This window comes from Hyperolius riggenbachi, chromosome 2, assembly GCF_040937935.1.
Source record: "Hyperolius riggenbachi isolate aHypRig1 chromosome 2, aHypRig1.pri, whole genome shotgun sequence".
Classification (NCBI taxonomy): Eukaryota; Metazoa; Chordata; class Amphibia; order Anura; family Hyperoliidae; genus Hyperolius; species Hyperolius riggenbachi.
This window is the reverse complement of record NC_090647.1, coordinates 17,746,746-17,890,924: the sequence shown is the minus strand read 5'-3', so window position 1 is coordinate 17,890,924 and position 144,179 is coordinate 17,746,746. Positions and strand designations below refer to the sequence as shown.

General features: G+C 47.7%; 1 protein-coding gene across 1 annotated transcript; it reads right to left on the bottom strand.

Moving 5' to 3' along the window:
* Positions 1-24,861: 24,861 nt before the first annotated feature.
* Positions 24,862-134,159, bottom strand: LOC137544641 (uncharacterized). Its single transcript, XM_068265737.1, has 11 exons — positions 133,547-134,159; positions 131,272-131,770; positions 119,185-119,257; positions 118,670-118,769; positions 94,853-94,917; positions 92,124-92,823; positions 77,273-77,305; positions 71,893-72,123; positions 56,364-56,537; positions 27,518-27,673; positions 24,862-26,091 (listed from the first exon to the last, which is right to left on the bottom strand). The coding sequence occupies exons 1-11, from the start codon at positions 134,157-134,159 to the stop codon at positions 25,985-25,987; spliced, it is 2,751 nt and encodes a 916-aa protein (XP_068121838.1). The 3' UTR covers positions 24,862-25,984.
* Between the last annotated feature and the right edge of the window lie 10,020 nt (positions 134,160-144,179).

Below are 144,179 nucleotides of genomic sequence, written 5' to 3'. Positions count from 1 at the left end.
TGCTGCTGCTGCTGCTGGGTTAGCGTTGCCGGTCCCTGTTTATGGAACCTCTTATCTTTATTACATTTATGACTGCATGGCGGTACAAAGCATGCTATCCGCACGCTTTTTGTCCTCATGCAAGGCCTGGGTTGTTGTGTCTCACAAAGCGTGGCCTTCTCCTCCTGTGCCTCCTCCTGTTCCATCACGTGTGCTGCTGCTGCTGCTGCTGGGCTAGCGTTGCCGGTCCCTGTTTATGGAACCTCTTATCTTTATTACATTTATGACTGCATGGCGGTACAAAGCATGCTATCCGCACGCTTCTTGTCCTCATGCAAGGCCTGGGTTGTTGTGTCTCACAAAGCGTGGCCTTCTCCTCCTGCGCCTCCTCCTGTTCCATCACGTCTGCTGCTGCTGGGTTAGCGTTGTCGCGTGGTCCCTGTTTATTGAACCACTTATCTTTATTACATTTATGACTGCATGGCGGTACAAAGCATGCTATCCGCACGCTTCTTGTCCTCATGCAAGGCCTGGGTTGTTGTGTCTCACAAAGCGTGGCCTTCTCCTCCTGCGCCTCCTCCTGTTCCATCACGTCTGCTGCTGCTGGGTTAGCGTTGCCGCGTGGTCCCTGTTTATTGAACCACTTATCTTTATTACATTTATGACTGCATGGCGGTACAAAGCATGCTATCCGCACGCTTCTTGTCCTCATGCAAGGCCTGGGTTGTTGTGTCTCACAAAGCGTGGCCTTCTCCTCCTGCGCCTCCTCCTGTTCCATCACGTCTGCTGCTGCTGGGTTAGCGTTGCCGCGTGGTCCCTGTTTATTGAACCACTTATCTTTATTACATTTATGACTGCATGGCGGTACAAAGCATGCTATCCGCACGCTTTTTGTCCTCATTCAAGGCCTGGGTTGTTGTGTCTCACAAAGCGTGGCCTTCTCCTCCTGCGCCTCCTCCTGTTCCATCACGTGTGCTGCTGCTGCTGCTGCTAGGTTAGCGTTGCCGGTCCCTGTTTATGGAACCTCTTATCTTTATTACATTTATGACTGCATGGCGGTACAAAGCATGCTATCCGCACGCTTCTTGTCCTCATGCAAGGCCTGGGTTGTTGTGTCTCACAAAGCGTGGCCTTCTCCTCCTGCGCCACCTCCTGTTCCATCACGTCTGCTGCTGCTGGGTTAGCGTTGCCGCGTGGTCCCTGTTTATTGAACCACTTATCTTTATTACATTTATGACTGCATGGCGGTACAAAGCATGCTATCCGCACGCTTCTTGTCCTCATGCAGGGCCTGGGTTGTTGTGTCTCACAAAGCGTGGCCTTCTCCTCCTGCGCCTCCTCCTGTTCCATCACGTCTGCTGCTGCTGGGTTAGCGTTGCCGCGTGGTCCCTGTTTATTGAACCACTTATCTTTATTACATTTATGACTGCATGGCGGTACAAAGCATGCTATCCGCACGCTTCTTGTCCTCATGCAAGGCCTGGGTTGTTGTGTCTCAAAGCGTGGCCTTCTCCTCCTGCGCCACCCTCCTCCTGTTCCATCGCGTGTGCTGCTGCTGGGTTAGCGTTACCGGTCCCTTTTCCTGGAACCTCTTATATGTATTACATTTATGACTGCATGCCGACAAAAAGCATGTTACCTGTGCAAAGAAAACAGACATTTCCCGCATTTAAAAGACAGTTTTCCCTTTGAAACTTTAAAATCGATTTTCTCAAAAACTATAAGCTCTTTTTGCTAAAAAATTTTTCCTATTGTACCCACTCCCAAGGTGCACAAACCCTGTAAATTTGGGGTATGTAGCATGTAAGGAGGCTTTACAAAGCACAAAAGTTCGGGTCCCCATTGACTTCCATTATGTTCGGAGTTCGGGTCGAACACCCGAACATCGCGGCCATGTTCGGCCCGAACCCGAACATCTAGATGTTCGCCCAACACTACCCCTAAATATTGCCTGTAACCTAAATTAATGTCCAGCACTGCGTAATATGTTGGCGCTTTATAAATACAAAAAATAAATCAATCAATAAATAAATAAATCTGCTCAGCGGATCTGTCAAAACCAGCCTTATCCACCTGCCAACAGACTTTACACACAGGAAAACTGTCGCTAGAACGGCCGCCCTGCGGGCAGGTCTGACGACCCGTCGTTTGAATAAATCAGGCGCGTGTACGTGACTTTAACCACTTGGTTGATTTAGAAAATGTATCTCCTGAATTATCTCAACGTATTATCTCACGATTAATCTTCTCATCCTTATTTGTCTTGCTACGTGATTTCTCTCTCGTTGTGTGATCATCTCATGAATTAGCTCTCCTTCTCTGCATAGGTGGACATTTATTTTTGCTGCTCTGTCTTTTTGGCACAGGTTGAGACGAATGATAGCTCACCCTGCTGCCGCTAACATTCCGGGCAGCATTAATTATAGAGATGAATTGACTCTTTATCCGCGCAAAAGTAATGTCAAATGGACTACATTCAATGCAAAGTCCCATGAAGCATGCCAAGTTAAAAGTCCCCAGAAAGACTCCATATACTGTACATTCAAATCACAAACTTCGTTCAAAACTGCATTCCTCCACCAACACCCTTCGAAGTGCAGGCTTACCGGCTGTTTATAAGACCCAGATTATAAGCTCTGAAGTGCATTGGTATTAGCCACCACGATCACTGGTTCCCAATTCACTCTTCTATGTCCATGTGTCCATGTGCAAAGCGTCCTCTCCTCAGTATATTATTATTATTATTATTTAGTATTTATATAGCGCCGACATATTACACAGCGCTGTACAGTGTAGATATATATATATTGTCTTGTCACTAACTGTCCCTCAAAGGAGCTCACAATCTAATCCCTACCATTGCCATATGTCTATATTATGTAGTGTAAGTACTGTAGTCTAGGGCCAATTTTAGGGGGAGCCAATTAACTTATCCGTATGTTTTTGGAATGTGGGAGGAAACCAGAGTGCCCGGAGGAAACCCACGCAGACACGGAGAGAACATACAAACTCTTTGCAGATAGTGCCCTGGCTGGGATTCGAACCAGGGACCCAGCGCTGCAAGGCGAGAGAGCTAACCACTACCCCACCGTGCTGCCCAGTATATAGACACTCCCAACATATGCACAAGAAATAAATAAAAGATCTAAGTGTACTCCGTCTAAAAGGTTCAGAATTTATTTACTAAACGTGCATATACAAATACTCACTCTTGGGCCCTTTTGACAGGGACCCACAGCAGTACAGCGCGTAAATCAAATAGGTGGGGTGCCGCTCTACTATTTACCATTCATCCGCCCTCCCATTTAATCTGCAGAAATTGTGAACCTTTTAGACGGAGTACACTTAGATCTTTTATTCATTTCTTGTGCATATGTTGGGAGTGTCTATATACTGAGGAGGAGAGGACGCTTTGCACATGGACATAGAAGAGTGAACTGGGAACCAGTGATCGTGGTGGCTAATACCAATGCACTTCAGACCTTATAATCTGGGTCTTATAAACAGCCGGTAAGCCTGCACTTTGAAGGGTGTTGGTGGAGGAATGCAGTTTTGAAGTAACTCTAGCGCCGAAGTTTGTGATTTGATTGTAATTATAGGGATGGCCCGAACATCAAATTTTAGGTTCACAAACAGCGAACGCAAACTTCTGCAAATGATCGCAAGCATGCAAACTCGGCGAACCGCCATAGATTTCAATGGGCAAGCAAATTTTAAAACCTACAAAGACTGTTTCTGGCCACAAAACACCTGGACTGTGACATGCCAGAGGGGGATCCATGGCAAAAGTCTCACCGAAAATTACGGAGGGCAGAAATCCTGTACATTCCTACAAATAATGCACTGGAGTGGTTCTCTGTGCTGCAACTTAATGTGGCCACAACAGCAGTAGTGTGGGTGTCAGTGGGCTGTGGAGTGTCACACACAGAGAGATACAATAGTACGATCAGAATACAGTGAAATAATAATGCACTGGAGTGGTTCTCTGTGCTGCAACTAAATGTGGCAACAAATAGCACAATCTGCACATAGTATTCGATATCTGTTGACCCTCACACTGCATGGAGTTGGTCACATTGGTCAGTGATAGGCCACTTATAATTAAAGTGTGTACCAGGCTTAACCCTTGCCAAATCTACAAAAGGCAAAGTTACTTGTTGTTTGTGTTTTGGCATTGGGCAAGAAAGTTAATAACATTTTTCAAGTCTGGAACCCCAAAAGCAAAAAACTAAACCCTGCAGTATAGTATGAGAGTTTACCTATACAATATATTCATAGTATGTAAAATCAACTGACCCTCATACTACATGGAATGATGGAAGTGGTAAGATTGGACAATCATTGGCCAATAAATATTGAAGGTGTGTACCAGACTTAACACACCATATTTCAGCCGTAATGTGCAGCTATGCAGCTGTGTTCTCATCTATTATCGCATTTTCATGTGTGTATTCCAATGCATGACATGTGTACTCCATGGGGAGATGAACTAGTCCACTGAGCTAGTGGGTCAATGCAGACAGATTCATGTACGGAATGCCAGTAATTGGTCAATGTAACCCCCTGGTACACACTTTAATTATGATTGGCCTGATCACTGACCAATGTTACCAGCTCCATGTAGTATGAAGATTAACAGATTTTAAATACTATGAGCAGGTTGTGTAGATATGTTGCTATATACTCTGTACAGTGCTACAGAAGATGCCGCTGCTATGTAATTAATGATAATAAAAATTAGTCATTGATTGGACAATCAAAGTTGGAATGTATTTATTTATGTACCTTAAAGCCGGGTAGACACCTTGAACTTTAATTGGCCAATCACTGACAACTTTGCACTTATCACTTTGCACATGGCACTTTGCATGTGGTACTTTGCACATGGCACTTTGCAAATGGCACTTTGCATGTGACACTTTGCACGTGGCACTTTGCACATGGCACTTTGCATGTTGCACTTTGCACGTGGCACTTTGCATGTGGCACTTTGCACGTGGCACTTTGCACGTGGCACTTTGCACGTGGCACTTTGCATCTGTTTGCATGTGGCACTTTGCACTTGGCACTTTGCACGTGGCACTTTGTACTTTGCACGTGTTTGCACGTGGCAATTCGCACTTTGCATGTGTTTGCACCTGGCACTTTGCACTTTGCACGTGGCACTTTGCACGTGTTTGCCCATGGAACTTCGCACTTTGCACTTTGCATGTGTTTGCACTTTGCACGTGGCACTTTGCACGTTGCACTTTGCACTTTGGACACAATGTGGGCTGCACGACTGCTGTCTAAAACCTAGGCCTGATGTTAATTGACAGAATTTTTTTTTTGTTTTTTTGGGGGGATTTTAAGTCCCCACATCATCAATTATTGTTTCCTTTTAAAAAATAATGATGCTACATGCCTCATTTACCCAAAACCATTTTTAAAGCAATTTAAAGGGCCACTTCCAGGTTTTCTACCCGGATATCCGAACTTGCCCGGATACTCCGGATAGTAGGGTCGGATATCCGATTCTATTCGGATACCCAACAGTTCGGATCCAGATATCCGGTCTGGATCTGGATATCTGGGTATCCGGATCCAGGTCAACCCAGATTTTGAAAAGGGATATCCGAGCACCCCTGGTATTGCGGTCTTATTGGTCTACGCACCCAATACATCACATGCCCATGTTCTCTGCTGCCATGTCCAGGTCACGATTTGAGAACATCCTGCGCTTCCTGCACTTCAGTGCCAATACAACCTGTCATCTAAGAGGCCACCCTGCTTATGACCGGTTCCACAACATTTGCCCCCTCATAGACCACCTGTCATCAAAATTTGCAGATGCTTGCACCCCTGAACAGTCATTTTGAGGCATTTGGTTTCCAGACTACTCCTCACGGTTTTGGGCCCCTAAAATGCCAGGGCAGTATAGGAACCCCACAAGTGCACCCATTTTAGAAAGAAGACACCCCAAGGTATTCCGTTAGGTGTATGATGAGTTCATAAATTTTATTTTTTTTATCACAAGTTAGTGGAAAATGACACTTTGTGAAAAAAAAATCAGTTTCCACTAACTTGTGACAAAAAATAAAATCTTCTATGAACTCACCATACGCCTAGTGGAGTACCTTGGGGTATCTTCTTCCTAAAATGGGGTCACCTGTGGAATTCCTATACTGCCCTGGCATTTTAGGGACCCTAAACCGTGAGGAGTAGTCTAGAAAGCAAATGCCTCAAAATGACCTGTGAAATCCTAAAGGTACTCATTGGACGTTGGGCCCCTTAGCGCACCTAGGCTGCAAAAAAGTGTCACACATGTGGTATCGCCGTACTCAGGAGAAGTAGTATAATGTGTTTTAGGGTGTATTTTTACACACTTTTTTGCAGCCTAGGTGCGCTAAGGGGCCCAAAGTCCTATGAGCACCTTTAGGCTTTACAGGGGTGCTTACAATTTAGCACCCCCCAAAATGCCAGGAAGGTAAACACACCCCACAAATGACCCCATTTTGGAAAGTAGACACCCCAAAGTATTCAGAGAGGGGCATGGTAAATCCATGGCAGATTTCATTTTTTTTTGGTCACAAAGTGTCATTTTCCGCTAACTTGTGACAAAAATTGAAATCTTCTATGAACTCACCATGCCTCTTAGTGAATACTTTGGGATGTCTTCTTTCCAAAATGGGGTCATTTGGGGGGTATTTATACTATCCTGGAATTCTAGCACCTCATGAAACATGACAGGTGCTCAGAAAAGTCAGAGATGCTTAAAAATGGGAAAATTCACTTTTTGCACCATAGTTTGTAAACGCTATAACTTTTACCCAAACCAATAAATATACATTTATTGGATTTTTTTTTTATCAAAGACATGTAGCACAATAAATTTGGACAAATATTTATATAGAAATGTTGCTTTATTTGAAAAATGTCAGCACAGAAAGTAAAAAAAAATCTTTTTTTTTTGACAAAATTCATCTTTTTTGATGAATATAATAAAAACTAAAAATCACAGCAGCAATCGAATAGCACCAAAAGAAAGCTGTATTAGTGACAAGAAAAGGAGGTAAAATTCATTTAGATGGTAGCTTGTATGACTGAGCAATAAACTGCAGTGGTCTGATGGAAAAAAGGCATCTGGTTCTTAATGGGTTTTAGGACTGCAGTGGTTAAAGCGGGACTGTCAACATAAAAATCAAATTTCAACAGCAACTGGTCTGAGTGTATTAAGTGATAAAGACGCTAATCCTGCTTTCAAAACTTTTTCTGCTGTTATGATTTGGAGTTATCGCATACTTAAAGAGACACTGAAGCGAAAAAAAAATATGATATAGTGAATTTGTTGTGTACTATAAATAATTACTAGAAGATTAGCAGCAAAGAAAATATTCTCATACTTTTATTTTCAGGTATATAGTGTTTTTTCTAACATTGCATCATTCTATAATATGTGCAGATTACACAACACTCAGCGTTCAAAATGAGTCTTTCAGAGCAGTCTGTGAAGTAATGACATCTTCTCTAGCAGAGAAAAAGTAAATAGTCCAGGAACAGTTGAGATAATAAAAGTCAGATAACAGCCCTCTCCACCACTAACTTAGTCAGAGAGCTTAATGGCTTGTTTGCATAGAGATAACAACTGGAGTTTCTCAACTCTTCCTGTACTGGAAACAATTACACTGATGAATCTGATCTTAATGTTTTATTTCTTAGCTGTGCTACACATACAAATCATAATATCATCATTTTTTTTCGCTTCAGTGACTCTTTAAGGAGCACTGGCCCTTTAGTAGTCAGTGCCAAACAGTTGAATGCTGGGGGTTCTTTTTATTTAATATATATTTCTCCTCTTCCCTTTATTTCCCTGCCTAGCTGCTATTCTAAAACATGATCCTCTGCTTACTTGTGTTTACAAGCATGGCTGAGGTGACAGAAAAGAAGTAAAGGGCAGAAATGACATCAGGATTTAGCCTAAACTGTGGGCAAAAGGCATGGTTCCCACCAGGAACCGAACTCTCTTCATTTACTATATAAAATTCACTGAAATCAAAACGTGGACAGTACAATACATGTGTTATGTAAGTAGATCAAGTATTTATCTACTGATATATGTGGTTTTCCCTGGCATAGTATGGCTGATCCTACTGCTTTAACCAGTATACTGTCCAGTCACCCTACCTACCAAACAATCTACCTACACAATCTGCATATGGATTCAATATCTGTTGACCCTCACACTGCATGGAGTTGGTAACATTGGTCAGTGATAGGCCACTTATAATTAAAGTGTGTTCCCGGCTTAACCCTTGCCAAATCTACAAAAGGCAAAGTTACTTTTTGTTTGTGTTTTGGCATTGGACAAGAAAGATAATAACATTTTTCAAGTCTGGAGCACTAAAAGCAATAAAAAAAATTCCTGCAGTATAGTATGAGAGTTTACTCATACTACATATAAGTGGTAAAATTAGACAATCATTGGCCAATAAAAATTGAAGGTGTGGTCCAGACTTAACACACCAAATTGCAGTCATAATGTGCAGCTATGCAGCTATGTTCTCATCTACTATTGCATTTTGTGTACTCTTTCATGAGTGTATTCCAATGCATGGCATGTGTAGAAGCTTTCCAGAGGCGCCAATAGAATAAAAGTCACTTAAACGAGCTTAAAACCAATGGGGCAGTGGTGGGCCTATCCCATCCATGCAGACAAAGCAAACAAAGGAAGACAGAGGCGCTCAGTGTGGTTTTGATGCTGTTAAGCTGTATGCTCCTTTTTGATTGGCCTGATGAAGCGGGATTGAACCCCTGAAACGGGTTGCCTATTTTTACTGTGGAGTATAAATAAATTGTTGTTTGACTGTTGATGCCACAGTCCTTCCTTTGTTTGCTTTGTCTGCATGGATGGGATAGGCCCACCACTGCCCCATCGGTTTTAAGCTCGTTTTAGTGACTTTTATTCTATTGGCGCCTCTGGAAAGCTTCTACATATTGCTAAGTCCACCCTTGGTGGAGGGTTGTACCCATCTTCTTCCCATCTACAGTGAGCGACTTTTAATCCTGAGTGGGGTCAGGTTAATCTCCCCACCTGCCTTCACAGTGGTTGCCTAATGGTAACCCTGGTTTGTGAGTATTAAATTGTTATATTACTCATTATTAATTATCATCTATACAATATCACACTATTGGGCTCTTGGTGTCCCCCCTCCCTTTAATGCATGGCATGTGTACACCATGGGGAGATGAACTAGTCCACTGAGCTAGTGGGTCAATGCAGACTGATTAATGTCACCTACATGGGAAAAAATCCCTTTACTGTGCAAACAAGCACAAAATGCCTTGATCCAATGGAAATCCCAGTTGGGTACTCTTGCTCAGATATAGCAGTAGTGATACTAGTTATTGCTGGGCAGTCACAGATTACTGTTATCACTTACCAGGCTGCTGATAGAGGCTGTTTCCTGTCTCGCTGTTATCTGTATCTTCTCTATATGTAGGAAGCATTGCTGACACTTATATATTCTTTGAAACTTTCACTTTCTAAAACAGGTGACAAAACTGTCAGGAACCGGCCCCACGGCAAGCCTGCAGATATGGTTCCCGACTGCGGTTTTGACCAGATCAAGCGGGGAGCAGCCTTATTCAAGCTAAAAACAAGGCTGTGACCCCTCAAACACTTCTCACTGCCACCACTAGCTGGCGCTAGACACTTCCACTCTGCTGTCGAGTGATCTTCACACAATCCGCTCTTTCGTATTCGGGTCAGCTTTGCGCTTTAGGCCGAATACAGGAACGTCATGCACACACACACAGTACAATCGTACAGTAGCACGGCACAATCAGGCACTGACTTGTAATGCAAGTTACACTGCAGTCTCTTCTAGGCTATGAGCGTTAATTTAGTACAGCAGAAGACAAACTTATTAAATAACAATTTATTATTCCAGAAAAAGTGGAACAATGCAGAAAGTAATATCTACAAAAAGATTTACAAAAAAAACAAGGTAAAAAGTTACAACATAAAAGTTACAAAGATACACACGACAATTTGCACAAAGATAAAATGGGATAAACGTTAATTGAACTTTTACCAGCGCAAATGTCCAACCGTGGAGAGACACGAATTTTCCGATTCGATCGGGATCATCTCTAGCGATGTGCTACTCTCAGGAGAAGACAACTTTTAGGCATCTGGCCCTGCTTTTTATACTGGGAAATATGCCTGGAGGCTGCAACTAGTTTTAATTAACTTTTCAGACATAATTTAATTCCCAGTTTGTTTTACTTTTGATCTTTCTGAGATTTCCCCTCTCCAGGTGACGGGTGACAGCTTGCCAGGCTTCCTGGCTTCCCAACATTCCAACAGGCTGTCATATGTAAATTCCAGAGTTTCCTGATAGCCTGTGAAGTCCCCAGACTCTGGTAGTCTTGATTTGTATATTGAGACAATGGGCTGTCTACATGTACACAGAGTTCAAAAGCCATGCAGTCCAGCCTATTCTTCTTCAAGTGGCTGCTACCCCAGGAACTTAATGCAAAACATAGTTTCACAGACAATCACATCTGAGACAGCAGATCAAAGGTGACTGGCTAGTGGCCTAATGAGCCATTTCCTTGCCCCAACCTAGCAACTCAAGGTAACAGCTTCCTTTTAGCAGACATACACATGTGACACAGGCAGAAAAATGAAACATATGGCCTCCATGTGATACAATATGGCTGCTATGTTCTGCATGTTACCGTACATATCATCATCATCACATATATCCTCACAAAAACCATCTTTCATGAGTCACTAAAGACCCCTTCTAGTAAAACTTGATGTGTTCCAGTTAGTTTATGACAAACTTAAAAACACATTGACGTACCTCCACTATGGCATGATAGCAGTTTTATTAAAAGTACAAACGCATAGAAGTAAAACCTGCCTTCGAAGAGTGGAGTAAGGCGCGGCTTCAGATAGATACTGGAGCAAATGCCGTGGCCAATGGCCAGCGGCGTAGTCACAAACTAGAAGAAAAACCTAAGAGGCGCACATGCTGCTTGGCGATCATATGGTCACTACGCATTTCGAGGGACGTCCCTTTCCTCAGGTTCCGCGCTGTGGTAGGAACTCCAGTGCTTCATCTCAAGCGTGCACTTAATTTCATTCTTCATAGGGTCGATTTTACCTGCATGTGTTTGTACTTTTAATAAATTTGATATCACAACATGGTGGCAATGTGTTTTCCTGTCTCTTAGTTTTTAACCATTGTAACAAAGTGTCTTTCTGCTCTTGGTCCCACAACAGCTTAACAGACAGTTATTGTGGTAGCTAGGAATAGGATTTCATGTGCAGGGTGCTAAATGTGAATTTAAAAACTGAGGAATATAGTAAGAGTCGATCACCTTTGCAATATCAATAACCTACTTAATGGGTTCCTGAACTGACATGTGACCTGATGAGATAAACACAAGTACATATAGTACTCAGCATGCTTTCCTATTTTCAGTTTTTATTCAGTTTTTTACTTGTATGTGTAACGATTGTGGGATATCTCCGTGTTCAGGGCACAAAGATGTGCGCTGACACTGCGGAGGTCCTCCACAAGCGTGTCAAGATACTAGAACCCAGCTTTTGGTGCAAGCACCAGTAGAGGGAAATTCCTGTCGGCAGAGGGCGCTGGGGAGCGCAGAGGAACCAATCCCCTGCACCTCCACAAATGCCAGACAGGAATTGCACGACGCGCAGAACGCAATCGCAAGAGAAGCGATTGCGAATGAGAACGAGCAAAGGGACAGGTTGTATGTGTGTGCGCCAATCTAGTCGCCACCCCGCGACCGCGCACACACAACAGCAGGTGCGAAACAGAAACGCAACCGCCAAGAACGGCGATTGCCAGAAGTGACACAAGGCAGATCAGAACAGAATACGAGGATAGCAAAGGCACAGCAAATCATACAATGAGAAGATACGGAAAATAATAAACGCTAGCTAACCGCAAACACCGCACTCATTCGCAACAGTGCACGCGGTTATGCGCGGTCTCCACGTGATAAGCACAATAGAGACAAGCACGCCTAACTAACCATCAACAGACAAACACGAAACAAAGAACGTGAACGCTTGCTTAACGGTTACCTCATCGAGCCTACAGCAAGCGCCCGTATCAGACAAGACAGACAAACGAGAAACAGGAACTAGGCAGAAAGGATCCACCGCTCTTTCGCCAGAGCAAGTGTGATCCAAGCAGGAACACAGATCAGAAAGATCCACAGCCGCTAACACTAGCGGCTAGTGCGATCTAAACAAGACAGAGCGATTCGCTATCAACCGCCGCTGGTGACAGCGCAATCGCGACAGACAAGACAGGACAGAATAGGCAGTACAAATTATACACAAACTGACTGCACTAACTAGGAATGCAAGGAGCACTCCCCAAGAATTAACTATACTAAGATAGCAGTGGCTGACACTCCAGGTGAGTCCAGCAGGAACAAACCTCTATGAGCAGCGAAGCATTGTGGGACACACATAGTACTTATAGTACACGCCTCCAATGAATGTGGCCAGGCAATTTGCATGACAACGTATGCAAATTCCTCAGCAAGCACAAGCTGCAAAACTGACAGAAGGTCTTCTTTCCAGAGTCCTGCAGCATGCAGACCTGAAAAATGATCAAAAGGCTGCCTGCCTGCGCAGGCAGCCGAGCGGATCGTTACAGTACCCCCCCCCCCCTCTAGGGACGAATTCCAGACGTCTTTCAAAACTGGCGTTACCAAAAAACTCTAACTGTAGACTCATGAAGGTCGGGGCAGCCCGACAAGGTCCAATTCCAGAGTCAGTCCACCCGAAACCGACCTCATCGGAAACAGAAGCCACCGAAACATGCCCATCAGTACTACCAGTCTTAGAGTAACACCCATCAGGACTGTGGATACCAGAGAAAAAGCCATCGACACCCTCCAGACAATACCCACCACCTTCCAAGGAGCGTCCGAAAATACCAAACCTGCCACAATACCTGTTCGAAGTGTCCCTTACAACACAAAAGTCACCGTTGATCTTATCCAGGGGACCAAGCAAAATCTCTCCCGGAATCTCCCAGAACCTTTTGAAGCTCCACAGAGATCCCAAGAGGGCAGAACAATCACCAGGCTCACATGGAGAATTACCAAGAACCTCCATGGAACCAATGACAATTCCGGATTCAGAATTACGAGGACACCCATCAAGATCAAGACTTTCAGGGACCACTTCTGGGCATGCAAGCAGGCAGGCTAAATCAGAGCATGTCTCCACCGAGGAAGCATCTGAGTACGCTGGTAACCGAGGCACACTTGGGCTTTCTGGGTCACAGAGCACACTGGGGTACACCAGCACAGGAGACACCTCAGTACATGTCGGGGAACTGCCAACCTCAGAGTCCGGCACGACAAGACCAAAACCAGTACCGGACAGAGAATCATCATGAGTGGAGGTCACAGGCACTGGACTTTCACAAGAAGACTCGGATACAAATTCAGAAATTTCTGTGACAATAATATCATCATTGACTACATATGAGTGAAGCTCCATCAGAGCTGAAAAGGTAGCCAGCAAGGCAGCAATGCCTACGGAAGAGGGTAACACCTCAGAAGGACTTGGGGGGCAGGAGACATCTCCTACAAGTTCTGCACCCTTTGGGAGGAACTCAGAGACCTCCAGAACATCAAACAAGACCTCAGGAACATCATTTTTCAAGTTTTCTCGGAAGGATTCTGAACTATCCATGTTACAGGGCAAAACTGGAACTTTATTTTGTGGACAGGGCAGATGTCCCAGGAATAGTTCCACCATAACCTGAGTCTGGATTTCATCATCATGAGGGGAATGTACAGGTATATTTACTGGAACACACACTGACTCCCTAACTTCATTCTCACTATACCCAGAATTCTGTGTGGCAGTCAAACTAGCTTGTAACTCCAAAACTGCAGAAAAACAGGTGAGTATAGTGGCAATAACTAGACGAGCCTCTAGGGACACTGCAGGAGACTCTAAACAAGGCCATCTTAACTCATCCAGAGCACAGGGTGCAGAATCAGCACTTTCCTCAGAACAAGAAAGGGACTCACAAATGTCAGTGTGATTGGACATCATATTGTTATTCATGGTACAGGGCAGGCTTAGAGAAACTTTCTCTGGACCCAGCAAAGATGTTTCAGAGTCAGATTCGCAAAACCGAAGCGCTGTCTCACTCTTAGATTCGGCTAACAATGTCAAATCCGAGGAGCCAGAACGCAAAACCTGTGAATCCAAGATCGCTTTAGGTTGTGAAACTGACGCTTCCATAGCGCAAATCTCCGCGATCTGCGGAGCAGACTGCAAGGCATCTAGGGTCGAAACACTGGATCAATTGTCCCCAGGCAACGGGCCCTTACAGGTGTGAACAGGGTGAGACAGAGACTCATCTGCAGAAGAAATAGCGACATCAACAGAATAAACTTTATTAGGCATATTAATTTCACTTTTGATGCTGCATAGTTTAGGAATTTTTCCCATAGCAGGATCATAGATGGAAGATCTTAAAGATCTGTTCTTAGATGACAAGGGATCCCACATCTCTTTGAGAAAACTGGCACATTCATGTTGATCACAATCTGCAGGAACATCTGAGAAACAGGCATTACTTCGCATAGATTCAAACTTCACGCAATCAGGAGAGAATCTTTCAAGATTCGCACAAGAATCAACCACAGTAGTGCACCCATTCATGTCAGGTCGCACAATATCTAGACTCACATGCTTTACCCCAGAAAGGCAGGAACAATCATCCGATAACGATGTCTCTTTATTGAAGTCAATTGATTGGTGTGTGTGCAATTCATCCAAAATCGTCTGCCACACATAAGTCACCGGATTCACAAAACATTCGTCACACTCATCAGAGTCAATCAAAGCGTACACCGAATCAAGACAAGCATAAAGAATCTCTGCGCTTTTTGCGATGTAGAAATCGCAAAACGCCTTCCAATCAATCTCGAACTCCTCAATTAATGCTCCAATATCCCATGGAGCAAATGGGGGTTCAAACAACCCGGTTTCCAAGAAACCCTCATAAGGGTTGGGGTCAGGAACATGCAAAGACTTTCTTACTCCTTTAATATAGAAAATAATTCTGCCTATCAAAGGATCCACAAATGCCCTTTCTTGGGGTAATGAAACCTGAGACTGAGAAATTTCAGACTTTACAGAAACAATTTTTTTATTTGTAATTGCTATAGGCAACGGATTTTTCAGCTGAGAAGTCTTCCTTTTTTTCCTGCTTTTAGTCCTTGCTGCTTTAGGTGGCTGCTGTTTAGACCCAGGGGAATAATTACTGCATTCATTTTCAAACTGAATGGTTTTGCATGAAGTAGGTAGAGCAGCTGACTCATTAGCAACTACACACTCATACAGGGCAGGTGGCAAGCAAGGCAACTCAAACCAGTAGGAGAATGTAAATGTAAGAAACTGATACAGATTATCATTCCAAGAATTGTCTTGCAATATTTCATGAGCCCATACAAACAGATCGTCTTTCAAAAGCACATAAGCTAATTGGAGAGCAGACGTGGATGGATCAGTAATTTGAAAAGTAGGATTCAGACAAAATTTTACGCATTCAGAGAGAAAATCCTCTTTCGTCTCTGAATTTAATATTTTGAAACTCTTAAAGACACAGGAACCATACTCAGCAAAATCGTACAAATCAGAAATTCTCTCTACACTGGGGTTTTGGGTTGGGCTGCTCATAATGTAACGATTGTGGGATATCTCCGTGTTCAGTGCACAAAGATGTGCGCTGACACTGCGGAGGTCCTCCACAAGCGTGTCAAGATACTAGAACCCAGCTTTTGGTGCAAGCACCAGTAGAGGGAAATTCCTGTCGGCAGAGGACGCTGGGGAGCGCAGAGGAACCAATCCCCTGCACCTCCACAAATGCCAGACAGGAATTGCACGAAGCGCAGAACGCAATCGCAAGAGAAGCGATTGCGAATGAGAACGAGCAAAGGGACAGGTTGTATGTGTGTGCGCCAATCTAGTCGCCACCCCGCGACCGCGCACACACAACAGCAGGTGCGAAACAGAAACGCAACCGCCAAGAACGGCAATTGCCAGAAGTGACACAAGGCAGATCAGAACAGAATACGAGGATAGCAAAGGCACAGCAAATCATACAATGAGAAGATACGGAAAATAATAAACGCTAGCTAACCGCGAACACCGCACTCATTCGCAACAGTGCACGCGGTTATGCGCGGTCTCCACGTGATAAGCACAATAGAGACAAGCACGCCTAACTAACCATCAACAGACAAACACGAAACAAAGAACGTGAACGCTTGCTTAACGGTTACCTCACCGAGCCTACAGCAAGCGCCCGTATCAGACAAGACAGACAAACGAGAAACAGGAACTAGGCAGAAAGGATCCACCGCTCTTCCGCCAGAGCAAGTGTGATCCAAGCAGGAACACAGATCAGAAAGATCCACAGCCGCTAACACTAGCGGCTAGTGCGATCTAAACAAGACAGATCAGATGAGGTAGCTGGTAGCAACCGCTGCTCCAGCTTACACTTCAGGAACTAGATCAGAAGGATCCACAGCCGCTACCGCTAGAAGCTAGTGCGATCCAAACAAGACAGAGCGATTCTCTATCAACCGCCGCTGGTGACAGCGCAATCGCGACAGACAAGACAGGACAGAATAGGCAGTACAAATTATACACAAACTGACTGCACTAACTAGGAATGCAAGGAGCACTCCCCAAGAATTAACTATACTAAGATAGCAGTGGCTGACACTCCAGGTGAGTCCAGCAGGAACAAACCTCTATGAGCAGCGAAGCATTGTGGGACACACATAGTACTTATAGTACACGCCTCCAATCAATGTGGCCAGGCAATTTGCATGACAACGTATGCAAATTCCTCAGCAAGCACAAGCTGCAAAACTGACAGAAGATCTTCTTTCCAGAGTCCTGCAGCATGCAGACCTGAATAATGATCAAAAGGCTGCCTGCCTGCGCAGGCAGCCGAGCGGATCGTTACAGTATGCCTTCGAAAAGTCAATAGAGCAGTGTTATCTGTATGCTTTCTTGTAGTGTAAACAGAAGTTAGTTTTATCTGGGTGAGCAAACACTGCTGATAGCAAAAGAGAGAGCAAACATTTATATGTCCATTATTTCTTTTTGTTGGTAGCTGAATGAACTAGATTGTACCTCACACTGAAATGGCTGCTGTGCAGATTTCAGAGGTCAAATTAAACCCTTTAAAATGAAAATAGGACTATAAAGAATTCTTATTTACTGTTGCTACTACCCACACAAATTATTATTTCATAAGTTCATTTTCACACCAGGGGCCATATGCAGTTCTCTTTTTCACCTGAGTTTTCTCCTAGGAGATCATTTTCATCAAAATGAAAATGAAAAGAATCATCTTTTCATCTAAAAAACTACCAAAAAGTAGGCAAAAAAGTACTATCGAATTTATTTTATTAAAAACCCGCCCTCCCTCCCCCCGCTAGCCAATGACAGCGATCGCTCCTGTGTTTCTCAGGGGGACAGACGCGTGGCGCGTCTGTCCCCAGTACAAACAAATTTTCACTAGAAATTGGACTGTTAATGGCCGTCTTTATGCTAGGTAAACACATTGCAAATTTAGTGGCCACCTTCAGACTGTCCGTTTTTAACTCATTTTCCGAGTAGTAGTGCTGTTTTGTGACTTTTACGTAAAATGGCTTATCTCGTCTGCATTTCTTTCACCCAGAAGTGGGAATCAGAGGAAGGACAAGAGCTGAAAGTAACCGGATCACCATAGCAATTGTAAAATATTAAGGAAATAGCTTATCAAAGAAATCTTAGTGAATCACAGTAAATCACTGTTGCACTTAAAGCCATTTTAATGTCTGCAGTGTCTGAAATGTTTTTGAATTCACTTTTTATTATCAATTACATTTGAAAATTCCAGACTTTTATACATGCTCTTATGCTAGGTACACAAGATACAAATTTCTGGCAGATTTACCTGCCAGATTGACTATTTCCAATAGGTCCGATCTGATTTCCAATCGATTTTCCGATCTATTTTTTGATCGATTTCCATAGAAGTGAATGGAAAATCAATTGGAATTCAGATCGGACATGTTGGAAACAACCGATCTGGCAGGTAAATCTGCCAGAAAATTGTATCGTGTGTACCTAACATTCAGGGCTGGGCCGAGGCATAGGCTGGAGAGGCTCCAGCCTCAGGGCGCAGTGTAGGAGGGGGCGCACAATTAATTCAGCTGTCATTCCTAATTGTGTTTGAAGCAGAAAGAAATAAGAAAAGGGGATATATAGCAGTGACTGCAAGCCAGATAACTAGATATTAAGGTGTTGGGGAGGTTGTGGGCCCTGTGGCACCTCTTAGTCTAATAGCAATCAGTGTGTGACGGCTGGGGTGGCAGGGATGGAGGGGCGCACTTTGGTGTCTCAGCCTTGGGTGCTGGAGGACCTTGTCCCGCCTCTGCTAACATTACACATGTTCCTATGTAGGCTTGGCGATCAACTTGTGGTCATTTACAAATTGGCCATTAGGGTCAAACCAAACAAAGCTGAGTGTTGCCAGTGATCGGATATGTGTATTTGGTGGGTGGGCTTACCCATAATGCACTGGCTGTCCTGGTCTACCAATCAGGGATAGTGATGAGTGGGGAGAAGCTTTTCTTTTTCATTTCCATGGTTGCAGCACACTGATGGGGAATTGAGTTTCAGAAACCAAATTTCATCTGTAGTTAAATCTTCCTACTTTCATCTGAAGAACATTGCAAAGATTAAACATCTGATTCCCCCAGAGGATCTTCCAACCCTAGTTCATGCCTTCATCACACCACGGCTGGACTACTGCAATGCCCTTTATGCTGGCCTCCCCAAAAAGGACCTGCGTCGCCTGCAATTAGTGCAGAATGCTGCTGCCAGATTGCTAACAAACCAGCCTCGCCACTGTCACATTACACTGATCCTTCGCTCACTACACTGGCCTCGCCACTGTCACATTACACCGATCCTTCGCTCACTGCACTGGCTACCAGTAGAATGGAGAATACTCTTCAAGATTGGACTGCTGACATTCAAATCCCTGCACAATCTGGGCCCTGGATACATGAAGGACTTGCTGAAGCTGCACCACACCTCTTACAGCCTCAGATCAGCAAGTTCTATAAACTTGGTCACTCCCAGAGTGCACCTCAGAAAATCTGGAGACAGAGCCTTCTGTCATGCTGCCCCTACTCTTTGGAACTCCCTGCCACACCCAGTAAAGACAGCACCATCCCTGGAGCTATTCAAATCCAGACTGAAAAGCCACCTGTTTAGCCTGGCATTTTCGGACTTATAAAATTCTTCCTCTGTACCACGATGGTCGGAGCCATGCTTATGCGCTTTGAGTCATACGGGAGAAAAGCGCTTTACAAATGTTATTTGTTGTTGTTGTTGATCACCTGTCTTTTAGCTGCATGTATGCAAAATGACAATGACATAAGCATAATCAGTCCTATTGTGTCATCTTTAATGGTTTGTGTCATTTATCTTATTATTTGTTCTAGCTCTTTGACAGCCATATATATATTTATTTTTATTATATTTCTTTAAATCAGGTAAATTTGACATGTTAAAAGTAAAAACTTTTTTTTCTCTTTTTACATCTGTTTATCTTTTCTTTTTTCTTTGTAAGCCCTGCTTTTACTGTTAAAACTGTGGCATAAGATAAGATAAGATGTGTTTTGAAGAACATTGTTATGGTGCCCATACACAGTACAATTTTTTCATTTTTTATTTTTACATTTTTTTGGGATGAGAATTTCGATCAATTATTCCATTTGGTCACATCGCTTTTAAGATCCTTTTTAAGGTACCTTACTCGAACGTTTGATTTTTCCAAAAATCTGAGAAATACATTTTTGAATCTAAAGAAAAAGTTGGTTTATCTAATAGTATTTTTTTACTAGTGACCTTAGCCCATTTAAAAACGGGCTGGGTCTGACACTGCGCATGCACCCGCCGCGCGCACACATGTCTACCGAGCGCAGCAGTTGAGCGCGTGGCGGACATGTACACGCGCGGCGGGTGGGAGCATGCCCACCAGGCTGTCCACCCGCCCCTTGGCCCATCATGCCTTGCAAGCGGCGCGTCCCTCCCCCCTCAGTGTCTCTGCGTCACTGCACACAGGGACATGGGATGCAGAGACACTTAGGGATTATTATAGAGGATACAGTATACAATTTTACAAACGTTCCCCAGATTTTTCCAACATGTCAGATCAGATTTTTATCAGAAAAACTGAATAATCGTTTTTTTTTCTTGTTCGAAAATAAAACATTATTTTCGATTTTCATGCTGTTCAATTGTTTTGGACAAATGGGAAAAATTTATATTTTAATTGGACCATGCACAGGTACCATTATAGATGGCCTAGCAAGCCCATGGTGAACCAGAACTCCTAGGAGTGTGTCAGGGATGATTTGCATATTCAGTAGTGTTGCATTGTGGGAGACATCATATGCTCAGTCCAACCCGATAAATCGCAAATACCTTCTGTTTCAAGAAGGTACATTTCTGTTTTGCAAAGAGCATTGGCATCCAACAAATCCTGAGGGCTCCTGGGTAGCTCATGTAATGTGGCCTATTTATTTTAGCAGTAAAATAAGACAAATTTTCCTGGTAAAACTAAGCAGACAAAACATCTGGAGCTGCTGCTTCACAAACAGCGGGAATATTCATGTGTAAGCTCTCACATTTAAAGTGCAACTGAACTGAGCGGAATATGGAAGCTGCCATATTTATTTCCTTTTAAACAATACCAGTTACCTGGCAACCCTGCTGGTCTATTAGGGTGCAGTAGTGTCTGAATCACACCAGAAATAAGCATGCAGTTAGTCTTGTCAGAAACATCTGATCTGCTGAAGGCGGATCGCTCAAGTCCAGCCTGATCAGCTGAACAACGGACTGTACATACGCCTGATTTGACGTCCGGACGACTGAACGACGGGACGTCCAAACAACCCGTTGTTTAAAAAAATCCGACGTGTGTATGGGATTTAAGGCTAAAAGTATTAGAGACAGAGGATCAGCAGGGCAGCCAGGCAACTGGTATTGCCTAAAAGGAAATGAATATGGCAGCCTCCATATCCCTCTCTCTTCAGCTGTCCTTTAAAACAAAAAATGAGGGTTAATTTTTTTTCTTAAAATATTTTTTAAGTAGGCAGATTAAATGAAACACTTTTATAAACATTACAATTTACACTTTGTTAAAAGCCCATTTTTGGTGGTTTCTGTCTTTGCTGTGTCACAGAAAAAATCCCCACCACACATGACTTCCTGTAAATTGTGTTAGGTGTGATTGGCCTTACAGTTCCTAGAAGTGATGCCACTTTGATCGATTTAACCAATGATAGCGCATCCTGAGGAAATGCAGCGGACGAGGGTGGCATGTGATAACCAGATCACTAGAGTCGAGGAAGTGACCACAGAATTGTGGCCAGGTGAGCTGATCATTGACACTTACTAAAACATCAAGTTCTGAGTGGTGTTTAGTGATATTTAATGAAGAGCCGATTCAGAGCCGTAAGAGCCGTCTCTTTAATGGGAGCCGATTCAGAAGAGCCGATTCTCTGAAAAGAGCCGGAATTCCATCACTACTCTGGAGCAGAAACTTCCCTTCTCCTGGGCTGTGTTGCTGTCTTGTGCGGGGGCGGGGCTCCAACACGAGCACATCACATTCTTCTCTCTGTGACTGCATCTGTCCCCTGGCTGTCTCGCTCCAGTGTCTGTGTGCAGCCAGTGACACAGGTGGGGAGTCAGACTGTCGGGGGCATAAGCTGGCAGGCTGCTGGCTCCTGGTTTGACTGGTGTGGGGCGGAGTTAAAGGCTGGGCCACACGAGGTAAACACTTTACCTGTGTGGCTACTGAGAAGAAGGGGCATGGCTTTAAAGAAGGAGCCAGGCAGAGAAGAGCAGTATTGATTGCTCTATTGGCTGGGGAGAAGTGGAGGTGGAGGCACTGCTGAGCACATGGTAGCGTGCCGAGCACCGGGGACTAAGTCGGGAGGTAATATAATATAAAAAAAACAAAAAACATGGTCACGGTAGCAGCGGCGGGGGAATGCGCCTCACCACCTCATGGCGCCTCACCACCTCATGGTGCCCCAGGCAACCGCCTATACTTGCCTGGTGGGTGAGACGCCCCTGGGTGTCAGGGCAGGTGCTGTGGGGGAATCAGGAAAGTTGGGCATCTGGGAGGGTTAATGGACTATTTGGGAGCTCCATAGGCACTAATGCAATATATCGGCTACCAAAGAAGAAATTTGGGCACCGGGCCCGTCCAACCAAAAATTTTCATTTTGAGAATTAGTGTTTCAAACAATATTGTTTTGAAAATAATAATATCGTGAATTATCATTTTGAACTTTATTATCTTTATCACTATTTGTTTTAACGTTATTTGCAGCAGAGAAAGGGGGTTTTAGGGTTAGTCACCACCAGGGGGGTTTAAAGGGTTATGCACCACCAGGGTGGTCTTAGGGTTATGCACCACCAGGGGGGTCTTAGGGTTAGGCACCACCAGGGGGGTGATTAGTGTTATGCACTACCAGGGGGTCTTAGGGTTAGGCACCACCAGGAGGGTCTTAGGGTTAGGCACCACCAGGAGGGTGGTTAGGGTTAGGCACCACCAGGGGGGTCTTAGGGTTAGGCACCACCAGGAGGGTGGTTAGGGTTAGGCACCACCAGGGGGGTCTTAGAGTTAGGCACCACCAGGAGGGTGGTTAGGGTTAGGCACCACCAGGGGGGTCTTAGGGTTAGGCACCACCAGGGGGGGTCTTAGAGTTATGCACCACCAGGGGGGTGATTAGGGTTATGCACCACTAGGGGGTCTTAGGGTTAGGCACCACCAGGGGGGTCTTAGGGTTAGGCACCACCAGGAGGGTGGTTAGGGTTAGGCACCACCAGGGGGGTCTTAGAGTTATGCACCACCAGGGAAGGGTTTTAGGATCAGGCGCCAGCGGGAAGGGAGGGGGGTCTCAGGTTTAGGCACCACCCACCAGGGGGGTCTTAGGGTTAGGCATCGGTAGAGGAGGGGTTCTGTGGGAGAGATTGTAGTAAAATATCAGTAATATTTACCAATGCTTACTATGCTTATTACGACTGTACATGTATTTTCCTTTTCATTGTTATAGATAATATTTTTATTACCATTATTTTAACATAATTATTATTGAATCTCAGATAAAGATAAAGAAACTATAAAAATATTGTTATAGACAATATTTTAAAATTTCGGCTATACCCTGCGCCCTTTTCTTCCTGGTGCCCTTATTTGATGTATGCGCTGTGGGTGCCCTGGCTGCCGTGGGTGCTATATGTTTCGGCAGAGACCAAGGGGGAGGGCGTGGCTGCCCACGTCGGTCCCAGTGTCGCGCCTTTTTATACTAAATTATACCGAGTCCCGGCAGAGTCTCTTTGTCAAGTACCACTGGGGCTCCCCATTGGTCCCTTAACAGATTACTATAGGGGGGATTCATAGATCTATTAAAGAACCAATAAGGAGCCCTGGCAGCCCTTTCAATGATACTTTGCTGTGGCTCGCTATACTTAGTATAGCAAGTGCCGGTGGTGACTAGAGATAACGTGAACATAGAATTTTCCGTTTGCGAATGGTGACCGCGATCTTCCAAAAAATGTTTGTGAACAGGCGAATCTGGTGAACCGCCATAGACTTCAATGGGCAAACGAATTTTAAAACTTACAAGGACTGTTTCTGGCGACAAAAGTAATGAAAAAGTTATTTCAAGTGGTCTAACACCTAGACTGTGGCATGCTGGAGGGAGATCCATGCCAAAAGTCCCACCAAAAATTACAGAGTTGGCACAAAGTCGGGTTTTAATCCCTAAAGGGCAGGAATCACATTATGTACAACTCTGGTTGTCAGTGGGCTGTGGAGTGTCTCACACAGAGCGATACAATAGTACTATCAGAGTACAGTGACATAATAATGCACTGGAGGGGTTCTGTGCCTGCATCTTAAAGGACAACAGAAGTGAGAGGGATACGGAGGCTGCCATATTTATTTCCTCATAAACAATACCAGTTACCTGGCTGTCCTGCTGGTCTATTTGGCAGCAGTGTTGTCTAAATAACACCAGAAACCAGCATGCAGCACACACACAAAAAACACAGGAGAGCGATGTGGTAGCCCTCAAAAGGGCTGTTTGGGGTGCTTTCACAGCAAGTGAGGAACAAGAACACAGGCCTAGCTAATGCTTTCCCTACCTATCTGCAGCAAGTCTGACCCTGCTCTCACTAACAGTCAGCAACCAGCAGAGAATTAATCCAATATGGCCACTGCAACTGCTTTTTGATGGGGGGGGGGGGGGGGAGTCCAGGAAGGGGTGCTAGCTTATTGGCTGCCATGTGCCTGCTGACTGTGAGGTAAGGGGTCAAAGTTTAGCTCAATGATGATGTATAGGGGTGAATCGAACATGTCAAATGTTCAATCTTCGCCGTGAATGCGACCAGCCAAATACTGCTCGCCGGCAAACTGTTCCGGCCATCTCTAGTGGTGATGCTTGCGGCTTCTGTTCATTGCTTGTCGAGAATCTTCAATAAACATAACGAAAGGATACATATTGGCACAAGATATTTTTGAGGATTCTGGGATGTGATTAACCAAGAAAGAAACAGATTAGATAGATAGATAGATAGATAGATAGATAGATAGATAGATAGATAGATAGATAGATAGATAGATAGATAGATCATGTTACTAAAGAGTATAAAAATTATTTTGCTGAGACATTTACCTCATTTTGGATAATATTTTTATTTATTTATTAATAAATTACAATTTTTTAAAATCTATTTATAAATTACACTTCAACCTAAGTATTCAGCTGAGGTTCTTGCAGATCACATCACCTGCATACGTTTCCTAAAGCCAGACTGAAGAGGAATTTAAAATAAACTATTTCACTTACCTGGGGCTTCTGCAAGCCCTCAGCAGCTGTCCTAACCCGCGCCGCCAGCAGCAGTCCTGTCCGGCGCTGCCAGCAGCCGTCCTGTCCCGCGCCGCCAGCAGCCGTCCTGTCCCGCGCCGCCAGCAGCAGTCCTGTCCGGCGCCGCCAGCAGCAGTCCTGTCCAGCACCGCCAGCAGCCGTCCTGTACCGCGCCGCCAGCTGCCGTCCTGTCTGGCACTGCCAGCAGCCGTCCTGTCCCGCGACGCCAGCAGCCGTACTGTCCCGCGCCGCCAGCAGCAGTCCTGTCCGGCGCCGCCAGCAGCCGTCCTGTCCCACGCCGCCAGCAGCCGTCCTGTCCCGCGCCGCCAGCTGCCGTCCTGTCTGGCACTGCCAGCAGCCGTCCTGTCCCACGCCACCAGCAGCCGTTCTGTCCCACACTGGTTCTTCACGATCCTCCGTTCTCTCACCGTCAGCTACTTTCGGTTTCCCCACTGGGCCCCTGCGCCTGCGCAGCTCTGGCCACGCATATCCTTCTTCGTGTCGTGCAATGGAACTATTGCAGACGGGAATGCATAAAAAGGATACACTTGTGGCCCCTTGACTTACAAGTCGAGGAATAAAACGGAGCAGCGGTGGAAGAATGGAGGATCGTGGAGGACCGGCGCAGGACAGGATGGCTGCCGGAGGCTTGCAGAAGCCCCAAGTAAGTTAAACAGATAGTTTTAAAAACCTCTTCAGTTCTGCTTTAAATATTGTCACAAAAAACCTCTATTCACAGTAAGAAAAAGTTCATATTGCCATTTCATCTTTGACCAGCAGCAGTCTCTATAGAGCTGATGACGAGTTCTCTTAGAGCAGTAGCAGCAGGTGAGGCCTGATCTTGGCTTGTATTAGTTTACGAAAGTTCTTCTACACCTGAGGTATCTCTAGTAAGAACAGTGGGTGAAATATACCGAAGTCCTTCTATACTTGAGGTATAGAAGGAGAGCCGTGGACGAAACTTTCTTCTGAGCAGTCACTGTCCCACAGCTTACAAGATTTGATATCTGTGTGCCCAAATGCAGAGTCCGACTACAGCGATGATGGTCACCACGAGGCTGAGATTGTAAACCGTGGCCTCCAGGTCCGCTCTGGCAGCTGTTGAGAAATGGAAAAGATATCAGTCAGATTATCAGATTAGCAAAATCCGGGCATAAGTTGATGAAGATCTGTTGAAAGTGTACCTGACATAAAGTGAAAGGATTACTACTTACCTGGGCTTCCTTCAGCCCCTGTAGTCTACCTCCTCCCTCGCCGTCGTCCCGGTCCCCCTCCGTTGTGCCTCTGCTAGCCCCAGTAATGTCCTTGATTGTCACTGAGCCATTCGGGGACTTTACGTGGTCCCAGCTGTGCAGGGGCTTATCTGGGTAACACAGAGCCTATGGCAAACACTGAAATTGCGCCCCCCCCTCCCCAGTAAGAGCCCCCTTCCCCTCTAAGAACAGCATCCTTTCTCGCGTACATGTTATGGTTGGCTGTGTTTTTGGGCACGGAATATTGCAGTTGCTTTTTCAGAAGTATCTCTTCTTATTCCCTCTCTGTCCTCTTTTCTAACACTAAGCCAAGTGTGCCCTACATACATAAATGAAGTAGCCATGTTCCCCAGATAACAGAATGAATCTGAGGTCTGAGTGACGGGGAGGCGTGGAGGCACAGCACAGGGGCAGGAATGGTGCCCATGGTGCTGTGGCGCCCATGGCAAGAGCCATGCCTGCACCGCTCTAGATACGCCTCTGCAGCTGTGCAGCCCCGATCTCACTTCTGTTGCTGAGAGCTCTCTGTGCATGCGCAACAGGAATGTGATTGGAGATGCGTGCAACCAGGGCCACGTATGCGTACTGGCCCGCAACAAGGATGAATCTGTGTCTCGACAGCAGGGCAACTGATGGGACCAGACCAATATGGAGGGAGCTAACAGACTACAGGGGGCTGAAGGAAGCAGGTAAGTATAAATCCTTTTATTTTTCATGGTCTCGGGTTAACATATGTCTCAGCATGTGCTTCAATTCAGTTTTTATGCATTTTAAAAATCTTAAGGGCATATTTTTTTAAGCTGGAGGGGGAGCACACATGGGGGACCCAGGTGAGGGAGGGTGGGTCCGACTTCCCTCCCCGCCGCTGTGCCCAATACCCCCTTCCTGCCCGCTACCCCCTTATGCGGTGCCTGCTGAGCTTAAGCTGGAGGGGGAGCGCACATGGGGGACCCAGGTGAGGGAGGGTGGGTCCGACTTCCCTCCCCGCCGCTGTGCCCAATACCCCCTTCCTGCCCGCTACCCCCTTATGCGGTGCCTGCTGAGCTTAAGCTGGAGGGGGAGCGCACATGGGGGACCCAGGTGAAGGGTGGGGGGGGGGGGGTCCTGCTGAGCAGAGGGTTTTTTTTTCCAGTTGCAGAATTTCTGTAACTGTCCCTCTTTCCGATCTCAAAAAGTTGGGAGGTATGCAGTCTGTACAGTGCCGTGTCAGATGTTGGCATATTATGAATAAACTACAACAATGAAGCACGACGCGAGGCCACTCCCACTACCTTCCAGGAGGCGGAGCCGTGCTTGCTGTACTGTCACCAGCTCCAAATTCTGCAACATTGTTTCTCGGAAATCGGTTATTCTCGTTTTGTCACCCTGAACGGCCTTCTCCAAGTCTCGCAGCTGTTTCTGAGCTTCTGAGAGAGATTCGCTGAGAGCTGGAAAGAGAAAGAAGATTGACAAAGATAAGATGTTACCAACTACTGCAGATCCCCTCCTCTGAATCAGGAAGTACAGCTGCTACAAATACTGCAGATCCCCTCCCCCCACCCCTGAATCAGGAAGTACAGCTGCTACAAATACTGCAGATCCTCTCCCCCCTCCTCTGAATCAGGAAGTACAGCTGCTACAAATACTGCAGATCCTCTCCCCCCTCCTCTGAATCAGGAAGTACAGCTGCTACAAATACTGCAGATCCTCTTCCCCTACCTCTGAATCAGGAAGTACAGCTGCTACAAATACTGCAGATCCTCTCCCCCCTCCTCTGAATCAGGAAGTACAGCTGCTACAAATACTGCAGATCCTCTCCCCCCTCCTCTGAATCAGGAAGTACAGCTGCTACAAATACTGCAGATCCTCTCCCCCCTCCTCTGAATCAGGAAGTACAGCTGCTACAAATACTGCAGATCCCCTCCTCTGAATCAGGAAGTACAGCTGCTACAAATACTGCAGATCCCCCCCCCTCCTCTGAATCAGGAAGTACAGCTGCTACAAATACTGCAGATCCCCTCCCCCCCTCCTCTGAATCAGGAAGTACAGCTGCTACAAATACTGCAGATCCTCTCCCCCCTCCTCTGAATCAGGAAGTACAGCTGCTACAAATACTGCAGATCCTCTCCCCCCTCCTCTGAATCAGGAAGTACAGCTGCTACAAATACTGCAGATCCCCTCCCCCCACCTCTGAATCAAGAAGTACAGCTGCTACAAATACTGCAGATCCCCTCCCCCCTCCTCTGAATCAGGAAGTACAGCTGCTACAAATACTGCAGATCTCCTCCCCCCACCTCTGAATCAAGAAGTACAGCTGCTACAAATACAGCAGATCCCCTCCCCCCACCTCTGAATCAGGAAGTACAGCTGCTCTAAATACTGCAGATCCTCTCCCCCCACCTCTGAATCAGGAAGTACAGCTGCTACAAATACTGCAGATCCTCTCCCCCCTCCTCTGAATCAGGAAGTACAGCTGCTACAAATACTGCAGATCCCCTCCCCCCTCCTCTGAATCAGGAAGTACAGCTGCTCTAAATACTGCAGATCCCCTCCCCCCACCTCTGAATCAGGAAGTACAGCTGCTACAAATACTGCAGATCCCCTCCCCCCACCTCTGAATCAGGAAGTACAGCTGCTACAAATACTGCAGATCCTCTCCCCCCTCCTCTGAATCAGGAAGTACAGCCAGGGTCGGACTGGGACACTAAGGGCCCACCAAGGAAGTTTCAGCCCGGGCCCCCCCCCCCCCCCCCCCCGATCCCCTCCTCCTCGCCCCCCCCCCCCCCCCCCCCCATTTTGGGCTCACATACACATGTACTCTAGAAATTTTGCATGAGTTTATGGTAGGGAAAAGATTGTGAGCACTTCTGAGGACAGTCTCCAATAGGGATATGTCCACATGCGGCGCGCACAGCGCGCCGCAGCGAAAGTAAATGGGTGTCACCACGCACTGGAACATCGGCGTGGTCACGATGAGTCATGGGCAGACTTAAAAAAAAAAAAAACACAACATAAGTAGCGGTGTTATTCACAGAGATTAGGTCCGACCAGATACATTTTAGATAAAATATTCAAGTAGTTACATGCCTCATGATAATTCATCAAGTAGTCAAATCGCAGAAGATTTTCCGACAAAATGCAATCAGGTTGGCGGCAGATACCCCCACAACATGCAATCAGGTAGGCGGCAGATACCCCCACAAAATGCAATCAGGTTGGCGGCAGATACCCCCACAAAATGCAATCAAATTGGCGGCAGATACCCCCCCAAAATGCAATCAGGTTGGTGGCAGATACCCCCCCCCCCCCCAAAAGTGGGCAGCAGTGACCAGAAAATCGTAATGTGGGCAGCAGACACCTGAAAATCGCAATGTGGGCAGCAGTGACCAGAAAATCGTAATGTGGGCAGCAGAGACCTGAAAATCACAATGTGTGCAGCAGACACCTGAAAATCACAATGTGGGCAGCAGACACCAGAAAATCGCAATGTGGGCAGCAGTTACCAGAAAATCGCAATGTGGGCAGCAGACACCAGAAAATCGCAATGTGGGCAGCAGGCACCAGAAAATCGCAATGTGGGCAGCAGGCACCAGAAAATCGCAATGTGGGCAGCAGTCACCAGAAAATCGTAATGTGGGCAGCAGACACCTGAAAATCGCAATGTGGGCAGCAGACACCTGAAAATCGCAATGTGGGCAGCAGACACCTGAAAATCGTAATGTGGGCAGCAGTGACCAGAAAATCGTAATGTGGGCAGCAGACACCTGAAAATCGCAATGTGGGCAGCAGTGATCAGAAAATCGTAATGTGGGCAGCAGTGACCAGAAAATCGTAATGTGGGCAGCAGACACCTGAAAATCGCAATGTGGGCAGCAGACACCTGAAAATCGTAATGTGGGCAGCAGTCACCAGAAAATCGCAATGTGGGCAGCAGTGATCAGAAAATCGCAATGTGGGCAGCAGTGATCAGAAAATCGTAATGTGGGCAGCAGTCACCAGAAAATCGTAATGTGGGCAGCAGACACCTGAAAATCGCAATGAGGGCAGCAGACACCTGAAAATCGTAATGTGGGCAGCAGTGACCAGAAAATCGTAATGTGGGCAGCAGACACCTGAAAATCGTAATGTGGGCAGCAGACACCTGAAAATCGTAATGTGGGCAGCAGACACCTGAAAATCGTAATGTGGGCAGCAGGCACCAGAAACCCCCCTCCCTCACCTAGGGGCCCCCCCTCCAGAATTGTAGCCAGCGGCAGCAGCGGGGATGAATCACTTACCAGCATGACGACTGGAGATCCATAGCTCTGCGTGCCGCTGGCTGGTCTGGCCTCTCTCTGTTTGCTGAACTGACTGTCCAATCACGCTCTCGCAGTACTTCCTGCGAGAGCGTGATTGGACAGTCAGTTCAGGAGCCAGAGAGAGACCAGACCAGCCAGCGGCACGCAGAGCTATGGATCTCCGTGTCATGCCGTTAAGTGATTCATCCCCGCTGCTGCCGCTGGCTGCAATTCTGGAGAGGGGGGGAGCGCGGAAGGGGGGCCCCTAGGTGAGGGAGGGGGGGGGAGGCTTCCGCCCCTCCCCGCCGATCTGTGCACAATGTCCCCCCTTCCTGCGCTTAGCCCCCCTCCTTTTTAGCACTGGGGCCCCCAGGAGGCGGGACGGCCGGGGCCCACCGATGGGACCATCGGTGGTTCGGTGGGCCTGTCCGAGGCTGAGTACAGCTGCTACAAATACTGCAGATCCTCTCCCCCCTCCTCTGAATCAGGAAGTACAGCTGCTCTAAATACTGCAGATCCCCTCCCCCCTCCACTGAATCAGGAAGTACAGCTGCTACAAATACTGCAGATCCCCTCCCTCCACCTCTGAATCAGGAAGTACAGCTGCTACAAATACTGCAGATCCTCTCCCCCCTCCTCTGAATCAGGAAGTACAGCTGCTACAAATACTGCAGATCCTCTCCCCCCTCCTCTGAATCAGGAAGTACAGCTGCTCTAAATACTGCAGATCCCCTCCCCCCACCTCTGAATCAGGAAGTACAGCTGCTACAAATACTGCAGATCCCCTCCCCCCACCTCTGAATCAGGAAGTACAGCTGCTACAAATACTGCAGATCCTCTCCCCCCTCCTCTGAATCAGGAAGTACAGCGGCTACAAATACTGCAGATCCCCTCCCCCCACCTCCGAATCAGGAAGTACAGCTGCTACAAATACTGCAGATCATCTCCCCCCTCCTCTGAATCAGGAAGTACAGCTGCTACAAATACTGCAGATCCCCTCCCCCCACCTCTGAATCAGGAAGTACAGCTGCTACAAATACTGCAGATCCTCTCCCCCCTCCTCTGAATCAGGAAGTACAGCTGCTACAAATACTGCAGATCCTCTCCCCCCTCCTCTGAATCAGGAAGTACAGCTGCTACAAATACTGCAGATCCTCTCCCCCTACCTCTGAATCAGGAAGTACAGCTGCTACAAATACTGCAGATCCTCTCCCCCCTCCTCTGAATCAGGAAGTACAGCTGCTACAAATACTGCAGATCCCCTCCCCCCACCTCCGAATCAGGAAGTACAGCTGCTACAAATACTGCAGATCCTCTCCCCCTACCTCTGAATCAGGAAGTACAGCTGCTACAAATACTGCAGATCCCCTCCCCCCCTCCTCTGAATCAGGAAGTACAGCTGCTACAAATACTGCAGATCCCCTCCCCCACCTCTGAATCAGGAAGTACAGCTGCTACAAATACTGCAGATCCCCTCCCCCCCTCCTCTGAATCAGGAAGTACAGCTGCTACAAATACTGCAGATCCCCTCCCCCCACCTCTGAATCAGGAAGTACAGCTGCTACAAATACTGCAGATCCTCTCCCCCCACCTCTGAATCAGGAAGTACAGCTGCTACAAATACTGCAGATCCTCTCCCCCCTCCTCTGAATCAGGAAGTACAGCTGCTACAAATACTGCAGATCCTCTCCCCCCTCCTCTGAATCAGGAAGTACAGCTGCTACAAATACTGCAGATCCCCTCCCCCCACCTCTGAATCAAGAAGTACAGCTGCTACAAATACTGCAGATCCCCTCCCCCCTCCTCTGAATCAGGAAGTACAGCTGCTACAAATACTGCAGATCTCCTCCCCCCACCTCTGAATCAAGAAGTACAGCTGCTACAAATACTGCAGATCCCCTCCCCCCACCTCTGAATCAGGAAGTACAGCTGCTCTAAATACTGCAGATCCCCTCCCCCCACCTCTGAATCAAGAAGTACAGCTGCTACAAATACTGCAGATCCCCTCCCCCCACCTCTGAATCAGGAAGTACAGCTGCTACAAATACTGCAGATCCTCTCCCCCCTCCTCTGAATCAGGAAGTACAGCTGCTACAAATACTGCAGATCCCCTCCCCCCCTCCTCTGAATCAGGAAGTACAGCTGCTCTAAATACTGCAGATCCCCTCCCCCCACCTCTGAATCAGGAAGTACAGCTGCTACAAATACTGCAGATCCCCTCCCCCCACCTCTGAATCAGGAAGTACAGCTGCTACAAATACTGCAGATCCTCTCCCCCCTCCTCTGAATCAGGAAGTACAGCTGCTACAAATACTGCAGATCCTCTCCCCCCTCCTCTGAATCAGGAAGTACAGCTGCTCTAAATACTGCAGATCCCCTCCCCCCTCCACTGAATCAGGAAGTACAGCTGCTACAAATACTGCAGATCCCCTCCCCCCACCTCTGAATCAGGAAGTACAGCTGCTACAAATACTGCAGATCCTCTCCCCCCTCCTCTGAATCAGGAAGTACAGCTGCTACAAATACTGCAGATCCTCTCCCCCCTCCTCTGAATCAGGAAGTACAGCTGCTCTAAATACTGCAGATCCCCTCCCCCCACCTCTGAATCAGGAAGTACAGCTGCTACAAATACTGCAGATCCCCTCCCCCCACCTCTGAATCAGGAAGTACAGCTGCTACAAATACTGCAGATCCCCTCCCCCCACCTCAGAATCAGGAAGTACAGCTGCTACAAATACTGCAGATCCCCTCCCCCCTCCTCTGAATCAGGAAGTACAGCTGCTACAAATACTGCAGATCCCCTCCCCCTACCTCCGAATCAGGAAGTACAGCTGCTACAAATACTGCAGATCCCTTCCCCCCCACCTCTGAATCAGGAAGTACAGCTGCTACAAATACTGCAGATCCTCTCCCCCCTCCTCTGAATCAGGAAGTACAGCTGCTACAAATACTGCAGATCCTCTCCCCTCTCCTCTGAATCAGGAAGTACAGCTGCTACAAATACTGCAGATCCTCTCCCCCCTCCTCTGAATCAGGAAGTACAGCTGCTACAAATACTGCAGATCCCCTCCCCCCACCTCTGAATCAGGAAGTACAGCTGCTACAAATACTGCAGATCCTCTCCCCCTACCTCCGAATCAGGAAGTACAGCTGCTACAAATACTGCAGATCCCCTCCCCCCACCTCTGAATCAGGAAGTACAGCTGCTACAAATACTGCAGATCCCCTCCCCCCACCTCTGAATCAGGAAGTACAGCTGCTACAAATACTGCAGATCCCCTCCCCCCCTCCTCTGAATCAGGAAGTACAGCGGCTACAAATACTGCAGATCCCCTCCCCCTACCTCCGAATCAGGAAGTACAGCTGCTACAAATACTGCAGATCCCCTCCCCCCACCTCCGAATCAGGAAGTACAGCTGCTACAAATACTGCAGATCCCCTCCCCCCCTCCTCTGAATCAGGAAGTACAGCGGCTACAAATACTGCAGATCCCCTCCCCCCACCTCTGAATCAGGAAGTACAGCTGCTCTAAATACTGCAGATCATCTCCCCCTACCTCTGAATCAGGAAGTACAGCTGCTACAAATACTGCAGATCCTCTCCCCCTACCTCTGAATCAGGAAGTACAGCTGCTACAAATACTGCAGATCCTCTCCCCCCTCCTCTGAATCAGGAAGTACAGCTGCTACAAATACTGCAGATCCTCTCCCCCCTCCTCTGAATCAGGAAGTACAGCTGCTACAAATACTGCAGATCCCCTCCCCCCCACCTCTGAATCAGGAAGTACAGCTGCTACAAATACTGCAGATCCTCTCCCCCCTCCTCTGAATCAGGAAGTACAGCTGCTACAAATACTGCAGATCCTCTCCCCCCTCCTCTGAATCAGGAAGTACAGCTGCTACAAATACTGCAGATCCCCTCCCCCCACCTCTGAATCAAGAAGTACAGCTGCTACAAATACTGCAGATCCCCTCCCCCCTCCTCTGAATCAGGAAGTACAGCTGCTACAAATACTGCAGATCTCCTCCCCCCACCTCTGAATCAAGAAGTACAGCTGCTACAAATACTGCAGATCCCCTCCCCCCACCTCTGAATCAGGAAGTACAGCTGCTCTAAATACTGCAGATCCTCTCCCCCCACCTCTGAATCAGGAAGTACAGCTGCTACAAATACTGCAGATCCTCTCCCCCCTCCTCTGAATCAGGAAGTACAGCTGCTACAAATACTGCAGATCCCCTCCCCCCCTCCTCTGAATCAGGAAGTACAGCTGCTCTAAATACTGCAGATCCCCTCCCCCCACCTCTGAATCAGGAAGTACAGCTGCTACAAATACTGCAGATCCCCTCCCCCCACCTCTGAATCAGGAAGTACAGCTGCTACAAATACTGCAGATCCTCTCCCCCCTCCTCTGAATCAGGAAGTACAGCTGCTACAACTACTGCAGATCCTCTCCCCCCTCCTCTGAATCAGGAAGTACAGCTGCTCTAAATACTGCAGATCCCCTCCCCCCTCCACTGAATCAGGAAGTACAGCTGCTACAAATACTGCAGATCCCCTCCCCCCACCTCTGAATCAGGAAGTACAGCTGCTACAAATACTGCAGATCCCCTCCCCCCACCTCTGAATCAGGAAGTACAGCTGCTACAAATACTGCAGATCCCCTCCCCCCCTCCTCTGAATCAGGAAGTACAGCGGCTACAAATACTGCAGATCCCCTCCCCCTACCTCCGAATCAGGAAGTACAGCTGCTACAAATACTGCAGATCCCCTCCCCCCACCTCCGAATCAGGAAGTACAGCTGCTACAAATACTGCAGATCCCCTCCCCCCCTCCTCTGAATCAGGAAGTACAGCGGCTACGAATACTGCAGATCCCCTCCCCCCACCTCTGAATCAGGAAGTACAGCTGCTCTAAATACTGCAGATCATCTCCCCCTACCTCTGAATCAGGAAGTACAGCTGCTACAAATACTGCAGATCCTCTCCCCCTACCTCTGAATCAGGAAGTACAGCTGCTACAAATACTGCAGATCCTCTCCCCCCTCCTCTGAATCAGGAAGTACAGCTGCTACAAATACTGCAGATCCTCTCCCCCCTCCTCTGAATCAGGAAGTACAGCTGCTACAAATACTGCAGATCCCCTCCCCCCCACCTCTGAATCAGGAAGTACAGCTGCTACAAATACTGCAGATCCTCTCCCCCCTCCTCTGAATCAGGAAGTACAGCTGCTACAAATACTGCAGATCCTCTCCCCCCTCCTCTGAATCAGGAAGTACAGCTGCTACAAATACTGCAGATCCCCTCCCCCCACCTCTGAATCAAGAAGTACAGCTGCTACAAATACTGCAGATCCCCTCCCCCCTCCTCTGAATCAGGAAGTACAGCTGCTACAAATACTGCAGATCTCCTCCCCCCACCTCTGAATCAAGAAGTACAGCTGCTACAAATACTGCAGATCCCCTCCCCCCACCTCTGAATCAGGAAGTACAGCTGCTCTAAATACTGCAGATCCTCTCCCCCCACCTCTGAATCAGGAAGTACAGCTGCTACAAATACTGCAGATCCTCTCCCCCCTCCTCTGAATCAGGAAGTACAGCTGCTACAAATACTGCAGATCCCCTCCCCCCCTCCTCTGAATCAGGAAGTACAGCTGCTCTAAATACTGCAGATCCCCTCCCCCCACCTCTGAATCAGGAAGTACAGCTGCTACAAATACTGCAGATCCCCTCCCCCCACCTCTGAATCAGGAAGTACAGCTGCTACAAATACTGCAGATCCTCTCCCCCCTCCTCTGAATCAGGAAGTACAGCTGCTACAAATACTGCAGATCCTCTCCCCCCTCCTCTGAATCAGGAAGTACAGCTGCTCTAAATACTGCAGATCCCCTCCCCCCTCCACTGAATCAGGAAGTACAGCTGCTACAAATACTGCAGATCCCCTCCCCCCACCTCTGAATCAGGAAGTACAGCTGCTACAAATACTGCAGATCCTCTCCCCCCTCCTCTGAATCAGGAAGTACAGCTGCTACAAATACTGCAGATCCTCTCCCCCCTCCTCTGAATCAGGAAGTACAGCTGCTCTAAATACTGCAGATCCCCTCCCCCCACCTCTGAATCAGGAAGTACAGCTGCTACAAATACTGCAGATCCCCTCCCCACACCTCTGAATCAGGAAGTACAGCTGCTACAAATACTGCAGATCCTCTCCCCCCTCCTCTGAATCAGGAAGTACAGCGGCTACAAATACTGCAGATCCCCTCCCCCACCTCCGAATCAGGAAGTACAGCTGCTACAAATACTGCAGATCATCTCCCCCCTCCTCTGAATCAGGAAGTACAGCTGCTACAAATACTGCAGATCCCCTCCCCCCACCTCTGAATCAGGAAGTACAGCTGCTACAAATACTGCAGATCCTCTCCCCCCTCCTCTGAATCAGGAAGTACAGCTGCTACAAATACTGCAGATCCTCTCCCCCCTCCTCTGAATCAGGAAGTACAGCTGCTACAAATACTGCAGATCCTCTCCCCCTACCTCTGAATCAGGAAGTACAGCTGCTACAAATACTGCAGATCCTCTCCCCCCTCCTCTGAATCAGGAAGTACAGCTGCTACAAATACTGCAGATCCTCTCCCCCCTCCTCTGAATCAGGAAGTACAGCTGCTACAAATACTGCAGATCCTCTCCCCCCTCCTCTGAATCAGGAAGTACAGCTGCTACAAATACTGCAGATCCCCTCCTCTGAATCAGGAAGTACAGCTGCTACAAATACTGCAGATCCCCTCCCCCCCTCCTCTGAATCAGGAAGTACAGCTGCTACAAATACTGCAGATCCCCTCCCCCCCTCCTCTGAATCAGGAAGTACAGCTGCTACAAATACTGCAGATCCTCTCCCCCCTCCTCTGAATCAGGAAGTACAGCTGCTACAAATACTGCAGATCCTCTCCCCCCTCCTCTGAATCAGGAAGTACAGCTGCTACAAATACTGCAGATCCCCTCCCCCCACCTCTGAATCAAGAAGTACAGCTGCTACAAATACTGCAGATCCCCCCCCCCCCTCCTCTAAATCAGGAAGTACAGCTGCTACAAATACTGCAGATCTCCTCTCCCCACCTCTGAATCAAGAAGTACAGCTGCTACAAATACTGCAGATCCCCTCCCCCCACCTCTGAATCAGGAAGTACAGCTGCTCTAAATACTGCAGATCCTCTCCCCCCACCTCTGAATCAGGAAGTACAGCTGCTACAAATACTGCAGATCCTCTCCCCCCTCCTCTGAATCAGGAAGTACAGCTGCTACAAATACTGCAGATCCCCTCCCCCCCTCCTCTGAATCAGGAAGTACAGCTGCTCTAAATACTGCAGATCCCCTCCCCCCACCTCTGAATCAGGAAGTACAGCTGCTACAAATACTGCAGATCCCCTCCCCCCACCTCTGAATCAGGAAGTACAGCTGCTACAAATACTGCAGATCCTCTCCCCCCTCCTCTGAATCAGGAAGTACAGCTGCTACAAATACTGCAGATCCTCTCCCCCCTCCTCTGAATCAGGAAGTACAGCTGCTCTAAATACTGCAGATCCCCTCCCCCCTCCACTGAATCAGGAAGTACAGCTGCTACAAATACTGCAGATCCCCTCCCCCCACCTCTGAATCAGGAAGTACAGCTGCTACAAATACTGCAGATCCTCTCCCCCCTCCTCTGAATCAGGAAGTACAGCTGCTACAAATACTGCAGATCCTCTCCCCCCTCCTCTGAATCAGGAAGTACAGCTGCTCTAAATACTGCAGATCCCCTCCCCCCACCTCTGAATCAGGAAGTACAGCTGCTACAAATACTGCAGATCCCCTCCCCCCACCTCTGAATCAGGAAGTACAGCTGCTACAAATACTGCAGATCCTCTCCCCCCTCCTCTGAATCAGGAAGTACAGCGGCTACAAATACTGCAGATCCCCTCCCCCCACCTCCGAATCAGGAAGTACAGCTGCTACAAATACTGCAGATCATCTCCCCCCTCCTCTGAATCAGGAAGTACAGCTGCTACAAATACTGCAGATCCCCTCCCCCCACCTCTGAATCAGGAAGTACAGCTGCTACAAATACTGCAGATCCTCTCCCCCCTCCTCTGAATCAGGAAGTACAGCTGCTACAAATACTGCAGATCCTCTCCCCCCTCCTCTGAATCAGGAAGTACAGCTGCTACAAATACTGCAGATCCTCTCCCCCTACCTCTGAATCAGGAAGTACAGCTGCTACAAATACTGCAGATCCTCTCCCCCCTCCTCTGAATCAGGAAGTACAGCTGCTACAAATACAGCAGATCCCCTCCCCCCACCTCCGAATCAGGAAGTACAGCTGCTACAAATACTGCAGATCCTCTCCCCCTACCTCTGAATCAGGAAGTACAGCTGCTACAAATACTGCAGATCCCCTTCCCCCTCCTCTGAATCAGGAAGTACAGCTGCTACAAATACTGCAGATCCCCTCCCCCCACCTCTGAATCAGGAAGTACAGCTGCTACAAATACTGCAGATCCCCTCCCCCCCTCCTCTGAATCAGGAAGTACAGCTGCTACAAATACTGCAGATCCCCTCCCCCCACCTCTGAATCAGGAAGTACAGCTGCTACAAATACTGCAGATCCCCTCCCCCTACCTCCGAATCAGGAAGTACAGCTGCTACAAATACTGCAGATCCCCTCCCCCCACCTCTGAATCAGGAAGTACAGCTGCTACAAATACTGCAGATCCCCTCCCCCCTCCTCTGAATCAGGAAGTACAGCTGCTACAAATACTGCAGATCCCCTCCCCCCACCTCTGAATCAGGAAGTACAGCTGCTACAAATACTGCAGATCCCCTCCCCCCACCTCCGAATCAGGAAGTACAGCTGCTACAAATACTGCAGATCCTCTCCCCCTACCTCTGAATCAGGAAGTACAGCTGCTACAAATACTGCAGATCCCCTCCCCCCCTCCTCTGAATCAGGAAGTACAGCTGCTACAAATACTGCAGATCCCCTCCCCCCACCTCTGAATCAGGAAGTACAGCTGCTACAAATACTGCAGATCCCCTCCCCCCCTCCTCTGAATCAGGAAGTACAGCTGCTACAAATACTGCAGATCCCCTCCCCCCACCTCTGAATCAGGAAGTACAGCTGCTACAAATACTGCAGATCCCCTCCCCCTACCTCCGAATCAGGAAGTACAGCTGCTACAAATACTGCAGATCCCCTCCCCCCACCTCTGAATCAGGAAGTACAGCTGCTACAAATACTGCAGATCCCCTCCCCCCTCCTCTGAATCAGGAAGTACAGCTGCTACAAATACTGCAGATCCCCTCCCCCCACCTCTGAATCAGGAAGTACAGCTGCTACAAATACTGCAGATCCCCTCCCCCCACCTCTGAATCAGGAAGTACAGCTGCTACAAATACTGCAGATCCTCTCCCCCCTCCTCTGAATCAGGAAGTACAGCGGCTACAAATACTGCAGATCCCCTTCCCCCACCTCCGAATCAGGAAGTACAGCTGCTACAAATACTGCAGATCATCTCCCCCCTCCTCTGAATCAGGAAGTACAGCTGCTACAAATACTGCAGATCCCCTCCCCCCACCTCTGAATCAGGAAGTACAGCTGCTACAAATACTGCAGATCCTCTCCCCCCTCCTCTGAATCAGGAAGTACAGCTGCTACAAATACTGCAGATCCTCTCCCCCCTCCTCTGAATCAGGAAGTACAGCTGCTACAAATACTGCAGATCCTCTCCCCCTACCTCTGAATCAGGAAGTACAGCTGCTACAAATACTGCAGATCCTCTCCCCCCTCCTCTGAATCAGGAAGTACAGCTGCTACAAATACTGCAGATCCTCTCCCCCCTCCTCTGAATCAGGAAGTACAGCTGCTACAAATACTGCAGATCCTCTCCCCCCTCCTCTGAATCAGGAAGTACAGCTGCTACAAATACTGCAGATCCCCTCCTCTGAATCAGGAAGTACAGCTGCTACAAATACTGCAGATCCCCTCCCCCCCTCCTCTGAATCAGGAAGTACAGCTGCTACAAATACTGCAGATCCCCTCCCCCCCTCCTCTGAATCAGGAAGTACAGCTGCTACAAATACTGCAGATCCTCTCCCCCCTCCTCTGAATCAGGAAGTACAGCTGCTACAAATACTGCAGATCCTCTCCCCCCTCCTCTGAATCAGGAAGTACAGCTGCTACAAATACTGCAGATCCCCTCCCCCCACCTCTGAATCAAGAAGTACAGCTGCTACAAATACTGCAGATCCCCCCCCCCCTCCTCTAAATCAGGAAGTACAGCTGCTACAAATACTGCAGATCTCCTCCCCCCACCTCTGAATCAAGAAGTACAGCTGCTACAAATACTGCAGATCCCCTCCCCCCACCTCTGAATCAGGAAGTACAACTGCTCTAAATACTGCAGATCCTCTCCCCCCACCTCTGAATCAGGAAGTACAGCTGCTACAAATACTGCAGATCCTCTCCCCCCTCCTCTGAATCAGGAAGTACAGCTGCTACAAATACTGCAGATCCCCTCCCCCCCTCCTCTGAATCAGGAAGTACAGCTGCTCTAAATACTGCAGATCCCCTCCCCCCACCTCTGAATCAGGAAGTACAGCTGCTACAAATACTGCAGATCCCCTCCCCCCACCTCTGAATCAGGAAGTACAGCTGCTACAAATACTGCAGATCCTCTCCCCCCTCCTCTGAATCAGGAAGTACAGCTGCTACAAATACTGCAGATCCTCTCCCCCCTCCTCTGAATCAGGAAGTACAGCTGCTCTAAATACTGCAGATCCCCTCCCCCCTCCACTGAATCAGGAAGTACAGCTGCTACAAATACTGCAGATCCCCTCCCCCCACCTCTGAATCAGGAAGTACAGCTGCTACAAATACTGCAGATCCTCTCCCCCCTCCTCTGAATCAGGAAGTACAGCTGCTACAAATACTGCAGATCCTCTCCCCCCTCCTCTGAATCAGGAAGTACAGCTGCTCTAAATACTGCAGATCCCCTCCCCCCACCTCTGAATCAGGAAGTACAGCTGCTACAAATAATGCAGATCCCCTCCCCCCACCTCTGAATCAGGAAGTACAGCTGCTACAAATACTGCAGATCCTCTCCCCCCTCCTCTGAATCAGGAAGTACAGCGGCTACAAATACTGCAGATCCCCTCCCCCCACCTCCGAATCAGGAAGTACAGCTGCTACAAATACTGCAGATCCCCTCCCCCCTCCACTGAATCAGGAAGTACAGCTGCTACAAATACTGCAGATCCCCTCCCCCCACCTCTGAATCAGGAAGTACAGCTGCTACAAATACTGCAGATCCTCTCCCCCCTCCTCTGAATCAGGAAGTACAGCTGCTACAAATACTGCAGATCCTCTCCCCCCTCCTCTGAATCAGGAAGTACAGCTGCTCTAAATACTGCAGATCCCCTCCCCCCACCTCTGAATCAGGAAGTACAGCTGCTACAAATACTGCAGATCCCCTCCCCCCACCTCTGAATCAGGAAGTACAGCTGCTACAAATACTGCAGATCCTCTCCCCCCTCCTCTGAATCAGGAAGTACAGCGGCTACAAATACTGCAGATCCCCTCCCCCACCTCCGAATCAGGAAGTACAGCTGCTACAAATACTGCAGATTATCTCCCCCCTCCTCTGAATCAGGAAGTACAGCTGCTACAAATACTGCAGATCCCCTCCCCCCACCTCTAAATCAGGAAGTACAGCTGCTACAAATACTGCAGATCCTCTCCCCCCTCCTCTGAATCAGGAAGTACAGCTGCTACAAATACTGCAGATCCTCTCCCCCCTCCTCTGAATCAGGAAGTACAGCTGCTACAAATACTGCAGATCCTCTCCCCCTACCTCTGAATCAGGAAGTACAGCTGCTACAAATACTGCAGATCCTCTCCCCCCTCCTCTGAATCAGGAAGTACAGCTGCTACAAATACTGCAGATCCTCTCCCCCCTCCTCTGAATCAGGAAGTACAGCTGCTACAAATACTGCAGATCCTCTCCCCCCTCCTCTGAATCAGGAAGTACAGCTGCTACAAATACTGCAGATCCCCTCCTCTGAATCAGGAAGTACAGCTGCTACAAATACTGCAGATCCCCTCCCCCCCTCCTCTGAATCAGGAAGTACAGCTGCTACAAATACTGCAGATCCCCTCCCCCCCTCCTCTGAATCAGGAAGTACAGCTGCTACAAATACTGCAGATCCTCTCCCCCCTCCTCTGAATCAGGAAGTACAGCTGCTACATATACTGCAGATCCTCTCCCCCCTCCTCTGAATCAGGAAGTACAGCTGCTACAAATACTGCAGATCCCCTCCCCCCACCTCTGAATCAAGAAGTACAGCTGCTACAAATACTGCAGATCCCCCCCCCCCTCCTCTAAATCAGGAAGTACAGCTGCTACAAATACTGCAGATCTCCTCCCCCCACCTCTGAATCAAGAAGTACAGCTGCTACAAATACTGCAGATCCCCTCCCCCCACCTCTGAATCAGGAAGTACAGCTGCTCTAAATACTGCAGATCCTCTCCCCCCACCTCTGAATCAGGAAGTACAGCTGCTACAAATACTGCAGATCCTCTCCCCCCTCCTCTGAATCAGGAAGTACAGCTGCTACAAATACTGCAGATCCCCTCCCCCCCTCCTCTGAATCAGGAAGTACAGCTGCTCTAAATACTGCAGATCCCCTCCCCCCACCTCTGAATCAGGAAGTACAGCTGCTACAAATACTGCAGATCCCCTCCCCCCACCTCTGAATCAGGAAGTACAGCTGCTACAAATACTGCAGATCCTCTCCCCCCTCCTCTGAATCAGGAAGTACAGCTGCTACAAATACTGCAGATCCTCTCCCCCCTCCTCTGAATCAGGAAGTACAGCTGCTCTAAATACTGCAGATCCCCTCCCCCCTCCACTGAATCAGGAAGTACAGCTGCTACAAATACTGCAGATCCCCTCCCCCCACCTCTGAATCAGGAAGTACAGCTGCTACAAATACTGCAGATCCTCTCCCCCCTCCTCTGAATCAGGAAGTACAGCTGCTACAAATACTGCAGATCCTCTCCCCTGTCCTCTGAATCAGGAAGTACAGCTGCTCTAAATACTGCAGATCCCCTCCCCCCACCTCTGAATCAGGAAGTACAGCTGCTACAAATACTGCAGATCCCCTCCCCCCACCTCTGAATCAGGAAGTACAGCTGCTACAAATACTGCAGATCCTCTCCCCCCTCCTCTGAATCAGGAAGTACAGCGGCTACAAATACTGCAGATCCCCTCCCCCCACCTCCGAATCAGGAAGTACAGCTGCTACAAATACTGCAGATCATCTCCCCCCTCCTCTGAATCAGGAAGTACAGCTGCTACAAATACTGCAGATCCCCTCCCCCAACCTCTGAATCAGGAAGTACAGCTGCTACAAATACTGCAGATCCTCTCCCCCCTCCTCTGAATCAGGAAGTACAGCTGCTACAAATACTGCAGATCCTCTCCCCCCTCCTCTGAATCAGGAAGTACAGCTGCTACAAATACTGCAGATCCTCTCCCCCTACCTCTGAATCAGGAAGTACAGCTGCTACAAATACTGCAGATCCTCTCCCCCCTCCTCTGAATCAGGAAGTACAGCTGCTACAAATACTGCAGATCCCCTCCCCCCACCTCCGAATCAGGAAGTACAGCTGCTACAAATACTGCAGATCCTCTCCCCCTACCTCTGAATCAGGAAGTACAGCTGCTACAAATACTGCAGATCCCCTCCCCCCCTCCTCTGAATCAGGAAGTACAGCTGCTACAAATACTGCAGATCCCCTCCCCCCACCTCTGAATCAGGAAGTACAGCTGCTACAAATACTGCAGATCCCCTCCCCCCCTTCTCTGAATCAGGAAGTACAGCTGCTACAAATACTGCAGATCCCCTCCCCCCTCCTCTGAATCAGGAAGTACAGCTGCTACAAATACTGCAGATCCCCTCCCCCCCTCCTCTGAATCAGGAAGTACAGCTGCTACAAATACTGCAGATCCCCTCCCCCCACCTCTGAATCAGGAAGTACAGCTGCTACAAATACTGCAGATCCCCTCCCCCTACCTCCGAATCAGGAAGTACAGCTGCTACAAATACTGCAGATCCCCTCCCCCCACCTCTGAATCAGGAAGTACAGCTGCTACAAATACTGCAGATCCCCTCCCCCCTCCTCTGAATCAGGAAGTACAGCTGCTACAAATACTGCAGATCCCCTCCCCCCACCTCTGAATCAGGAAGTACAGCTGCTACAAATACTGCAGATCCCCTCCCCCCACCTCCGAATCAGGAAGTACAGCTGCTACAAATACTGCAGATCCTCTCCCCCTACCTCTGAATCAGGAAGTACAGCTGCTACAAATACTGCAGATCCCCTCCCCCCCTCCTCTGAATCAGGAAGTACAGCTGCTACAAATACTGCAGATCCCCTCCCCCCACCTCTGAATCAGGAAGTACAGCTGCTACAAATACTGCAGATCCCCTCCCCCCCTCCTCTGAATCAGGAAGTACAGCTGCTACAAATACTGCAGATCCCCTCCCCCCACCTCTGAATCAGGAAGTACAGCTGCTACAAATACTGCAGATCCCCTCCCCCCCTCCTCTGAATCAGGAAGTACAGCTGCTACAAATACTGCAGATCCCCTCCCCCCACCTCTGAATCAGGAAGTACAGCTGCTACAAATACTGCAGATCCCCTCCCCCTACCTCCGAATCAGGAAGTACAGCTGCTACAAATACTGCAGATCCCCTCCCCCCACCTCTGAATCAGGAAGTACAGCTGCTACAAATACTGCAGATCCCCTCCCCCCTCCTCTGAATCAGGAAGTACAGCTGCTACAAATACTGCAGATCCCCTCCCCCCACCTCTGAATCAGGAAGTACAGCTGCTACAAATACTGCAGATCCCCTCCCCCCACCTCTGAATCAGGAAGTACAGCTGCTACAAATCCTGATTCAGAGGAGGGGGGAGAGGATCTGCAGTATTTGTAGCAGCTGTACTTCCTGATTCAGAGGTGGGGGGAGGGGATCTGCAGTATTTGTAGCAGCTGTACTTCCTGATTCAGAGGTGGGGGGAGGGGATCTGCAGTATTTGTAGCAGCTGTACTTCCTGATTCAGAGGAGGGGGGAGGGGATCTGCAGTATTTGTAGCAGCTGTACTTCCTGATTCAGAGGTGGGGGGAGGGGATCTGCAGTATTTGTAGCAGCTGTACTTCCTGATTCGGAGGTAGGGGGAGGGGATCTGCAGTATTTGTAGCAGCTGTACTTCCTGATTCAGAGGAGGGGGGAGATGATCTGCAGTATTTGTAGCAGCTGTACTTCCTGATTCGGAGGTGGGGGAGGGGATCTGCAGTATTTGTAGCCGCTGTACTTCCTGATTCAGAGGAGGGGGGAGAGGATCTGCAGTAAGTACAGCGGCTACAAATACTGCAGATCCCCTCCCCCACCTCCGAATCAGGAAGTACAGCTGCTACAAATACTGCAGATCATCTCCCCCCTCCTCTGAATCAGGAAGTACAGCTGCTACAAATACTGCAGATCCCCTCCCCCCACCTCTGAATCAGGAAGTACAGCTGCTACAAATACTGCAGATCCTCTCCCCCCTCCTCTGAATCAGGAAGTACAGCTGCTACAAATACTGCAGATCCTCTCCCCCCTCCTCTGAATCAGGAAGTACAGCTGCTACAAATACTGCAGATCCTCTCCCCCTACCTCTGAATCAGGAAGTACAGCTGCTACAAATACTGCAGATCCTCTCCCCCCTCCTCTGAATCAGGAAGTACAGCTGCTACAAATACTGCAGATCCTCTCCCCCCTCCTCTGAATCAGGAAGTACAGCTGCTACAAATACTGCAGATCCTCTCCCCCCTCCTCTGAATCAGGAAGTACAGCTGCTACAAATACTGCAGATCCCCTCCTCTGAATCAGGAAGTACAGCTGCTACAAATACTGCAGATCCCCTCCCCCCCTCCTCTGAATCAGGAAGTAAAGCTGCTACAAATACTGCAGATCCCCTCCCCCCCTCCTCTGAATCAGGAAGTACAGCTGCTACAAATACTGCAGATCCTCTCCCCCCTCCTCTGAATCAGGAAGTACAGCTGCTACAAATACTGCAGATCCTCTCCCCCCTCCTCTGAATCAGGAAGTACAGCTGCTACAAATACTGCAGATCCCCTCCCCCCACCTCTGAATCAAGAAGTACAGCTGCTACAAATACTGCAGATCCCCCCCCCTCCTCTAAATCAGGAAGTACAGCTGCTACAAATACTGCAGATCTCCTCCCCCCACCTCTGAATCAAGAAGTACAGCTGCTACAAATACTGCAGATCCCCTCCCCCCACCTCTGAATCAGGAAGTACAACTGCTCTAAATACTGCAGATCCTCTCCCCCCACCTCTGAATCAGGAAGTACAGCTGCTACAAATACTGCATATCCTCTCCCCCCTCCTCTGAATCAGGAAGTACAGCTGCTACAAATACTGCAGATCCCCTCCCCCCCTCCTCTGAATCAGGAAGTACAGCTGCTCTAAATACTGCAGATCCCCTCCCCCCACCTCTGAATCAGGAAGTACAGCTGCTACAAATACTGCAGATCCCCTCCCCCCACCTCTGAATCAGGAAGTACAGCTGCTACAAATACTGCAGATCCTCTCCCCCCTCCTCTGAATCAGGAAGTACAGCTGCTACAAATACTGCAGATCCTCTCCCCCCTCCTCTGAATCAGGAAGTACAGCTGCTCTAAATACTGCAGATCCCCTCCCCCCTCCACTGAATCAGGAAGTACAGCTGCTACAAATACTGCAGATCCCCTCCCCCCACCTCTGAATCAGGAAGTACAGCTGCTACAAATACTGCAGATCCTCTCCCCCCTCCTCTGAATCAGGAAGTACAGCTGCTACAAATACTGCAGATCCTCTCCCCCCTCCTCTGAATCAGGAAGTACAGCTGCTCTAAATACTGCAGATCCCCTCCCCCCACCTCTGAATCAGGAAGTACAGCTGCTACAAATACTGCAGATCCCCTCCCCCCACCTCTGAATCAGGAAGTACAGCTGCTACAAATACTGCAGATCCTCTCCCCCCTCCTCTGAATCAGGAAGTACAGCGGCTACAAATACTGCAGATCCCCTCCCCCCACCTCCGAATCAGGAAGTACAGCTGCTACAAATACTGCAGATCATCTCCCCCCTCCTCTGAATCAGGAAGTACAGCTGCTACAAATACTGCAGATCCCCTCCCCCCACCTCTGAATCAGGAAGTACAGCTGCTACAAATACTGCAGATCCTCTCCCCCCTCCTCTGAATCAGGAAGTACAGCTGCTACAAATACTGCAGATCCTCTCCCCCCTCCTCTGAATCAGGAAGTACAGCTGCTACAAATACTGCAGATCCTCTCCCCCCTCCTCTGAATCAGGAAGTACAGCTGCTACAAATACTGCAGATCCTCTCCCCCCTCCTCTGAATCAGGAAGTACAGCTGCTACAAATACTGCAGATCCCCTCCCCCCACCTCCGAATCAGGAAGTACAGCTGCTACAAATACTGCAGATCCTCTCCCCCTACCTCTGAATCAGGAAGTACAGCTGCTACAAATACTGCAGATCCCCTCCCCCCCTCCTCTGAATCAGGAAGTACAGCTGCTACAAATACTGCAGATCCCCTCCCCCCACCTCTGAATCAGGAAGTACAGCTGCTACAAATACTGCAGATCCCCTCCCCCCACCTCTGAATCAGGAAGTACAGCTGCTACAAATACTGCAGATCCCCTCCCCCCCTCCTCTGAATCAGGAAGTACAGCTGCTACAAATACTGCAGATCCCCTCCCCCCACCTCTGAATCAGGAAGTACAGCTGCTACAAATACTGCAGATCCCCTCCCCCTACCTCCGAATCGGGAAGTACAGCTGCTACAAATACTGCAGATCCCCTCCCCCACCTCTGAATCAGGAAGTACAGCTGCTACAAATACTGCAGATCCCCTCCCCCCTCCTCTGAATCAGGAAGTACAGCTGCTACAAATACTGCAGATCCCCTCCCCCCCTCCTCTGAATCAGGAAGTACAGCTGCTCTAAATACTGCAGATCCCCTCCCCCCACCTCTAAATCAGGAAGTACAGCTGCTACAAATACTGCAGATCCCCTCCCCCCCTCCTCTGAATCAGGAAGTACAGCTGCTCTAAATACTGCAGATCCCCTCCCCCCACCTCTGAATCAGGAAGTACAGCTGCTACAAATACTGCAGATCCTCTCCCCCCACCTCTGAATCAGGAAGTACAGCTGCTACAAATACTGCAGATCCCCTCCCCCCACCTCTGAATCAGGAAGTACAGCGGCTACAAATACTGCAGCTTTTACCTTCAGGCCAGTTTCACACCAGCAACCTCCGCAATGCTTAAAATAGGCTTTGGAGATACCCGCAGCAATGAGCGGTAAAGTAGTTTAACCACTTTCCCTCCCCCAACACGAATATCTATGTCCCTGTTTAGTAAACAGGGACGTAGATACTGCCGTATGTTCCTACCCCCCTCCCCCCGCACGCGATCCCATGCTCGTTACCGCCTCCAATCGTTAGCTGGGTTCCCATTCATCACAGTTCCCATTCATTGATCTAAGTCCCTGTGTGATTGGCCGCAGTTGTCCATGAGACAGCACCGCCATTCAGAAAGACCGTCCACACACCACTTCCTCTTAGCGTAGTAATACTAGGCATAAGGAAGTGAGCGGACATCTAGTGGCCAAATAAAATAAAAATATAGTTACCCAAAAATTTTTGGGTATAAAAAAAAATAACAATTTAAAAAAAATACATAAGTACATACCTTAGGGACTGAACTTTTTAAATATGTATATCAAGAGTGTATATTACTGTTACTTTTAAATTATGGACTTGTAATAGGGGATGGATGTAAAACTGAAAAAAATGCACCTTTATTTCCAAATAAAATATTGGCACCATACATTGTACTAGGGAAAAATTTTAAATATTGCAAAAATCGGGACAAATGAGCAAATAAAATGTGTGGGTTTTAATTACAGTAGCATGTATTATTTTAAAACTATAATGGCCAAAAACTGAGAATTAATGAATTTTTTCCAACTTTTTTCTTATTTTTCCTGTTAAAATGCAGTTAACATAAAATAATTCTTAGGAAAAAGTACCACCCAAAGAAAGCCTAATTGGTGGTGAAAAAAAACAAGATATAGATAATTTTGTTGTGATAAGTAGCAATAAAATTATAGGCGAATGAATGAAAGGAGCGCTATTGTTCTGGTGTTTAAAGAACAAGTGACACCCATGCTAACCTAGAAATAAAAAACACATATATAAGTAGATAAATGCTACTTCTACTTACATGACAGATGTATTGTACTATCCATGTAATGCTTCCGGTGAATTTTATAAAGGAAAAGCAGAAAATCCTATTCTAGGCAGTGGCCATCTTGCCAAGCTAATGCTGACATCATATCTAGAGATGAGCGTAATGACCTAATTACGATTTTGCGAAATTTCGCGTAATTAGTGTAATTACGATTATGGCCGTAAGTACATAATCGTAATGAAGAAGGATTTCGCGAAATTTCGCGTAAGCGTAATTTTCGCGTAATTTTCGCATTACAGTCGTATCATGCCGTAATTTCGCATTAAACGCTACCGTAATTTCGCATTAAACCGTAACGCTCCGTATAATATAAAAAAGCCGCCGACTTTAAGGGTTAATAGCAAAGCCCCCTTAAATGTTAAGAGCCTCAAATTTGGAGAATATATTAAGGAGATCAGGAGGAATAAGAGGAAAAAATTTTTTTTCAAAAAGACCTTATAGTTTTTGAGAAAATCGATGTTAAAGTTTCAAAGGAAAAATGTAAACATTTAAAAACCCGCCGACTTTAACGGTTAATAGCAAAGCCTGCTTAAAGTTTAGGAACACCAAATTCCCAGGGTATATTAAGGGGATCAGTGGGAATAAGAGGAAAAATTTTTTTTTCAAAAAGACCTTATAGTTTTTGAGAAAATCGATTTTTAAGTTTCAAGGGCGAAAATGTCTTTTAAATGTGGAAAATGTCAGTTTTTTTTGCACAGGTAACAATAGTGTATTATTTTCATAGATTCCCCCAAGTGGGAAGAGTTTTACTTACTTCGTTCTGAGTGTGGGAAATATAAAAAAAAAACGACGTGGGGTCCCCCCTCCCAGACCTCTTTAACCCCTTGTCCCCCATGCAGGCTGGGATAGCCAGAATGCGGAGCACCGGCCGCGTGGGGCTCCGCACCCTGACTATACCAGCCCGCATGGTCCATGGATTGGGGGGTCTCGGAAGGGGAGGGGCAGCCAAGCTTTCCCCTCCCACTCCGAGCCCTTGTCCAATCCAAGGACAAGGGGCTCTTCTCCACCTCCGATGGGCGGTGGAGGTGGAGGCCGCGATTTCCTGGGGGGGAGGTTCATGGTGGAATCTGGGAGTCCCCTTTAAAAAGGGGTCCCCCAGATGCCCACCCCCCCTCCCAGGAGAAATGAGTATAGAGGTACTTGTACCCCATACCCATTTCCTTTAAGAGTTAAAGTAAATAAACACACAGACACTTAGAAAAAGTATTTTAATTGAACAAAAAACATAACCACGAAAAAAGTCCTTTAATATTCTTAATTAACCATTAATACTTACCTGTCCCTTTAAATAAATGATCCCTCGCAATATCCTCGGAAATGTTCTATCAGTTACAATGTAACAAAGTTATTACAATGTATCAACTTTGTTACATTGTAACTACGCCGCACCCGACGTCACTCACCGCCGCCGCCGCCACCGCGTCTGCGCTGCAGGACCCGACAGAGCTCTGAGCTATACTCAGAGCTCTCTAAGCATCTTTGTATTTGGGCTCCAAGGAGCCCCATTGGTCCTTAGCAGACCAATGGGGTTCCTTCTGATTTGAAGGAACCCCATTGGTCTGCTAAGGACCAATGGGGCTCCTTGGAGCCCAAATACAAAGATGCTTTAGAGAGCTCTGAGCTATAGCTCAGAGCTCTGTCGGGTCCGTGCAGGACGCTAAGTCCCCGCCGGCTCCGCTGCCCTCCCCGCCTCTCCCACATGTCACCCACATGTCACCCACATGTGGGTGACATGTGGGTGACAGATGTGGGCGGGGTGGACAGCGGGAGCTGCGGGGACTTAGCGTCCTGCACGGACGCGTATGCGGCGGCTGAGCGGCGAGTGGCGTCGGGTGCGGCGTAGTTACAATGTAACAAAGTTGATACATTGTAATAACTTTGTTACATTGTAACTGATAGAACATTTCCGAGGATATTGCGAGGGATCATTTATTTAAAGGGACAGGTAAGTATTAATGGTTAATTAAGAATATTAAAGGACTTTTTTCGTGGTTATGTTTTTTGTTCAATTAAAATACTTTTTCTAAGTGTCTGTGTGTTTATTTACTTTAACTCTTAAAGGAAATGGGTATGGGGTACAAGTACCTCTATACTCATTTCTCCTGGGAGGGGGGGTGGGCATCTGGGGGACCCCTTTTTAAAGGGGACTCCCAGATTCCACCATGAACCTCCCCCCCAGGAAATCGCGGCCTCCACCTCCACCGCCCATCGGAGGTGGAGAAGAGCCCCTTGTCCTTGGATTGGACAAGGGCTCGGAGGGGGAGGGGAAAGCTTGGCTGCCCCTCCCCTTCCGAGACCCCCCAATCCATGGACCATGCGGGCTGGTATAGTCAGGGTGCGGAGCCCCACGCGGCCGGTGCTCCGCATTCTGGCTATCCCAGCCTGCATGGGGGACAAGGGGTTAAAGAGGTCTGGGAGGGGGGACCCCACGTCGTTTTTTTTTTATATTTCCCACACTCAGAACGAAGTAAGTAAAACTCTTCCCACTTGGGGGAATCTATGAAAATAATACACTATTGTTACCTGTGCAAAAAAAACTGACATTTTCCACATTTAAAAGACATTTTCGCCCTTGAAACTTAAAAATCGATTTTCTCAAAAACTATAAGGTCTTTTTGAAAAAATTTTTTTCCTCTTATTCCCACTGATCCCCTTAATATACCCTGGGAATTTGGTGTTCCTAAACTTTAAGCAGGCTTTGCTATTAACCGTTAAAGTCGGCGGGTTTTTAAATGTTTACATTTTTCCTTTGAAATTTTAACATCGATTTTCTCAAAAACTATAAGGTCTTTTTGAAAAAAATTTTTTTCCTCTTATTCCTCCTGATCTCCTTAATATATTCTCCAAATTTGAGGCTCTTAGCATTTAAGGGGGCTTTGCTAGTAACCCTTAAAGTCGGCGGCTTTTTTATATTATATGGAGCGTTACGGTTTAACGCGAAATTAAGGTAGCGTTTAATGCGAAATTACGGCATGAACGAAACGCGAAATTTCGCGTTGAAAATTACGCTTACGGTATTTTCAATTACGATTTTAATGGCAATTTCGCTACGCTAATTTCGCATCGTAATCGCAAATTTCGCATGCGTAATTATAGTAATGCGAAATTACGAAAATTTCAGCTCAACTCTAATCATATCCTCCCTGACTCTTGTTTTCCACCCTCCCTTCTCTTGCTCATTGTGTATTCATTAGCTGCCCTCCTCCCAGAGTCTTCAGACACTCCCACTGAGGTGTATACTAACAACTGCACTGTCTTACCCTCCAATCACTGAGTCACCTCAGCCTTGCTTGTAAACAAAAGTGAGCAGAGGGTGTTTCAGATAAGCAGCTAGGCCGGGAAATAAATGGAAGAGGAGGAATATATTATAGATAAAAATAATCCACAGCATTCAACTGTTTGGCACTGACTACTAAAGGGCCAGTGCTCCTAAAGTATGTGATAACTCCAAACCATAACAGCAGAAAAAGTTTTGAATGTTTTGAATGCAGGATTAGCGTGTTTATCACTTAATACACTCAGACCAGTTGCTGTTGAAATTTGATTTTTATGGTGACAATACCGCTTTAAGGGGAAAAACCTTGGAGGTGAAGTGGTTAAGGCAGCAAGTCAAACTAGGGGCTTGATATACAAATCTGTGATAACTCTGATCACGGTCGTGTTAGCGTTTTGCACACACTATAACGCGCGTAACGGTTTTCAAACCGTTTTCGTGTGGAAATTGCATTTAAATGCTAGCCCGACCTTGTGAATCAAGCCCTATAAGTGAGGTTCTCTAGCGCTCACTCACCTCCTGTGGCCGAAATAAGAATTGTTTGGAAGTGCATTGAAAAATCCATTTCCACGCATGCGCACCACAACATGATTTTTTTAAAATACCTGCGGGGCCTTTGACTTACACGACACCCGGTCATCACACGCCACCGCGGATGTTGACCGGTAACGTGCTGATGTTTTCGCATCAGATGCAATGTTTCTGACGCATCGCATCTGGTATGAAATGTCCCATAGACTTTCATTGCTTTAGCGTTACCCTGCGGTAAAAAAGGGTACTCAATGAAAATGCGATAGTGAGAAAGGGGCCTGACAGTAAGCTTTGGGAAATAGTCCCTAAATGTGCTGTGTTCAGTGGTGTAAGGATAACCATTGCGGCTGCTATGGGGCCAGTAACTGGGGGGGGAGGGGGGCAGTATGAGTGGCCAGCGGGAATAAGGGGGTCTATAATGAGCCTCTTGAAGACCCTTGTGGTGCAGTATAGGGAGCCAGAAGTGACAACCCCTATAATACCTATACTCAGAGCCGGGGCAAGGTCCTCCAACAGTACCCACCACGGCTGAGACATCAAAGTGCGCCCCTCCATCCCCCCCACCCCGGCCGTCACACACTGATTGCTATTAGACTAAGAGGTGCCCCAGGGCCCCCAAACACCTTAATCTCTAGTTATCTGGCTTGCAGTCACTGTCATGTGTCCCCTTTTCTTATTTCTCTCTGCTTCAAACACAATAAGGAAATGACTGCTGAGTTGTGAGCTCCCTCCTACACTGCGCCCTGAGGCTGGAGCCTCCCTTGCCTCTGCCTTGGCTTGGCCCTGCCTATACTGGGGGCTAACTCTGGATACCTATACAGGGGGTCACATCTCTCTACCTATATTGGGGGGACTACTTCTGGCTACCTATACTGGGGTGCCCCCCTGGCTACCTATACTGTGGGATACTATTTATACTGAGGGGAACTTCCGACTATCTATGCACTAGGGGGCTACTCTGGGGCTATCTAATATGAGGGGAGTACCTCTGGCTACCGAGGCTAGAGGGCTGCTCAACACTGGGGGGCACCTCTGGCTACCTGGTATGGCTCTGTGTGTGGGATGGGGGTGGGGGTGGGGGTAAGGTGCTTTATCTTTTTTGTATATTTCACCAGTCGCAGTGAATTAAAAAAAAAAAAAATGTGTGTTATGTTTCCTTAACGAAATGAAAATGTATATCCAAGCCTCAGAGCAGAGGCGGAACTCATGGAGTGTCCTTCCTAATTACGTCAGGTCTCAGGGGTGAGAGGTCTTTGGGTGGGTCTCTCTAAAATAAAAGTTTGGGAAGTTTCTGTGGAGGCTGGAGAGCCGAGATCACCACAGATGTGCCAGATGACAACAGTATTAACGTTCCATATCGAGCTTGGTTAGTCTTGTTGACCCATTGTTCAGAATAGGCTTTTTTTTTTTTTTTTGCTTAAAGAGAACCTGTATTAAAAAAAAAGGGCCCCTGGGGGGTACTTTCCTCAGGAGGGGGAAGCCTCTGGATCCGATTGAGGCTACCCCCGTCCTTGGATCAGGCGGAAATAGCCAATCCCAGTCGGGTCCGCACTACTGCGCAGACGACTGCAAATCGGCTATTTCCGCCTGATCCCAGCCAAGCGCCGCTACTGCGCCTGCGCTGGAGCCGGGGAAGGTAAATATTGCAGGCGCCACTGCGCCTGCACCGCAGCCAGCCACATCCTGACAAATTGTCGGCTGTGGCTTACGAGGGGCCCAGCGAGACCACCGTGGGACGGAGGAGGAACCGGAGGCTTCCCCCTCCCGAGGTAAGCACCCCCCTGGGGCCCCTTTTTTAATACAGGTTCTATTTAAGTCTATCTGGTGAGTTATAAAATAACCCTGGCGCATGGTCATATAAATACTGTATTTTGCAGAGCCGTGATGTGGCGGCCGCGGCAGGGTCTCCTGCCTGAAGCGGAAGAATGGTTTAAGGGGCAATCTGCAGATTTCTGCAATAAGGGTATTCAGAGTGTCAAGAAATGCTGGGAGAAATCTGTAAATGTGGATGGTGGCTACATAGAGAAGAGTATCAGCTACAGATGGTTTAGGTCCCGTCGTGTCCCGGTAAGACACGTGCAGGCAGTGATTTTATGTATTTGCAGATCCCACCTCTCCTGTTTAGCCTGCTCTCAGCTGGCAGGAGTATACATTGTGGTCCTGGATGCTGGGAAATCTATGTGCAGTCTGTGAGAGGCACAACTCTCAACTGTCCCTCTTTCAGAGGGTCAGTCCCTCTTTAGGAGCCCTGTCCCTCTTTCCTTCTCATTTGTCCCTCTTTCAAGACTTTGTCCCTCTTCCGATGTAAATATATATATTCCTCTACTAAAAATGTATTTGATTGACTCTGAATTTTATTCCCATCCTTTAAATTGATGTTATTACTAATTTTAAAATATTAATATGAAGGAAAATGAACCAGGATAGAAAGGACCAGTGTGGTTTGAATTTGAAAATCAACATATTTTTCTTATGAAATCTTTATGGTATGCATGACTAGGGGTGTGACGGGGGTGTGATCAGGAGAGTGGCTTAAGTGTCCCTCTTTTTCATCTCAAAAAGTTGGGCGGTTTGGAGAGGTCACCCAGGGAGACAGGGGTGGTGTGACACAGGGCACAGGTATAATTGGCATATCTGATCACTTACTGTCCAGTTTATCGGAGACTCTGTAAAGCTTCTCTTTCTCCTTGTCCAGGGAATTCCGACTCTCATCCAGTTCCTGTTTCAGCAGAAGATTCAGAACATTGGTGGTCTGCTGCAATGCCTGGGACTGTGCCCTCTGCTGCTCCGACTGTTCCGAATCACAAATCTCTGTCAGCTCTGCAGATCAACAGAGAGCAAAGAACAAATTCTGTTACTGGGACTAAAAATTTAAGGAAACCTAAAGGGCTCGTTTCCACTATAGCGAATCCGCATGCGGGCACTGCATGCGGATTCGCATACTCAATTTTAGGGGATGGGGCTGTTTCCACGTGTGTGGCGGCGGTTTACGGTGCGGGAAAAATCTGCATGACAGGGTCGTCAGATTTCGCGTGCGGCAGGAATGCAAGCGAATCGCCGCTAATGCATTCTATAGGGAAATCGCATGCGGCTTTGTCATGCGGATTTCCCCGCGATTTCGCATGCGATTTCGCATGAAAGGCAATGGAACTGTACACAGGCAGTGACATGGTTAAATTCGCCTGGCTCCTTGCCATGCGAAATCGCATGCGAAACATGCGATTTCTTCAGCGGTGGAATCCAGGCGATTCCGCACCGCTACAGTGGAAACGAGCCCTAACTGAGTGGATATGGACGTTTCCTTTTAAACAACACCAGTTGCTTGGCAGCGCTGCTGATCTCTTTGGCTGCAGTAGTGGCTGAATCACACACCTGAAACAAGCATGCAGCTAATCCAGTCTGACTTCAGTCAGAGCACCTGATCTGCATGCTTGTTGAGGGGCTGTGGCTAAAAGTATTAGAGACACAGGGTCAGCAGGAGAGTCAGGCAACTGGTATTATTTTAAAAGGAAAAATCCATATCCTTCTCAGTTTAGGTTCCCTTTAAATCCCTAACAGACTACAACATCAGAACGCCAACCAATCAGCTTTAGAGCCCTTTCACACTTGCTGATCGCAAAATGCTAGCGATTTTGCTAGCGTTTTGCTCTGGCGTTTTTTGTTGATTAACGCCAAAAAAAATCACCATTCACACCTGCCGATTTTTTAGCGATCGCGTTTTGCGTTTCTATAGCACTAAAACGCGATCACCGGGAAATCGCCTGAAAATGGTGCAGGCTACACGTTTGCGTTTAGCGTTTTTGGGCGATTTGCGGCGATTCGCGCAAATCGCCCAAGTAAGAACAGCCCCATAGGGTTTCATTGCGCTAGCGCTGTTTTTAAAAAGCGCTAGCATTTGAGTGTTTTGCCGAAATCGCGGCAAAACGCTCAAGTTTGAATGGGCGCTCACACATACAGGTAGAATTACCCTGTTTTCCTACCTTATATTTCAGTCTGCAGCCGGTCAATTAGGTGCTAAAAATCCCATTTTGCATGCAAATGCATTGCAAATTGTACACGGCATAAGGTCCATACACACATCCAATTTTTATCTGCAGATGACTGGGCATTTTTTACCACTACCATGTAGTATTAGGGGCCAGCAGATTTTGAGTACTAAAAGGCACATACACACGGAAGACAAATGTCTTTAGCTGCAAGGCAGACACAAAAGACAAAAGATTTCAGCGTGTGAGCACAAGCAACAGTTGGCCCTAGCGATGAATGTACACATGCGACAACATCCGTAGCGATATCACAGCGGAAGCTGTCTGTCAGGGACTACGTAGTGATGATTGTTCTGCAGGATGTTACGTGTACGCCTGTTGGAAGTGATTCTGCCGTTGCTAGCAAACAGTCATGCACAACATGCCGAGTCTACGCGACGGTTTGCACTACAAAAGTTTCCAGCGATCGGAGATTTCAATCACTCAGAACAGAGCTAGTCTGCAGACAGTCTTTGTCGCGCACTGCATAAACACAGCACAATTGTCGCACAAACCGGCCTGCATCTTTAGAAAGATCAGTCTTTCAAACCTCCCTGACAAGCCTATTGATAGTCACTCAATGACCATGTTTGGGAACTTTCGGGTTCCTGGCATCAAAATTGTGTGAATGGAAGCCGTTTATCCAGCAAATAAATCTGATTGGCTGTTTGTGGCTCCGCCCCTTTAGTGAATTTAAACCCCAGTCACTTAATAACTGCCTGTAGCTGGTTTGAGGCCTCTGCCATTAACAGTGCAGTTTATATTTTCGCATTTAAAAAGTTAGTTGTTTTTGGCTCCACCCACTGTTTCTAACCTTGACATACAGTCACTCAATGACCAATTTTATGAGCTTTGGGGTCCTTGGCATTAATAAGTTGCATTTTTCCATTGAAATTAAACAAATCTGATTGGCTGTTTGTAGCCCGCCCCCTTTTCAGAATTTAAACCCCAGTCTCCCAGTGACTGACTGTACCAGATTTGAGGCCTCTGCCATTAAGATTTTAAGAATGACAGCAATGTAAATATTCCCCTTGAAAATCAATAGGTGAATATTGATTGGCTTTTGTAGACTCCACCCACTTTCCTGAATATTAACCGCAGTCATCCAGTGACCAACTGTGTCAAGTTTGAGAACCCTGCCAATAACAGAATGGCTGAAATCAATCTACCAAATCTCATTGGCTGTTTGTGGCCCCACCCCCTTTAGTGAATTTAGACCCCAGTCACCCAATGACTGACTTTAAGGCCTCTGCCATTAACAGTGTAAGAATGGTAGCAATGTAAATATTCCCCTTGAAAAAAATCAATAGGTGAATTTTGATTGGCTATTGTAGGCTCCACCCACTTTCTAAATATTAATCCCAGTCACTCAGTGGCCAACTGTGTCAAATTTGGGAACCCTGCCATTAACAGTGTAAGAATGGATGCAGTTTATATTTTCCCATGTAAAAAATGTAGTTGTTGGCGCTGCACACTTTTTCTAACCTTGACATACAGTCACTCAATTATCAAGTTTATGAGCTTTGGGGTCCATGGTATCAATAATTTGTATATTCCCATTAAAAGTATACAAATCTGATTGGATGTTTGTGGCTCCGTCCCCTTTCTGAATTTGAACCTCCAGTCACCCACTGACCAACTGTACCGGGTTTGGGGGATCTGCTATTAACAGTGTAAGAATGGCAGCAATTTAAATATTCCCCATGAAAATCAACAGGTGAATTTTGATTGGCTGTTTTAGGCTCCACCCATTTTCCTGAATATTAATCCCAGTCACCCAGTGACCAACTGTGCAAAGTTTGAGAACCCTGCCATTAACAGTGTAAGAATGGCTGCAGTTTATATTTTCCAGTGCAATTTGTTTTTAGCTCCACCCACTTTTTGTAACCTGGACACAGTCACTCAATGACCAAGTTTGTGAGCTTTTGGGTTCCTGGCATCAAAAATGTGTGAATGGAAGCAGTTTATCCACCAAGGAAATCTGATTGGCTGTTTGTGGCCCCACCCCTTTAGTGAATTTGGACCCCAGTCACCCAATGACCGACTGTAGCAAGTTTGAAGCCTCTGCCATTAACAGTGTAAGCATGGCAGCAGTTTAAATATTCCCCTTGAAAATCAATAGGTAAATTTTGATTGGCTGTTGTAGGCTCCACCCACTTTTCTGAATCTTAATCGCATTCACCCAGTGACCAAGTGTGGCAAGTTTGAGAACCCTGCTATTAACAGTGTAAGAATGGCTGCTGTTTTTCCCATTGAAAATGAATACCTGAAATTTCGATTGGCTGTTTTATGCTCCGCCCACTTTTCCTGGATTTGTAATCTCAGTCACCAAGTGACCAACTGTGCCAAGTGTGGGGACTCTGGCTTGATTACTGTGAGAATTGCAGCCTTTTCCATTTTTTCCATTGACTTGAATGGGTGAAATCTGATTTGCTGTTTGTAGCTCCGCCCAGGTGTGCAGGGGGGACGCAAAACCCCCAGAACATATCATCCCAGGTAGTAAGGGATCTGTGTAACAAGTTTCGCTCAAATCGGTCAAGACGTTTTCGAGTGATCGCGGCACATACACACATACACACGTACATACAGAAGCAGTGGCGGACATATGGCCGTGCAGGCCGTGCCGCCGCACGAGGGCCCCTGAAGTTCCGTTGCTTCAGGGGCCCATTAAGTATTGCTGTTTTTTTTTTTAATTATTATTATTATTATTTTTTTCCCTGGGGGGCCCCGACTCCTATCCTTCCCCCTCACCTCGGGGTCCCCCCTCATGCGGCGGGAGAGCGGCAAATACAGGAAGTCTCCGGGGCTCCGGGCAGGCGCTAGAGGCTCAGCAGCTGCTTGGTCTCCGATGTCTCCAACTCTATACTGCTCGCTACTAAACCAGGAAGTAGCGAGCAGTATACAAAGTTGGAGACACGGGAGACCAAGCGGCTGAGCCTCTAGCGCCTGCTGGAGCCCCGGAGACTTCCTGTATTTGCCGCTCTCCCGCCGCGCATACCGGGAGGGGGGCCCCCACGAGGGGAGGGAGGGAGGATAGGATAGGAGTCAGGCCCCCCACCCGGATAGCTACCCACCCACCCGGCTACCTACCTACCTACCCACCCGACCACTTACCTAACCACCCACCCGGCTACCTACCCACCCATCCGGCTACCTACCCACCCACCAGGCTACCTACCTACCTACCTACCCACCCGGCTACCTACCCACCCACCAGGCTACCTACCCACCCGGCTACCTACCTACCTACCCACCCGGCTACTTACCCACCCACCAGGCTACCTACCCACCCACCCACCAGGCTACCTACCTACCTACCCACCCGGCTACCTACCTACCTACCCACCCACCCACCAGGCTACCTACCTAAAGACCCACCAGGCTACCTACCTACCCACCCGGCTACCTAACCACCCACCCGGCTACCTACCCACCCACCAGGCTACCTACCCACCCACCCGGCTATCTACCTAACCACCCGGCTGCCTACCTACCTACAGGGCTAGTTACCAACCCACCCACCAGACTACCTAACCACCCAGCTACCTACCCACCCACCTACCTACCCACCTGGCTACCTACCCACCCACCAAGCTACCTACCCACCCGGCTACCTACCCACCCACCAAGCTACCTACCCACCCGGCTACCTACCCACCCACCAAGCTACCTACCCACCCGGCTAAGGGCTACCTACCTACCCACCCACCAGGCTGCCTACCTACCCACCCGGCTACCTACCTACCCACCCACCAGGATACCTATCCACCCAACCACCCATGGGAGCTGCGCGCCGGATGGAGGCTGGGACAGGAGGTCTGCTGCTGCAGGTGAGTAAATGTTTTTTTTTTTATTTATTTATATTAGCAGGTGTATGTTCTGGGCAGGTCTGCCGACATGATTGCACGTTTTTTCTGGGCAGGTCTGCCGACATGATTGCACGTATTTTCTGGGCAGGTCTGCCGACATGATTGCACATATTCTCTGGGCAGGTCTGCCGACATGATTGCACATATTTTCTGGGCAGGTCTGCCGACATGATTGCACGTATTTTCTGGGCAGGTCTGCCGACATGATTGCACGTATTTTCTGGACATATCTGCCGACATGATTGCACGTATTTTCTGGGCATATCTGCCGACATGATTGCACGTATTTTCTGGGCATATCTGCCGACATGATTGCACGTATTTTCTGGCATATCTGCCGACATGATTGAATGTATTTTCTGGGCATATCTGCTCACATTATGTGTATTTTCTTGAGAAAACCTGCACAATTATGTGAATTTTCTGGGGAAAGGGTCACCAAAACTTGGGCCCACTGTCTTTGCGTTGCACTTTTCAAGGGAACCTGAGGTGAGAATAATATTGAGGCTGCCATATTTCTCTCCTTTTAAGCAATACCAGTTGAGTTGCCTGGCTGCTGTGCTGGTCCTCTGCCTCTTATTCTTTCAACCATAGACCCTGAACAAGCATGCAGCAGGTCAGGGGTTTCTGACAATATTGTCAGAACTGAGAAGATTAGCTGCATGCTTGTTGCTGGTGTAATTCAGTTTATTACTGCAGCCAAATAGATCAGCAGGGCCGCCGGGCAACTAGTATTGTTTAAAAGGAAATAAATATGGCAGCCTCCATATCACTCTCACCCCGGAATTACTTTAAATTACAGTTAGCTCCGCCCTCATCCGGTCATTGCCACGCCCATTTTTTTGCCGCTTCGCGCGCATAGGGGCCCACAATTCAAATTTTGCACAGGGGCCCACTGCTGGCTGTGTCCGCCACTGTACAGAAGCAGTAGAGTGTTGTACCGTGTTAGCCATGAGTAAAAGCAAGAAGTTTTGAATCAGGATGATACCATTTATTGTGTAACTTAGAGATGGATAAACAGTGAGCTTACGACGTATAAAAAGCCTTCGTCGGACTGGTTCCTGACCAAAACTGAAAAACACAGCTTATATACACTGACATACAGAGGAGAAACATTCTTTAGCAAACATTAACCGTTACTGAGGAGGCTTTCCCAGGCATCCTGTCTAAATTGATAAGATCAATAGAATCCTCAACATGACATAAAGCAGACTCTGGTGATGGGGAGACATCGTAAATTCCGAATTCAAATGGTAACTGGCCTGGTTACATGCACCATTAATTCTAAGCTTAAGAGAATTGTGGCATTTAAAGCCAGCACCTGAAAGCAAATAAAATGAATAGTGACAGTGAATTCCATCTTACACAGCATATGGCACAAAAATGAATGAAAAGATAGAAAAATTAAAATTAAAAGAATTGTGGCATTTAAAGGGACTCCGAGCAGTGCAGTAACCATGGAAAGATGCATATCATTTTAAAGCTCTCTTTGTCCTCTTTCCAATGATATATAAACCGCCGCCCTACGCCTTTTAGTTTTCGCGATTTTCGTGATTGAAATTGCCGCGGCCGCGATTTCAATCGCGAAAATAAAGAAAACTAAAAGACGTAGGGTGACGATTTAGGGGTCGTCAGAAAGGGGAGAAAGAGAGCTTTAAAATGATATCCATCAAGCCATAGTTATATTGTATTACACAGGACGACACTTTCCCCAGTGTCAGCAGCTCCATTCAGCAGAAAAAGTCGGCCTGTGTAATACAATGTTACTATGGAAAGATGGATATCATTTTAAAGCTCTCTTTCTCCTCTTTCTGACGACCTCTAAATCGTTGCTCTACGCCTTTTAGTTTTCTTTATTTTCGTGATTGAAATCGCGGCCGCGGCAATTTCAATCGCGAACATCGCGAAAACTAAAAGGCGTAGGGCGGCGGGTTATATATCATTGGAAAGAGGAGAAAGAGAGCTTTAAAATGATATGCATCTTTCCATAGTTTTCGCACTGCTCGGAGTCCCTTTAAAACCCATCGTACCAGCACAAGAAGTTAGAGTCCTTGTTTAAACCATCTTCTACAGTTTTGAACCAATGTATAAACTTAGTTTCTTGTGTTAGTCTCATGTTTCCCGATTTGAAGCCACCCATTAATACAGTGACGCGAAAATCGCTTAAACTGTGTCCAGGTAAACAAAAGTGTGTTGGTATTGGGAGATCAGTATATTTTGTAATATCCTTTTTCCTGCTGTTAATAGTGGATCTGTGGTGTGTCATGTGATCACGCAGTGGTTGACTTGTTTCTCCCACATAAATTCCTTTGGGGCATTTTGCACACATGATTATGTATACCACATTAGATGAGTCACAGGAAAAGGTGCCTTGTACTTTGTATTCCTGTTGTGTACCCGGTATTAGTATCCTGTCAGTGGAATGGATGTATTCACAGGTCCCACACTTTTTCCCTCGGCAGGGGAATGTTCCATTCTGTTCTTGCCTATTTAAGGCACTCCTCACTATCACCTGCTTAAGATTGGGTGGCTGTCGGAACGCAAGGAGGGGAGGTTCAGGGAATATCTTTTTCAGTCTCTGATCCTTGTGTAGAACAGAATGAAGTTCTTTTGCAATCTTTCTTAAGATTTCCAAGCGTGGGTTGTTGGTTACTACCAGTGGGACACGGCTCTCTTCCTGGCTCTGCTTGTACTCCAGGAGCTGAGTCCTAGGGATGTTGTTAGCTTTCCTGATTTGGGTCTCAGCCATTAGAGGATTGTATCCCTGTTTTATGAAATTCTTCTTCAGGTAACCCAGGTGTTTGTCTTTGTCATCCTTGTCAGAACAGATCCGATTGCATCTTATTGCCTGGCTGTAAATTATGGAATTCTTTATATGTTTGGGGTGGAAACTGTCATACCTGAGGTATGTGGGACGATCCGTCGGTTTGCGGTACATGGACGTTTGTAAGCTGTTCTCTCTGATGTATATGGTGGTGTCAAGAAAGTTAATCTCCTTGTGAGAGTAGCTCAATTTCAGTTTGATTGTGGGATGGAAGGCATTGAAGTTCCTGTGAAATTGGACAAGATCCTCCTCACTTGCAGACCAGATGATCAAGATGTCGTCGATAAAACGGAAGTAGGCCATGGGTTTTATATGACAAGTATTCAGGTATTCTTCTTCAATCTTTGCCATGAAGAGATTTGCGTACTGCGGTGCAAACCGTGAGCCCATTGCCACTCCCATTTGCTGTAAATAGAGGTCCTCCCCAAAAGTGAAATAATTGTGTGTGAGAACGAATCTCATTAGTCCAGCAATTGAGTTTATAGGTGTGCCCAAACCTTGAAGATATTTGCGACAGGCCGCAATACCATCGTTGTGGGGAATGTTGGTGTACAGAGACTCTACATCCATAGTGGCAAGAATGGTGCCTTATACCACAAGGACTGAGGATACAGAATCCCACCCTGCATACATACAATAGCAGGTTTGCAGAACAAATCTGCAGGAGGAGCTCGGAGAGAGTACGAAACAACCTAATAAAAATCTGCTATAACCTGAAGAGGATTGTGAAGGACCATATACAAAGTCTGAAATCATCTTTAACTGATGACCCCACAGGAGCATGGGAACAGCTACAGACCTTTTATAGGAAATTGCAGAGGATCTTAATTAAAAACAAGAAGAAAAAACTTCAGAGACTCAAAATAAAGAGTGGACACCTGGATACCGCAGCAGCAGAGAAAGAGCAACCCACAGGTGTCATTAACCTTTCCTCTTATCAGGCCACTGAAGCTGAAATGGCAGTACTGTCCAAAGGCCTGTCATTTTGCCCTGCAAAGCCCATAGACAAGATTGCACTTTGTGGTGATATGGAATAATTCTTCAGGGAGCTACGTCTCAAGGAACACTACTATGACAAGGAATCTTGCAACACTACTGATAATGAGCCAACACACACCAGATCCACAAAAAAATGCGGATGGACCCCTATAGCTGGAAAAAATCCTACCCTGGACAAATACATCAACAAATTTAGACGCCAAATCTCTGACAGGGTTCTGAATAAAAGAAAAACACTGGCTCATAACATAACATTGCAAGAGCAACAAGCTATCACATCCCTTAAGGAGAATAAGGACATTATTATTAAACCAGCGGATAAAGGGGGTGCCATAGTCATCATGAACACCGGTGACTATATCCAGGAGGCACAAAGACAGTTGTCTAACACCATGCACTATGCCAAATTACAGGAGGACCCAACAAAAAGGTACAGGATGGCACTCAATAGGATGGTAAAGAAATTGCCCGTAAACACCAGGCTTCATGTACAGATTCTTATCCCGGAAAAGCCGAGAACTGCCTGCTTTTACATGCTTACCAAAGTCCACAAAGAGGGGAACCCAGGCAGGCCCATAATCTCAGGGAATGGAACTCTCACAGAGAATATCTCAGGGTGGTTGGAAAACATTTTGAAGCCTCTAGTCTGTAAAAGACCCAGCTATATACAGGATACTACACACCTCCTGAACCAACTGGCAGCCATTGGCCCAGTGCCTGGAGGCACCATTCTTGCCACTATGGATGTAGAGTCTCTGTACACCAACATTCCCCACAACGATGGTATTGCGGCCTGTCGCAAATATCTTCAAGGTTTGGGCACACCTATAAACTCAATTGCTGGACTAATGAGATTCGTTCTCACACACAATTATTTCACTTTTGGGGAGGACCTCTATTTACAGCAAATGGGAGTGGCAATGGGCTCACGGTTTGCACCGCAGTACGCAAATCTCTTCATGGCAAAGATTGAAGAAGAATACCTGAATACTTGTCATATAAAACCCATGGCCTACTTCCGTTTTATCGAAGACATCTTGATCATCTGGTCTGCAAGTGAGGAGGATCTTGTCCAATTTCACAGGAACTTCAATGACTTCCATCCCACAATCAAACTGAAATTGAGCTACTCTCACAAGGAGATTAACTTTCTTGACACCACCATATACATCAGAGAGAACAGCTTACAAACGTCCATGTACCGCAAACCGACGGATCGTCCCACATACCTCAGGTATGACAGTTTCCACCCCAAACATATAAAGAATTCCATAATTTACAGCCAGGCAATAAGATGCAATCGGATTTGTTCTGACAAGGATGACAAAGACAAACACCTGGGTTACCTGAAGAAGAATTTCATAAAACAGGGATACAATCCTCTAATGGCTGAGACCCAAATCAGGAAAGCTACCAACATCCCTAGGACTCAGCTCCTGGAGTACAAGCAGAGCCAGGAAGAGAGCCGTGTCCCACTGGTAGTAACCAACAACCCACGCTTGGAAATCTTAAGAAAGATTGCAAAAGAACTTCATCCTGTTCTACACAAGGATCAGAGACTGAAAAAGATATTCCCTGAACCTCCCCTCCTTGCGTTCCGACAGCCACCCAATCTTAAGCAGATGATAGTGAGGAGTGCCTTAAATAGGCAAGAACAGAATGGAACATTCCCCTGCCGAGGGAAAACGTGTGGGACCTGTGAATACATCCATTCCACTGACAGGATACTAATACCGGGTACACAACAGGAATACAAAGTACAAGGCACCTTTTCCTGTGACTCATCTAATGTGGTATACATAATCATGTGTGCAAAATGCCCCAAAGGAATTTATGTGGGAGAAACAAGTCAACCACTGCGTGATCGCATGACACACCACAGATCCACTATTAACAGCAGGAAAAAGGATATTACAAAATATACTGATCTCCCAATACCAACACACTTTTGTTTACCTGGACACAGTTTAAGCGATTTTCGCGTCAATGGGTGGCTTCAAATCGGGAAACATGAGACTAACACAAGAAACTAAGTTTATACATTGGTTCAAAACTGTAGAAGATGGTTTAAACAAGGACTCTAACTTCTTGTGCTGGTACGATGGGTTTTAAATGCCACAATTCTTTTAATTTTAATTTTTCTATCTTTTCATTCATTTTTGTGCCATATGCTGTGTAAGATGGAATTCACTGTCACTATTCATTTTATTTGCTTTCAGGTGCTGGCTTTAAATGCCACAATTCTCTTAAGCTTAGAATTAATGGTGCATGTAACCAGGCCAGTTACCATTTGAATTCGGAATTTACGATGTCTCTTCATCACCAGAGTCTGCTTTATGTCATGTTGAGGATTCTATTGATCTTATCAATTTAGATAGGATGCCTGGGAAAGCCTCCTCAGTAACAGTTAAAGAGACACTGAAGCGAGACTAAATCTCGTTTCAGCTCTCATATATAGCAGGGGCACGTGTGCCCCTGCTAAAACGCCGCTATCCCGCGGCTGCACGAGGGTCCCTTCACCCCCAACCCACCCCCCGCAAAAGTTGGTCGGAAAGTTGGTCGTAGGATTTGTCTTCCTGGAGGCAGGGCTAACGGCTGCAGCCCTGCCTCCAGTCGCGTCTATCAGACGCGCATCAGCGCCTCTCCCCCGCCCCTCTCAGTGAAGGAAGACTGAGAGGGGCGGGGGAGAGGCGGAGATACGCGCTGACAGACGCGCGTGGGGCAGGGCTGCGGCGGTTAGCCCTGCCCCAACCAGGAAGCGCTCCCCCGCATTACGGAGGGGATTTGGGGGGACAGGGACCCCCGTTAAGCCGCGGGATAGCGGCGTTTTATGAGGTCTGAAGCGAGATTTATTCTCGCATCAGACTCTCTTTAAGGCATCTAATTACATTTATGTTTGCTAAAGAATGTTTCTCCTCTGTATGTCAGTGTATATAAGCTGTGTTTTTCAGTTCTGGTCAGGAACCAGTCTGACGAAGGCTTTTTATAAGTCGAAAGCTCACTGTTTATCCATCTCTAAGTTAGCCAATAAATGGTATCATCCTGATTCAAAACTTCTTACACGTACAGTGGAGGAAATAATTATTTGACCCCTCACTGATTTTGTAAGTTTGTCCAATGACAAAGAAATGAAAAGTCTCAGAACAGTATCATTTCAATGGTAGGTTTATTTTAACAGTGGCAGATAGCACATCAAAAGGAAAATCGAAAAAATAACCTTAAATAAAAGATAGCAACTGATTTGCATTTCATTCAGTGAAATAAGTTTTTGAACCCCTACCAACCATTAAGAGTTCTGGCTCCCACAGAGTGGTTAGACACTTCTACTCAATTAGTCACCCTCATTAAGGACACCTGTCTTAACTAGTCACCTGTATAAAAGACGCCTGTCCACAGAATCAATCAATCAAGCAGACTCCAAACTCTCCAACATGGGAAAGACCAAAGAGCTGTCCAAGGATGTCAGAGACAAAATTGTAGACCTGCACAAGGCTGGAATGGGCTACAAAACCATTAGCAAGAAGCTGGGAGAGAAGGTGACAACTGTTGGTGCGATTGTTCGAAAGTGGAAGGAGCACAAAATGTCCATCAATCGACCTCGCTCTGGGGCTCCACGCAAGATCTCACCTGGTGGAGTGTCAATGGTTCTGAGAAAGGTGAAAAAGCATCCTAGAACTACACGGGAGGAGTTAGTGAATGACCTCAAATTAGCAGGGACCACAGTCACCAAGAAAACCATTGGAAACACATTACACCGCAATGGATTAAAATCCTGCAGGGCTCGCAAGGTCCCCCTGCTCAAGAAGGCACATGTGCAGGCCCGTCTGAAGTTTGCCAATGAACACCTGAATGATTCTGTGAGTGACTGGGAGAAGGTGCTGTGGTCTGATGAGACCAAAATAGAGCTCTTTGGCATTAACTCAACTCGCTGTGTTTGGAGGAAGAAAAATGCTGCCTATGACCCCCAAAACACTGTCCCCACCGTCAAGCATGGGGGTGGAAACATTTTGCTTTGGGGGTGTTTTTCTGCTAAGGGCACAGGACAACTTAATCGCATTAAGGGGAAAATGGACGGAGCCATGTATCGTGAAATCCTGAACGACAACCTCCTTCCTTCTGCCAGGAAACTGAAAATGGGTCGTGGATGGGTGTTCCAGCACGACAATGACCCAAAACATACAGCAAAGGCAACAAAGGAGTGGCTCAAGAAGAAGCACATTAAGGTCATGGAGTGGCCTAGTCAGTCTCCGGACCTTAATCCAATAGAAAACCTATGGAGGGAGCTCAAGCTCAGAGTTGCACAGAGACAGCCTCGAAACATTAGGGATTTAGAGATGATCTGCAAAGAGGAGTGGACCAACATTCCTCCTAAAATGAGTGCAAACTTGGTCATCAATTACAAGAAACGTTTGACCTCTGTGCTTGCAAACAAGGGTTTTTCCACTAAGTATTAAGTCTTTTATTGTTAGAGGGTTCAAAAACTTATTTCACTCAATGAAATGCAAATCAGTTGCTATCTTTTATTTAAGGTTATTTTTTCGATTTTCCTTTTGATGTGCTGCTATCTGCCACTTTTAAAATAAACCTACCATTGAAATGATACTGTTCTGAGACTTTTCGTTTCTTTGTCATTGGACAAACTTACAAAATCAGTGAGGGGTCAAATAATTATTTCCTCCACTGTACATACACACATACATATACACACACACACATCCCATTTTATATATATAGATTATATGCAAGAATTCTGATTGTATTTCTCATTTCTATCCCTATAAGTTGACGGGAGTGTTGGATTTTTCTGATCGATTTTTCAGAAGATTGAATGGTTTAGGGTAAATTGTCAGTTTCTACATTTATAGACAAAGTAAACATGCAGCTCAGGGTGACCCAAAACACTAGAAGTGTATAGGCGGATAAAAGAGACCAAAAAGCCCTCTTACTAAGCTTTTTAGGAGGGCTTTTAGGTCCCTTTTATCCCCCTATACATTCCTAGTTGTTTGGGTCACCCTGAGCTGCTTGGTTACTCTGTTGTACTGGTCCAAGCCCTATCTCATACAGCCGTATCAATCCCTGCCATGTACTGATGAGGACCAAAAGTCCGAAACAGGCTGTCTACATGTGGGTTTGATATGACTGTGTAAAATGTAAAGCTATAAGCTTGCTATACACCAGCGGTTCTGGATGCTTGCTTGGCTTACAGGGGCAAAAAGAGAAAATTTGCATATTCAGTAGTGGTGCATTGTGGGTAACCACAAATGTTCACTTATAGCTGAATTATTGCAAATTTCCTTCTGTTTTAAGAGGGCAAATTACACCAAGCATAGATTTATAGACCCAAGACATTTTTTTCAGAGTTTTCAATCATTTGTTTTCATAAGTGGGGAAGAATTGATACAATGTTACATTGGTCAGATTTTTCAAGTGTAACAAGCAATGAAAAAAATGGATTGTACTTCTCAAATTGATGGCATATTCACAGTGGGACGCTGCGGTTTAAGGGCCTGTACACACTGCTGCGCTTTTAAAATTGCATGCGATTTTTAAATCGCAAGCCTTCATGAGAATAGAAAAAGCGCATCGCACCAGTGTGTACAGGTCTTCACGATTTTCATTATTTTTCAAAAGACCCTGCGATTAAAAAGCGCAGCGCAAGCACAGCAGTGTGTACAGGCCCTTATGCGACGTTAAAGTCGCAACATGTCTGCGTTTAGAGGACAAGCAATGAGTTACCACAACGCAGCATAGCGCAGCACTGTGAACGTCCTATAGGATTAGCATTGCAATGCGGTAAGCTGCGTTATAAGGCTTTAAATGCGACCGGAAAAGAAATAGAAAAACATTGCATCGTGTGTGGTCACCTTTATACCATTCTTTGTTTAAAGGATACCCGAAGTGACATGTGACATGATGAGATAGACGTGTGTATGTACAGTGCCTAGCACACAAATAACTAGGCTGTGTTCCTTTTTTTCTTTCTCTGCCTGAAAGAGTTAAATATCAGGTATGTAAGTGGCTGACTCAGTCCTGACTCAGACAGGAAGTGACTACAGTGTGACCCTCACTGATAAGATATTCCATCTATAAAACACTTTCCTAGCAGAAAATGGCTTCTGAGAGCAGGAAAGAGGTAAAAAAGAGGAATTTCTTTTCTTCTTCCTTTTCATGATTGCTTAATTGATCCTGGGTTGCACGCCACTCTAGATAAGGGAGTGTGAATCTATGTGCATACATTTATTAACATAGACTTTTATGACTTCCGGTTTGCTGCACGTCGCCGCGCACGTTGCCGACAACACACCGTTGCGCTAGTGTTGCATAGGGCACTTCCGGCGGAGCGCATCTGATCGCACCACATCCAGTCTGGTTGGCCACCAGCTGCCAAATTGGCCAACGCAATGCACCAGTGTAAAAGGCCCCTCAGGGTCACTATAAGCAGCCATAACAGATTTTACCTTCCACTTTGCCTTCCAGGGAGGAGAATCCAATCTTAAGGTTTATTAATGTTATGTAATTCGAGTTTATTTCTCTGTAATTCTTCACGATAACTTTTTCAAACAAGCCCATCTTCTCATGGTTCTGGGCGATGAGGTCTTCCAGAATGGAGAGCCGGTCTTCCTGTTCTACTGGAGATATCTGGACTTGGCTTTTCTTCTTCTTCCCCTCTTCCGGTAACTTTGTCGCATCTTATAACAGACAAGTCAAGAATGTGAGGAGCCACAGAAAAGACCTGGGAAACGTTGACTTTATTGTTACAGATCTACTGTGCTGCTTCTATTTTTATTTAGCTTAAGCACGTTAGCCCCTGCTAAAACGCTGCATCCCCGCGTCAGAACGAGGGTTTTATAACCCCCAAGTCACCTGTGCAAAAATCTGGCAGCACGGTGGCGTAGTGCTTAGCTCTCTCGCCTTGCAGCGCTGGGTCCCTGGTTCGAATCCCAGCCAGGGCACTATCTGCAAAGAGTTTGTATGTTCTCTCCGTGTCTGCGTGGGTTTCCTCCGGGCACTCCGGTTTCCTCCCACATTCCAAAAACATACAGATAAGTTAATTGGCTCCGCCTAAAAAAATTGGCCCTAGACTACAGTACTTACACTACATAATATAGACATAGGGCAATGGTAGGGATTAGATTGTGAGCTCCTTTGAGGGACAGTTAGTGACAAGATATATATATATATACACTGTACAGCGCTGCGTAATATGTCGGCGCTATATAAATACTAAATAATAATAATAATAATAACTTCCTTGTAGAGGCAGAGCTTTGGGCTGCAGCTCTGCCTGTACACGCGCCAATCCCTGTTGATCGCCGCCTCTCCCCGCCCCTCTCAACCTTCCTTCACTGAGAGAGACGAGGGAGAGGCGGAGATCCGCGGTGAATTGACACGAATTGAGGCACAAAGCTCTGCCTCCCTGGGCAGCAAAATCCGCGGCCAAGAAAGTCGTGGATTTTGCCCTGTGATTCGGTTTTAAAACCCTCGTTCTGCCGCGGGATAGCGGCATTTTAGCAGGGGCTAACATGCTTAAGCTAAATAAAAGGTAAAAACACATTTCTTAATTGGCTTCAGAGTCTCTTTAATGTACAAGAATTAAAGGACAAGTGTAGTTATATCATACGTGTGTTAGATAAACAGCAAAATTAACTTCTGAGCAGCATGGCAACTACAGTATATTCCATGACAGTTTTGCCTTCTCCTTCCTGCTGCAGAGAGGACCGACTACAGAAAAGTAGTAGGTTTTAGAGAACACAACTCACTTTTTCCTAAGTTATTGTCCATTTCATAAAAGAACATTTGAAAACATGCCCAAGCATTCCCTGTGTGTAAAGATGTTTACTTTTACTGCAAAGAGCAGTACAAGCTTGCTTATCTGTGTTTCATCTGCAAATGTACCATAATCATTGCCGGCTGAAGCTCTCTGCATGTGTCTTCACTCTGCTCCCGCCTCCTTCCCTCTGCTAAAAAGACAAATTGCCATGGCAACAGGTGAGTCACATCAGCAGAAAAGGGGTGTGGCAGAGTGAAGACACAGGCAGAGAGTGTTTCCTGGCCAGCAGTGATTACATTTGCGGATTAGCTAGAGATTTTAGTCGAGTATAATTCCCCTTTATTTAACTCCACACAGGCTGCACACATCAAAGAAGATAACAGAGGTTTTTGTTTGTTTATTTTTAACAAAATATTTATTTAATTACAAAATCAGATGATATTTAACTTTTTTAAGGTGGCCACTAAAGGTGGCCACTAACAATCCAATTTCTAGCGAAAAATAGTTTGAGCAATCAGATAATTCTGATCTGAAGTAAAATCGTTCACTACAGCGTCAACGAACCAATCTTTGCTTTCCATCTATCACAATCAACAAGAAAATCCAAATCCATATAATTGTTCATAATCGATCAACATAATCAATTGTGCCCATCAACGGTGATTAATTACAACCAATCCGATCAGAATTTCTGATCGCTCAGAAATTTTTCATTAGAAATTAGACCATTAGTGGCCACCTTAGTGATCCAATTTTCCAAACGATCGATTACAAATGATTCTTCCTATGAACGATCGTAAATGATCATTTAGGACCACTAATGGACAAAAATCTCCTAACTAATCCGATCAGATTAATTAAATCGATCTGAATTTCAGTTCAATCCCGTCAATCTGATTGGGTTGGTTAGGAGATTTTTATCCATTAGTGGTCCCAAACGATCATTTATGATCGTTCATACGAAGAATCATTCATAATCGATCATTCAGCAAATGGTATAGTAAGTAAAAAGGGAAAACGTGACCTCCTTTACCCATTTATCTGGAAGGAGGGCATTTGGTTGGTTGGTTGGCTGTTGTTATTAAAAGGGTTCTCAGATTCCATCATAAGCCTCCTCCTTCGGGCCGTCATATGTAGACGTTTGTATCCTCTGCTCCCCTGATATATGGTAGGGATGATGAGTCCATTGTCTTTAACAACGCACAAGGGCAATTTGCAAAAGGAGAAGCATTGCTATTCCCCCTTTCAATCTTATGGATCCCGGATGGCAAAACTCCGGGGGGGGGGAGGGGGTGGGGCCCCACCTCAATGACTGCCTGGTTTGGCTTCTGCGCACTATGAGAGGAGGTGAAACTGCAGCGCATCATCCAATCAGCAGAAAGGATCATTGACTGCAGCTTACCGGTTAATCCACGAGAACTCTACAACAGAGAGCCAACAAGATTGCCATTGACCCCTCCCACTGTGCCTAATCCATTTTACAGCTCTCAACCTCAGGGGGGAGGTATAGAGAGACGTCCAAACAGAAACCTCCAGGCACAGAGTGATTTCTTCCCCTGCCTAGTAGTCCTGCTTAAAGGGAGTCTGAGGCCAAAAATGAAAAAAACAAACAAACAAAAAACAGATACTTACCTAAGGAGATGGAAGGCTCAGGGTCCTATAGAGCCTTCCTGCTCCTCTCCTCATCCCGTCGTTTCTGCACTGGCTCCCCCGTTAGCGGAGACTGCTCTTCCGCTGCTGGTGTGCTTTGGAAGTCTTCAGGAGCACTCAGGCTCTTTTAGACGGGTCGCTCCATACACACGACACCCTCTCTTGCGCACTCGCGCATGCACAGTACAGACCCGCCTGTCTTTGGGAGCACTCAGGCTCCTGAAGACTGCAGAACCCTCCCGCGGCAGAGATTTAAATGGAGGAGCCTGAGGGGGAACAACGGGATGAGGAGAGGAACAGGGAGTCTCTATAGAGCCTTCCATCTCCTTAGGTAAGTATCTGGGTATTTTTTTTAATTTTTGGCTTCAGATTAACTTTAAAGCAAACCTGTGATTCTAAAACACCAAAAAGATAGTCTTTCCTCCGTAGAGGGAAGCCTTCTTACCCTCCAGAGCAGGCTTTCTCAACCAGGATTCCCTGGAACCCCAGGGTTCCTTGAGGACTCTGCAGGGGTTCCTTGGCATTTTCCCCCATCGTGGGGGAAGTATAATAAAGCACACTATAATAGGTGGTACTGTAACAAGGAGCACTAAATTGGGGGGTCAGGAGACAGTATAAGGAGTGGCAGTGTAATAGGAGATAGTGAAATTAGCAGCCTAACCTATTTAAAGACCACGCCTCCTGAAAAATAAATGTAGGGGTTCCTCGAGACCAAAACATTGTTTGCAGGGGTTCCTTGCGATCCAAAAGTTATTTACAGGGTTCCTCCATGGTAAAAAGGTTGAGAAAGGCTGCTCCAGAGGCTTCTATGATCCTTCTTGAGCTCACTATGAGACCCTCTTCTTTGTGGCCGCACTCCTGCCTGTAAACGACCATGGCCGCACTGTGCAGGCACACTGACAAACCGTGCCTGCAGAGGTGTTACTATGCCCCATAAGGGCCCCCCTGCAAAACTCTCAGGGCCCCCCTTCCTACACTCAGACCCCTCTGCCACCCAGACCTACAGATCAGCATGGTAGCAGTACCAGGGCTTAGGGAAGGGTAGGAGGCGCCCAAAATATCAGTACTCGCACTATGGATACTAGGTAAGATATCTTACCTTAATGACGTCTAGCTTCAAAAAATTCTATTTTTTTTCTTAAAAATAACAGATTTCATAATTCACATCAGAAAACGTGTTTCGCGGATGCAATTCACTTCATCAGGTCAAATTCAAGTTCCTTCTTCTGTGGTTTGTGCCAACAAGGTCCTGAGCGCCAGTAGGCCCAATAGTGTAATGCGGTATTTCGATCGATTTTTAATAGATTGCCTGCTGGAATCTATTAAAATTTGATGTGCACTGAGTGAATTTATAACTTTCAGGGCTCGTTCATATTGCGTTCCATTCGCGTTAGCATTCGCATTGGGCGTTTGTTAACGCCAATTTTTTTTTTGATTCCCGGTGCTTGGGTGGGCGGTGCGTTTTTGTACAAAGCGCTTTAAAAGCGCTTTTCCCAAGCGTTTTTTTTAATTCACTCCCGGACACGAGTCAGGAAGTGAACTCTTTGACCCGGAAAAGAATAAATATAATGTGTTTATTCTTAAAAATGCGAACGCAATCGATACACAAAGCGATTTTGTGAGCGTTTTGCGTTTTTCCTATACCTTCCATTGAGGCAAAATCGCCCTAAAAAATGGTTCAGGCACCAGTTTGCCGACCGCAGAGCTGATATGAAGCTTCTCATAGAGATTCATTGCACAAGCGTTTTGGAGGTGTTTTAAAAAATCACCTGTGCTTGAAAAAAGGCTGACAATGCCCCTAGTGTGAATGACCCCTTAGAGAGCAATTCATCGTTTTGGAACATTGGGTACAAATCTATCTGTGTATGGCCACACTGGCCAGCTTTAGACCACCTCTGTGAAATGCGTAGTAATGGGTATTATGGCCGTGCTCAATGTGTGTTCTATTTTAGTCTTTTAAAATATAAATAAAAATAAAAAATAATAAAATAGGGGTAATCGCTTACCTCTCCAGAAGATATAGACACCAGTTCAACTAGAAAAAAAGTTTTTTATGCAAAAAGCAATCTGACAACACGTTTCACGGGTCACGGCCCGCTTCCTCAGGTCAATACAAAATGCCCTGATAGCATAGGGCAGTGATGGCTAACCTTGGCACTCCAGTTGTGACAAAACTACAAATCCCATCATGCCTCTGCCCCCCCCCCCCCCAGTTATGCTTAGAGCTGTCAGAGTATTGCAATGCCTCATGGGACTTGTAGTTCCCCCACAGCTGGAGTGCCAACGATTAGCCATCACTGGCATAGGGGATAGAGTGTAGGCGCCTCTAACAGCCTTGTGTATGGCCGCATTGGCCAGCTTTAGACCGTCTCTGTGAAATGTGTAACTGCTGTCCAGTATCAGAATATTCATCTTACCTGAGATACAGATGGCTTCAGCTTGCTTCTCCGCTACAAATACAAGAAATGAGGATTAATATCGGAGAGATTCAGCTATTTTACATCATCGTTTTGTGGTGAACATTGTCGACTGGGCAGCCTGATATTGAGAGATGGAGAGTCTCTGGCATGTAACAGACTGTAATGCTGGGTACACACGACTCAATATATTGCCCAATCGATGAGTAATCTGATGGAGAAGTGTGTACATGACCGAACTGCCCCTGATTGATAACAGGATCGATTTTCCCGTGAGAACTTTGCAAAAATCGATGCCGTTATCGAACGGGAGCAGATTGGACGTGTCTGAAATAATCGCCTGATTCCCGTCAATGGGAAAGGAAATTGCATGTGTATTTACCATAAGGAGCAGCAGTGGTGTAGCTAAGGAGCTCTAGGCCCCGGTGCAAGTTTTACATCCCCCCCCCCCCCCCCAAGCTCTCTATACGTAAGAATTGATACGGTGCACGAAACCCTGCCAAGGAAAACCCCAGTGTCAGAAGTGCAAGAAGGGGACGGGGAACAGCTTGTTAATGATTACTACTATTCAAAGCATCTATAGAAGTGATTATTACCAGCACAGGACCAGTAAAGAGCTAATACTGTGGCTGAGGGAGGGCCCTGGTGCAGCCGCAACCTCTGCACCCCGGGGCGCCTCTAGCCATTTTGTCACTCCAGGCGAGAAAACCTGGCATCCACATTTTTGCAGGGGGGCCTGATGATTTCTAGTTACGCCCCTGAACATGAGCCAGTTATTCCTGGCACACTCTGCATGGCCATACATGTAAAAAAAGGCCCCCAGTCAAAAAGGGCCCCGAACATTCGTAATGAGAGTACTGACCAAATTACGATTACGCAAAATCTTGCGTAATTCACAAAATTACGATTTTGGCCATAACCGAAAATTCAATTTCGTGTTTATGTGGAATTTTGTAACAGAAACGAATCAGAATTTTGTGTTTAACGCAGAAATTCATCCATTCTTGAAAATTGTGTTCCAGTCCAGAACCTCCTGATACATTTAAAGTGACAGCACGTGGGACCTTTGTATTATCAGATATTGCAAGGCCCAAAACCAAGTGTCTCAGCATGCATGACCGCTAAGTGCACCTTAAGGCTTTATTCACATCTAAAAATCGAAATTGCAAACATCAGCGATTTTTTTTTTGCCTCCCGGCGCTCCGCTGAGCGCTATGATTTTGTACAAAGCGCTTTTCTAAGCGCTTTTGCAGAGCGATTACGTTTTTTCACTTCCTGACATTAGTCAGTAAGTGAAGTCTTTCGCCTGGAAATAAATAAATACAATGTATTTATTCATAAAAGCGCAAACGCAATCACCGGATAAAGCAATTTGTGAGCGTTTTGCGCTTTACCTTTCATTGTAACAAAAGCGCGCCAAAAATGGTCCATGCAGCGATTTGCTGAGCGGAAAGCAGACGAAACGCGCTGATATGAACTGTCCCATAAGGAATCATTGAACTAGCGATTTCAGGGCGTTTTTTTTTTTTTTTTTCAAACAAATTTTATTTGAATTTTCTCAGTGTTCAACAATGCATTTAAATATGAATATAAGGTTACAAAGTGTTATATATAAAACAGAAGGGATACAAAATAACTTCTTGCTCTTGAAAGTATAATGTTTGTACAATAATGGAAGCTTAAGTAAATTTCCAATAATACAACACATTGAACCAACAAGGAATACACCATTGAACTACTTTTTTTCCCCCCCCTTTCCCTCCCTCTTCATCCCTTCCCCCCCCCTACCCCTGTCATCTCTGGTTATCCTCTTTCTCCTATTTGCTTATGTTGCTTCTAACTTCCCTAGTGTGCCGGACATTTGTTCCGTTAAATACCACTTTGTGTCTTTAAACGGTGATACCATCTCGATTATTTCTCGTTTGGAAAAGGTCTTTATAATATATTGTTTCCAGGTTTTAAAAAATGTTTTTGTTTTTTTATCCTTGTGTGTCATAGCTTCTAACCTGTCCATTTTCAGCAGCTGTATAAGTTCCTCTTTGACATCCCACACCGTGGGAGCGCTAGAATAGATCCACTTATTAAAGATCACCTTACGGGCGGCCATTATCATTACATGGGCCAAGTTAGAGATATTTACATTAGTTGTCGAGAGAGTTTCCGAGGAAAGACTTCTTGTTGGATTGTAGTGGAATAACATCAGCAATGGATTTACTTCTGGTTTGAATTTGCTAATTGTGTCAATATAATTTGCTACTTCGTTCCAATAGGCTGATATCGCTGGACAAGTCCAAAGACAGTGAAATAGATCCGCCTCTGCAAGAGCACATTTTGGACATTCTGGAGAATAGTGTGCTGGAGGGTTTTTGTATTTTATATTGAATGCATATTTGGCCCTATGTATAAGTTTTAGTTGTGATTCCCTCCAGTTCTCTCCTGGTATTAATTTATAGGACGTGCGGTATCCTTCAAGAATTTTTTTTTCTATGTCTTCCCCTGGAATATCTCCCGACCAACGAGACAGATTGTGAAAGGCCTTGTTTATGATACGAATTTGTTGTAAACTTGTTTGTAGTGTAGAGAGGGATAGTTTATTAGTGTGTGGAGATATAAATTTATCAAAATCATTCAAGGAATATAATGATGGGGATTTACCCCCCTTATCTCGGACATAGGACTGCACTTGCCCATAAAACAGGAAGTGATGTTTAGGAATATCGTATTTTGACCGAATTCCTAAAAAGGACATAAGTTTGCCTTCTCTCAGATCAATGAGATCTCCGAGTCTTTTTATTCCTTTTTTTTGCCATTCAAGAAAACCCCCGTGGGCAATACTAGCTTGAAACCCCGGTAAACCCCATAGGGGCATATATTTAGACACCCGGTTGGATACATGAAATAGCTTGCATATTTCTTTCCATGCCACCACCGTGTCTTTAATTATTCTGCTAGATTTTGTTTTATCGGGGAAGTCTTTTAGTGGGGTATGAAGTAACCCAGTCAATTCCCAGGGTTCTGCGAAGGCTGTTTCTAAAGTAAAATTAGAATAGTAGCTAGTTCCATTTATCCAGTCTCTTATATTACGCGTAAGGCACGCTAAGTTGTACCACCGAATATTTGGTAATGCTAATCCTCCCCAATCTTTTGGAAGGTGAAGCTTTGATAATGCTATCCTTACTTTGCCTCGCCTCCAGAGAAAATCTGAAAAAGCTCTGTTTATTTGTTTTATATCTGAATGTTTCAGTAGTAAGGGTAGTGTTTGTAGAGGGTAGAGTAGTCTTCCAAAACTCACTGATTTAATAAGGGCTGCCCTTCCCATAAGATTAATTGGTAGAGAATTCCAACCCTGTAGCTGTCTTTTTATGTCCGAAATGAGAGGTTGATAATTTAGAGCATAAAGTTGGCCAGTGTCTCTGTGAAATTTTATGCCCAAATAGGTAACCTGGTTGCAAACTTCCACCGGAAGTTGGCCTTTACTCATTACTGGAGCCATTGAGGATAAGAACATTAATTGACATTTTGAGATGTTAATTCTAAAGCCACTAGAGCTTCCTACCTCATTAATTATATTCAATACTTGGGGGAATTGTACCTTGGGGTCACTCATGAACAATAAGACATCACCCGCGAACATGGCCTGTGATACCCAGCTACCACCAACATCCACTCCCTTGTTTTCCATTTCTAGTATTCTTGCCAGCGGTTCTAACGCCAGGTTGAACAATAATGGGGACAGCGGGCATCCCTGGCGAGTCCCTTTTTCCAAAATTATATTTTCAGACAGAAAGCCGGGAGTATATATTCGTGCCCCCGGGTTTGTATGCATAGCCGTAATTAATCGACATATCGGGCCTTTAAATCCCATTTTGTCAAGGACCAGCGTTAGCCAACCCCAGTTCACGTTATCAAAGGCCTTTTCGGCATCTATTAAAAGAATTGCATAGTTTCTGCATGACCTGGGGTAGGCCTTCACGTGATCCTGAACCAAGAGTAATTTACGTATGTTTGCTACCGCCGACCGATTTCGAACAAATCCGACCTGATTTGGGTTTATCAATTTAGGTAGAATTTCTGCTAATCGATCTGCCATAATTTTGGAAAGTAATTTTAAATCCTGATTGATTAATGAAATCGGTCGGTAAGATCCCGGTAATGTGGGGTTTTTGCCAGGCTTAAGTAGGAGCTTAATATAGGCCACGTTCGCGGAAGTTGGATACTTTCCCTCCTTCAGGATCTTGTCAAATAGAGTCTTTAAATATGGAACCACTTCTTGGCGTAGGAGCTTAAAAAATTCGGGAGTGAACCCGTCTGGGCCTGGGGATTTCCTATTTTTTAGTTGTTTAATTGCCTCGCTAATCTCCCCCTCTGTAATAGGTGCATTCAGGTCTGTTAAATCGTCTTCGGATAAGCTAGGTAATGAGATCTTGGACAACCAGGTCTGACCGTCTAAAGATTTGTTTATAGATTGATTTGAGTATAGAGCCCTATAAAAATCCCGAAAGCTAGAATTTATTTCTTTCGGGTTGTTTAATATATGGCCTGAGGGAGAGCGCAGAGACGTTATCACTGTAGGTTTAAACATCGGCTTAGCTAATCTGGACAGGAGGTTACCCATTTTATTACCAAACTTGTAATAATATAGGTCTTTGTATGATTTAACATACATCTCTCTAGTTTTGAGATTTGCATCTGTGATCGATTTTGCTTTCAACCAATTCATCCTGGACTCTGGGGAGGGATTGTCAAGGTATAATTTATGAGCTAAGCGTAGCTCGGCCAGTGATTTAGTATATGCTTCATGGGATTGCTTGCGTTTCCCTGCTACATAACTGATAATTTTGCCCCTAATAGTTGGTTTTGCTGCTTCCCAGAACAAGAAAATGTCTTTGACATGTTTTTTATTGTCCTCTTTGTATTCCCACCACCAATTTAACAATAGTTGGGAGAACCCCTCATCTTCATATAAATATGAAGGAAACTTCCAAATAATATCTGTACCCCTGGGAACTATTGGAGAATATTCAATTTGGATGGGTGCATGATCTGATATAATTAGATCCATGATATTTGCTTTAACGATTTGTGGCATCACTTGAGGGGAGACCAAAAAATAATCCAGTCTTGTCCAAGTATTATGAGGTGCAGAGTGAAAAGTAAATTCCTCTCCATCAGGGTGAAGTAACCTCCAACTATCGTTTAGGCCAGCTGATTGTAAATAGTCCTGGAATATGATGGATTTAGATAGTGTTAAGGGGCTAGGATGAGATTTTGGGGATCTATCCTCCCGTAGATTAGCTAGCGCATTAAAATCCCCGCCTTGAATGATCTTCCCAGAGCCAGATGATAATGTGGCTGTCAGCAATGAGCCAAAAAAAGATTTATCTTCCTCTGTAGGTGCATAAACATTGAACAGCGTAATGGTTTCTCCTGCTAGCTTTAATTGCAGGTTCACCCAGCGACCTTCCTTATCTGTAGATACATTAAGAACTTCCCCTTGCAGATTTTTATGTAACAAAATGAGAACCCCCGCTTTGCGACCTCGGGCCGGAGACCCATATACCTGGCCCACCCATGACTTCCTCATATATTTAAACTGTTCCTCTGATAGGTGACATTCCTGCAGGAGGGCAATATCCGATCTAAGCTTTTTCAAATGTCGCAATATCATAGATCGTTTGCCCGGGGAACGGAGCCCCTTCACATTCCAAGATGTAATAAACAAAGACATCAGCTTAATATTGAGATATTACACATCTTGTTACTATCGTATAAGTTAGATGACTTATAATTGCGGCTACCAGAGATGACTAATCCCCCCTGAATCCCCTGACTCCCCCTTAAAGCTAACCCCTTCGCTTTTTCAGTCTTGAAACCCTTAAGGAATGTTTTAGCATATTTTTCAAGGAAAAGCGACCAACATAAAGAAAAAAACATGAAAATAAAACAACCAACAAGATTCATGCTTATGCTCGTGACTTCACTTTTTTCCCGGATGTCTACCTCCCCTCCGAGCTCCAAAGTCAAATCTCCCCCTTATTTTAGGCTTTTAGATATAAATTGTACCTAGAGAACAACATAGCATTGATTAAATACAATACACTTCAGCCATTTAGACCAATATGACTAAAAACCATTTGCTTGCATTGGCTGAGCTATACACAGTTCTCTTCTTATACAACAGCACCCCCTGCTGTCTAAAATTAGAAAAAATGAAATTAAACAGAAAAGAATGAACAGTGCTAAAGCTATCAATCGGCACTTGTTTCTGGACTATCATTCAAAAACGATAACGCCTTAGCTGGAGAGTTAAATGTATGTGTAGTATTAGAGTCATCCGTAACCCGCAATATGGCTGGATATTGTAACGCAAATTTCCATTTCTTCTCCACACATTTTGCGCATGCAGCGTTGAATGATTGGCGCTTTTTGGAAACCTCTACTGAATAATCATTAAACAGGCGTATCTTTGCTCCCTGGTAATCAATCGGCCTTCCCAGATCACGGAACGCTTTCAGTAAATCAGTTTTTTCTGCGAAGTCCAAGTACCTGGCCAGGACCAAGCGTGGTGGGCGATTGTCCGACTCCGCTCGTGGGGGGCCAACTCTGTGGGCTCGTTCCACTTTTAGGGCTCTTTTGTATCCCAGCATCTTTGGTATTGTAACCATGCATAGCTCTCGTAATGCTGTCACTGCAATCGTTTCTGGCACCCCCACCACTCTAAGGTTGTTTCGGCGTGACCGATTTTCTAGATCCTGCAATTTATCCCGAAACTGTTTATTTTCCTCCAAAAGCTTGTCATAGTTCTTTCCCACCTTAGCCCCTTCGTCCTCTAGAGCTTGGACTCTATGCTCTGCTTGGTCAAGTCTCTGGCTGTGGGCCTGTAGCTTATTGTGTATGGCCTGGATGGAGCTGTCTAGTGTAGCTTGCAGCGTGGCCTGTAACTCTGGTGCCAGCTGCCTTGCTACTTCTGTGGCCAATTTCTTATAGTCCAGGGGCAGCCCTCCACCCTCACCTGTGAATTGTTGAGAGGAGGTCTCCTCCGTATCCCAGTCTGCAGCGTGCTGTGAGGAGGCTTCCCACTCCGGGGAGTGCTGCTGCGTCACTGGAGCCTGTGATGCCTGTGCTGCTTCGGCAGCCATCTTACCCGCCTCCTCCTCCGTGGTGTGAATTTTCCGAGGCGCTGACCGCAGCAAATAGCGGTCCATCAGCCGGGGGAATAGCGGCGCTGAAATCGGGGCTGTATCCTGCAGCTGTGCTGAGCGGAGCGGGGGTGCTTGCCGTGCTTTTCAGCCTAAGAGGGAGACTCGCCGTGCGGAGCTAGTCTCTCACACCTCCACCATCCGGGCGCCGGAACCGGAAGTATTCAGGGCGTTTTTAAAAAATTGCTGACGCTAAAAAAAAAATGCGAAATGCCCTAGGCGCGAACAAGACCTTACAAAGAGCACCTGTCTTAGAAGTGGTTGCAGGCAGAGCCTCCTGATACATTTAAAGGAGAACTGTAGCGAGAGGTGTATGGAGGCTGCCATATTTATTTCCTTTTGAGCAATACCAGTTGCCTGGCAGCCCTGTTGATCCTCTTCCTCTAATGCTTTCAGCCATAGCCCCTGAACAAGCATGCAGCAGATCAGGTGTTTCTGACAAATTTGACAGATATGACAAGATTAGCTGCATGCTTGTTTCTGGTGTGATTCAGACACTTCTTCAGCCAAATAGACCAGCAGGGCTGCCAGGCAACTGGTATTGCTTAAAAGAAAATAAATATGGCAGCCTCCATATATCTCTCACTACAGTTCTTCTTTAAAGTGACAGCATATGCAGGGGCCTTTGCATTATCAGTAATTGCAATGAATGAGTGACTTTCCAATGAGTTTAGTAATAACTTACATTATTTTTAAATTACTATTAAAAACAAAATTAAGTCCATTTTTGTAATTAAAATGACTGTTTCTATAGAAAACACGAAATCACAAAATTTTGCGTTAAACGCGAATTTGCGCCAAAACGCGAAATTTACATGACAAAAATTTTGCTTACGGAATTCCGAATGACTGTTTGCATGACAATAACGAAATTACAAATTTGTGACGTAGGGGTAAAATTTGCGTCCGTAATTACGGAAACACGAAATTACGCAAATTTCGGGTCAACACTACCGGATATAGTTGCAGTTAAGCTGCTAGAAGAATATCGGCGGTGAAATATTGGAAATCTTTAGGTTCTAACTCACGAGGCAGCTGATTTTTGCACAGCGCCGGTTAGTTCGGAGCCAGCGCTGCTTGCCTGATTTGGGCAGTTCGGAGCCAGCGCTGCTTGCCTGATTTGGGCAGTTCGGAGCCAGCGCTGCTTGCCTGATTTGGGCAGTTCGGAGCCAGTGCTGCTTGCCTGAATTGGGCAGTTCGGAGCCAGTGCTGCTTGCCTGATTTGGGCAGTTCGGAGCCAGTGCTGCTTGCCTGATTTGAGCAGTTCGGAGGGAGAATAGTGATCAGCGCAGGCCCAGAGTTTGTGCAGGAGCTGGGAGAGTCATTTTTCAGCTTCACCCTGGGCTGTAATAGTCCGCACTGAAAACGAATGGACTGTCTAACGTAACCCTACTCTCACACAGAACTAAAGATTGTCGGAAACGTCCTTTTTCCAATTCCGCAGAATTCTGCAGAAAAACGGAATTCGGAAAAACGTAATCTTGTGGTCCAAAATTACTGTGGTGATCCGATTTTTGGAGAAAAATTCAGCATTCTCTGATTGGTGCAATGCGCCTGGGCTGTGCTCTGAGCTAAAATTACCGAGTTGCGGTAAATTGGATTACCGGGAATTCCAATCTCCGGACAGAAATGCTGATTTGCGATCGGAAATGCGAAAATTTCAATTCTGCGGAATCTGAATGAGAATCCCATCAAAGAACCTTCCCTCTACCAATACCTAAGCTGAGCTGAGTTCGGGGTAAGCCGCCGCGGAGGATTTCTCAGGCCCTGCTGGGCCGATTTACATAATTTTTTTTTTTGCTTGCTGCGTGTTCGGGTCGATCGCCGCCGATGCGCCGCTACCCGCTGCAATACAGGGCCCAACCCGCATACCCCTTGCGCAGCCTGGCCAATCGCCACCAGGCTGCGCTATGGGGTGGATCGAGGCTCCCTGTGATGTCATGATGACGTCACTCCGTTCGTCGCTATGGCGACGGGGAAGCCCTGAAGGAAATCCCACTTAGAACGGGATTTCCGGATGGGCTTGATTGCCGGCGGCGATAGGAGGGGTGGGAGGTAGGCCGCAGGGAGGGGGGAATCATGTAGCTAGCGCTATTTAGCTGCATGATAAAAAAAATTAGGCTTAAAAAAAACGCCCGCAGCCGCAGAACAATTGACCGCCAGGAGGGTTAATAGCCACAATTTACATAGTGGGTGGCCCTGGTGTCTGGGATTTTATCTGGCGCCAACCCCCTCCCCCCCCCCCCCCCCCCGGGTGCTCAAAGTGCTGCTAATAGCTGCTGATCGTGGCTATTACTATGGACAATAAGACCATAGTAATAGTGTACTGGTTAAGGGCTCTGCCTTTGACATGGGAGACCAGGGTTTGAATCCTGGCTAGGGTCAGTACCTATTCAGTAAGGAGTTCAAGGCAAGACTCCCTAACACTGCAGGGTGGCCTCCTGAGCGCGTCCCTGTGGCTGCAGCTCTTGAGTGCTTTGAGTCCGACAGGAGAAAAGCGCTATACAAATGTTCAGATTATTATTATGTGCCCTTATTATAGGAGCCACAAGCTAATAACATTGTGCTATATGTGGCACCCTTTTTACCAGCCGGCTGCATTTGCCTTTAGAAATGCTGGAGGGTTCGTCAGTCTGCACATCCTGCCATAAACCATTCCCACTAGGCACTGCCACCCCACACTGCTCTGCGTCACACTGGGTACTAATCTGCGGAAGATTTGGGCACAAGCGGCAAGTGGACTAATTGGGCGCTGCCATAGGGCCAATGCATTTTATTGGTATTTGGGCACCCAGTAAATTGCGGGCACCCAAAAGCCGATTTTTGAATAGGCGCCTATGGTGGTGCCCGAGAATTTGTGGTGTTTTTTTTTTTTCATCTCTAGGTTAGTTTGGGAGTTGGATTGTGTGTCGGGGGGTAGTTTGTGGTGTGCAGGGGAGGGGGGAGAGGTTAAGTGTTAAGCGTCAGGGAGGTAGTGTATGTGGGGGGGGGGGGGGGGGGTTAAGGGTTAGGAGCCAGGCAGGTAGTTTGTTTAGGTAGGTTTTTTTTGAGGGTTAGGTGTTAGGTAGGTAGTTTGTGGGGAGGGGTTTAGGGTTAGGCATCAGGGGGAGGGTTCTGTGTGAGGGTAGGTTTAGGTTTAGCTATAGTACAATATCGGTATTTTATACACGTTATAGTAAAATACTGGAATTATGTATTTTACAATCGGCATTACTGGGCGTCCCGTATTTCCGTGCACCTCTATTTGATGTACGCACTAATCTGCTTGTGCCAGCTTATTTCTAAAATCTAGAGGTCGGACAGACCGTGCAGCCTTCTCTGCCAAATGCACCACAGAGGAGATAGGCCTGGACTTATTTGGTCTCCTTGGAAGATGAACCTTTCAACCAGGAAAATGATCATAATTTGCATTGTTAAATTCCCCTAATGCTGGGCTGGCTAACCAGTAATGATTAAACAGACTTGTGAGATTCTGAAGCTGATAAGAGGTTTGTCAGAGTTTAACCTTTCACAGTTTCAACATGTCTCAGAACAGAGCCAGATCTTTGCTTTTAGTGGTGTGCCTTATTCTGTGGTCATTGCTCTTCTGTAGTTTACCGACAACTTGGCTGATGGGTACTACTCGGGATCAGTTAAAAAGGGTTCCAGAGCCATCTGTGTAAAAAGGGTGCCTCCATAGACTTCATTGTTATTTCTGCAAATCTCGGCTACAAGGTGGTGAAAAAGGCGGCCACATTTTTTTTTTTGCGGCTAAGTTTGATTCGGCTACAAAATGGCGCCTTTTTATAGCCGAGATTTTTGATTCGGCTACAAGGTTTGGCTACAAGGTTTTAGATTCAGCTACAAAAGGGCACCCTTTTATAGCTGAACATTTTTAGGGCTGTAAAAGGGTGCTGGATATAGCCAAGATTTTTTTTTAGGCTATATAAATGCAATGACAACATCGGTTATATGAGCAGCTGACTAAATCTATCTATATATATATAATAGGCTAAGTGCCTCAACCTTCAAACAAGAAGAAGAAGTAGCGCCCTGCCCCCAGGGCCGGTCCAAGCAAAAAGAAGGGGCTGGTCCAAGCAAGAAGAAGAAGTAGCGCCCTGCCCCCAGGGGCGTTCCTACACTTGCCGCCGAGCTGGAGGGGGTAGCGGGCAGGAAGGGGGTATTGGGCACAGCGGGGGTGGGAGGGGGGTTGGACCCCTCCCCTCCCTCACCTCTGTCCCCCATCTGCGCTCCTCCTCTAGCTTAAGTTCTATGGAAAACAAAAGTTTGCTTTCTTGGAATAGAAAGAATTTGCGATAATTCAGGTTGGCGTGTCTCCCACAATGCATCACTGCTGAATATATGCAAATTAACCATTGTTGCCCTTAGAAGCTAAACACTGCATTCCAGCGGTTTTGGAGGTGTGTTTAGCTTCTAAGGGAAACAATGGTTAATTTGCATATATTCAGCAGTGATGCATTGTGGGAGACATCTCAAGCTCACTCCAACCTGAATTATCGCAAATTCTTTCTGTTCTAAGAAAGCAAACTTTTGTTTTCCATAGCATTTTAGTAAGGGGGCTTTTAGGATCATTGTAGCCCCTCACATACTCCAATGAGTTCTGGTTCACCATGAGCTTGCTGGTTAGTCTGTAGCTCAAGTTCAGCAGCAGCCGCCACTATTAGTAAGAAGCCGCGGGCGGGGATGACTCACCTCTTCCGTGTTCCAGCATGCGTTCCACTGTCGTCACTTTCTGCAATGCCGTCCACTTACAATACAGTGTGTGGCATTGCAGGAAGTGACGACAGTGGAACGCGGAAGAGGTGAGTCATCCACGCCCGCTGCCTCTTATTAATAGCGGCGTCTGCTGCTGAACTTATGCTAGAGGGGGAGTGCAGGTGAGGGAGGGGGGGTCTGACCCCCCTCCCTGACGTGAAATTGAGCTGGAAAGGGAGCGCACATGGGGGACCCAGCTGAGGGAGGGGGGGTCCGACCCCCCCCCTCCCCGCCACGAACTTAAGCTGGAGGGGAAGCGCACATGGGGGACCCAGGTGAGGGAGGGGGGGGTGTTAATCTTACCAATCAGAAATATTCTACTGCTGGAAAGTAAAATATCAGTTATGTTTCCCAATATCTTACTACAGCTAAACCTAACCCTGCTCTCACACAGATCCCCCCCCCCCCCCGGTGGTGCCTAACCCTAAGACCCCTCTGGTGGTGTGACTATGACTAACCCTAAGATCCCTCCCTGGTGGTGCATGGCGGAGCAACAGCTATGCAATGCAGCGATTTGCATTTCCGCAAACCCTCGGCACCCCGAGATTCTATCGGGTGCCTCTGGATAAGGATATTTGCACTGTTTGCTGATAGTTGGGCGCCTCCCAACATCCAAATTTCACATTAGCAGCCGTGTGAAAGCCGCAATTCGTGGCGAAAATGGTAATTATCAGCACCCGCAGATGCCTGATAGCGGACATCATCATGTACCCAAATTTCAGTTTTCTTGCTCTAATCCCGGTTTTTATCATAGGTTCCTTATTTTCCATAAGGGCTCTTGCTCCTTTTTTACCTGATTTGAAACCCCCCCCCCCCTGTGAAGTGTTAACCCCTACCTAACTAATTAACCCCTTGTGTCACCTAAACGTGGCTTATGATTCATGGATTAGATGTGCCTAGCAATGTATCTGTACAGCACTCAAAAACGTGCGCTTTTGCGATTACATGTAATCACTACAGGCACACAGGCTGGCAACAGTGATACCCTACATGCCCAAATAGTGATTAAATATGGCATATAGGGTATCATTTAAACTGGAATAATAGAGTTTAAGGTGTTTTATAACTGTGACACATGACATGTAAAAATTAGGAAGGGTGAAATATGACACAAATTCTATTTTCTGCATTTGCGCCTATTTTTCCTCCCCTCTAAAATGCCCTTGATATTAAAACATTCTTAGAAAAAAATATTACTCAAAGAAAGCTTAGATTGTCTTGTAAAACAAATCAATATACATTGATGGCACAAGTAATAAAAAAAATTAGTACTGTATCAATAGCGAAAATAGCTGAAATCGTCAGGAATCTTAAGGTGTAAAAACCCCGGAACCCGAATCCCGTAAAAATGGTTACCGCCAATAAGAGTTTAAAGTATCAACCCAGGGATGTAGCAATAGCCATAGCAGCCATAGCAGCTGCTATGGGCCCTAGAGCAGAGGGGGTCCAGGTGGTACTTAATATATTCACCATTAACTTTCTTGTCTTTCTCCGCCCTCTGACTTTGTCTCAGAGCCCATGAACTATGTGCAGTGTTGATTGCATGAGAATGTAAATTGCCCAATTAGCTCATATCCATAGGCTAGGGGCAGGTGGCATTGCTTAAGAGCAGTGGTCCTCAAATTAAGGCCCGCAAGCCAAATGCGGCCCCTGAGGCTTTTTCACTGGCCCCCAAACACCAAATGTATAACTTATAGAAGTGGCCCACAGCATCTTTAAAATATCGGTGGCCGCATATAGAATAGCAGTGCTGGCACCACCCATCCTCATACTGTAGAAGCCAGCGAGCAGTAATTCACTGGCTTCAATTCAGGTTCATTAGGTGACACTGCTGTCCAACTGGTTGTCACCCGGGTATGCTTCACTGTCTGGTGCACAAAGACGTTCTTCAGGAGCTGCATGGCTCAATGGATGTTGCTGGGAGTTCTCCTCCGGGCAAGACTGGGGGGGGGGGGGATCAATATGTAGATTCAATGTAATGTCTTTCAACATCATTGTATGCATGTTCCGGCCCCCCAGCAGTCTAAAGTATGTTGACCTCGGCCCTTCGCCAAAAAAGTTTGGGGACCTCTGCTTAAGAGTGTCTACACCTGAGGGCCCTATGAAAGCTTTGCTATGGGGCCCCAAGATCTCTAGCTAGGCCACTGCATCAACCCTTAAAGTATTGATATGCTGGGAATCATAACTGGCTGAAATTTGCAAACTGAAATAAAATGATGATTTACAATACCATTAACCTCCTTAGCGGTATGCCCAACACTGTGTCGGGCATACCGCCGGCTGACCCCAGAAGTCCCCCAGTATAATTTTAAGTGATCGCATAGCTGTAATAGCGTCAGCTAGCACTAGGCTAGCTAGCAGTGGTGGCCGGCATACCCCAATTACTTTTGATCCCACCGATCGCCGCTAAATACATTACCCCCCCCCCCCCCCCCTGGATCCAGCGATTGGCACAGCCTTCCTGCACATCTCCGGTCCGCTTTATGGGGAGGATCGGGTCTGCACATGATGTCATGACGTCGCCGTCATCATGACGTCATGTGCGATACTCCCCATAGGGAAGAGCGGAGATGTGCAGGAAGGCTGCGCCGATCACTGGATCCAGGGGGGGTAATGTATTTAGCGGCGATCGGGGGGAGCAAAAGTAATCAGGGGATGCCGGACCACCACTGCTAGCTAGCCTAGTGCTAGCTAAAGCTATTACAGCTATGCCACCACTTAAAATTATACGGGGGGACTGTCGGCTGCGAACCCTCCAGCGTGCGTAACTCCCAGGCGGTTAAATAGCTGAATGGATTGTATAGTGATGACATATACTCCATATGATGTTTTTTCATATATGATATGGTCTGACATCTTACCGTCCACATGCACAAAAGCAGGAGTGTGGTGCTTACCTCCCAAAATAGCACAGTTGAAGTAGCTGCAGGTTTGCCCCATACTCTGTACAACGTAAGTCGTATCGTCTTTCGTGACATATTTGAATTTCTCTGTAGGAGGAATCAGAACTTCTTCTTCCCGTGGGAAAAACGAGACGTTTCCAATATCAGCTCCGAAGCAGGTGGTGATCTGGAAAACAGATTCAGTACCGAAAACTTGTGCGGCAAGCTCAGTCAGAGAAGAAGACGTGAACCTCCCAAACTTGAAGCCTGTAGAAAGCTTATAAGCATTGTGGCTTCCCCTGAAGGTAGTGTAGTTGCTGCTGCAGTCGGGCTTCAGGATCTGGAGAGCTCTGGTGAGGTAGAAGTGAAGAGCCTTGAAGTGAAACTTGTCCATGTAGTCCTTGCGGGAGGCACCAGCGATGGTGAGGTTTCCATTGAATTGCGTGTGGATAGGGTTCCCTTCAGGGAAGTGGTTGGTGAAGACCAGTAGCGCTATTCCATGCTCATCCTCAAACTCATCTGGAAGTTCAAGATGCGGCACTTTTTTGTTCCACTCTTTTGAGGCAAGCCTCCAAGCTTCGTTGAACTGCTGATTCGACTTCTCCTGGCTCAGAACCTTGGGCATGGTCTCATCACTTAATTCATCAGAGCATCCGATATACTGGTCATCAAAAACAGCAGGTTTGTACGTCAAATCGTAGGAGCTGCATCTTGCCTATGTAAAGAGAAAACCAAAGTGGCCACAACATTGCCAAAATAAAATAGTAGACAGCTAGAGATGGTCAGTGAGATGTAATGCAAACTTTGTTCAGCTTGGAAGCATGCCCAGTAGTACAGCAATAGAGGGTGCAGAGGTAGTGTTGCTCATCACGACCTCATGATCACGGGTAACCGTGATCACGAGCTGTTTTTCCTGATCACGAGGTTGGATTCTGAATTCGTGATCGCCTCTCGATCACGGATTCAGTTCCGAATGCACCCGTGATCGTGGTCCAAATCCGGCTAGTGATCACGGATTTAGCCATGATCACGGGCCGTGATTATTACCTGAAAACCCGCCGACATTTGCGGTTAATAGCAAAGCCCCTTTACATGCTAGAAACACCAAATTTGCCAGATATGTTAAGAACAGTGGGAACAAGAGGGAAAAAAAATTCAAAACGTTACTTTGTACAGTAGTTTGAGAAAATCGATTTTAAAGTTTCACAGGAAATGCGGAGACCCGGTTGACTGGGGCTTCGCATCCTGAGCTATACCAACCCGCATGGTCCATGGTATGGGCCAAGCCTTCCTACCCCCCCCCCCCCCCTCCCGGAAGCCCTTATCCAATCCATGGAATACTAAAGTTGTCCATACTAACTGCTTGTTTGTGAGTCCCTGTAGGAAGGCCAGGGTCGTTTCTAGCAATTTTTCGATCTAGGCAAGAAGTTCTGCCCCCCCCCCCCCCCCCCAAAAAAAAACCCCACACTCTACAAAAAATAAAAACCATGAGCCGTATGGGGTGGATGCATAATACAGGGAGTGCCTGAGATACAAGCAACCCGCTGATCCTGTTGCATTCTGTTGTTGCACGCCCCCTTCCTGCATTCCCTCAGTTTAGTGTGTAAATGCAGAATATCATGCAGCTGTGCTCTCACCTCTCCGCTGGAGTCCAGTGCTGTCCTTCCCCCTGTCCGGTGACCACTCCCCCTGTAGCGTGATAACATGCTATATGAGGAGAGTGAAGTGCCAGCACTAGAGGGAGCAGGAGACAGACAGGATGGTCACACAGGCACAGCACTGGACTCCAGAAGGGAGGGGAGAGCACAGCTTCTGCTGCACTATACTCTGCCTTTACACACTGGACTGAGGGAGCGCAGAAGGTGGATGGGAACAGATAGTGGGACAAGGGGACAGAGGGGGGCACAAAAGGGGCAGAAGGAGGCACATTGGGACAGAGGCAGGCACAGAGGAACGCTCACATAGCCGGATTATACACAGGGCAACTTAGGCAGGTGTCTAGGGCTTGGAGAGTCTAGGGACCCGGTTTATGCTGACCCCCAACTAATTTTGTCAAAAAACTAGGTAACCATCACGTGTGGGCCCAAAGTCATTTCTTGTTTAGGGCTCCATTTCACTTTAATCCATCTCTGGATGCACAGGGGGGCAGAGAAGGCTCAGGGAGACTGAAGGTGGCACAAGGAGACAGGAGGAGGCGCAAAGGGAGACAGAAGGAGGCACAGGGGGACAGAGGGACACACAGGGGGCAGAGGTGGCACAGGGAGACTGAAGGTGGCACAAGGAGACAGGAGGGGGCACAAAGGGAGACAGAAGGAGGCACAGGGGGACATACTGAAACACAGGGGGCAGAGGTGGCACAGGGGGACTGAAGGTGGCACAAGGAGACAGGAGGAGGCACAAAGGGAGACTGAAGGTGGCACAGGGGGACTGAAGGTGGCACAGGGGGACTGAAGGTGGCACAGGGGGACTGAAGGTGGCACAGGGGGACTGAAGGTGGCACAAGGGGACAGAATGAGGCACAAGGGGACAGAAAAAGGTACAAACACCTGTTAGGGTGTGGCTTTGTTCAGGGTGGGGCTTAGCTCAGGGGGAAGGGCTTAATCAGGGGTATGGCATGCCTAAAAACATCCCTGAGGAAGAAACATGCGCATGGGGTTCGCAAATCGGATATGTTTGCAGAAACACGCAGATGAGATCAGCTTAACTTTATGATTTGGGTTTCTTCCAGATCAATGTTGTTTTACCTTCTGAAACTTCCAGCCAATCAGCATCCAGACTAATGCAATCCATGAGAACATGCTGTTCATTTCTGTGAAAAGAAGTAGAAAAAAAAACCATGAAATGTATTGTGTCCAGAACATGACTGATATTAATCCGTGTCGCCATACCGGTATTGCCGTACTCTGCTTGTTGTCACTATGAACGCCCAGTCACATGCATAAGAGGGTTTGTTTGTTATTTCAATTATTTCCTTGAAACAAACTCGGGAGGCAAATATCCACATTTCTCTCATTGAAGTGGAACTAAACTCAGAACTTCCTCTCTGCTCTAAAAAGATCAACCACATCATGATAACCTTTATAGAAAATAAATCTTCATTACAATTGATGGAGGTCCTTTAAAAAAAAATCTAAAAAAAGTTTTACTTAGTTTCACTTTTTCAGAACGCACCGAAAGGGTTAAGTCTCGGTGTTTACTGTATGCCAGAGCTGCCTTAGCAGAGCTCTCCTGCAGTCTATTCTCAGCTGCTGATTAGAGCTAATTAGAGAGGGTGAAATGCCTAAACAAACACAGAACACAAATCAGTGAATTCCTTCACAAACTCTATGTGGATTAATGACTTTTCATGGTGTACTGTGTGAGAGTTTGGGGCCACCTAAAGGTATCAGCTGGATTATTCTTTTTCAAGGATTCCAGTGGTAAGTTTTCTGCACACCTAAAATCCCTCCATTGTACTCCTCCCCCCACTGGACCCTTCTAATTCTCGGGGTCTGTAGTAGTGAATTGTCAGTCACATGACACATATCACACAACTACTGTATTACTTCTCACATTCCCCGCTCTATACTGTGCAGTCACATGACACACATCACACCCCTATTACTTCTCACATTCCCCGTTCCATATTGTGCAGTCACAAGGCACACATCACACCCCTATTACGCCACACATTCCCCGCTCCATACTGTGCAGTCACATGACATACATCACACCCCTATTACGCCACACATTCCCCGCTCCATACTGTGCAGTCACATGACATACATCACACCCCTATTACTGCTAACATTCCCCGCTCCATACTGTGCAGTCACATGACACACATCACACCCCTATTAATCCTCACATTCCCCGCTCCATACAGTGCAGTCACATGACATACATCACACCCCTATTACGCCACACATTCCCCGCTCCATACTGTGCAGTCACATGACATACATCACACCCCTATTACTTCTAACATTCCCCGCTCCATACTGTGCAGTCACATGACACATCACACCCCTATTACTTCTCACATTCCCCGCGCCATACTGTGCAGTCACATGGCACACATCACACCCCTATTACTCCTCACATTCCCCACTCCATACTGTGCAGTCACCTGACACACATCACACCCCTATTACTCCTCACATTCCCCACTCCATACTGTGCAGTCACCTGACACACATCACACCCCTATTACTCCTCACATTCCCTCCTCCATACTGTGCAGTCACATGACATACATCACACCCCTATTACTTCTCACATTCCCCGCTCCATACTGTGCAGTCACATGACACATCACACCCCTATTACTTCTCACATTCCCCGCGCCATACTGTGCAGTCACATGGCACACATCACACCCCTATTACTCCTCACATTCCCCGGTCCATACTGTGCAGTCACCTGACACACATCACACCCCTATTACTCCTCACATTCCCCGGTCCATACTGTGCAGTCACATGACACACATCACACCCCTATTACTCCTCACATTACCCCCTCCATACTGTGCAGTCACATGACACACATCACACCCCTATCACTTCTCACATTCCCCGCTCCATACTGTGCAGTCACATGACACACATCACACCCCTATTACTCCTCACATTCCCCCAGTCCATACTGTGCAGTCACATGACACACATCACACCCCTATTACTTCTCACATTCCCCCTCCATACTGTGCAGTCACATGACACACATCACACCGCTATTACTTCTCTTATTCCCTCATCCATACTGTGCAGTCACATGACACACATCACACCCCTATTACTCCTCACATTCCCCGCTCCATACTGTGCAGTCACATGACACACATCACACCCCTATTACTCCTCACATTCCCCGCTCCATACTGTGCAGTCACATGACACACATCACACCCCTATTACTCTTCACATCCCCGCTCCATACTGTGCAGTCACATGACACACATCACACCCCTATTACTTCTCACATTCCCCCGGTCCATACTGTGCAGTCACATGACACCCATCACGCCCCTATTACTTCTCACATTCCCCGCTCCATACTGTGCAGTCACATGACACACATCACACCCCTATTACTCCTCACATTCCCCGCTCCATATTGTGTAGTCACATGACACACATCACACCCCTATTACTTCTCACATTCCCCGCTCCATACTGTGCAGTCACATGACACACATCACACCCCTATTACTGCTCACATTCCCCGCTGCATACTGTGCAGTCACATGACACACATCACACCCCTATTACTCCTCACATTCCCCAGTCCATACTGTGCAGTCACATGGCACACATCACACCCCTATTACTCCTCACATACCCTCATCCATACTGTGCAGTCACATGACACACATTACACCCCTATTACTTCTCACATTCCCCAGTCCATACTGTGCAGTCACATGGCACACATCACACCCCTATTACTCCTCACATACCCTCATCCATACTGTGCAGTCACATGACACACATCACACCCCTATTACTTCTAACATTCCCGGCTCCATACTGTGCAGTCACACAACACACATCACACCCCTATTACTTCTAACATTCCCGGCTCCATACTGTGCAGTCACATGACACACATCACACCCCTATTACTTCTCACATTCCCCGCTCCATACTGTGCAGTCACATGACACACATCACACCCCTATTACTCCTCACATTCCCCAGTCCATACTGTGCAGTCACATGACACATCACACCCCTATTACTCCTCACATTCCCCGCTCCATAGTGTGCAGTCACATGACACACATCACACCCCTATTACTTCTCACATTCCCCGCTCCATACTGTGCAGTCACATGACACACATCACACCCCTATTACTCCTCACATTACCCCCTCCATACTGTGCAGTCACATGACACACATCACACCCCTATCACTTCTCACATTCCCCGCTCCATACTGTGCAGTCACATGACACACATCACACCCCTATTACTCCTCACATTCCCCCAGTCCATACTGTGCAGTCACATGACACACATCACACCCCTATTACTTCTCACATTCCCCCTCCATACTGTGCAGTCACATGACACACATCACACCGCTATTACTTCTCTTATTCCCTCATCCATACTGTGCAGTCACATGACACACATCACACCCCTATTACTCCTCACATTCCCCGCTCCATACTGTGCAGTCACATGACACACATCACACCCCTATTACTCCTCACATTCCCCGCTCCATACTGTGCAGTCACATGACACACATCACACCCCTATTACTCTTCACATCCCCGCTCCATACTGTGCAGTCACATGACACACATCACACCCCTATTACTTCTCACATTCCCCCGGTCCATACTGTGCAGTCACATGACACCCATCACGCCCCTATTACTTCTCACATTCCCCGCTCCATACTGTGCAGTCACATGACACACATCACACCCCTATTACTCCTCACATTCCCCGCTCCATATTGTGTAGTCACATGACACACATCACACCCCTATTACTTCTCACATTCCCCGCTCCATACTGTGCAGTCACATGACACACATCACACCCCTATTACTGCTCACATTCCCCGCTGCATACTGTGCAGTCACATGACACACATCACACCCCTATTACTCCTCACATTCCCCAGTCCATACTGTGCAGTCACATGGCACACATCACACCCCTATTACTCCTCACATACCCTCATCCATACTGTGCAGTCACATGACACACATTACACCCCTATTACTTCTCACATTCCCCAGTCCATACTGTGCAGTCACATGGCACACATCACACCCCTATTACTCCTCACATACCCTCATCCATACTGTGCAGTCACATGACACACATCACACCCCTATTACTCCTCACATTCCCCAGTCCATACTGTGCAGTCACATGACACATCACACCCCTATTACTCCTCACATTCCCCGCTCCATAGTGTGCAGTCACATGACACACATCACACCCCTATTACTTCTCACATTCCCCGCTCCATACTGTGCAGTCACATGACACACATCACACCCCTATTACTTCTCACATTCCCCGCTCCATACTGTGCAGTCACATGACACACATCGCACCCCTATTACTCCTCACATTCCCCGCTCCATACTGTGCAGTCACATGACACACACACACCCCTATTACTCCTCACATTCCCCGCTCCATATTGTGCAGTCACATGACACACATCACACCCCTATTACTCCTCACATTCCCTCCTCCACACTGCGCAGTCACATGACACACATCACACCCCTATTACTCCTCACATTCCCCAGCCCAAACTGTGCAGTCACATGACACACATCACACCCCTATTACTTCTCACATTCCCTCCTCCACACTGTGCAGTCACATGACACACATCAGACCCCTATTACTCCTCACATTCTCTGCTCCATACTGTGCAGTCACATGACACACATCACACCCCTATTACTTCTCACATTCCCCGCTCCATACTGTGCAGTCACATGACACACATTACACCCCTATTACTTCTCACATTCCCTCCTCCACACTGTGCAGTCACATGACACACATCACACCCCTATTACTCCTAACATTCCCCGCTCCATACTGTGCAGTCACATGACACACATCACACCCCGCCCTATTACTCCTCACATTCCCTCCTCCACACTGTGCAGTCACATGACACACATCACACTCCTATTACTTCTCACATTCCCGCTCCATACTGTGCAGTCACATGACACACATCACACCCCTATTACTTCTCACATTCCCCGCTCCATACTGTGCAGTCACATGACACACATCACACCCCTATTACTTCTCACATTACCCTGCTCCATACTGTGCAGTCACATGACACACATCACACCCCTATTACTCCTCACATTCCCTGCTCCATACTGTGCAGTCACATGACACACATCACACCCCTATTACTGCTCACATTCCCCGCTCCATACTGTGCAGTCACATGACACACATCACACCCCTATTACTTCTCACATTCCCCCAGTCCATACTGTGCAGTCACATGACACACATCACACCCCTATTACTTCTCACATTACCCTGCTCCATACTGCGCAGTCACATGACACACATCACACCCCTATTACTCCTCACATTCCCTGCTCCATACTGTGCAGTCACATGACACACATCACACCCCTATTACTGCTAACATTCCCCGCTCCATAGTGTGCAGTCACATGATACACATCACACCCCTATTACTCCTCACATTCCCCCAGTCCATACTGTGCAGCCACATGACACACATCACACCCCTATTACTCCTCACATTCCCCCGCTCCATACTGTGCAGTCACATGACACACATCACACCCCTATTACTCCTCACATTCCCCGCTCCATACTGTGCAGTCACATGATACACATCACACCCCTATTACTCCTCACATTCCCTGCTCCATACTGTGCAGTCACATGACACACATCACACCCCTATTACTTCTCACATTCCCCTGGTCCATACTGTGCAGTCACATGACACACATCACACCTCTATTACTCCTCACATTCCCTGCTCCATACTGTGCAGTCAAATGACACACATCACACCCCTATTACTCCTCACATTCCCTGCTCCATACTGTGCAGTCACATGGCACACATCACACCACTATTACTCCTCACATTCCCCCGCTCCATACTGTGCAGTCACATGACACCCATCACACCCCTATTACTTCTCACATTCCCCGGTCCATACTGTGCAGTCACATGACACACATCACACCCCTATTACTCCTCACATTCCCCGCTCCATAGTGTGCAGTCACATGACACACATCACACCCCTATTACTCCTCACATTCCCTGCTCCATACTGTGCAGTCACATGACACACATCACACCCCTATTACTCCTCACATTCCCCACTCCATACTGTGCAGTCACATGACACACATCACACCCCTATCACTTCTCACATTCCCCGCTCCATACTGTGCAGTCACATGACACACATCGCACTCCTATTACTTCTCACATTCCCCCAGTCCATACTGTGCAGTCACATGACACACATCACACCCCTATTACTTCTCACATTCCCCGCTCCATACTGTGCAGTCACATGACACACATCACACCCCTATTTCTCCTCACTTTCCTTCCTCCACACTGCGCAGTCACATGACACACATCACACTCCTATTACTTCTCACATTCCCCGCTCCATACTGTGCAGTCACATGACACACATCACACCCCTATTACTTCTCACATTCCCCCGGTCCATACTGTGCAGTCACATGACACACATCACACCCCTATTACTCCTCACATTCCCTGCTCCATACTGTGCAGTCACATGACACACATCACACCCCTATTACTCCTCACATTCCCTGCTCCATACTGTGCAGTCACATGACACCCATCACACCCCTATTACTTCTCACATTCCCCGGTCCATACTGTGCAGTCACATGACACACATCACACCCCTATTACTCCTCACATTCCCCGCTCCATAGTGTGCAGTCACATGACACACATCACACCCCTATTACTCCTCACATTCCCTGCTCCATACTGTGCAGTCACATGACACACATCACACCCCTATTACTCATCACATTCCCCGCTCCATACTGTGCAGTCACATGACACACATCACACCCCTATCACTTCTCACATTCCCCGCTCCATACTGTGCAGTCACATGACACATCACACCCCTATTACTCCTCACATTCCCCGCTCCATACTGTGCAGTCACATGACACACATCACACCCCTATCACTTCTCACATTCCCCGCTCCATACTGTGCAGTCACATGACACATCACACCCCTATTACTTCTCACATTCCCCGCTCCATACTGTGCAGTCACATGACACACATCACACCCCTATTACTTCTCACATTCCCTGCTCCATACTGTGCAGTCACATGACACACATCACACCCCTATTACTTCTCACATTCCCCGCTCCATACTGTGCAGTCACATGACACACATCACACCCCTATTACTTCTCACATTCCCTGCTCCATATTGTGCAGTCACATGACACACATCACACCCCTATTACTCCTCACATTCCCCGCTCCATACTGTGCAGTCACATGACACACATCACACCCCTATTACTCCTCACATTCCCCCGGTCCATACTGTGCAGTCACATGACACACATCACACCCCTATTACTCCTCACATTCCCCGCTCCATATTGTGTAGTCACATGACACACATCACACCCCTACTACTCCTCACATTCCCTGCTCCATACTGTGCAGTCACATGACACACATCACACCCCTATTACTTCTCACATTCCCTGCTCCATACTGTGCAGTCACATGACACACATCACACCCCTATTACTTCTCACATTCCCCGCTCCATACTGTGCAGTCACATGATACACATCACACCCCTATTACTCCTCACATTCCCCCGGTCCATACTGTGCAGTCACATGATACACATCACACCCCTATTACTCCTCACATTCCCCGCTCCATACTGTGCAGTCACATGATACACATCACACCCCTATTACTCCTCACATTCCCCCGGTCCATACTGTGCAGTCACATGATACACATCACACCCCTATTACTCCTCACATTCCCCCGGTCCATACTGTGCAGTCACATGACACACATCACACCCCTATTACTCCTCACATTCCCCTGGTCCATACTGTGCAGTCACATGACACCCATCACACCCCTATTACTTCTCACATTTCCCCGGTCCATACTGTGCAGTCACATGACACACATCACACCCCTATTACTCCTCACATTCCCTGCTCCATACTGTGCAGTCACATGACACACATCACACCCCTATTACTCCTCACATTCCCTGCTCCATACTGCGCAGTCACATGACACACATCACACCCCTATTACTCCTCACATTCCCCTGGTCCATACTGTGCAGTCACATGACACCCATCACACCCCTATTACTTCTCACATTTCCCCGGTCCATACTGTGCAGTCACATGACACACATCACACCCCTATTACTCCTCACATTCCCCGGTCCATACTGTGCAGTCACATGACACACATCACACCCCTATTACTCCTCACATTCCCCCGCTCCATACTGTGCAGTCACATGACACCCATCACACCCCTATTACTCCTCACATTCCCCCACTCCATACTGTGCAGTCACATGACACACATCACACCCCTATTACTCCTCACATTCCCCGCTCCATACTGTGCAGTCACATGACACCCATCACACCCCTATTACTTCTCACATTTCCCCGGTCCATACTGTGCAGTCACATGACACACATCACACCCCTATTACTTCTCACATTCCCCCAGTCCATACTGTGCAGTCACATGACACACATCAGAATATCAGAATGGCTATCACTTCCTCAAGGACCACTACAGCGAAAAAGGAAAGCATTTAAACTCTGGCAGAACTGACATGTTTTGGACTAGTCAATCTGCTCATGGGGGATTATCAGGGTTTTCTCTGATTTCAAAGGCAATTCCTGAGCGGCAGTTCAACTGCCCAAATATTAAGATACCAGCCAGCCAAAGAGAATCCCCCATGAGGAGATGGACTAGTCAAAATCTTGTCGATTCTGTCATATTTTAAATGCTTCCTTTTTTCGCTGCAGTGATCCTTTAAATTCCAATGCTCACTGATTTTGGTTTGATTCTTACATACATTTTATATTAGAATCAGCAAACCGCATATAAACTGGAATATTCTACTATAACAGAGATGGAGAGATTGAGATACAATACCATGCAGATGTAATATGAAGGGAGATGAAAGCAGTTCTGGGCACAGTGAGAGTTTCTAGCTGCTATGACTCACCAGGGTAGGCAGGAGTGTCCCTCACCTACAGGAGCGGAGGAAGGAGTGTGACACCGGTTACAGGAAGAGACTTCTATAAAATCCCCCATGCTGGGTAGCCCTGATGTCTGAGCGGCGATTGGACGACAGAGAGATCACTTCAAGTTACTTTCAGCTTTGAGACTTTTACGATGATGACCTCAAATATTGCAGAGGAAAGAACTTGTCTCTATCAGTTATATCTACATTTATGTGTGGCAATAAATCACTTGGTAAAACTTCCTCTTACGTAACTGCACTATTGCAAGGAAAACCTAGCCAGCTATCCCATAATGCCCTGGGCTCCCACAGCTGCCAATCAGTGGCCTAGGAACAAAGAAGCCTACATGGGGAGGAGCATATCTCCCCTCATGGACTCCAGACACCTTACTTGTGGTGAAAGGCATTGTCATGAAGAGTTGTGATTGGTTGTTAAATGGCCCTACCAGTGGTGTAATTAAAAAATGATAGCATTATTATTATTATTTATATAGCACCAATATGACCTGTTTTTACTCTAACTTTACGTCCACATGGATAGTGGGCATTGCATACCAGGACCCTCTCCCACTCTTCACTCACTGGTCTTTGAGCTGGAAACTAGAGTGACCAGACGTCCCGGATTGCCCGGGATGCGTCCGGGGTTCGGGGTCCGCTGTCCCAGGCAGCATGAGGTCCCGGGAAACGTCCTGCTTTCAGCAGCGGGACGTCCCGGCCTCGGGACTCTGGCCACTCTCGCTTCATGAACTGGCAGCGGCGTCTATAGACGCCGTGCCAGTTCATTTCCTGCAGCCAAGCTCCAGCCTTCTCTTCCGGTGTCTGTTCCGACACCGGCAGGGCTACGGCAAGATGGCTGCCGAAGCCCTGTACTGGAGACCTATTTGTGTCTCCAGTACAGGGCTTCGGGCGCCATCTTGCCGTAGCCCTGTCAGCGCGGGAGACCAGAGAGAGCAGGAGGAACAAGACGGTCCCGGGACGGAGCAGCGCGCCAGAGGAAGACTTCTGCCAGGTGAGTAAATGGTTTTTTTCCAGGTGAACTTTGCCCGCATTGCGTTTCATTTGTGGTGAAATGTTTGCCCACATTATGTTTCATTCCTGGTGAAATGTTTGCCCGCATTGCGTTTCATTCCTGGTGAAATGTTTGCCTGTATTGCGTTTATCTTCTGGTGAAATGTTTGCCCGCAGTGCGTTTCTTGTCTGGTGAAATGTTTGCCTGCAGTGCGTTTCTTGTCTGGTGAAATGTTTGCCCGCAGTGCGTTTCTTGTCTGGTGAAATGTTTGCCCGCAGTGCGTTTCTTGTCTGGTGAAATGTTTGCCCGCAGTGCGTTTCTTGTCTGGTGAAATGTTTGCCTGCAGTGCGTTTCTTTTCTGGTGAAATGTTTGCCCGCATTGCGTTTCTTTTCTGGTGAAATGTTTGCCCGCAGTGCGTTTCTTTTCTGGTGAAATGTTTGCCCGCAGTGCGTTTCTTGTCTGGTGAAATGTTTGCCTGCAGTGCGTTTCTTTTCTGGTGAAATGTTTGCCCGCAGTGCGTTTCTTTTCTGGTGAAATGTTTGCCCGCATTGCGTTTCTTTTCTGGTGAAATGTTTGCCCGCATTGCGTTTATTTTGTACTGACATGTTGCCCGCATTGCGTTTATTTTGTACTGAAATGTTTGCCCGCATTGCGTTTATTTTGTACTGACATGTTGCCCGCATTGCATTTATTTTGTACTGACATGTTGCCCGCATTGCGGTTATTTTGTACTGACATGTTTGCCCGCATTGCGTTTATTTTGTACTGACATGTTGCCCGCATTGCGGTTATTTTGTGCTGACATGTTGCGTATTGCGTTTATTTTCTGGTGTCCGGGGTAACTGTTACTGCATTTATTATTTAATGGACATAGATGGCTGTTTGCTGTTTTTTATTTAATGGTCATAGATGGCTGTTTGCTGTTTTGTGGTTACGGTATACTATTAGCATCACACAGTTTCTGCACACCCATGATGCAAAGTCTCGTTTGTCCACATCATGGTGTAAACACTGCTTTCTTATGCCTCGCTGTTACATCATTACGTTAGCTCCGCCCATACAATGTCATGGCCACGCCCAGTTTTTGCCGCGGCACAGCCCCCCCCCCAGTCTTCGTCGCTGCGCGCTCCTCAGTCCTCCCCACTTTTCGCCGCGGCGCGCCCCCCCCCCCCCCCACGCCCCCCTCCCCGTCCCAGGTTGGACCCACAAGAATATGGTCACTCTATGGAAACTCAGGTTGCCAGGCTAGTGCTGCTGGATGCCAGAGGACACACCTCGTTCAAAACCCCCTAAAAGGGGACAGTCAGATTCGGTAGACAGTATAATACTTATTACTGGGAGGGAGGAGGAGCCCCAAGATGTAATGTGTGGAAGGGATAATGTCAGCTGGATAAAACATAAATAAATAGGCTTACCTCTAAAAGAAGGGGGTAGCCAAATAAAGTAATAACGGTTTTAACCTCTTCCCGACCGCGTCACGCCGCTGGGCGTGGCCGCGGCGGCAGCCCCAGGACCGCCTAACGGCGATTGGCGTAAAGTCCTGGGGCCAGCTAATGCAGGAGATCGTGCGCACGTTGCGCGCGCATCTCCTGCTTGGGGGGCGGAGTTCCGCCCCGTCTTCAGTCTCCGAACGGCTATTGCCGCTCGGGAGACTGTTAGACGGCGTGATCGCCGTCTATTTGCATGTACAGCGCTGTGATCGGCAGCAGCGCTGTACTGGGGACATCCGTGTGACACGGCTGTCCCCCTGGGGGACAAGAGAGCGATCGGCTCTCATAGCCAGAAGCCTATGACAGCCGATCGCTGGCTGTGGGGAGGGAGGGAGGGAATAGATTTAAAGAAACATACTGTTTTTAATATAAAACAGTAACAAAAATATTTGTAAAAAAAAAAAAAAAACAATCTGGGGGCGATCAGACCCCACCAACAGAGAGCTCTGTTGGTGGGGAGAAAAGGGGGGGGGGGGGGGGGGGCGGGGATCACTTGTGTGCTGTGTTGTGCGGCCCTGCAGCTTAGCCTTAAAGCTGCAGTGGCCTATTTTAATAAAAATGGCTTGGTCACTAGGGGGGTTTAGCACTGCAGTCCTCAAGAGGTTAATAGAAACCAGACACTTGAATAACCCTCAATGTGCTATTAGGGGCTTCTGGTGTCCCTGTCTCGTTTTCTGTCTCCTTTGAAAGGTCCTCGGACTCCATTGGTACCACACCCTCTAAGTATAATACGTAAGTACCGGTAATTGTTGTAAGATCAGAGTGGGCGTGGCGTAAGGTCACATGCTTGGAGCATCGGTTGTAATGAGTTTAGTGTTGGGTTTAATGTGCACATCTGAAAACTTACTAGTCAGCTAGCTAGCTCACCTTCATCTCTTTCCGAGGAACCTTTCAGCCAGATTCATTTCCAGAAGATTCAAGATATTTGTGGCCTGATTTAACATCTCACAATAAGGCCTCACTGCTGCACAGGCTGTTCAGTTCTGATGATTGTAATATTTGTACATAGCAAAGAAATGAGCAGCGCTACTTAAAAACAGACTAGTGCCTACCTGCAAAAGAGTGCAAGCCCCACTTGTGGGATATAATACACACCGAGCATACACATGACCTGTCTACCACTGGAGGATGTTAGTTTCCTGTAACAGCTTGCATGCAACCTATTAAGTACTCGTCCCTCCCACTGCGAAGAAGTCAATCCTCCATGGGAGGGGCCTAACACTTACTAAATCCTAACCTATGTATATGCATAGCCTGGGTGCGCTAACGATTAAAATTGAAAAATCGAAAATTGCGCAAAAGGTGGATCAGCGCAACACCAGGCCTCCTCCGAATGGCCTCCAATCAGAGATGCGCTGAGCCCCCCCAGGAACTACAAACGCACCTTGAACCCAAACAGAAACACACCGAGCATCTCTGATTGGAGGCCATTCAGAGGCGGCCTGGTGTTGCGCTGATCCACCTTTTGCGCAATTTTCGATTTTTCAATTTTAATTGTTAGCGCACCCAGGCTATGCATATACATAGGTTAGGATTAAGTTAGTGTTAGGCCCCTCCCATGGAGGATTGACTTCTTCGCAGTGGGAGGGACGAGTACTTAATAGGTTGCATGCAAGCTGTTACAGGAAACTAACATCCTCCAGTGGTAGACAGGTCATGTGTATGCTCGGTGTGTATTATATCCCACAAGTGGGGCTTGCACTCTTTTGCAGGTAGGCACTAGTCTGTTTTTAAGCAGCGCTGCTCATTTCCTTGCTATGTACTAATTTAATTTGTTTTTGGTCAGCTGCTCCCACTTAACAGCTTTGCTTTTGGTGTATATGCAGAGCTTCTGTTTGGGTTCAAGGTGCGTTTGTAGTTCCTGGGGGGGCTCAGCGCATCTCTGATTGGAGGCCATTCGGAGGCGGCCTGGTGTTGCGCTGATCCACCTTTTGCGCAATTTTTGATGACTGTAATATGCTGATTAGGATTACGTGAAATTTTGGGTAAACTTTCCCAATTACAGCCAGATATAATTACTATTTGGATTTTATGTAATCCTTTCATAACTTCGCACAATAAGTCGTAATGACGTGTCGGATTTTTTGTGACAATAGCATGTATGTGGGCTTTGCTATTTACATATACAACCGCTAAATTTGGCGTGAAATTAGGTGAAATTATATGTAATTGAGAAATTACTGTTCCTAAATACGGTTACAAACAAAATTGATTACCTTATACACTCGCGCATAAGCCTAATTTTTCAGCACAGAAATGTGCTGAAAATTCTCTCCTCACCCCCCCCCCCCCCTTCCCCTCCCCCCGGGGTTATATGCGAGTCAGTGGAGCAGAACGGATGGTGGAGCAGGTTTGTTACTGGCAGAGGAGTGTAAGGATCGTGCACTAGTGGTCCTGCTCTTGCCAGCTGCCTCCCTGCTGTGTCTGTGCCCCCCATCCCCTGCAACATGGTGTGCAGAGCGCGCTGCTCAAGACTACCTGTGTCTAGGGTTGCCAGGTCGGCTGATGGAGAAAACCGGACAGGGGGTGGAGTTGGGGGTGGAGTTAGGGGCGGAGTCAGAAGCGCACTTTTATGTAGAGTGGGGCTAAGCAATGGGCTTTTTTTTTTTTAAAAATTTATAGTATTCATATCGCACTGACATCTTCTGCAGCACATTACAGAGTACATAGCCATGTCACTAACTGTCCTCACCAGTAGTACTGGTCCAGTGCACATAAGAGACAGTTTTTCACCAGTAACTGCACATAAGAGACAGCTTTTCACCAGTAAATGCACATTATAAGAGACACCTTTTCGCCAGTAAATGCACATAATAAGAGACAGCTTTTCCCCAGTAAATGCACAAGAGACAGCTTTTCACCAGTAAATGCACATAATAAGACACAGCTTTTCACCAGTAAATGCACATAATAAGAGACAGCTTTTCACCAGTAAATGCACAAAAGAGACAGCTTTTCACCACTAAATGCACATAATGACAAACAGCCAGTGTTCCCAGTATATGTAGCCAGGGATATATGTGCCCAGTATATGTAGCCAGGGGGTATATATGTCCCAGTATATGTAGGCAGGGGTGTAAATGTCCCAGTATACGTAGGCAGGGGTGTAAATGTCCCAGTATATGTAGCCAGGGGGTATATGTGCCCAGAATAGGTAGCCAGGGGCTATATGTGCCCAGAATAGGTAGCCAGGGGCTATATGTGCCCAGAATAGGTAGCCAGGGGCTATATGTGCCCAGAATAGGTAGCCAGGGGCTATATGTGCCCAGAATAGGTAGCCAGGGGCTATATGTGCCCGGAATAGGTAGCCAGGGGCTATATGTGCCCGGAATAGGTAGCCAGGGGGTATATGTGCCCAGAATAGGTAGCCAGGGGCTATATGTGCCCAGAATAGGTAGCCAGGGGCTATATGTGCCCAGAATAGGTAGCCAGGGGCTATATGTGCCCAGAATAGGTAGCCAGGGGGTATATGTGCCCAGAATAGGTAGCCAGGGGGTATATGTGCCCGGAATAGGTAGCCAGGGGGTATATGTGCCCGGAATAGGTAGCCAGGGGCTATATGTGCCCGGAATAGGTAGCCAGGGGCTATATGTGCCCGGAATAAGTAGCCAGGGGCTATATGTGCCCAGAATAGGTAGCCAGGGGCTATATGTGCCCAGAATAGGTAGCCAGGGGGTATATGTGCCCAGAATAGGTAGCCAGGTGCCCCCCGCCCCCCGCAGGAGGAGAACAGTGCAGAGAGAGAGCTGGGAGCAGCGGTGGAGAAGGGGGGCAATCTCCCCCGCCCCCCCTTGCCTTCCCTCACCTTAGGGTGCTGTCTCTCTCCCCTGCTGTCTCCTCCATCATGTGCAGCAGGCTGGCGGGTGGCGGGGAGAACTTACCTCTGTCGCAGGCGCCGGAAGTTCGGGTCCCGCAGCCGCTGAGAGAGATTTGACTCAAAAAAGATCCGGATCAAAGATCCGAATCATTCATGAGCCGGACAACACTATTCAGACTGATAGTGTTGTCCGGCTCATGAATGATTCGGATCTTTGATCCGGATCTTTTTTGAGTCAAATCTCTCTCAGCGGCTGCGGGACCCGAACTTCCGGCGCTGGAGCGACACAGAGGTAAGTTCCGCCCGCAGCCACCCGCCAGCTTGCACTTCATATTGGAGGAGACAACGGGGGAGAGAGAGCACCCTAAGGTGAGGGAAGGGGGGGGGAGATTGCCCCCCTTCTCCACCGCTGCTTCCAGCTCTCTCTCTGCTGCGCTGTTCTCCTCCTGCGCTGCGGGGGGCGCTAAAACCGGACAACTTAATTGTCCGGTTTAGCATGTTTTTTTACACCGGACACAGGGGCCAAAAACCGGACTGTCCGGTGTAAAACCGGACACCTGGCAACCCTACCTGTGTCCCCGTATTCCTTTATTTTTGACTGTCTGTTGTGGTTTATTTGTGATTAGTTTGATGTATGTTAAAGTTAAAAGCGTAAACAACCTTGAAAGAAAAGGAAGTCACTGAAATGCAAAGCTTAAACTACCACTGCACTGTATGTAGCTTAGTACCACTATTATAATTACTACTAGTAAAAAGGCCCGCCTGTCGGGCGGTAGGCCACAGCCGCAAACAATGTGTGTGCCCCCCCCCCTTCCCCGTAACGCACGCACAGATCATTCCTGCTTGTCTGTCCCCCACCGCTGTCCAAGGTATATGCACACAGGGAGATGTCGCTTGCTTGGCAGTTGGAAAGAGCTGTAATTTCCCACAATGCAATGAGGTTAACAAGCAGCAAGCTGTCAGGTCTGGAAGCATGGACACAGGGACACAGGAGGACGCAGGGACACAGGAGGGCACAGGGACACGGGAGGACGCAGAGACACAGGAGGACGCAGGGACACAGGAGGATGCAGGGACACAGGAGGACGCAGGGACGTAGGAGGACGCAGGGACGCAGGAGGACGCAGGAACACAGGACGACGCAGGGACACGGGAGGACGCAGGGACACGGGAGGACGCAGGGACACGGGAGGACGCAGGGACACAGGAGGACGCAGGGACACAGGAGGACGCAGGGACGTAGGAGGACGCAGGGACGCAGGAACCTAGGAGGAAGCAGGGACACGGGAGGACGCAGGGACACGGGAGGGCGCAGGGACACAAGAGGACGCAGGGACACGGGAGGATGCAGGGACACGGGAGGACGCAGGGACACGGGAGGACGCAGGGACACAAGAGGACGCAGGGACACGGGAGGACGCAGGGACACGGGAGGACGCAGGGACACAAGAGGACGCAGGGACACAAGAGGACGCAGGGACACAGGAGGACGCAGGGACACAGGAGGATGCAGGGACACAGGAGGATGCAGGGACACAGGAGGATGCAGGGACACAGGAGGATGCAGGGACACAGGAGGATGCAGGGACACAGGAGGACGCAGGGACAAAGGAGGAAGCAGGGACACGGGAGGGTGCAGGGACAAAGGAGGACGCAGGGACAAAGGAGGACGCAGTGACACAGTAGGACGCAGGGACACAGGAGGACGCAGGGACATGGGAGGACGCAGGGACATGGGAGGACGCAGGGACATGGGAGGACGCAGGGACACGGAAGGACGCAGGGACACGGAAGGACGCAGGGACACGGGAGGATGCAGGGACACGGGAGGACGCAGGGACACGGGAGGGCGCAGGGACACGGGAGGACGCAGGGACACGAGAGGGTGAAGGGACACGAGAGGACGCAGGGACACGGGAGGACGCAGGGACACGGGAGGGTGCAGGGACACGAGGGTGCAGGGACACGGGAGGGTGCAGGGACACGGGAGGATGCAGGGACACGGGAGGGTGCAGGGACACGGGAGGATGCAGGGACACGGGAGGATGCAGGGACACGGGAGGGTGCAGGGACACGGGAGGGTGCAGGGACACGGGAGGATGCAGGGACACGGGAGGATGCAGGGACACGGGAGGACGCAGGGACACGGGAGGACGCAGGGACACAGGAGGACGCAGGGACGTAGGAGGACGCAGGGACGCAGGAACCTAGGAGGAAGCAGGGACACGGGAGGACGCAGGGACACGGGAGGACGCAGGGACACGGGAGGGCGCAGGGACACGGGAGGGTGCAGGGACACGGGAGGACGCAGGGACACAAGAGGACGCAGGGACACGGGAGGATGCAGGGACACGGGAGGACGCAGGGACACGGGAGGACACAGGGACACAAGAGGACGCAGGGACACAAGAGGACGCAGGGACACGGGAGGATGCAGGGACACGGGAGGATGCAGGGACACAAGAGGATGCAGGGACACAAGAGGACGCAGGGACACAGGAGGACGCAGGGACACAGGAGGACGCAGGGACACAGGAGGGCGCAGGGACACATGAGGATGCAGGGACACAGGAGGATGCAGGGACACAGGAGGGCGCAGGGACACAGGAGGATGCAGGGACACAGGAGGATGCAGGGACACAGGAGGACGCAGGGACAAAGGAGGACGCAGGGACACAGGAGGACGCAGGGACACAGGAGGACGCAGGGACACGGGAGGGTGCAGGGACAAAGGAGGACGCAGGGACACGGGAGGACGCAGGGACAAAGGAGGACGCAGGGACACGGGAGGGTGCAGGGACACGGGAGGGCGCAGGGACACGGGAGGGTGCAGGGACACGGGAGGGTGCAGGGACACGGGAGGACGCAGGGACACGGGAGGACGGGACACAGGAGGGCGCAGGGACACAGGAGGATGCAGGGACACAGGAGGATGCAGGGACACAGGAGGACGCAGGGACAAAGGAGGACGCAGGGACACAGGAGGACGCAGGGACACAGGAGGACGCAGGGACACGGGAGGGTGCAGGGACAAAGGAGGACGCAGGGACACAGTAGGACGCAGGGACACGGGAGGACGCAGGGACAAAGGAGGACGCAGGGACACGGGAGGGTGCAGGGACACGGGAGGGCGCAGGGACACGGGAGGGTGCAGGGACACGGGAGGGTGCAGGGACACGGGAGGACGCAGGGACACGGGAGGACGCAGGGACACGGGAGGACGCAGGGACACGGGAGGACGCAGGGACACGGGAGGGCGCAGGGACACGGGAGGACGCAGGGACACGGGAGGACGCAGGGACACGGGAGGGCGCAGGGACACGGGAGGACGCAGGGACACGGGAGGACGCAGGGACACGGGAGGACGCAGGGACACGGGAGGGCGCAAGGTCACGGGAGGGCGCAAGGACACGGGAGGACGCAGGGACACGGGAGGACGCAGGGACACGGGAGGACGCAGGGACACGGGAGGACGCAGGGACACGGGAGGGTGCAGGGACACGGGAGGACGCAGGGACACTGGAGGGCGCAGGGACACGGGAGGACGCAGGGACACGGGAGGACGCAGGGACACGGGAGGGCGCAGGGACACGGGAGGACGCAGGGACACGGGAGGACGCAGGGACACGGGAGGACGCAGGGACACGGGAGGGCGCAGGGACACGGGAGGACGCAGGGACACGGGAGGACGCAGGGACACGGGAGGGCGCAGGGACACGGGAGGGCGCAGGGACACGGGAGGGCGCAGGGACACGGGAGGACGCAGGGACACGGGAGGACGCAGGGACACGGGAGGACGCAGGGACACTGGAGGGCGCAGGGACACGGGAGGGCGCAGGGACACGGGAGGGCGCAGGGACACGGGAGGGCGCAGGGACACGGGAGGATGCAGGGACACGGGAGGACGCAGGGACAAGGGAGGACGCAGGGACACAGGAGGGTGCAGGGACAAAGGAGGACGCAAGGACACGGGAGGACGCAGGGACACGGGAGGACGCAGGGACAAGGGAGGACGCAGGGACACAGGAGGACGCAGGGACAAAGGAGGACGCAGGGACACGGGAGGACGCAGGGACACGGGAGGGTGCAGGAACACGGGAGGGTGCAGGGACACGGGAGGATGCAGGGAGACGAGAGGATGCAGGGACACGAGAGGATGCAGGGACACGGGAGGGTGCAGGGACACTGGAGGATGCAGGGACACGGGAGGATGCAGGGACACGGGAGGGTGCAGGGACACGGGAGGGTGCAGGGACACGGGAGGATGCAGGGACACAGGAGGATGCAGGGACACGGGAGGATGCAGGGACACGGGAGGGTGCAGGGACACGGGAGGGCGCAGGGACACGGGAGGGCGCAGGGACACGGGAGGACGCAGGGACACGGGAGGACGCAGGGACAAAGGAGGACGCAGGGACACAGGAGGGTGCAGGGACAAAGGAGGACGCAAGGACACGGGAGGACGCAGGGACACGGGAGGACGCAGGGACACGGGAGGACGCAGGGACAAGGGAGGACGCAGGGACACAGGAGGGTGCAGGGACAAAGGAGGACGCAGGGACACGGGAGGACGCAGGGACACGGGAGGGTGCAGGAACACGGGAGGGTGCAGGGACACGGGAGGATGCAGGGAGACGAGAGGATGCAGGGACACGAGAGGATGCAGGGACACGGGAGGGTGCAGGGACACGGGAGGACGCAGGGACACGGGAGGACGCAGGGACACGGGAGGACGCAGGGACAAGGGAGGACGCAGGGACACAGGAGGGTGCAGGGACAAAGGAGGACGCAGGGACACGGGAGGACGCAGGGACACGGGAGGGTGCAGGAACACGGGAGGGTGCAGGGACACGGGAGGGTGCAGGGAGACGAGAGGATGCAGGGACACGGGAGGGTGCAGGGACACGGGAGGATGCAGGGACACGGGAGGATGCAGGGACACGGGAGGATGCAGGGACACGGGAGGATGCAGGGACACGGGAGGGTGCAGGGACACGGGAGGGTGCAGGGACACGGGAGGATGCAGGGACACGGGAGGGTGCAGGGACACGGGAGGGTGCAGGGACACGGGAGGACGCAGGGACATGGGAGGACGCAGGGACACGGGAGGACGCAGGGACACGGGAGGACGCAGGGACAAAGGAGGACGCAGGGACACAGGAGGGTGCAGGGACAAAGGAGGACGCAGGGACAGGGGAGGACGCAGGGACACGGGAGGGTGCAGGAACACGGGAGGGTGCAGGGACACGGGAGGATGCACGGAGACGAGAGGATGCAGGGACACAAGAGGATGCAGGGACACGGGAGGGCGCAGGGACACAGGAGGGTGCAGGGACAAAGGAGGACGCAGGGACACGGGAGGACGCAGGGACACGGGAGGTTGCAGGAACACGGGAGGGTGCAGGGACACGGGAGGATGCAGGGAGACGAGAGGATGCAGGGACACGAGAGGATGCAGGGACACGGGAGGGTGCAGGGACACGGGAGCATGCAGGGACACGGGAGGATGCAGGGACACGGGAGGGTGCAGGGACACGGGAGGGTGCAGGGACACGGGAGGATGCAGGGACATGGGAGGATGCAGGGACACGGGAGGGTGCAGGGACACGGGAGGATGCAGGGACACGGGAGGGTGCAGGGACACGGGAGGGTGCAGGGACACGGGAGGACGCAGGGACATGGGAGGACGCAGGGACACGGGAGGACGCAGGGACACGGGAGGACGCAGGGACAAAGGAGGACGCAGGGACACAGGAGGGTGCAGGGACAAAGGAGGACGCAGGGACAGGGGAGGACGCAGGGACACGGGAGGGTGCAGGAACACGGGAGGGTGCAGGGACACGGGAGGATGCACGGAGACGAGAGGATGCAGGGACACGAGAGGATGCAGGGACACGGGAGGGCGCAGGGACACGGGAGGACGCAGGGACACGGGAGGACGCAGGGACACGGGAGGGCGCAGGGACACGGGAGGGTGCAGGGACACGGGAGGACGCAGGGACACGGGAGGACGCAGGGACATGGGAGGACGCAGGGACACGGGAGGATGCAGGGACACGGGAGGATGCAGGGACACGGGAGGGTGCAGGGACACGGGAGGATGCAGGGACACGGGAGGATGCAGGGACACGGGAGGATGCAGGGACACGGGAGGATGCAGGGACACGGGAGGATGCAGGGACACGGGAGGGTGCAGGGACACGGGAGGGTGCAGGGACACGGGAGGGTGCAGGGACACGGGAGGACGCAGGGACACGGGAGGACGCAGGGACACGGGAGGACGCAGGGACACGGGAGGACGCAGGGACAAAGGAGGACGCAGGGACACAGGAGGGTGCAGGGACAAAGGAGGACGCAGGGACAGGGGAGGACGCAGGGACACGGGAGGGTGCAGGAACACGGGAGGGTGCAGGGACACGGGAGGATGCACGGAGACGAGAGGATGCAGGGACACAAGAGGATGCAGGGACACGGGAGGGCGCAGGGACACAGGAGGGTGCAGGGACAAAGGAGGACGCAGGGACACGGGAGGACGCAGGGACACGGGAGGGTGCAGGAACACGGGAGGGTGCAGGGACACGGGAGGATGCAGGGAGACGAGAGGATGCAGGGACACGAGAGGATGCAGGGACACGGGAGGGTGCAGGGACACGGGAGCATGCAGGGACACGGGAGGATGCAGGGACACGGGAGGGTGCAGGGACACGGGAGGGTGCAGGGACACGGGAGGATGCAGGGACACGGGAGGATGCAGGGACACGGGAGGGTGCAGGGACACGGGAGGATGCAGGGACACGGGAGGGTGCAGGGACACGGGAGGGTGCAGGGACACGGGAGGACGCAGGGACATGGGAGGACGCAGGGACACGGGAGGACGCAGGGACACGGGAGGACGCAGGGACAAAGGAGGACGCAGGGACACAGGAGGGTGCAGGGACAAAGGAGGACGCAGGGACAGGGGAGGACGCAGGGACACGGGAGGGTGCAGGAACACGGGAGGGTGCAGGGACACGGGAGGATGCACGGAGACGAGAGGATGCAGGGACACAAGAGGATGCAGGGACACGGGAGGGCGCAGGGACACGGGAGGACGCAGGGACACGGGAGGACGCAGGGACACGGGAGGGCGCAGGGACACGGGAGGGTGCAGGGACACGGGAGGACGCAGGGACACGGGAGGACGCAGGGACATGGGAGGACGCAGGGACACGGGAGGACGCTGGGACACGGGAGGATGCAGGGACACGGGAGGGTGCAGGGACACGGGAGGGTGCAGGGACACGGGAGGGCGCAGGGACACGGGAGGACGCAGGGACACGGGAGGGTGCAGGGACACGGTTGGATGCAGGGACACGGGAGGACGCAGGGACATGGGAGGACACAGGAGGACGCAGGGACACGGGAGGGTGCAGGGACACGGGAGGGTGCAGGGACACGGGAGGATGCAGGGACACGGGAGGATGCAGGGACACGGGAGGATGCAGGGACACGGGAGGATGCAGGGACACGGGAGGATGCAGGGACACGGGAGGATGCAGGGACACGGGAGGATGCAGGGACACGGGAGGGTGCAGGGACACGGGAGGGTGCAGGGACACGGGAGGGTGCAGGGACACGGGAGGGTGCAGGGACACGGGAGGGTGCAGGGACACAAGAGGACACAGGGGTTTTATTATATAGGACTGTTATTATTATTAGTAGTAAAATTGTTATTATTGATTTATATATTTATCTTCCATGGTTTATTGAAGCATGACTTTAATTTACTACTTGGTCACACACTTAAAGCTCAACTGAACTGTCCTGCTGATCTCTTTGGCTGCAGTAGTGTCTGAATCACACACCTGAAACAAGCATGTCTCTAATCCAGTCAGAGCACCTGATCTGCATGCTTCTTCAGGGTCTCTAGCTAAGGGCATTAGCGCCAGAGGATTAGCAGGACTGCCAGGCAATGGAAATTGTTTAAAAAGAAATAAATGTGGAAGATTCCATACCCTTCTCTCTTTAAGGGTCGTTCAACTGTTTAAACCAAAACTGAAAGTACAGTACACAGTGTGATTGCACTCATAGCCACAACACCCATCCAGTTATAAAGGAGGTCTGGTATTTATTTTGTGTCTGACTTGTCCATCCAGTAATAAAGGCAATTGTCACGTCTTTTGTTTCTGACTTTTTACAATAAGTGTCAACCTAACTAAATACTGGACGGGCCTCCATCTCCCCCTTCCTACTTACCACCCTGTCCTCCTCTCCCCTCTCCTCCCAAAACAAGCAGAAAAACTTGAAATATACAACAGTAATAAAAGATGGAGCTTCCCTGAAAAAGGTGAGTAAAGTGAGGTAACTGTTAGGAATTTGTAAACTCCACGAAAAGTCTATTAAATGTTTTAGGGTTTATAAAAATAAATTGTACTCACCGTACCTGGAGTAGTGCTGGAGAGCGACTTCCTCAGACACGACTTGTAACCAGACTGCTGGGGATCTGCCAACACAGCCAGACTTACAAGCATCTACTTTCTGTTTCCAAGACAGATCACAACAAGGAAATAACTGACTGCAAGGGACCCACTCAGGACCTTTATTAACCTCCCTGGCTGTATGATTACTTCCAAGTTTATTGTCTAAAAGCCGTGCAATTTTTCACACACTTTTAGACACTTTGGGCTTGATTCACAGACAGAATCAAGACAAATAGCATGCCTTATGAAAGTTATCACACCTTGTCAGAGTAGCATAGCGAGCGCTACGAAGCCGCAGGGGCTCTGGGCAGGACGAGTGGAGCTCTCGTCAATGCCGATTAGCAGGCATAAGTTCCCTATGCTACTCTGATAAGGTGTGTTAACTTTGATAAGGCATGCTATTTGTCTTAGTGAATCAAGCCCTAAAAATGTTACCGCTAGATAGATCTGCAGCAGCCCTGCATATTACACACCTCCCATGCATCCAGCTCGGGGTTACTACTCTGAGCTGTAGATTCCGGTCCCGAGCCTGACTCGGGGTTACCGCTAAGGAGGTTAAAGCAAACCTGAACTTAAAACTGAAAGTCAAAATAAACACACGTCATACTTACCTCCCGCGTTCTTTCTCATCTCCTGCGTCCTGTTTGACCTCTGTGATCAATGGAATTCTCCGTGCTGCATTTAAAAAAAAAAGTGATGACCCCCCTAACAGCTTCTGGGTCAGCACTTAACCGGTAATATTGCTTAAACCATAGAGAAACATGGACATTACCTTGCAAATCAGTTGCCTTTTCAGTTTCAACTGACAGCAACTGATTATTATTTTATTTCGCATATGGGAAATTTCGCATATAGGAAATTTCGCATCGAAATTCGCAATTAGGCATCGTAATCGTAATGCGAAATTTCAGGGCAAATTGTAATTAATTTCATATATAATAGTAATATTTCAAAATTTGGCATACATTTTTGTGTATTTTTCCCTAAATTTTGTCTAATTTTGTGCCGATTTTAGTGGTTAATATCAAAGCCCTTATACATGTTATTGCTACCAAAACTGCTACATATGTTAAAGGGAACCTGAACTGAGTGAGATATGGATGTTTCCTTTTAAACAATACCAGTTGCCTGGCAGTCCTGTTGATCTATTTGGCTGCAGTAGTGGCTGAATCACACACCTGAAACAAGCATGCAGCTAATCCAGTCTGACGTCAGTCAGAGCACCTGATCTGTATGCTTGTTGAGGGGCTGTGGCTGAAAGTATTAGAGACACAGGATCAGCAGGAGAGTCGGGCAACTGGTATTATTTTAAAAGGAAAAATCTATATACTTCTCAGTTTAGGTTCCCTTTAAGGAAAATGGTGGGTACAGCTCAAATTTTTTTTTTTTTTTTGACAAAATCGATTTTGAAAATGCAAAGAAAATGGTTTTTAAACTCTCATATTTCTGACTTTAAAAAACATTTTTTTTTAAATCGATTTTCTCAAAAACTACAAGATCTTTTTGGGAAGTTATTTTTTGACTTGTACCCACCATTCTCCTTACTCATATGTAGTAATTTTGGTGTCATTGGCTTATATGGGGGCCTTGCTATTCACTGCCAAATTCAGCACAAAATTACGCCAAAATTACGCAAAATGTTATGCGAAATTATGAATGACTTTGAAAATCAAATGTATAAATCATAATTACCTATATAGGTGAAATTGTAAAAATGTATGTAAAAAATTGGCGTAATCCTAATTAGCTGATTACGATCGTCACTACTAGCGAGGAGAAGGCACTTCATCTGTGTAATTAGAGTCACCGGAGCAATGTATTTGTAGGGTTCATTGACTTCCTGCTGAAAAGGGCTTCTGCCTTCTCTATATCTGATAAAGGAAAGGTAGAAGCCCTTTTCAGCAGGCGAGCAGCCCCATGCCCTGGAACCTGGCTGATATATTGCTCTAGTTACAATAATAACACAGACAACGTGCCTAGCATTAGATACATGCTTACACTCAAAAAGAGTGCTGTGGTAATTTGGGCGCCTGAGGAAGCCACTACTGGAATATTAGTAAAATGACCAATATTCCACTGCTTAATTACAATTTTTACTGTTATTTCACTAACACCGAACCTGAGCCTGTTCCCTCCCTGTACCGATGCCTAGACCTAACGACCCCCACTGCAAATGTCTAACCGACTCCCCAACCAATAGAGATGGCGTGAACCTCGAACGCTAACTTCCGTAAAAGTTTGGTTCACTCAAACTTTCGCGAACCGCAATAGACTTCAATGGGGAGGCGAACTTTGAAAACTAGAAACATTTATGCTGGCCACAAAAGTGATGGAAAAGATGTTTCAGGGGGTCTAACAGCTGGGGGGGGGGGGGGGGGGGGGGGCATGGCGGAGTGGGGTAGATGTCTAAAGTCCCGGGAAAAAATCAGGATTTGACGCAAAGCAGCATTTTAAGGGCAGAAATCACATTGGGCCTGATTCACAAAGCGGTGCTAACAGTTAGCACGCTGGTGAAAAGCCCTTTATCACGCCTAAACTCAGTTTAGGCATGATAAGTTTAGGTGTGATAAGTTAAGGTGTGATAAGTTTAAGCACCAACTGGGCTAGCACCGCAGTGCACAGCTGATCAACAGTTTTGCGCTAACAAAGTCTGGTGCACTTCGCACAGAGTTTAATGGCGCTGCTTTGCGTGCGGGACTTTGCGCGCGATCTAAACTTATCTAAACTTAGCATGCCTAAACTTATCATGCCTAAACTTATCACGCCTAAACTTATCACGCCTAAACTGGCTTTTCATCAGCGTGGTGCAATGGTTATCATGCCTAAAGTCTCTAACTGGGTTAGCACCGCTTTGTGATTCGAACCCTTTGCATGCTAAATTGAAGGCCTAAAGTGCTTTAAAACATCTTGCATGTGTATACATCAATCAGGTAGTGTAATTAGTGTCACACTGACAGGCTAAACTCAATGGGCCTGATTCACAAAGCGGTGCTAACAGTTAGCACGCTGGTGAAAAGCCCTTTATCATGCCTAAACTCTGTTTAGGCATGATAAGTTTAGGTGTGATAACTTTAGGTGTGATAAGTTTAGGCATGATAAGTTTAGGTGTGATAAGTTTTTAGGCGTGATAAGTTTAAGCACCAACTGGGTTAGCACTGCAGTGTACAGCTGATCAAAAGTTTTGCGCTAGCAAAGTCTGGTGCACTTTGCATAGAGTTTAATGGCGCTGCTTTGCGTGCGGGACTTTGCGCACGATCTAAACTTATCTAAACTTATCATGCCTAAACTTATCATGCCTAAACTGAGTTTAGGCATGATAAAAACGGTTATCACGCCTAAAGTCTTTAACTGGGTTATCACCGCTTTGTGAATCGAGCCCAATGTGTGACGCACCGCAAACAGCTGTTTGTGTAGTGACGGCCGTGCTGGACTGGTGCGCACCATGGCCAGAGTGCAGGCGATGGCGGTTTTCAAGCCCATATGGTCGGGCTGAGGTAGCTGAACAACAGAACAACAGTGACAGAGTGTCCAGCTGATCGAAATTGGTCTGTCCACAATGAAGCAACGACCTTATTATCTATCTTCTTGGGTCAGGTGTGCCCCCCAACCCCAACACACTCATATCGCCGGCGGTCATTGCTTCATTGTGATACGCAAGCCCCTTCACCGCAGCAAGGTAACAATCACGAAGGGGAATTGACACATGTACATGCCTTTTGTTTTGTTGTTGCAGCTGCAGTGCAGCCAGAAAAATTAGGCAGGCATGTACACGCACCAGAAAAATTATTATAGCGTCCGCCTTAAAAATTCAGGAATCCACCTGGAGTCCTGGACCCTGTTGGTGGTGGCGGAGAAGGCAGTCAAGCGGCCTGCAGGCAGAGATCATGTGTGGGGACCGACTTAGTCTTGGGGCAGGCAGACACACGGCGTGCAGGTAGAGATGCTGTGTGTGGGGACTGACTTAGTCTTCGGGCAGGCCTGTCCGTGCTTTGCAGACCAGGCATCCATGGTCAGATGGACCCTTGACCCAACGCTGTGTGCCAGAGATGACACCACTTGCCTTTCAACATCACGGTACAGTTTGAGTATCGCCTTTTTTGAGAAATAATTGCGTGATTGTATCTTACACTGCGGTGTGTGGCTTTGCTTTTGTGTGCTGCTTTTCCTCAGGTGGTCATCCCATTGCAGTTTGTGCTTTGTAATCATGTGCCTTTCGTAAGGTAGTTGTCCCTACGCGGGTCTTGGTCTTTCCACGGCTCAATTTTCGGTGGCAGATGGCATTGCTCTCATCTGAGGCAGACACACACACAAAATTTCCACACCGCTGAGCCCTAGGATGATTGCAATTTGGTGATGGCTGCCGACTGAGTGTTAAGTGGGGTGCCAGAATCAGAGCAGGAGGAGGAAGATATGTCATGCTTCCATGCGGAAGCTGAGGAAGATGAGGGGTTATGTGTTAAATAGTCAACTACGTCCTAACAATATTGGGGGTTGATGGCACGTGCCTTCTTCTGAACACTGTACTTTGGTCGAGGGCCGCACGAAATCACGACAGCACGACCTTTATTAGACCTGCCAGGTGGCCTGCCTCTTGTTTTGTCCATATTGGGGGGGATGAAGTGAAAGGTTTGCACTGACTTGACTAATACAATGTGCGGTTACACAGGTGCAGTGAACAGGTTGCAGTGACTGTAGGTACAACAATGTGCGGTTACACAGGTGCAGTTAACAGGTATGCATGAACTGGTATATAAAACAGTGTGCGGTCACACAGGTGCAGTGAACAGGCATGCAGTGACTGGTATTACAAATGTGCAGCTGTCACACACACATGTACTGTGAACAGGTGCGGTACTGGTATATAATATAACACTGCGTGCGGTCACGTAGGTAGGTGCAGTGAACAGGCATGCAGGGATTGGCATTACAAATGTGCAGCTGTCACACACACAGGTACCGTGAACAGGTGCAGTGACTGTTATATAATATAATACTGTGTGTGGTTACGTAGGTAGGTGCACTGAACAGGTATGCAGGGATTGGTGTTACAAATGTGCAGCTGTCTCACACACACAGGTACCTGAACAGGTGCAGTACTGGTATATAATATAACGCAGTGTGGGGTCACGTAGGTAGGTGCACAGAAAAGGTATGCAGTGATTGGTATTACAAATGTGCAGCTGTCACACACAGGTACCGTGAACAAGTGCAGTGACTAGTATATAATATAAAACTGCGTGCGGTCACGTAGGTTGGTGCAGTGAACAGGTATGCAGGAATTCATATTACAAATGTGCAGCTGTCACACACACAGGTACCGTGAACAGGTGCAGTACTGGTATATAATGTAACACTGCGTGCGGTCACGTAGGTAGGTGCACTGAACAGATAGGTATGCAGTGATTGGTATTACAAATGTGCAGCTGTCACACACATAGGTACCGTGAACAGGTGCAGTACTGGTATATAAAATAACACTGCGTGCGGTCACGTAGGTAGGTGCAGTAAACAGGTATGCAGGGATTGGCATTACAAATGTGCAGCTGTCCCACACACAGGTACCGTGAACAGGTGCAGTGACTGTTATATAATATAACACTGTGTGCGGTCACGTAGGTAGGTGCACTGAACAGGTATGCAGGGATTGGTATTACAAATGTGCAGCTGTCACACACAGGTACCGTGAACAGGTGCGGTGACTGTTATATAATATAACACTGCGTGCGGTCACGTAGGTAGGTGCAATGAACAGGTATGCAGGGATTGGTATTACAGATGCGCAGCTGTCACACATACATGTACCGTGAACAGGTAGCCACTCAGCCGCAATTGACTGTCAGGGCTGTATATGCAAGTGTCTGTGGGACACACACACACACACAAAAGTTTACAAGAACAACAATAGCTCTCAAAAGAGCTGTTGTGGGATGCTTTTTAGCAATAAGTACAGCAAGGAGCAAGCTAACACAAGCCTAACAAGAGCTTAGGCTAACTAAGCTTTCCCTATGTCTCTGCAGCAAGCTCTCCCTTCTTTAATTACTGCAGCCACATGAGGGAGTGCAGTCCATGAGGGAGTGTAGCCTAATTGGCTACCATGTGTCTGCTGACTGTGATGTAGAGGGTCAAAGTTGACCCTAATGATGTAGTATAGGGGACGGGTCGAACTCGCTTATAGTTCACGGTTCACCGCGAACGCGAACCAGCGAAGTTCGCGTGAATCGGTTCACGGGCGAACCGTTCGGGCCATCCCTACCAACCAACGCCTAACTTTACCAACCCCCCAACTGATGGCTAATCTTAACAGATCCCGCTGCCACAAAATGCCTAACCATAATCAACATCCCAACCGATGCCTAATCAATGTCTTAAGGTGACCATTAACGGTACAATTTTTCTGTAATGCGATCTTTCGATGCAATCTCAACGATTTTAACTAATGGGAAGGCAATTATGGAATGTTCACATTTACTGAACGATTTTTTTCTTCAAATTCGATCATAAAATCCAACTTTCGGATCGATTTGTTCCTATTTAGCAATCTACCAAAGAATCGTTCCTTATCGATTGCCTTCGTAAACTGTGAATTTTCTATACAATTCAATCATTAAAATCGCATTGAAAGATTGCATTAGGTGAAAAAATTGTACTGTTAATGGGCAGCTTAACCCTAGCCAACCCCATAACCAATGCCTAACCCTAACTGATTCCCTGCCACAAAATGCCTTACCTCTAAATATCGGCTACGATAGTTTGGGTGCTGCCCTAGGTGCTCATGTCAATAGCCATGATTAGTGGATGTAAGAGGAAGTTTGGATGCATCCTGCTAATCACAGCTATTAACATGGGTGCTAATGTCAGTGCCCATCTTACTGTGGCACCTCTGGCGCCCAAATAACCTGATTCATAGACACATTGCTCTGGTGACTGTAATTACACAGACGGCGTGCCGAGCATAAGCGTAACGAGTTTATTATAGGTACACCAGGGCTGAGCTTTGCAGAAACACTTTGCAGCAGCAAAACGCAAAGGAAAAAGCAGACAGAAATGTGTGCATAGTCCATAATTGTGGTACTTTTACAATGGAAGTGGAATTCCCCTTCTGTTGTGTTTGTTGTAACGCTTGTCACTCAGTTAGTGACAACGTATGACTGAGTCAAATTCCCCACACGCTGCAGAAGTGAGATTTCCGATGACATCATGCTGGTAGCTGTGAATAAGTCATTTATTTTTTTCTGAGTAATTGTACTCACATTCCACGTTCAGCAGCAAACACTGGCAATCCAGCGCAGGAGATTTGGGTGCAGCCGGCGCCACCATAGGCTGTAATAGGAATTACTGCTATAGCGGCACACAGTGAGTAACTTCAGTGCCGTCAGAAAACGGAGCTGAATTTACTTTTAAAACACTGTAATTCGGCCGCCAGCATTAGCTGGAAGCAGAATTATTTTATTCCCCACCATCCACGTGGACCTGGAGGGGGAATAGTAGTTAACTCTGCCAGGACTTGTGCAGCAGCAGGATAAGCCATACTGGCTGTATCCTGTACCCAAGTCTCCCGGCAGTGAATCCTCTTGTATGCTTCAGCAGGGGCAACTGATTCACAACCATTCGTATGTGTTGTCAAAGACTGGATGGCAATTGGGTTCATCCTTTGTGGAATTTGCAGCAGAAGATTGGCATTTTTTTTAAATCTGTGAAAATTGCTGAATTCAGTGCCTTCTTGTACAGGAAGATTAACCACTTGAGGACCCACCCTTTACCCCCCCTTAAGGACCAGCATTGAAGTCTATGATCTGTGCTGGGTGGGCTCTACAGCCCCCAGCACAGATCATGTAGCAGGCAGAGAGATCAGATCGCCCCCCTTTTTTCCCCACTAGGGGGATGATGTGCTGGGGGGGTCCGATCTCTCCTGCCTGCGTGTGGCTGGCGGGGGTACCTCAAAGCCCCCCTCCGCGGCGAAATTCCGCTTCCCCCCTCTCCTACCTGGCCCCCTGGTGATCGGGGCTGCACAGGACGCTATCCGTCCTGTGCAGCCTGTGACAGGACGTCCCCTGTCACATGGCGGCAATCCCCGGCCGCTGATTGGCCGGGGATCGCCGATCTGCCTTACGGCGTTGCTGCGCAGCAATGCCGTACAATGTAAACGAAGCGGATTATTTCCGCTTGTGTTTACATTTAGCCTGCGAGCCGCCATCGGCGGCCCGCAGGCTATTCACGGAGCCCCCCGCCGTGAATTGACAGGAAGCAGCCGCTCGCGCGAGCGGCTGCTTCCTGATTAATTAGCCTGCAGCCGGCGACGCAGATGTGCGTCGCTGGTCCTGCAGCTGCCACTTTGCCGACGCACGTTATGAGTGCGCGGTCGGCAAGTGGTTAACTTCAAGTATCTTCAATCTATATATATAAAATCTGGTGTGTGTGTGTGTGTGTGTGTCACGATCACTCGAAAACGCACTGACCGATTTGAACGAAACTTGGTATACAGATCCCTTACTACCTGGGATGATATATTCTGGGGGTCTCGCGTCCCCCCTGCACACCTGGGCGGCCAATCAGATCTCTTTGTTGGATAAACTGCTTCCATTAGCACTTTTTTGATGCCAGAAACCCGAAAGCTCACAAACTTGGTCATTGAGTGACTGTGTGTCAAGGTTACAAAAAGTAGGTGGAGCCAAAAACAAATTTCACTGGAAAAATATAAACTGCAGCCATTCTTACACTGTTAATGGCAGGGTTCTTAAACTTTGCACAGTTAGTCACGGGGTGACTGGGATTAATATTAAGGGTAGTGGGTTGAGTCTACAACAGCCAATCAAAATTCACCTGTTGATTTTCAAGGGGAATATTTCAATTGCTGCCATTTTTTTTTTCCAAAGTGTTTTATTAAACATTTTCAAATTTTCAGGTACAATATTAGCATGGTGTGCCATATGCCCAACTCTTAGGCGACACAATCATGCTTATGTTCTACATTAGAGATATATGATATGACAGTGTAATATTCATTCGAACATGTAACATCTCTTAGCTGACAAACCTTAGAAACACTCCCTCCCCCCTCCCCTTCCCCCCTCTACACCCCCCTTGGTTTCTCCACCCTTTTTATTTAAGTTTCACCCGTTCACTAACTCTACAATACTCGACGTTATATTTGCCCATATCATAGGCTAAGTCTTTGTATGACATAAACTGTTTAAACATTCAGAGTACTTGAGATCCACCTTTGCCAAGCGTCCGTCAAAAGACGGACTGTCCGTATAAAAGCACTTAAAATACAGCTGTCCGTACTGCCCGTACTTCCTGGGTAGTCGTCCGTACAAATACGCATTATTTATGGAAATCTATTCTGCGCATGCGCTATGCGCGCTCTATTTTCCCCCCTCCCTCAGTCTCCCTCAGTCTCCCTTCTCCTCCCCTGGTCCCTTCCAATCAGCAAACGTCTTTTTAGCGCCGGCGCAACTCGCTGCCCAATAAGAGAGATGCAGGCAGCCGGCTCAGCCCACCCAGCCCAGCAAGTCATGAGGAGGAGGAAGGCGAGTGTCACGGCCGGTCGGAGCTGAGGTCGCAGCGTAGGCAGTAGCCGAGCCGGAGCAGCAGCAGCAGCAGCAGCAGCCTGAGCCCTGGCTGAGTCCACAGACTGATTGGAGCCCAGCAGCCGCCGCCCGCTAAGAGGAGGGACCAGGGAGACAAACAGGCAGCCGACCCAGCACACCACGCACTGTGAGTCTGTCAGAGAGAGGCACCCCTGGGGGGGCTGGGCCTGGAAGTGGGACAGGACACACAGGAGTGGGGGAGACTTGGAGGAGAGGAGCTGTTCTGTCACTGGAGGGGGAGTCGGGGATTTGTCATCTTTGAGCTCATGGCATGCCAATTGCACTGTAGTCATCTGAGAGCATGCTGCCTGCTGGTACTTGTAGTGCACTGCCCACTCTTCTTCTACTGACAATGCATGCTGAGACTTTTAGTGCTCCTCAGACAGTCACAGAGCATGCTGGGACTTGGGGTACTGGACTTGTCTAGCACTGCTGTGCCCCCCCCCCCCTGCTACTGACAAAGCATGCTGGAACTTGTTGTACCCTCACATCATCTTCTAGTGACAGAGCAAAAGCATGCTGCTTTCACCTGCTGCCAGCCAGAGAGAGAGACAGGCCACACAGCAGCATTCTATGGCCAAGCGAGTGGGTGTCGGTGAGTCTGAGAGTCGATCAGTTTGGTCACGTCACTGGTGATGGTGCTGGGTCCCCCCCTCCCTACCCTGAGTGTTACTAGTGCCGCTGCCTGCCAGCCAGGACCACTGCCACAAGGAGTCTCAAAGGTTACCAATGGGGTACCATGCTTGGTAAATTAAAGTGTACCAGAGATGAGACATACATACCTTTTTATACATACCTCCTGGGGCTTGCTCCAGCCCCATGTGCACGGATCGCTCCCATGCCGCCGTCCTCCACTGCCCGCAGCAGTTCTGGTACCGGGTACCATAACTTCCTCCAGTTGCAGCCAGTCTGAGGCTATTTACGTATTTCTCCACTGGTGAGATACGTAGAGGGTGCACTTCTCTTGTGCAGACTGGCTGTGCAGGAGGAAGTTACAGGACCCAGTACTGGGAGTGGGAGTGAGTGATCTGTGCCCATGGGGCTGGAGCAATCCCCAGGTATGTATAAAAGGTAATAATAGTATAGACAAAAGCGGCTGGGCACATCCAGTAAAAAAAAAACCTTTATTGTATCCAATTTAAAAGAGTTGCAACCACAGCAACAGTGCAGCAGGAGAGAGAGGGATCAGCATGCGAAGTGGTCGACAGCTGTTTCGCACCCTGCAAACGGGTGCTTCGTCAGGACAGGATAAAAGGTAAGTATGTCTTGTCTCTGGTTTATTTTTACATGTGCGCATGCAAACTTATATAACTGCTGCAGAACCTCTTGGAGGACATGGAAATGTATTTATTTAGCAATTTTTTAGACTCAACACACACCATACAATCTTGGTTGTTCAATCTTACCACTTTCATGTAGTATAAGAGCTTATCCAATCAATCATTCAAGGTATTTTCAATCTGTTGGCCCTTATACTACATAGATTTGGTAAATCTGTACAACCAAGATTGTATGGTGTGTGTTCAAGAGGAACTTAATATCATATCAGCTAGTGACAGCTTCTGATTGGAATGAAGGTCAATACTTGGTTAGGGCCTGTTTCCACTACACGCAGATTGGATGCAGAAAAACACACTCCAATGAATGCCTGCGGGAAAATCATCAGAAAAATTGCGTTTAGTGGAAACAGGCCCATAGGCATTAATTGTAGTCAGTTTTTCCTGCATCCAGTGGAAACAGGCCCTTACGGTTTCTCTTTAAGTTGTGGTGATTATTGCTAGTTAGTGTGAGGTTCTGCAGCATCTCCAGCTCTGACCAGTGGTGTGTACAGTAATATACAGTATGCCAGGAATTAACCTGCTGACCTGGCTATTTATTGTGGAGACACCTATAGTCCTGACTACTTATACTGAGGACACTTATAGACCTGGTTACTTTCACTGGGGATAACTATAGAACTGGTTACCTATACAAACCTCAGCAAGACAATGTTTATAAAAAAAACTGTATACATTTTATTTAGAAAAAATACATTGAAAAGAAGAATGAACCTATACAAGTGGCACCTTATTTTGTGAGAACTGCTGCCAGACTAACTGAATTTTTAAAGAACTGCTGCTGACAGATTAGTGTATTTTGGTGAACAGCTGCCAGATTATGTGTATATTGGATAACCGCAGTTCGGAACCACTGCTAGATTGTGTATGTTGGGGGAACCGCTGCTACCAGATTGTGTATTTTGGAGGACTCACTGCTGCCTGATTACGTCTATTTTGGGGGAACCACTGCTATATTATCTGTATTTTGGAGGAACCTCTGCCAAATTACGTGTATTTTTGGTGAAATGGTGTCAGATTACATGTATTTTGTGGGGAAACACTATGGCAGAGCTCAAACTTCCCTGCCAGACCTTTTACGCCACTGCTAAGGTAAATGTATGGGTGATGGTAGGACATTCGACTAGGACTATGGTAGGATTATATTGTTAGCTCCTCTGAGGACAGTTGGTGACATGACTATGTACTCTGTAAAGTGCGGCAGAAGATGTCAGTGCTATATAAATACATAATAATAATATGGTAGGACATTACACTATCACTATGGTAGGATTAGATTGTGAGCTCCTCTGAGGACAGTCAGTGACATGACTATGTACTCTGTAATGTGCTGCAGGAGATGTCAGTGCTATATAAATACATAATAATAATATGGTAGGACATTAGACTGACTATGGTAGGATGAGCTCCTTTTCAATACTTCAAATAATAATTCCCAGAGCTTAGCGCCGCTGCCACCTCTACTTAAAAGTGCGCTTTTGACTCCGCCCCCAACTCCGCCCCCTGTCCGTCCAAAATTTTGGGTGTCCTGCTTTTTTGGGCTTTTTGTCCGTCAAAAACTAGAAATTAGGTTGGCAACCCTGTTGAGATCTGTAGTTTTCCCAAAGTACCTAAGAGTTGCTGAGTACAGTACCATGTTGAATATTTGAAATGTTCCATCAAGGAGTCTATTTCCTGTTGCGAAAAAGTTTGCTGTATAAAATGTCTCCATTTCTTGAAGAATTTGCTGGATCTCTTTTCCTTTTCCTGTAGCGTATGAAGTTTCTCCAGTAAAAATAGTTTCAGGAGCTCCTCCTTGACATTTGCAACAATGGGAGGATGTGGGCTGATCAATTTTTGAAATATAACTTTCTTTGCAACAATTAGGATTATGTGAAAAAGTTCGGATGGAATGATCTTCGAATTGTGTTCTTTGGTTTCAAAGTAGTTAAAGACACATAAGTCTCTCTGCTTAGATACCTCCTTATTACACATGTAGTTGGCATACCTGAGGACTTTGTCCCAGAAGTGGTCAATGTAGGGGCAGTCCCACACGCAGTGTATCAAATTGGCTTCAGGTTCCTTACACTTTGGACACCACGGATGATAGTGCGGAGGAGGTCTTCTATATTTTATATTGTAGGCATATTTTGCTTTGTGAAGCAAGAGCAGGTTAGAAGATCTCCACACTTCAGAGGTTATCAGGGATCTGAAGTTTTCGTGTCCTTGAAGAAGTTTGTCTGCCAGGCCCTCTCCTAATTGATCCTTTCTCCATGGTTTGCATAGCAGACCTTTTGCATTCTTAGTGCTTGTACTCTTGAGTCCCCTGTATATATCTGAGAGAGTCCTGAGAGGAGACTGCGGTCCTAATAACTGATCAAATCTGTTGGGAGTGGCTATATTCGAAATGTTCTGTGCATTAGTCGTAACCATAGATTTAATCTGCAAAAAAGCTAGAAAATCCCTTGTAGGGATCCCATACTTATTTCTCAGTTCTGCTAGGGATAACCAAGTACCCCTATCTAGATGAAACATGCCCCCTAGGCTTGTAAGACCTTTACTGTCCCAGTCGTAGAACACTGATTGTTGAGTGCTTGGAGGATAGTTGGGGTTACCCCATAGTGGCATATATTTGGAGACCAGGCAGGGTAGCTTAAACAGTTTCCTAACAGCCCTCCACGTTTGTATGGTGTCTTTAAAAACTATATTATTTTTGAGCCGAGGAGGGATGGTAGGGAACCTTGAATGTAGCAGACCCACTGGGTTCCAAGGCAAGGCCATTTCTGCCTCAAGATCATAGTTGGAAAATTTGCTAGTTTTGAACAGCCAGTCCTGGACATGGCGTAGCAAGGCGGCCAGATTGTATAGTCTCAAATCAGGTAAATTGAGACCTCCCACTTCCTTACCCGCCTGCAATTTCTGTAGGGCTATTCTAGGTCTTTTGTTTTTCCACAAAAATTGGCTGATGGCAGAGTTCACATATCGTATATCTTTGTGTTTGAATAGTAGTGGGAGTGTTTGCAGTGGGTATAGCAGTCTGCCCATTGAGAACATCTTGACTAAGGCCGCCCTGCCCGCCAGGCCCAGGGGAAGCTGGTTCCATCTTTTCAATTGAGCAATGACATCATTAATTAGTGGCGTAATATTTGTTTTGTATAATAGAGTTGGGTCTCTTGTAATGTTAAGTCCTAAGTATCTAATACTGTTGAGGTTCACATTTATGCCTAACGATTCCCATGCCCTAGAGCTTGCGAATTTGGATAGTGGCATAAGTACACTTTTTGATTTATTCACCTTGAATCCCGACCAATATCCTATTTCTTGTATCAGGCTGAAAACCTCAGGCACCTGCTTCAGGGGATCAGAAAGGAATAGGATGATGTCGTCCGCGAAGAGACACTGCTGAATTTCTTTTTCTCCAAGTTTTACCCCCGATACATTTTTCCTCAGAAGTCTAGCCAGGGGTTCCACCGCCAAATTAAAAAGTAAGGGTGACAACGGGCATCCCTGCCTTGTCCCCTTTTCCAAGGGAAAGGGCTTGGATATACATCCCTGCCCCAGGATTTGAGCTTTCGGGGAGGCATATATGGCTCTTATTGCATCTAGGAGGGGCCCCTGAAACCCCTGAGCCTGCAGGAGCATGTCAAGCCAATCCCACTCTACATTATCAAACGCTTTTTCAGCATCAAGTGAGAGTATGGCCGCATTTTTGTTGGATTTGGGATATGCCCTGACATGCTCCAGCAGTACCATCATTCTTCTGATGTTTGTAACCGCTGCCCTCCCCCTAACAAAGCCAACTTGGTTGGGATGTATTAAAGAAGGAAGTATTGTGGCTAGTCTATCTGCAAGGATCTTTGATAAAATTTTTGTATTCTGATTTAATAGGGAGATCGGCCTATAAGAGGCCGGATCCATGGGATCCTTACCTTCTTTATGAATAAGCCTAACGTAGGCCAATGTTCCAGTGGGCAGGTATTGTTTGTCTTTTAGGATCTTATTAAAGACTTCAGTTAGAGGTTGGACAATCTCTCCCTTCAATATCTTGAAGAATTCTGCCGTATAGCCGTCTGGACCTGGGGCTTTAAAGTTTTTTAGGGACTTAATGGTGCTTAGAACCTCTGGCTCAGTAATGGGGGCATTCAGAAGATCCTGACTATCCTGATTAATCTTCGGGAGATTTAATCGTTTGAGGAAATCGTCCAGGCCTTCAACCGTCTGTCTGTTTTTAGAATAAACTTTTTGAAAGTATGTGGCGAATATATCTGAAACTTCTTGGGGGCTTTTTAATATTTGACCTTGGGGGCCTCTTAGTGAGATGGGCTTTCTATTCTTGTTTTCCTGCGCTTTTGCCATATTGGCAAGGATTTTGCCTGTCTTCTCCCCATGCCTGTACCATTTTAGTTCCATATAAGACTTACTGAGATCCGCCCTCGCTTTGAACCACATATCCGCTATCAGTTTTTCTTTGAGCCATAGCTTTCTGTTCTCCTCTGTGGGGGCCTTAGTAAATTGCAGATAAGCTGCTTTCGCTTTGACCATCACCTCGTGATAGTTTTTTTTCAAGGTTTTTTTCTTTGTGGCTTGATAAGCTGTAATTCTGTCTCCCAGAGCAAGAAGGGGGAATCTCTATGTTGCCTGTTATCATAGAAGAACTCCTGCCACCAATTTTTAAGGTTAGCCTCGAAGGTTTCATCACCATAAAGTTGTGACGGAAACCGCCAAGTTGAGTATTTTGCTTTCGGAAGTATGTCTGTTAGTGATAGGGTAATTGGAGCGTGGTCGGATATCAATATGTCCTCAACAGTAGTTTCCGTAACTTTATCTATAAATGTCTCATGGAGTAGAAATATGTCTATACGTGAAAATGATTTAGACGAAGGCGAATAGAAACTGTATTGCTTGTCAAAGGGATGATAATATTTCCATACATCTATTAACCCCGTAGCTTCTAGAAGAGGAGGGAGTCTGGTATCTGAGCTTCTAGTATGTAGGGTAGGGGGATTTCTGTCTTCTCTAGCATTTATTACTGAATTCATGTCTCCAGCAACTATGAGGTGTCGCGTTGTCTCACTATTGATTTTTTGCAAGATTTCTTTAAAAAACCCTTTGTTATCCCCATTTGGCCCATAGATGTTATAGATTACCCACGTTTTGTCCGCTACCTGGATTTCCAGCCTGATCCATCTCCCTTTCGGGTCACATTCTTCACTGATTGTATGAAATTGGACATGCTTCCCTATTAGTATTAATACTCCTGCTTTCTTCTGCAGTGCGGGGGCCCCATGAACTGTTCCTACCCAGTGCTTTCTCATGTATTGAAACTGATCCATGGCCAAGTGTGTTTCCTGCAATAGTCCTATGTCAGTGCCTAGTTTCTTTAAGTGTTTCAGTACTCTGGATCTTTTGTTAGGAGATCTGAGTCCCCTAACGTTCCAAGAGACTATTTTCATATTACTAGTATGTCCCTCAGAAGTAGGATTTTAAGTTGCAGAGTAGTGAATGTGGTTTTCATCATTAAATCTGTTTTTTGAACCAGGTGGAGAAACCAAGTTAAACAACCCCAGAATGTACTCCCTTCCCCCCTCAATCCCATTCCCCTATCCCTCAATCCCCTAAATCCCCAAACACAGTTGTAGCTGACTTCACTTCTTCCCCGAGCTCTCATCTCCTCACTATCCGAAAGCCTCGAGCCCTATTGCCATCATAAAGAATTTAAAACTGAACAACCTCCTAATATAATTTCTTTTACATATAGCAGTAGAATTATGACATTATTTCCTTCATTTTAGGACCTAGTGCATATCTAAGCTATTTTCTCGATCAGTGCATGAAATAATGGCATCAGGCGACGCGTCAATCATTTTGAAGCTGCTCTCCATCTTGGTTCCGCGTGGCTATGCGTTTTAGGAAGGAGTGGGCCTGGTCTGGAGCATGAAAAGTATGCATTTTGCTGTTGGAGTCGGTGACTCTTAGTATAGCAGGATATGCCAAAGTAAATTTAAGCTTTTTGTCAAAAAGTTCACTGCATACTTTGGTAAAGGCTTGTCGTTTGCGGGAGACCTCCGCTGAATAATCATTGAAAAGCTTGTTGTTATGGGACTGGATCTCTATGTCCTGTCGTGAGGCTCTGTAAGCTGTCATAATTGCTGCTTTGTCCGCAAAATCCAGGTATTTTACCATGACCATACGCGGTAGTTTCGCTTGCTGCTTGGGTTTTAGGGGCCCCACTCTGTGTGCCCTTTCCACCTTCACTGGGGCTGGCAGGCCTAGTTGTGTTGGAATCTCAGTTGCACAGATAGTATGCAGCTGCGCTTGAGTGAAATCCTCCGGGAGGCCTACAATGCGGATATTACTGCGCCTAGACCTATTTTCTAGGTCCTCCAGTCTATCATGAGTTTCCGCATTTTCTTTTGTAAGAGTCTCTATACGCTCGTTTGCAGCTTCAAGACTTTGCTCACATTCGTTTATTCTTTTTTCAGCTTCTACTAGCCTTCTAGCCTGCGCCTGCTGCTCCCTCTGAATCTTTTTCAGTGAGAGTGTGATGGCTTCTTGTATTGTCTCATTTATGTCTGGCAAGAGTACCCTTCTCATTTCAGCAGCCAGCCTCTTATAGTCTATTTCTGCGGTAGGTCTCTTACCCTCTGCCGAGGTCCTTTCCTCCTCAGAATCCCATTCAGGCTCTGCTGGTCTCTGGTCCTGCTTATGCTTGTCGGGTCTGGAGGCTGTTGCAGTCTTATGTGCGCCGTTCCGTTCCCGCCTGCCATTTTGGGAGCTGTGTCACTCGTGGAGGTGATGGCGGAGCGAGTGAGAAATCGCTCCATTCAGCGGGGCTGATACGCGCCTGGCAGTGCTGCTCGTAATGGAAAAATCTACGCTTACGGATCATTACGCGTAATTTTACGCTATTACGCATTACGCAATTACGGTTACGGCGTAGGAAATTATCTACGGTACATCACTGTAATTACGCGTAAACTTACGCAATTACGTGTAAGGATACCGTAATGAAGGCACTTACACTACGATATTACGCGTAGTGCCGTAATACCCATTAATGCGTATTTTTTGACGCATGCGGACGATATGTACGCAATAGCCGTCAATGTGACAGTTATTGCGTGTATATCATTCGTATGCGTCAAAACGTACGCTTATACTGAAGGGCGGGAGAAGATACTATTGGTTGCTTAGAAAGTTGACTGATTGGCTACTCTTAGAAAATGGGAGATTTTACGTTAGTAATTACGCGTAAAATTACGCGTAAGTGTTCGTAAAATTACGCATGCCTAGCAATTACGGTAGACAGTGTAATTACGATACCACTTACGGTCTTACGCGTAAATAATTACGCGTAAGACCATAAGTTACGCGTAACGCTTACGCGTAAATTTACATTGAATTACGATGCGTAATTACGCTCATGCGTAATTTCGGCCCAGCACTGGCGCCTGGTGTCTCCGGGATCTCCGGAGATGGTAAGCGGCTTCAGTGCGGGCGGTTAGCTGGTTTTTGTGGCTTTGTTGGGGCTCGGCTAGCCGGAGCTCTCTTCTCTACCTCCTCATGCGCGGGCGCCGGAACCGGAAGTCATTGCTGCCATTTTTACAGATGCCTCAAACCTGGTACAGTCGGTCACTGGATGACTGGGGCTTAAATTCTGCAAAGGGTGGTGGAGCCACAGACAGCCAAGCAGGTTTGTTTAATTTCTATGGGAATATACAAATGATTGATACCAAGGACCCCAAAGCTGATAAACTTGGTAATTGAGTGACTGTATGTCAAGGTCAGAAAAAGTGGGAGGAGCCAACAACTACATAGGCAAACGCAGGGGGGGGATTACAGCTGCCCAGAATCCCCCCTCAGACCAGGGCCGGTGCAGTGTCTGAGGACAGGCACAAGTTGAGACACAAGAATATCTGCAGGCATCCTGCAGCTCACAGCACCGTCCCCTTTCTTTCCTTGCTACAGTTGACTTTGGGGAACTTAACAGAGCCAGGTATGAGCACAGTCCTGTGCCCTGCTGTGTGACTGCTACACTTCATTAGCAGTATTGGCTGTCCTCATTATCTGTATCCAAACTGCTCCTGATCGATCCCGTTGTCGATCAGGAGAAGATCGGCCATCTAGGAAATAATTGTCAGATGCTGTTAGTCAGATGGGATATTGCATTATGTGTACCCAGCATGATGTCCTACCATATTATTATACTGTATTGTGCGTGGCTGAGGGAGATCTTTCAGGAACCCCCCCCCACCTGAAAATCCTGGGTTTGCCCCTGAACTAAATGTTTTACGTGGGAAATTATAAACTGCAGCCATTCTTACACTGTTAATGCCAGGGTTCTTAAACTTGGCACAGTTGACCACTGGGTGACTGGGATTAATATTCAGTAAAGTGGGTGGAGCCTACAACAGCAAGTCAAAATGTAGCTATTGATTTTCAAGGGGAATATGTACATTGCTGCACCTCTTATACTCTTAATAGGAAAGGCCTTAAACCAGGTACAGTTGGTCTTTGGGTAACTGGGGTTCACATTATGAAAAGGGGCGAAGCCACAAGCAGCTAATCCCATCTGTTTCATTTCAGTGGGAAAATTTAAATTATTGATGCCAAGGACCACAAAGTTCAAAAACTTGGTCATTGAGTGACTGTATGTCTCAGTTAGAAATAGTGGGTTGAGCCAACAACATTTTTTATATGGGAAAATATAAACTGCAGCCATTCTTACTCTGTTATTGGCAGCGTTTTCAAACTTCACACAGTTTGTCGCTGGATAACTGAGATCAATATTCAGAAAAGTGGGCGCAACTTACTACAGCCAATAAAAATTCACCTATTGATTTTCAAGGGGAATATTTACATTGCTGCCATTCTTACACTGTTAATGGCACAAGCCTCAAACCTGCTACAGTCAGTCACTGGGTGACTGGGGTTCAAATTCTGAAAAGGGGGCGGGCCACAAACAGACAGATTTGTTTCATTTCAGTGGTGAAATGCAACTTATTAATGCCAAGGACCCCAAAGCTCAAACTTCGTCATTGAAAGACTGTATGTCAAGGTTAGAAACAGTGGGCAGAGCCAAAAACAACTAACTTTTTACATGCATAAATATAAACTGCAGCCATTATTACATTCTTAAAGGCAGAGTTCTCAAACTTTACACAGTTGGCAACTGGGTGACTAGGATTAATTTTCAGAAAAGTGGGTGGAGCCTACAACAGCCAATAAAAATAAACCTATTGATTTTCAATGAGAATATTTAAACTGCTGCCATTCTTACACTGTTAATGGCAGAGGCCTCAAACGTGCTACGGTCAGTCATTAACCACTTGCCGACCGCCCACAGCCCATGGGCGGCGGCAAAGTGGACGCCTAAAGGACCGCAATACGCCTTCAGGCGGCGCGTCCTTTAGGCATGCCGGGGGAGCGATCGCGTCATTGATGACGCGCGCTTCCCCCGGCAACTGGCTCCGCCCACCCGCCGTAACATCCCGCCGGCCATACGGAAGCGCCGGCGGGATGTTAACCCCGCGATCGCCGCTACAAAGTGTATAATACACTTTGTAATGTATACAAAGTGTATTATACAGGCTGCCTCCTGCCCTGGTGGTCCCAGTGTCCGAGGGACCACCAGGGCAGGCTGCAGCCACCCTAGTCTGCACCCAAACACACTGATCTGCCCCCCCCCGCCCACTGATCGCCCACAGCACCCCTCAGACCCCCCCTGCCCACCCCCCAGACCCCTGTTTGCACCCAATCACCCCCCTAATAACCCATCAATCACTCCCTGTCACTATCTGTCAACGCTATTTTTTTTTATCCCCCCCCCCCCCTGCCCCCTCCTGATCACCCCCCCACCCCTCAGATTCTCCCCAGACCCCCCCCCCCCCCCTGTGTACTGTATGCATCTATCTTCCCTGATAACCTGTCAATCACCCGTCAATCACCCATCAATCACCCATCAATCACCCCCTGTCACTGCCACCCAACAATCAGCCCCTAACCTGCCCCTTGCGGGCAATCTGATCACCCACCCACACCAATAGATCGCCCGCAGATCCGATATCAGATCACCACCCAAATCCATTGTTTACATCTATTCTCTCCTCTAAACACCCACTAATTACCCATCAATCACCCCCTATCACCACCTGTCACTTTTACCTATCAGATCAGACCCTAATCTGCCCCTTGCGGGCACCCAATCACCCGCCAACACGCTCAGATTGCCCTCTGACCCCCCCTTATCAATTCGCCAGTGCATTAATTACATCTGTTCTTCCCTGTAATAACCCACTGATCACCTGTCAATCACCTGCCAATCACCTATCACCCATCAATCACCCCCTGTCACTGCCACCCATCAATCAGCCCCTAACCTGCCCCTTGCGGGCAATCTGATCACCCACCCACACCATTAGATCGCCCGCAAACCCGCCGTCAGATTACCTCCCAAATGTATTGTTTACATCTGTTATCTTCTCTAAACACCCACTAATTACCCATCAATCACCAATCAATCACCCCCTATCACCACCTGTCACTGTTACCTATTAGATCAGACCCTAAGCTGCCCCTTGCGGGCACCCAATCACCCGCCCACACGCTCAGATTGCCCTCAGACCCCCCCCCCCCTTATCAATTCACCAGTGCATTAATTACATCTGTCCTTCCCTGTAATAACCCACTGATCACCTGTCAATCACCTGCCAATCACCTATCACCCATCAATCACCCCCTGTCACTGCCACCCAACAATCAGCCCCTAACCTGCCCCTTGCGGGCAAACTGATCACCCACCCACACCAATAGATCGCCCGCAGATCCGACATCAGATCACCACCCAAGTGCAGTGTTTCCATCTATTCTCTCCTCTAAACACTCACTAATTACCCATCAATCACCCATCAATCACCCCCTATCACCACCTGTCACTGTTACCCATCAGATCAGACCTTAATCTGCCCCTTGCGGGCACCCAATCACCCGCCTACACGCTCAGATTGCCCTCAGACCCCCCCTTATCAATTCGCCAGGGCATTATTTACATCTGTCCTTCCCTGTAATAACCCACTGATCACCTGTCAATCACCTGTCAATCACCCATCAATCACCCCCTGTCACTGCCACCCATCAATCACCCCTGTCACTGCCACCCATCAATCAGCCCCTAACCTGCCCCTTGCGGGCAAACTGATCACCCACCCACACCAATAGATCGCCCGCAGATCCGACATCAGATCACCACCCAAGCGCAGTGTTTCCATCTATTCTCTCCTCTAAACACCCACTAATTACCCATCAATCACCCCCTATCACCACCTGTCACTGTTACCCATCAGATCAGACCCTAATCTGCCCCTTGCGGGCACCCAATCACCCGCCTACACGCTCAGATTGCCCTCAGACCCCCCCTTATCAATTCGCCAGGGCATTATTTACATCTGTCCTTCCCTGTAATAACCCACTGATCACCTGTCAATCACCTATCAATCACCCATCAATCACCCCCTGTCACTGCCACCCATCAATCACCCGCTGTCACTGCCACCCATCAATCAGCCCCTAACCTGCCCCTTGCGAGCAATCTGATCACCCACCCACACCAATAGATCGCCCGCAGATCCGACGTCCGATCACCTCCCAAGTGCAGTGTTCACATCTGTTCTCTACCCTAAACACCCACTAATTACCCATCAATCACCCCCTGTCACTGCTACCTATCAGATTAGACCCCTATCTGCCCCTAGGGCACTCAATCACCCTCCCATACCCTCAGAATGCCCTCAGACCCCAGCCCTGATCACCTCGCCAGTGCATTGCTTGCATCTATTCCCCCCTCTAATCACACCTTGAGACACCCATCAATCACCTCCTGTCACCCCCTAGCACACCTACCCATCAGATCAGGCCCTAATTTGCCCCGTGTGGGCTCCTGATCACTCGGCCAAACCCTCAGATCCCCCTCAGACCCCCTTCCGATCACCTCCCCAGTGCATTGATTGCATCTATTTTCCCCTCTAACCACCCCCTGAGACACCCATCAATCACCTCCTGTCACCCCCCTAGCACTCCTATCCATCAGATCAGGCCCAATACAGCCTGTCATCTAAAAGGCCACCCTGCTTATGACCGGTTCCACAAAATTCGCCCCCTCATAGACCACCTGTCATCAAAATTTGCAGATGCTTATACCCCTGAACAGTCATTTTGAGACATTTGGTTTCCAGACTACTCACGGTTTTGGGCCCGTAAAATGCCAGGGCGGTATAGGAACCCCACAAGTGACCCCATTTTAGAAAAAAAGACACCCCAAGGTATTCTGTTAGGTGTATGACGAGTTCATAGAAGATTTTATTTTTTGTCAAAAGTTAGCGGAAATTGATTTTTATTGGGTTTTTTTCACAAAGTGTCATTTTTCACTAACTTGTGACAAAAAATAAAATCTTCTATGAACTCGCCATACACCTAACGGAATACCTTGGGGTGTCTTCTTTCTAAAATGGGGTCACTTGTGGGGTTCCTATACTGCCCTGGCATTTTAGGGGCCCTAAACCGCGAGTAGTAGTCTAGAAAACAAATGCCTCAAAATGACCCGTGAATAGGACGTTGGGCCCCTTAGCGCACCTAGGCTGCAAAAAAGTGTCACACATGTGGTACCGCCGTACTCAGGAAAAGTAGTATAATGTGTTTTGGGGTGTATTTTTACACATACCCATGCTGGGTGGAAGAAATTTCTATGTAAATGCTCAATTGTGTGTAAAACAAATCAAACAATTGTCATTTACAGAGATATTTCTCCCACTTAGCATGGGTATGTGTAAAAATACACCCCAAAACACATTATACTACTTCTCCTGAGTACGGCGGTACCACATGTGTGGCACTTTTTTACACCCTAAGTACGCTAAGGGGCCCAAAGTCCAATGAGTACCTTTAGGATTTCACAGGTCATTTTGCGACATTTGGTTTCAAGACTACTCCTCACGGTTTAGGGCCCCTAAAATGCCAGGGCAGTATAGTAACCCCACAAATGACCCCATTCTAGAAAGAAGACACCCCAAGGTATTCCGTTAGGAGTATGGTGAGTTCATAGAAGATTTTATTTTTTGTCAAAAGTTAGCGGAAAATTGATTTTTATTGTTTTTTTCACAAAGTGTCATTTTCCACTAACTTGTGACAAAAAATAAAATCTTCTATGAACTCACCATACTCATAACGGAATACCTTGGGGTGTCTTCTTTCTCAAATGGGGTCATTTGTGGGGTTCCTATACTGAACTGGCATTTTAGGGGCCCTAAACCGTGAGGAGTAGTCTGGAAATCAAATTTCGCAAAATGACCTGTGAAATCCTAAAGGTACTCATTGGACTTTGGGCCCTTTAGCGCAGTTAGGCTGCAAAAAAGTGCCACACATGTGGTATTGCCATACTCGGGAGAAGTAGTACAATGTGTTTTGGGGTGTATTTTTACACATACCCATGCTGGGTGGGAGAAATACCTCTGTAAATGACAATCTTTTGATTTTTTTACACACAATTGTCCATTTACAGAGTTATTTCTCCCACCCAGCATGGGTATGTGTAAAAATACACCCCAAAACACATTGTACTACTTCTCCCGAGTACGGCGATACCACATGTGTGGCACTTTTTTGCACCCTAACTGCGCTAAAGGGCCCAAAGTCCAATGAGTACCTTTAGGATTTCACAGGTCATTTTGCGGAATTTGATTTCCAGACTACTCCTCACGGTTTAGGGCCCCTAAAATGCCAGGGCAGTATAGGAACCCCACAAATGACCCCATTTTAGAAAGAAGACACCTCAAGGTATTCCGTTAGGAGTATGGTGAGTTCATAGAAGATTTTATTTTTTGTCACAAGTTAGTGGAAAATGACACTTTGTGAAAAAAACAATAAAAATCAATTTTCCGCTAACTTTTGACAAAAAATAAAATCTTCTATGAACTCACCATACTCCTAACGGAATACCTTGGGGTGTCTTCTTTCTAAAATGGGGTCATTTGTGGGGTTCCTATACTGCCCTGGCATTTTAGGGGCCCTAAACCGTGAGGAGTAGTCTGGAAATCAAATTCCGCAAAATGACTTGTGAAATCCTAAAGGTACTCATTGGACTTTGGGCCCTTTAGCGCAGTTAGGGTGCAAAAAAGTGCCACACATGTGGTATCGCCGTACTCGGGAGAAGTAGTACAATGTGTTTTGGGGTGTATTTTTACACATACCCATGCTGGGTGGGAGAAATAACTCTGTAAATGGACAATTGTGTGTAAAAAAAATGAAAAAATTGTCATTTACAGAGATATTTCTCCCACCCAGCATGGGTATGTGTAAAAATACACCCCAAAACACATTCTACTACTTCTCTTGAGTACGGCAATACCACATGTGTGGCACTTTTTTGCAGCCTAACTGCGCTAAGGGGCCCAAAGTCCAATAAGCACCTTTAGGCTTTACAGGGGTGCTTACAAATTAGCACCCCCCAAAATGCGAGGACAGTAAACACACCCCACAAATGACCCCATTTTGGAAAGTAGACACTTCAAG

Excerpts from the sequence above, each read along its gene's own strand:
- LOC137544641 (XM_068265737.1), bottom strand. The coding sequence starts at position 134,159 with ATGGTCAAAGCGAAAGCAGCTTATCTGCAATTTACTAAGGCCCCCACA. Across the intron at positions 131,771-133,546 it reads TAGGCTTATTCATAAAGAAG|CAAAATATGCCTACAATATA; the intron begins GTAAGGATCCCA and ends TGCTTCACAAAG. Across the intron at positions 77,306-92,123 it reads CAACTGTGCTATTTTGGGAG|CGGAGAAGCAAGCTGAAGCC; the intron begins GTAAGCACCACA and ends TTGTATTTGTAG.